Source organism: Diospyros lotus, chromosome 2 (genome assembly GCF_014633365.1).
Source record: "Diospyros lotus cultivar Yz01 chromosome 2, ASM1463336v1, whole genome shotgun sequence".
NCBI lineage: Eukaryota > Viridiplantae > Streptophyta > Magnoliopsida > Ericales > Ebenaceae > Diospyros > Diospyros lotus.
In genome coordinates, this window is record NC_068339.1 from 21,139,634 (window position 1) to 21,283,812 (window position 144,179).

Sequence of the window (144,179 nt, forward strand, 5' to 3'; positions counted from 1 at the left end):
GCAAGCTAGGCTATCATTGACTAACCATTTTCAAGATTTCTTGAATTTCTACTTGGCTTAAGCTAGCAAGCTATTTTTAAGTCCAAGTTCATTGTTGCCTTGCATTTATCTTCTTTGTTTATTCTTGTCTCTTGAACGAGGCAGTGAAATTGTTGGCAGCAGAAATGCAATGCCAACATTTTAATTTTTCACTATAAATACCGCTTCATGGTAAGAGCCACCAGTGCATCGACAATTCTCTCAATGCTTCTCTTTTTTATTTCAATCTTTTTATCTCCTTTATTTTGAGAAATATTATTAGGTTTAATTTCTTTGTTATTCTTATTGCCTTGTACTATTATTACTCTGTAGCTTGTAGTACAAAAAGAGCTTGTTTTGTCTTAGGGATTGTCCCCTTTGATATTATTATTACTATGTGTGGCGGAATCTACCTTTTAGGACAGTGATATCACATCTCAAACTTACTTTTTATTATTATTGTTTTGTTATTTTTCCACCTTCAATTTTTACAACAGTTCAATGACCTTGCTGTACGTGTAATTGTCAATATTCATGAACTTTTCAATTAATGTTTACCTTGCTAGCGCCTGGAGAGTGGGATTAAGGCTTGTGTTTGTCGTTGTTTACCTCAGTGGCACTTTATGTAAAAACATATTAATACATGCTGAAGTCGATTTCGTCCTTGCCACCTGATATATGGACAGGATAATAACGTTGAGGCTATAATCTCGTCATTGCTGCAACCTGCGAATGTCACTGTCTCAAACTGGTTTTAGTTTACCAATGACTAGATTGGTAGAATCCTGAGTAGCGGATTTTTGATGACTTGACACCTTAATTAGTAAACTTGAACCTTCTTCAAGCTTTAGCGTGTCCACGTTTCAACTTCAGTTGAGATGAAATTGAGTAGTTTTGGTTTTCTGGATGGTCCTAGAGCCCAATTTTGGTTGAACCAGAGCTCAAGTAATATGGTCTCTCTGATGAGATGCTGAATGAAAATGGAGGCACATAAAGTTCATCTTCTCTGATTGAGGTGGTGATTGATCTCCCTGGTTTAATCCTTCCTCTTAGGTTCTCTGTGTATCGAGAAAAGAAGAATATGCCAATGACGAAAGAGGGCTAATATATATAGGTGAAAATTTTGAGCTTCCTGGATCAATCATTCCTTATGTTATGCTCTTTTCTTCCTTTGCAAGGTGAGGGAAAAAAAAGGACATTCTGAGGATATGAACAAACTGAAAAGATAAAAAACAAACAAACAAATACACGCAAATATAGGTGGAAATGCTAGTGAGTTTCCACCCTGAGAACATAAACCCAAGTAGTGGCTTCTGAGAAACCCTGGGGCTTAGCTGTGTGGAATTTGGTTGCTACCTCTCCCAAGCCATTGCAGCCATCATCAAAGTTGAGTGCATAACTCACCGGATCATACCGGAACTTGAATTGCTGTTTGCTGCCGCCAGTCTTGGCCACCTTCTTCACTGTCGCTCTCATTCTGCAGAAGAGGCTCCTGCATTGCTTCTTGCTGTAACTATTGGCCCATGCCAGACTCCCAACCAAACCCATATTCACTTCCACCCTATGGAATGTGTTTTTAAGCACTCCGAACTCCTATTTCTGTTATGCTCTGGAAAGACATTTACGTGAGAATTGATTGTGTTGGGTGGGAAGACTCTCCAGATTCTTGGGTTTGGTAGGTGTTTCTAAGACTACCGCTGCAATGACTTTGCTATTACTGGAGAAAGGAACCAAGGGTTGTTCCAACTTTTATAGGGAGAACGGGGACTAGAACTAAGGAAACAAAAGGATGCAAATCCTTTTGGCCTTTCAAAGTAACTGTTCCCTTTTAGGCTGTAGTCCCCCTTTTACTATGCTGTGCTCTTTTTCTGCATTGGGAAACTCAAATTCTATGGGAGATAGAGAGAGAGTGCTAGCTCGTTTAGAAAACCAGTATGTGGTCCTATCACCATCAGAACGGTTAACCTCTATTTGTGGACTATAAATAGTAAAATAAACTAGAGGAAATTAAACTGGCCACACTGAATTTTGGTTAATTGTATAGAGTATCTATCACATTTTAAAAATTACGTTAATTGTTCTTTGAAAGTCGTATCCGTTACCGAAAGTTAAATATAGATGTATTGTATTTCTATCCAGCTATACAAGTTGAGTTTTAGGGTGATTATCACTAGGATATTTACGTTGTGTCTAGTTTTGCGGGCCATGTTAAAGTTGAAGGTGAATGACATCTCATGGGAGTAGCACAAACTGGAATAATCTTCCATGGATTCTGCCCGTGATCCATCACATCAAAGCTCCTTTTACTCCAAATTGCTCTTGTCTCCAGCACGTGATGGTGGGGGGAATTGTGATGCTTTTGAATACCTTCTGGGCTTCCTCTGCTTCCCCTTTTTGTCTTCATCTCCAAGCCCATTTTTGCCACCATATGCCTCTAAATTCCCTCTTGTCCCATCCTCCGTCTCCCCTGTCTGTGTCCTCCTTTGCTTGAGCAATGCAGCCAAATATGTTCACCACTGTATGCCACTAATGTGAGACTAAATGAGGATGGTGGGGCTTTCCCATCAGATGATTTGTCATTCTCCCCCCATAATGCAATCCCTAGCCTTAACCCTTGGCAGCTCTAGGCAGCAGCAGTATTCCTTGTGTGTGGTGGTGGTTTTCTTGGCTTTTTGGTAATGTGATTAACTTTGACTAGCTTGGCAGGCCTTGCCACTTTACATTTTAAAGTGGGTCTTCTGGCTCTCCCCTCTCATGGTTAATTAGTTGTTTCTTCAGCTAGGGTTGAGTGATTGGCGGGCCCACATTATCTTGATTGATCAGCTGTAGATGCCACTTGTTATAATCATAACTGGCCTGATTATAATTGGCTTGATGGTATTGTAATTTTCATTTCTAATTAGTCTGTCAATAGTTGCTTTCTTTGATCATGTTCAGTCAAGTTACTCGTCTTGCAGCCTTCCTGTGTCACCCCAAGGAAGAATCTAGCAGACTCATCCATTGGTAATGTGTAAGTTTAGCTAAGATTAAATCCATACAATCTTGCTTCTAAAGTGAAGTGGGGGCCTATACTTAACACGATATCGACGATATCATCAATCCTGGGTTATTCACAAAAACTGGACAGTTCTGCTAGAAATCTGTATTTCAGCTAGCTTTTCTGAAGACCATCTAAGTGATATATAATGCAAGGAAGAAGGGAAAGCAGAGCTTGCTTTTCTGCAGGCTTCCCCATGTTTGATGAAAAGCAGTAAAGGTAAGGATAATTATTAATTAGACCACAGCAACACACATTTTATATGTAGAAGAGAGGGAGGATTGCACCATAAGCATATGTGCTTTAAAAGTAGAAAAGAGAAGACAATTCTTGACAGCCTAAACCTATGTGTGTGTAGGGCTGAGCATAGTGCTGGTTAAATAGAGCCAAAGTGTGTGATTCCCAGATAACAGTATCCCATTTGGATTTGCTCCCTCTTCTTTTTAGGTTCTTTTTCTCCACACTTGTACCCCCATGTGCAGAGCCGGCTCCATAATGAAGCCAACTAGGCGGCTGCCTAGGGCCTCCAAATCAGGGAGGCCCATAATCTTAAAAATTTATAATTAATATTTTTTTATTTATTAATAATAAATATTTTATTAAACAATTAAATATAAAATATAAACTTTATCTTCCCCCTTCTCTTCACACCATTCTAAATCCACTAAACTTTTTTTTTTTGTCTCACACCATCCACACCATTCTAAACCCCATTTCCCTTCCCAATTAAACCCCATTTTCTCTCTCTCTTTTTGCAATCTGTTCAGTGCGTATTCTTCTTCATTCACTCACTTCTCTTTCACTCTCTTTCTCTATCACGCTTGCTTGCTTCAATTTAGAGATTAGACTTCAATCTAACTGTCTAAATCTTCACAGATTGACAATATGATTTGTAGTCTCAATTCAACTTCAATCTTCAGTCTTCGCAGTTTCGGCAGCAACATTTGTTCGGTAACTTTGATTTCTTTTTATTTTAACTTTTGTATTCTTATAGTATTTTTTTAGCTTTGATTTGCTAATTTTTCATTGTTGTGTTGTGATTATTGATTAACACCTATGAGCTATTGTAATTCTAACAGCTATTGATTGAACTTTATTTTTTTTAATTTAATAAAATGATGAAATTTTTTCCTAAAAATATATATTATTTATTTATTTATAAAAAAATTAATACTTTTTAAAAAAAATTTGACCTAAAACCTCCAATTTGGTTGACCCGGCACAGCCCATGTCCCCCCCCCCCCCCCCCCTCCCATGTCTAATTGATTCTTTTTCTCTGTGACCCAATTGATTTTTTTTTTTTATGTGTGATATGCAAGTGCTGTGTTGTAAAATATTGAAAAATATTTTTTTGAGTTAAAAATATAATTATATATTTAATTTATTTTTATCTTTTACTTGAATTTAAATGTAAACATAAAAGTTGTTCAAATTATGTGCTAGCAATGATAGGAGTCAGTCACTCTAATAATGCCTTAGCATACATAAGTGCTTATTTGATTTTATCGACTGTTTTTATTTGTTTTCATGTGTTTTTTTTAATTTTTTGTTAAAAAATAAAAACTAAATATTGTTTTGGATTAGATTTTCTTTTTTCATATCAAAAGAAAATTTATTTATATTAATGAAAAAATCCATCTCTTGCGAAAGATTACCTCTTAGTGATTCAATATATATATATATATATATATTGTTTTTTGTTTTTTCAAAAGTAAAAATAAAAAATTATTAAAAGCATAGGAAAATCAAACCGGCCGTGAGCGTAAATCCTGTGATTCCTCATTATGCCCCTTCCTGTCTTTGAACTAAAAAAACTACCAAATTATGAATAATTTGCAATGCTGCCAACAGCCAACTGCCACTGCAAGCACCAAAGTGTTGTCATTCTGTGTTATTTTAATCTGCTCATCTCGACGTGGAAATCCTTCATAGTCGAGGCCCACGCTTATCTTTTGTGTTCTCCGCTGAACATATATTTAAATCCCACCTCTTTTTCCCTTCTTCATATAAACGCTCGCCCATGCGTCCATCTCCTCCCCCCCCCCCCCCCCCCCCCATCATCCAATGGCCTCTCTCCCCTTCCTCCCGCCTCCCCCGTCGCCCTCTACGCTGCCACGGCCGCCGGAAACCTCCCCGTCGTGACGGTGGATCGTGATCATCTCAAATTCCTCCACACCCCTTTGCTTGGTTGGACGGCCGGCAACCACCGAAAGGAGAAATCAACGGTGTGTGCGTGTGTGTGTTTGACAGGTCGGCAACGGGAGGGGCCGCGGAGGTGCTTGGAGCCCATTGAGGGAGAGAGCTGTTTGGCCAACGTTGTGTTGGTTCAACTTCTTTATGGTTTTGAAGGAATAAAACATTTCTTCTTTATGCTTTCATTCGATCATGGTTTTGAAATTTATTTAGATTCAAACTTTATGGTTTCATTTCATCGTGATTTGTTACATTCAAATCTGGGTTGTTTTGTGAAAATAGTACTAATAGAGTAGCATTAGATATTTAAGTGAGGCCTCGATTGTTGTGTTGATTAATGTTAAAAGTGAACAATAGATGTAAAATTTCATTGTAATAAAGAGTAGAGTCTTTTAGTGTTTGTTTGATATTGTTGTGTTTTTTTTTTTTTAAGTACAATAATTTTTTATTTATTATTTTTAAAAATATCATTTAATAAAATTATAATCGAATCAACCAAGTCAAACTTTGTGTTGCTCAAGCTCAACTAGCTTCTTGTGAAAAACCATAGCTCAAGCTCTACTCAAGTTAAAAATATTGTTCTAATTCAAGTTAGTTATAGATTTACCAAACTTGAATTTGATTCACTAAAAGTTCGTTTATTATGTTAAGTGTAATATAATAAACAGGTTCTTGGCAAATCAAGCTTGAGTTTGACCTTGTTAGAAATTTTTATTTTTTTAATTAAAGGCATGAAAAACTATTTTTACATTACAAAAAAATATGAAATATATAAATATAAATTTTCAAACCAAATACAACAACGTTATTCAAACACAACATCCTTATCACAAATACAAAAATAAATAATAAATAAATAAAAATTTTAAACACAATAGTATAATAATAAACATATTATATAAGATATATGTATATAGGCAAACCTATAAATGAGCTTGTAAATGAGTATGTTTACAAACTTATTTATGAGCTTTGTTTACCAATCGAATCGAGTTGAGTTTAATTTGTTTTACTCAATGTTATCTCGTTTATGATTCGAGTATTAAATTAAACCTTAAGCTCGAGTCGTTTATAACACGAGTTGAACACGAATGAACTTTACTGAATCAAATGCGAACTTACTCATGAGCGATTCAGCTCATTTACAACTTTACCATTTGGTAAAGAGTTGTTATTTTACGAACCTGTAGTACATCAATTTCGTTTTCAATTCAAAGATCATCCAAGAGGGGATGAATTAGATGTTTTAAATATTTTTTATATATTAAAAATAACTATACACTAAGGGTCTGTTTGATTGTCTTTAATTTCCATGGAAAATGATCAATTTCCATCTAAATTCTAACTTTTAACATGTTTGATTGCACATATTTTCCAGGTAATTAAAGTTCTAACTTTCGATCACATGACCATCTTTTCCAGCTTTTGAAGGAAAATGAATTCCAGCAGGGGGTGTAGATCAATTTTTCTCAGCAATTGAAAGCTCGCACCTACTCAACGTCTTCCATCCCAGGTTTCTTATCTCCCATTCGGCGCTGTGCCTTCCCCTTGTTCATCGCCATCTTCACCGAAGACAAGTTTCGATTTCAAGTTCTAGACCGGTTTAATGGCTGGGGGAGAGAGAGATAGAGGACTCACTGAAGTTTGGCAGATCGAGCAGCGGTGGTAACGACAAATTAACTGGCAGTGGCGATATCGACGACGAATGAAGGAAGGGAGGGCTGGAGCGACGGCGTTGGGGGCCGACGACGGTGCAGCAACATTGGCGGTAGGGGTCAACGGCAGTGGCAAGAAGGAGAGAGAGAGAGTGTGAGAGAGGGTAAGAGATAGAGATGGCAATGGCTGCTGCTTGGAGAAGAGGGTGAGAGAAAAGAAGATGAATAGGCAACAGATCGTGGGGAAAGGGGGGCAGGGCCGCAGGGGTAAGTCATTAAAGGGTTTCTTGGATTTTGGTGTTGCACGTGGTTGGGGGGGGTTGTGGTGGGGTATCCAGAAAAATATAAAAATATTAAAAAAGACTTTTGATAAAAAAAATTAAAAATAATTGTGTATAATATATGAAGATATAATAATAAAATAATTATGTATAATTTATTAATATATGTATAATTATTTTGTGTATTTGATTATTTTTTATTTTTTATTTTGTGTATTTGATTATTTTATGTATACGTATCTGATTTATTATTTTTTGATTATTTTGTGAATTTTTTATTTATTATTTTGTGAATATGACTATATTTTATTATTTTAGGTATTTGATTATTAATTTGTGTATCTGATTATTGATTATGTATATATGTGTATATTATTTTGTGTATTTGATTATTAATTTGTGTATTTTTTAAAAAAATTCTCTGAAAAATGGTACAATTTCCATGGAAAAAGTATCAATTTTCATGGAAAATAATGGCTATCAAATAACAAAAATTGGAAAAAATACCGATTTCTATGAAAAATAATAGCTATCAAATACCAAAAGATAGAACAATACAATAATTTCTAGGTAAAAAATTAAGCCAATCAAACATCATCAATTGAAATTTTTCCTGAAATTTAATTCTATATAATTCAGTTACCTAGAAAATATTTTATTTTTATATAAATTTCATGCTCGCAATCAAAGGCACCCTAAATCTTATTTGAAATATACTTTTCATAACACAAAAATATTACAGCAACTCAATATGAAATTATATAGATTAAAAACATTTAATACAAACTTACATCTAATATAGAATAAATATATATGGATGAAAAATAACATTTGAATAAAATTATAAGAAAGTGGTTTTCATAACTCTCATGCGCCAATATACAAAATCATAGAGATTTAAAAGCCTCTGTACATGCAATTGAAAAACTGACACCAGTTTGCATAATGATGATTAACATAAAATAAGAATATATTGTATAGTATATAAAAAAATAATTTATAAGAATCAATTTAAGTAAAGATGAAAAATAACATTTGAAGATATAAATAAGAAATTTTTTATAATAATATTAAAAATATTATGTTTGTTTTTCTAAACTCTGACCTTCAAATCTCATATGAAAAATGTATGCATTTGAGAAGTATGCATCCTAAAGGCTAGAAGAAACATTAAAGATTCTTAATGTGAACGATGAATGTTGAAACCATTATGCATTGAAAATCATGAGTTGAGTTTAAATATGAAAATATTTGCATGACATATGAGAAATAATATTATCAAAACAGAATAAGCAAACCATAAAACACAATAATTTAGAGTGGTTTGGCCAATATGCCTAGTTCATTACCTTATTTTCTTATTAAGGATTTTAAAAATATCTACTAAGGAATTTTAGTTTTAAGGGCTCAATTATAACACATACATAGTTTTTTTCAATTTTAACTATAATCTCCACTTTTTACTGGTTAAGTAGGAACTCTAGTTTTTACAGGAGTGGCTATAACCTTTACATAAAACTTGTTCACAACTAAATTCAACCACAACCACTACCTTAATTTAAAGGATCAAGCGTAACATTTACAAGAGTTTAACAAAAGATTTGTGAAATAATATCTTAAGAAAAAAATATAAGATGATAGAATGATTTCAAACATTCTCTTGAACAATAAGAGAGTTATAAGAATTTGAATAAATAAAGTACTCAACTTTCTTAATCTAGTATCTAGTTTAAGAATGTCTACATGAAAAACATTACTAGATAATCTCTTTGAGTGAAGAAGGAATGAACTTAAAGAATAATCACTCAAGCAGTGAATATTAGCTCGAAAGAACATGGCTTCGTTGTGTCTAAATTTGGATTGAACTTGGCATTGCTTCAAACAACAGTGGCTTAGGCTTGCTTAACAGCAATTGCAACCAATCAACGAATCAACATTGATCTCATGTAGCACTTAACTTGGCCTTTCATAGAAACTTGAGACATGGAATTTGCCTTAATATATGCACATACTAAGAGGTTATTTGATTTGATTGATAACAGTCAAATTAGTTAAGAATCATATGCATATTATATAGATAAAATATTTTATACACAATGCATAACCATATTTATCATTCTTTTATAAAAGAATATAGTTAGACTTTATAAAATAAAGAGATACAGTTCTAACCGTCAAAACTATTATCTTTTTCATTTCTAAGCAACAGTTATATTTTTCAAAATTATACACTAGTTACTTGACTAACTTATAGAGTTACTTGACAAATATAGCTCTTCAATCGATTGGACAAATCAAGTAATCGATTATACAGAAGTCTCATTCGAGTATAATCAAGTCATTACTCGACTAACTCAAAAACCACAGAGATTATGCATTTCTTACTCGATTACTGAACTAAACTTACTCGACTAATAAATGCATTCACCAAGTACAAACATTTGACACTTGATTATATTTAAAATTAGAAACTTAGTGTTACAATTGTGATCCGAAATTCAAATTTGACTGAGATTATGACTTATAATTTAACTATGATTATGATTATGATTTTGAATTTGACTATGATTATGATATTGTCAAATTTGATTTTATGTGAGATTTATCTCATCTGAAGAAATATTCTTATAAATTATCTTCTGATCAGGATATGGTTTATTGTGTACATTCATAGATGATTTTAGATCTATAAATAAGTGTCTAATACTCTAGAATTAGTTGCAGCTATAACACTTTTATTGTAACAATATTTGTTTAGTGATATTTTGAGTGTGACAATATCACTTTTGTACTAATAATTATTGCTTAGTGATATTTTTGTTTTTTCTGTTTGTGATTTTTTTTATTTGAATTTTTCATGTAAAATTATGTGTTCTTGTGTGATTAATTAGTTTGATTGTGGTTTGTTATCGATCTAATTTCATAACAAAGGATCAGAAAGAATGTTGGCTAAAAAAAAAAAAGTTATGGTAAACAAAATTTGCGCCATGACAGAGGTTTCTTTAGAGACTTCTTGATACTTTTTTCAATCTTTTTCAATAAGGTTAAGATATTGAAAAAGAAAACATAAAGACTTGGCTAGTGATTGATTTGTAGTCAATGAAGTTTCAAGAGCATGGAAAGTCATCACTTTTGAAATATGAAGAGAATTTAGAATTAGGGATGTGAAGATTAGATTTGAAGATGATAGTACATGTATTTTAAGTTGGGGAATTCACCTACGCGGATTAAGCTTCCAAATCTCTCATTTTATTACTGATTTTGGATTTTGTTTTATCCTTAGAGGTAGAATCGTAGAAGTAAATGAATCATAAATACTAAAGTCTTTTTTAAGAAATAAAATTAAGAACTTAAAACGAGAGAAATGACATATGGTTGGGTGATGAGAGTTCGAAATGTTTTATTTTTTCACTAGATAGAGATATTAAAAAAAAGAATGTTTAATTAATCTTATTTTAATTAATGTAATTTGTATAAAAACTTAATAGAGGGGTATTAGGGCAATTAAGGAAAGTAAAAGGGCTTATTTGCTAAAAAAACTGTAGTGTATCTGCAAAGGGCCTAAATCAGAGGGGCATGAAAACAATTAATCAAAATTATAAAATCAGGTATTAAATTGACGAAAAAAAATTGCATGTCAAATTAATCGTATCGGATAATTTTATGTATCAAAAGTGACTTTTTACCAAACATTTATGCCAAACTGAAAAGGAGGAAATTCCATGCTTTCAACTTTTCCCCATTTAGACTTGGTAAAAGGCCCAAAGGCTTCATGGAAAAGTGGGTTTGGGCCCACAATGGCTGTGTAAAAGAGTCCAAACAGCCGTACACGTCCAGCAACAGACCGCGAGTGCCACCAGGCAGGCTGCCTTCTCTGACTAAAAAAAACAATCACCTTTGGAAAATTAATTTTCAAAATACCATATTGTCAGCATATGGTATTCTGAAAATAAATTTAAAAAATGTGATACTTTTAGCTTTTACTCGTCGACATATTGCCTTGTGATTCTCAACAAGTCAAGTATAGCTCAACAATTTTTCGAACTTTTCCAAAAAAAGGGAATTGGAGATCTATGTGAGTTGAATTGGCCCGATAAGATTATACACTAAACTTACACAAAATCTTGATTAAATTTAAAAACTCATGGTGTCCTGAACGAACACGAGACAATTCTCATTAATTGATTCCCCAATGCTCTAGTTTTTAACTACCAACACACGATTGCATGCATCACCATATCTTCGCACATGTGAATGTTCTTGACTCCTGGGAGTTTGACTATAGTGCTCAGATCAACGACTTACAACAAATTAAGAAGCGTGAAAAATTCTAAGTTGTTAATAAAATCTAAAAAAGTAAACATTTTAGAAGTTAATAATAAAAAATGAAAAACAAATAGCAAACTTATTTTAGAAGTCAATTTTTTTTTTTACAATATAAGATTCAAATTTTCAAATTAATGATTACATAAGTAAAATAATAAATAAAATTTTGTGGGGCTCTTTTGTTATTTTGTCTTTTCAATACCAATTAGTTGGGGGTAACTTTGGGTGTTTATTCACCTTTTACAAGCAATTTTGTGGTATGTTTAGGGTGAAATTGGGTAATTAATTAAAGAGTTAAAAGGCATTTTAAAAATAAAAAATTAATTGAGTTTTTTCTTGAATGGTAATACCAAATCTTGTATTTAGTTTTTCAATAATATTAATTATTGTATCGTATTTTTAATATTCAAATAATTATGTTAGTTGATGATTAATATATTGTGTTTTGAGTTATTTAATTAATAAATTAATGAAATTACACTTTGTTTAAAAATAAATATATTTATTATTATTTAACCTTAATTTTTATATTTAAATAGATGTAAATAATATGTATTTAACTATATTTTTTTCTCAATTATCACATGACTTGCATCCAGTTAACTCTGCATATAATTGGTATTAATTGGAGTTGTCAATTGGTTAATTTAATTGGTTATAATAGAGCAACTTAATAATCGAATTTATGAATAATAAAATCGGATTGGGACAGCCAATTTTTTTATTTTTTAAAAAAAATGATTAAACTGAAATAATTAAAAGAATAGAAATTAATCAAAATTTGTTCAAAATGACCAATATTAAGAAAATTTAGTAGAAAATTATATCACCATTAAAGATATACAGAAGATTTAAATTTAAATTTAAATTGTCATGTTTGTCGTGAATATATTAATAACTAATTAAGTCGAATAATATTTAATAATATTTAGTAGAAAGGGGGTTTACATATCCCAAAGCTCCCAGTTTTTCAAAGCTCTGGTCATCCGTCTGTAAAGCCACTCACACCCTCTCCCCCTGTCTCTCTCTCCTCTGTTTCTGGAGGCTGCACGGGGCTGGTTTTACCAACTGAGTTACTTTGGAAACGCCTTGAAAACCATGCTGCTCCACAGTATCTTCTTCTCCTTCTTCTTCCTCTAAGGCTCTAACTGTCTGTGACGATCTGTGCTTTGTTGTTGTGGGTCTCTCCCAGCTCACGATGTTAGCATAGAAGAGACAACAATGGCGGAATCTGATCACTGGGCCTCGCCGCCGGCAACTGGACCGCCGCCGTTCCCACAGAATGATGCCCGTTGGATGCACTTTGACAACTCCGTTAACGCAGTCTCTTTTGGTTTCGTCGCCACCGCAATTCTCGTCTCCATGTTCCTTGTCATGGCCGTTTTCGAGCGTTTTCTCGGCCCGGCCTCGCAGTCTCCTTCTCCTGCCGGCCGGCGGTACGGTCGTGATATTGAGTCACAGATGAGCTCCAACCGAAAACTTCATCTTCCATCGCCCCATGTGAGTCTTCTTCTTCCGTATCTGTTTTCTCTGTTGATTTCCTGCCTGTTTGGACGATTGGTTCGGACCTTCTTTCCCGGAAAACCAAATAGAAAAAGCGTATTTTTGAATTTTGATCATTCTTGGATCTGACAAATGGGTTCTTCCTCAAAAATCAAAATCATCCTCGTTAGATAATTGTCGTCTAAATTAATTTTATTGTGCAAAAAAATAAAAAATAAAAAAAAGAAATTTAGAATTGGGGTACACAGGAATTAATCAAATTGCAAAACACCAAATTAGCAGCTGATTGAAACCCATTTGTGTGAACTTTTTGTCTCCAGTGATTAAGAATCCCCATAAGCTAACTCATTAGGTTTTTCTTTTATCATAAGCCCACGTGCACGTTCTCTTCAATTGGGAGACATCAGGGCACTGCACTGTCTGTTAGCTTAAGACACTTTGAAGAATGGCCCATCCTAGGAGCTGCTTTGTTGGCTTGTCTGTTGGCCCTGGTTAGACAGCCTAGGTACTATATATATGATTATCGCAATCCTTTTGTATCACACTTCATTTTGTTTCAATTTATCTAAAACATGTCGTTTTGGGATCAGTTTAATTTATTGAACTTATATACTTTTTAATTTATTATCAACATTAACATAATTTAAACATGTAAGAAAAAAGACCGACACAATTGTTTGTGAGATGAGGGGAGCAAAAGGAGGAGAGAAAAACTAAAAAAAAAAAAAAAAATCCATAAAAGGCAGGCTCTTAAAACAAAAATTAAAATATAATACATAAGATACAATGTAATCTATTTTACTGTTGGTATCATTATGGTAGGACAAAGAAAAAGATTTTAAAACCAAGACAAAAGCGATCTTGCCTCATGGAGTTGAGCCACACAGCTGTATAATATTGATTAGGCCCATCCCTGCCCTTCCCTGCCCATGGCCATATTGACGATCCCAACCCTGACCAGCACCTGAATGGAGACAGGCCGTCACCATTTCATCCTGCCCAGAGCCTTAATTAGTTTATTGTCTTCCTTGCAGCAGCCTTGAATATTTATACCCAATTACTAGTTCATTAAACAGACATTAACTATTCAATTATGCGTTGACATTTGTGTTCTGTTTGAGCAGAAATTGCTGACTGGTGTGTATATATTTTATATATTATATTAGATGACCAGTGTATGACATGATCCTCTCCTTCACTCTCACTGGGTAAGACACTCGTTAAGGCAACTCTCAATTCTATATGAAATGGAGAAATGGTGCACAAATTTATCTACTTTTGTACTTCTGAAAGGAATTACCCAATATAATGATGATGAGGCAGTCATGATGGCTCTCTATTCTTATATGGTGTAGAGAAGCTTTAAGATTACTCAAGGCCCACGCCTATTTCAACTTTTATATGTTCAATGAATTCATAAAAATAATAGAAGAATAACATACCCGAGTCTCTCGCTCCCATATCATATCATCACGGACTCAATAGTGCAAAGTATGCGATTGACCCAAACCTTGTATATTCACGCGACATTCCATTCTATCTCAAACTTGTGCAAATAGTTTTATAATTTCGAATCGAATGAGAATCCTATAAGAAAGTTCTGTTCAATCTTCTGATCATGGATCTCCTAATTGATTTATGGAAGGTTCATCTAGATCTCGCAATTCACACTTGATTCTGCTTCCGAATTGTGATCGGTAGACCTGTCTTTTGTTTTATCCTCAGGTGTCTCTAAATGCCAGAGAATTATCAGTGTTGATGCCCGGCGACCGTGTTCCGACGTTCATCGCCTTGCCTTGCCCGCCGGATCGCATCTCTTGGCCTCCCCGGCAACACAGCTCAGTGACCGGTAACCGCCACGGCTTCGCTCCAAACCTGATCTCTCACACTCCACCTCAATAGGCCAAGATTGAAAATGCTCGCGGCTGTATATCGATACCAATATTCCGAGGAGGATTAATTCTACAGATGGTGGCATTTGATATGTACATAGAGCATTCGATCAGGCGACGAAAAATCTGAAGATTTTCATATGCTTGGGAAATTTTCGAATCTGTAAGATGCGTGTTTAATTAAATGAATTAAAGACTATATATAATTGTCACATAATCACAATATTCTTACGAGGGCAAGAAAGAATATATGCCTATTTAATAGTGCTACGAAATTTTACTACTTTCATAAAATTATTATAAATAATATGATTTTTCCTATTTCTTCTGGCTTACAGTGAAAATTCCAAATAGGCTAATAATATGAAAAGGTAATAAAGCTCTTTTATTTAATGAAAATAATATTTTAATGAAGCTGTTTCATCTGTCAATCTACAATTTTGCAGCCCCAATTGAAGGGCTCCTTTCATTTTATTGTTGTTTTTATTTTTTTTTAATGAATCCCTTTTGTGGATTATTTGCATTTAAATATCTTTTTTTTATTTTTATTTTCATAATGTTAGTGATATGCTCTAATACTAAATAAATACAGATAACATTTAAGACAGTATTTTAATGTTTTTTTGCATATTATAATTTATAACATGACACAATATCTTCATTTATATCTTTTTATGATATTATGAATGAATTTCTAGATTTCTTATTAAAAATCTCATTCTTAAATTATTAAAAATATATGAATGAGATTATTTAGTACAAGATTTTTTAAATTGCTCTTAGTTTGTAGAATTTATAAATAGATCGAGAATGGAATAACATATAAGTTTACTATATTTGATTAGTATAATATACTAACGATAAAGGATATAGTGAGTCATATGCTATAAAGCACGAGATGTATATAATAAATATGCGGATAATTGTTAGTTGAATAATGCATCGAATGTGATCTTAATAACAAATCATATGGGTAAGATAATTAATTATTTGTTATTAATTGTGATCGTATAAATGATCTTTTGACTTAAAATAATATGGTTGTCTTGCATTTGGTGTTTGAAATCTGGTAGAGTATACAAAGTTATCCTAATCATGGGTCAGAATGTTCTCAGGTGGTTTCTTTTTATTAGTATATAAAGTCATGTATTTACCAAAATAAATTAAAAGTTCTATTAATGTCAAATGAGTTGATGTTTCTTAATTACTGTTTGAGGATAAAACTAAAAAGTCACATGCCCTAAAAGTGAAGCAACAAAATAAATAACAAAAAGCTTATAGCATATCATTTATTCATCTTAAGAGTTAATGGATTCCATTAAAAGTTAATGAATAGTCTAAGCAAATTTAGGCATGGCATATGGCATAATAAGATCTTTCCATTGAAATTTGTTTTAAACAAAGTTAAAACGGTTCATTGTTTTTTTTAGGGGATGTTTGTTAATCAAGATAAGAGACAGAAAATGTCATATATAAGAAGCATTCCGAATATTTAATTTTTCCAACGTGTTTGTTAAGTTTATCTGACCATTTCCATAAAATATCTCATGTGATCTCTTGTCTTCCCCTTTCAAGATAAATTTATCTGACCTCTCATCTCAGATAAATTTATCTGACTTTTTCAAGATAAGGCTCAATTACTTATCTGCCATTTGCAAAATAGTTAATGCTATTTAATGCATTTTAAAAATTTAAATTTATTAAAAAAACTTATTTATTTAACTCTTATAATTAATATTATTTAATATATTTTTAAATTATTATATATTTTGATAATTTTTAAAATTTAAATGACATTATTCATTTCATTAATTTTTAAAATTTAAATTTCTTTCTCTTTCTATATATATTTTATTAACTAATATAATTCATTTCATCAATTTTTAAATTATTTTATTTAATTTTATATTTTATTATCTATTATGAAAATATGTTTTGGCCATTTTAAATTATTTAGGTGGAATTATTGTAATTCTAACAATTATTATTTATACTTTTCAACTCTTTTTAAATTTATTTTTGAACATGAATTTAGAAAATAAAATATTATTTTTAATTTTAATCTTAATTTTTTAGACAATTCATATTAATCATAAAATACTATTTTAATTATAAATTTGGTAATAGTGATATTTTGGTAAAAAATTCTTATTTTGATACTTATCATATGTATTAACAAATATATGAAAAAAAAAGTACAGTTATTAGTGGATTTTAAAAAATTTAACAAACAGTCTGATAGAAATCTTGAAATACTTCCTGACCTTATCTTGATCATTCTATATCTTGATTCGGAAAGTATCTTAATTTTATTTTAATACCACCTTATCTTGTTCATTTTAACAAATGCTCCCTTAGGGTATTGAAAAACTAAGCTATTATATATCTTTTTAAAAATCAAAGCAAATTGTTAACCGGTTAAAATTATGAAAAATAATTTAGGGTTTAACTCCCCAAACTGTCAGATGTCGATTTCTCATGAAAACTTGGTGGGTTTTTTTATTTTTTCACTAAATGAAGAAAAAGAGTTTCTTCGGCAAGCCTTGCTTATAAATAGAAGAAGAAATGAGAAGCAATCAAGCTTCTTGGTCTTTGCCTCTTCTCACTTCTTCTTCTTTTTTATATTGCTCATGAGTTGAATATTTTTTCTTCTTAATGAACAGGTATTTGCTCATCTTCTTTTTGGCCAATTTCAACCAACACAAATAAAAATTAAATGATATTATTGTTTGTTTTTGTGTGAACAGTCTAAGACCTTCACATTTGAGAAGGAACTTGTCAAAAGAAGTGAGAAAGCTAACTCAAAACACCTGTATCTCCAAGACGTAGCTTGTATCTCATCTTGGATTTTGATTCAAATTACTGCATATTGCATAAATTACTAAGCTATATAAGGTTTTTTGTGTTGATTCGTTGCACATGACTTGCTTTACATATTTTACGACTACACAAAACCCGTATGTGAAATCCCAACAGCCGGGTCTGTGGGCCTAATGCATCTCATGTGGTAGACGTGGTGTTTCGCCCACAAACACTGTGTGGTGGAGTGCAAAGACGCTGCATGGCCTTTGTAGATCTATAAACGCTTTGGTTATCATGTGGTAACGTTTTGCCTAACTCAGATGGATAGATAGACAACTTGCATGGGCTTGGAAATTCAAATGAGAAAGGGCTGGAAAGTAGAAGGGCTTCACCACCGCACAACCCGCGACTGGTCTTGGTGGGTGGTCGGGGGCGTGTCTCTGTTACGTTTGTCCCCTCCAAATTTCAGATATTACGGTTTGTCCCCATGACAAACCCTGCCGCTCAAAAAATTTATTGATTCAAGAGGGGTTGGTTCAAAAATTTACATATAAAATCTAATAAATTAATAATGTCATTGTTTATGAGCATTCATGTTACATAAACATTAATTAAAATAACGTCTAAAGAATATTAAAATAGCATAAAATGTCCTGATATGATTTTAATGTGATTAGATGGAGAGGTGAAGACTGAGTTTAACAAGTAAATTCGAGATGTTACTTTTTGTAATATTTGTTTTCTTTTCAATTTTTTTTACAATGACTAATTTATATTTTTATTAAAAAAAATTAAGAATTATTCTCTTCGTCTTTCAATTTTGAGTTTTGAATTTATTTTCATTTTTATACTTTGAGTGTCTGTTTTGAGATTACTGAAAATGCGTTCTTTTTATCTGTAACGTTTTTTGTATTTTATAAATTTTGAGCATATTTATGATAAAAATAGTCAAAATTACTTTTTGTTATTCTGAGTTTTATTTAATTTTTTTTATTTTCAAAATTATATTTTTAAAAATATAAAAATAAACACATTTTCACTATTTTAAAAAATTAAAAATGGTATGAAAATAACAATGAGAACATGCCACTTTCATGTGCAAAGAAAACTAAAAATAGCAAAGAAAACTGAAATCGGGCTATTTCCTGAGTTTTACCAATTTGATTGGTATATATGTTCACTAATCTCTTTCTTAAACTATATTAGTATATTATTCCATTTATGGTCCAACTAACCTAAAAAATAAGATTAGATGAAAGAGTTTGGAGAAATGAAAATTAATACAAATAAAGAATACCTCAATTAAGTATTATTTAATTATTAATGGGTAATAGAATTTTTATCCATACTCTCACTATTAATTATAGTTAGTAAATAACAACCCATAAATTAAGTAACGGCCATCCATCCATAGTTAACTGTTAAGCCACCTTCATGTATAAAAGGCTTATATGTGATAATTATTATATTTTTTTTAACCATTTAAACATTCAATATATTTTTTCTCCAACCATGATAATTTATAGTTTAAATGCTAAGAGGATTCCCTCTTGCAAACTCATGCTAATTTTTTATTATATAAGTGGGATCCACATATATATATATAATATATATAAATTAAACCCACATGTACACATATAAAAAATAAAATTATACATATGAGTCCCATTCATATTTTTTTAATTTCAACGTTGGGATGTAATTAACAAAATTAAAATATTTAAATAAATTTATAAATTCATGAAAAGATTTAATTTTTTTTTGGTCATTTGTCATGGTTAATATTGTGAATGTGAAAACCATTTTATATTTGTTAATTTAGTGAGTGTCCTCCAAATTTTAACATTACAAGATAAGTTTTAAACAACATAATTTCAGCTTAATATTGATGTTCATTGCAAAAAAATATATAAATGTAATCCTCTTATTTTATTCCAACGGTCCTGAAGTTTTGTTATATTACACTAGGACCCGAAACCTCAGGGCCTTCAAACTTGGGAAATATCATTAAATTTACATAAAATTGGTAATAATGTACCGTTTGGTATTTAATCCGCCACACAGCATCGAAGCAGCAGTCGCGTCTCTCAAAAGAAGCGACAAGGCTTCTTTCTCTGTGAAGTCGCTGAATTTGCAATCTGAACCCAGTTCTTATCTTTCTCTGTGGATTTCTCAATCTCTACCCACAGAATCAAAACACATATATGTTCATATATATATATATATATAGGCATATATAGAAGCCGAATCTATCTTCTTCGCGAATTTGACTTCCTTACTGTTGTATTCGACCGCGTCTCCGCCTCACAACCACTTCGGGCACGTAGACCGAGGCCAAGAGGAAGACGTTCAGTTCGTCGATTGTGTTCCCGTTTCGGAACTGGAATTCTCTCGGAAATGGCGAAGCACGGATATAAATTGCGTATCCTTTGGAATTGTTGACTGAGTCTTGACTTGCTGCGAGCTGTCTGCATCGAGTTTTTGGTGTAATCCTAGGGTTTTGTATTATTTTGTGTGGTTGCGAGGGAGTTGAGACAAGGAGAAGAGAAAAACAGCAAAGAGAGGAAACAGACTTAATTGATTGTTGTTTAGTCCGGTTAAAGTTCAGCTGAGCCGAGCGAAAGAGTTTGCCTGCCTTCGTTGTTTTGTTTGCTTGTTTCTTAATTAATGATTTTTTTTTCTTGATGAACTAAAAGAGGGTAGAGTTTTGAGCTCGGGTGGTGTTAGGGATTGGTTCAGTTTTATTGCAATTTTATACGGTTCATCTGTTTTCTTGACTGGATGAAAACAGAAGAGTTCGTGGCTCATTCAGGAGGTCTAAACTGTGTTCATATCGGGAAGAAGACATGTCGACTTTTAATCACCGGTGGGGATGATCAAAAAGTAAATCTTTGGTCATTTGGCAAGCCGGACTCTTTGATGGTGAGTTAGAGTTGGGAATTTGGATTTCGATTTGCATTTGGATACTCAATTATAAAGCAAAATACCGTAAGCAGTTTGGACATAGTTACCAAACTCATTTTGGATGCACAATTGTGTTTCCTCGAAATCCTGTTTTGCTACTCCTTTGAAAATTCCTTTTTTTCTGGGAAATGGTTGGACCTTTCGGAGAAACGTTTGGAATATGTGTCGGGCACAAAAAGAGACATCCAAAAATTTAAAGTGTAATTCAGCAAAAAGAAAAAAAAGTGCAAGTACCAAATCGTTGTGGAAATTGTTTTTTTACATGGCACAATATGTTGGGTATTAAGGTGGCAATACATGTAAAATGTGAGCCTAATAGAAATGAGAATGTTATGATGGATGTATATTCATATAAGAAAAGATATAACTAGAAATGAAATTATTCATAATAAAATCAAAGAAGCTCATATTGAAAATAAGATATGTGAGATATGATTACAATGGTTTAATTTTGTGAGAGAAAGACCAATGAAGACATGTGAGGAGTGGATGGAATCTAACAAGTTTTCAGTGAAAAATGTAGGGAAAGACCAAGAAAAACTCAATGGGGGACCCCTAGTTATGATACGTGTTATAAGCAGCTTATTGAAGATATGGAAATAGATAGAGATGATTAATAAGTTTTTTTTTTTTTTTTTTAGTGTAAATGAGATGATTAGTAAGTTAGAATTCACGTACCGAATCTCACCTAGTAAGATTAAGATTAAGATTAAGGCTCGATATGTGTAGTATTTAGTAACTTTTGATGTATTTACTCTTGATGTTGTGCATTAAGGCTTGAATTTATTAGGGTATATTACCGAAAAAATACCGATCCTTCAGTGTGTTTTCAATTATAGACCTAACTTGTAATTTTTTTCAATAACCACTTTGAACTTTCTTTTCAGTTGTGGACTCTGGACTGTTGTTACACCCTATATTCTGAAACTCTCTTTCCTCTTCCCCAAACCCTCCTCAAACTCAGCACCCACACCCATAAAGCCGCCTTGACCACTGCCACATGAAAACCCCCCATCTCTGACATTATTAACCATGACCCACATGGTTATTCATCATTGTAGAGAGAGACTGACTATTGTTCATTGAGTGTGTGGATGGCTGGTCTCTCTCTCTCCTGTAAGCTTATATGGCAGCTACATCTTTAATTAACATCCAACATTAACGAAATTAAATGGCAATCTATAATTGAAAGATGCTATGATATATTATTACAGCATGCATTAAGCAGTGTGATTTTGCAGAGCTTATGTGGTCACACAAGTCCAGTAGAATCTGTGACATTTGATACCGCTGAGGTTTTAGTGCTTGCTGGAGCTTCTTCTGGTGCCATAAAGTTGTGGGATTTGGAAGAAACAAAAAGTATGTTCCTTTGGTCTTCATCATGTCAATAAAATTTAGTCTTAGCTTGCTCACAGGTATAATGTTTCTTTGCTTCAAAGTAATGGAAGCACACAATTGAATACTGGTTGATTATGCATTTAAAAAAAATCAATTTAATATAGGAGGCTAAATTAATTCTTAGCTTCTTACACAGTAGTCTTTACCCCTGGTCTGCGAGTAATCAAACTAGAGGGTCTATATTCTGTAACTGATATTTCCTGACCTGAAATCTGTCACAATAAAGAGGACTTTAGTAGTTGGCCTGCCCTAATCTAGTTCTTGTTACTCTTGTGAAGTGTAGTCGTTCGCACCCTTACTGGACACAGATCCTATTGTACTGCCGTTCAATTCCATCCATTTGGTGAATTTCTTGCCTCTGGTGCCATGGATACTAATCTAAAGATCTGGGATATCAGAAAGAAAGGATGTGTTCACACATATAAGGGCCATACTCGAGGGGTTAGTACTATAAAATTTTCTCCCGATGGTCGGTGGGTGGTAACTGGTGGGCTTGATAATGTTGTAAAGGTAATAAGGACTTCCTATTGGCAGTTCAAATTGAAGTAACTTTTCTTTGAATTATTTTGATTATCATACCTTTTTTTCTGGACAGGTATGGGACCTAACTGCTGGAAAGCTCTTGCATGATTTCAAGTTCCATGAGGGACATATACGGTCCATAGATTTCCATCCCCTTGAGTTCCTTATGGCAACAGGCAAGTACTTGGTTCCGGTCTGGGGAGTTCCTGCGTAATCCTTTGATACCAAGTTATCTATTATCACTTATGTTGTCCATTTAGTATTTTTTGTCCTCTTTGGTCTTTGCCATCCTTTCTTCTCAGCTTCTTGGACTATTTGAGATGTTCCAACAACACCACCATATCAAGTCTTAATCTCACTATGTGGGGTCATCTACATGAATTCTAGCGTGCCATTTTTATCTATGACCTTATTTTCTCTAAGGCCTTTATAACTTATATCATACTTAAAATTCTCCCACCAAGTCTTTTCTGGTCTTCCTCTACTTTTTTTGTTAAGTACTTGTTTCATTCCATTCCATCCATTCTTGCTACAAGGGCTTGTATTGGTCTTTTTCTCATATGATCAAACCATTTTATTTGTATCTCATGCTTCCAATCTTAATAGGAGCCACTATGACCTTATTATTGTAAATATCCTCATTTCTATTTTTTAAATCTTTTTCTTGTATAGCCCCACATCTATCTTATCCATCCTCATCTCAATTGCGCTTATATTTTGCACATGTTAGTGCTTAATTGTCCAACATTTTGTGTCATACAACAAAGCTGGTCTTATAGCTATTGTATAAATTTTTCTTTTTTCTTTAATGAATTCTTATTATAACATAAAATGCCAGGTGCAGTTTTTCATTTTTGGATGATTGATCTAAGATATTTGAATTGATACTACTTGAGATGAAGAATTTAGAAAAATGGTATTATTATTATTTTTTATTTTTTTGTCTCTGCATTTCTGAATTTTGAACATGTGGCATGTTGTTTACCTAGTGTCACATGCGAAGATTACAAATGCTTTTCCACTTGAGACGTCCAAAGAGTTGAAAACCCACAAATCAGGCATTATTTCAGCATTTGAAATTCCTTAAGTGGTGCGGCGCTTAATGGCCAACACTGAGAAGCATTTCTGAGCCAGGACCACTTAAGATAGTTAAGCTGATGAATCCTAAATTTCTTAAGTTTTGGGGTTGTGAGAACCACCATGGTTGTGCATAGAATATTACACTTACATTTCTTTAGCCAAATATTTCTAGTTTCCGGTAAATGTCAGACTTACACTCAATAACCAACGTTACCGAATTACACAAATTCAATATCCAATGCACTATAAAATTCTGTAGTTATTTAGATATTTTGTCAAGGCTTTTTCAACCTCAAGAAGGGCACAATCAATGCCCAAGATAACCTACTTTGTGAGAGATAGGAGAGGGCTGTTTTTGCATGCAACCTTACACTTGTATGCAAAGAGGCTGTATCTACAACTTGAATCTGTGTGACCTTCCTGTAACAAAGGAGCAACCTTACAGTTGTTACCTTCAACATGAAGAAGTAAAGTCAATATATTATTTAGGAAGGATGATGTTCATACTGGCTATAAAATGCAAATTACTTATTGTTTGCCAGGTATTTATAATGTGAAGCTCATTTGTTTTGCACCAAGTGCTAAAAAATTATTTCTGCAACAATGTGAAATCTGGGATTATTTTGTGTGGGTTTGTTGGTCTTTGTCACCTTCTCTGTTGTCACCTTCCATAATGTGTCTACATTTCCATGTTCCCACATTTTGTTACAAGTAGTTCTCATGATATAATGTTGAAATCGCTCATAGGGATTTCACATGATTATGTCTAAATGTCAAAGCTTTGTGGAAGTTTAAACTGCTAATTAAAAGCAATGCTGTGAATATTATGTTTTGAACTTGACAGAGCAGTACGAGGAATAATATGTTCTGAACTTGAGTTGATGCTATCTTCATCAAAACTGGTTGAATTGATTTCTTCTCTTTAGAATGGAAAAATAGTGCCTTGTGATTCTAGGATAGTGCACCTAAAATGAAACCATGGGCCTATCTTGCCCTCTGTGTGTTACTTCTACAATTAAGCTTACAACAATTGAATTGCATGTGTTACTGCTTTTCTAAATTGATCCAGAAAAAGAAAAAAGAAAGAACGGAAAGAAAGAAAATGTTTATATCTTTTCATATGTCATAATCTAACAGCTCTTGGGAAGGTGGAGGCCTATTTTGTCATGCAATTGTTTCCCAATTTGGCAAGTGAGATAATATGTCAATTTGCCATTAACACAATATTTTCTGCCCCATTTTTCATATAAATTTGATTCTTATTTGACTTTCTCTGGTAAGTTGTAATTATCTGTCAGCTGTATTCCAGGTTCAGCAGACAGGACGGTGAAGTTTTGGGATTTGGAGACTTTTGAATTGATTGGATCTACTGGACCGGAGGTATCTAGGCTTTTTTATTCTATCTTTATTGATAGAGTGAACTTTGTGAGGTTGATGTTTCTTAATTACCTATGACTTATAAAAAAGAAAATGATCAATTACCTATTAAATTTTGTAAATTTTTTGTTTTCCCTTTTCTCAAAGAAATTGTGGATTCAAGCTGTGGAAGTTCATTGCTAAAGGTCTGAAATACAATATTTTTTACAAATCCTTGTTTCCCCATTTGTATTCCAGGCTACAGGAGTGCGGTCAATTACTTTTCACCCTGATGGGAAAACCCTCTTTTGTGGGTTAGATGATAATATAAAGGTTATGATCTCCTGCACTTCCAAATCAAGGATTTGGTTTTGGATAAATGAAGTAGCCTTTACATACTCATGTCCTTCCAACTGCAGGTTTATTCATGGGAACCTACAGTTTGTCATGATACTGTGAATATGAGATGGTCAACGCTGGGAGACCTCTGTATTCATGAAGGAAAACTCTTAGGTTGCTCATACTATCAGAACTCTGCTGCTGTTTGGGCTGCTGAAATTTCGGTAGTTGCCTTCTATTATTTTTTTTCCTTCTAGTTCTTGGATTATTTCTTTCATATTTCAATAAAAGCTTTATCCAACCTCTGCATCTTAAAATTCAGTTTCCCTTTTGCATTGATTTTATCTTTTCATTTGTCTTTTTTGTGCCAGCTTGTTGCCTTCTAGTATTTGTTGCCTTTTCATTTGTCTTCTTTGCATTGAATTTCGGTAGTTGCCTTCTAGTATTTTTTTCCTTCTAGTTATTTGATTATTTGTTTCATATTTCAGTAAAAGTTTTATCATACCTCTGCATCTTAAAATTCATTTTCCCTTTTGCATTGAATTCATCCTTTTCATTTGTCTTCTTTGTGCCAGTTTGTTGAGCCATATGCAGCCGGTTCAGTTCCTGAGCTTGATACCTGCTCTGAGCAGAAATTTGATCGCCAAGAAAGTCCTATGGCGACAGTAAGGAGTCAGGGAAGGACTGCTTCAAGTGCACACTGCCGGTCTCTCGATTATGATACTAAAGAAATAAAAAATATATACATTGACAGTAAGTTCTTTATTCTTATTTGAGATTTAGAGAATTGAGGCTTACCCAAAGATGTCCTGATGTTGGATATCCCTTGCATATTCATCTGTTAGTGCTACGGAGTGTGGATTCTGAGCTCAAACATGGTTTTAAATGACAGTGTCCAATGGAATAGAAGCAGTTGCAATGTAACATTTTCTGGATATTGACACGTAATGGATTTCAGAAACCTAACCAATTAGTTCCTTTTGTGTAATAGTAAACCTAAATTCATCAATATATATATTTTGCATTTGAAGAGTTGTAATGGTTTCACAAAATAACTTGTTTTGAGATTAAATTATATATGTGGGAATTGAATGACTTGTTAAGGAAAAAAAATTGACGGAGATCAATAATTATAATTATTTCGAATTTTATAATTCTAGTTATGGAGGGTTTTTCTTATTTAGGAATTTAAGTTTTTGTTCCCACCTTAATTTGGGTTCCATGTTAGTTAGGATCAGGGTGTTATGCTTTTTTCCAACTTTAATTTGATTCCTAGTTTAGTAAGGTTTTGTGAATTTTTAAATGTCTTGCAAATGTAGGAATTATTCAAATTTGGATTTTAATTAATGAATACAGAGATTGTTATTATTTCTCTAGTTTTTTTCTTCTCCGTTGATCCCCTTTCTCACTTTTTCTTCTTATCTTTCCCTGTTCTTTTCTGTTTGTTCCTCCTGGTTTTGTATCTGCCCCCCTTCTCCAGACCCCTCCTCCTCCTCTTTCTTATTCTTATTTCTCTGCTCTGAGTAATGTTACAAGTTCATAGAAAGTTCAGGGAAGGCATGAGAGGCAATCTCAATTTAGTACACTATGGATCTGAGGGAGGGTCAGATTTATGGCCTTACTCTTATCTATGGATTTGTTATTTTCATTTTTGAATACCTGGCCCAGATTACAATGGAGCAACCTTACCACTTTATCAAGGAACTGCTCTTTAAGTCACAGGAGAATGAAATTTTATCAAAAGAAAAATTAAGAGATTTTTATACTTAAGGCTATCAATTGTTATTGCTCATATGTCCATAAATCTCTAGTTGAAAATAAAAAGAAAACGAAATTGAAAATATTCTGTGTGCTATATCCAGCTTCTTGTTCTAAATTCCAGCTTTAACCTTAATGTTCTCATTGGAATGTTAGTATACCTAAGCTAGATGAATTGTGGGAATCATGGAACAATAACAGTGAGCAAAATATGAAAAGAGTGCACAAGAAGTCCAAGGTTTATGTTTGGGGTCTACTGCTAGAGGCTGTACTGGCCATATGGCAAGGATATCAGTGATAACCGTGAGTAGTGGCTTCTTAGCAACAACAAAAAAAAAAAAATAGAGACTCTTGAGTAATGGCTATAATAGAACAGTTGTGTAGTGTAACAGTGTTTTATTGGTCTTTATCAGCTGTTTGGTCATTTTAATCTCCAGATTCATATGTGAATCTGTAAAACTTGAAAATATGTTTGCCCATAGATGATTACTGCACATTTCATGGCCAAGGAAGACTACTTGGTCATCTGTTTTGTGTACCACCCACTGTGTACACACATACAGAAGCAGTCCTCTCCTCTCCATAATAGCATATTTCTATTACTAGAGGCTGCATTGGCTTTATAGCTGAAAATATCAGTCATAGCTTGACTGTGATTGTAGTATAACTGTGTTGCAGTCTCATATAATGGATATTATGGTTGTTTTTATTGTGGAAACATATAGGACTTGTGAATTTATATAAGTATTCATATCAGATTTGTGTTGCACGAAAATACAGTCATGTTTTATGGTATCCATACTTAAAACACAATTGACTATATTACTTGTGTTTAGTACCTCAAGTTGGGATCTTATTTGGACGCCCAATAAATTCCCTGCAGTTTCACATGGTACTTTGCTTACAAAAATGCTTTGTTGAGTCTGACACGCTGTTCTTTGTAAAGCTGCAGGTGGAAATCCAGTTGCTTCAAAAAAAGTTGGTTCTCATACCTCTCCTAAGATTGTATTCCCATCTGATTCTAAGGAAATAAGTCATCTGCCAATCCAGAAGCAGGTTCCTGCTATTGGCATGCATGAGAGAATTATTATGCCAGTAAATACTAAATCGGTCATAGCATCTAGTATCATACCTCGAGACAGTCCTGATGGAAAAGTCTTGAGTAATTTTAGAAGAGAATCTATTACCTCTGAGAGGACCAGTCCTGGTAGGTCACTCAAGCCAGCTCACATCCGGAGCCTATCAGCCACCCAGTTTAATGCGAAGATGCTGTCAGTGCCAATTGAAATGGAATCTATTACCAAAACAATTGATGAAACTGCTGTGAATCCGAGGTTCCATGACAAGCTTGTAGGAGACGACGCTAAAGAAACCTCTGGTGGAAAGTATATGAATATCAAGACTGTTGCACAAAAGTTTGAAAAAACTTTATCAGCAGAGACACCACCTGATCAAGAAAGCTGTTGAGTCATTCTTCCTCCCCTACAGTGCAATTCTTTACATGATATTTTATGCACTTCTAAATTCTCCACTTCTTTTTTGCATTTAGCTATTCCTTTGTCATTTTATTTCCAATTGATTCCCTTTTTTATTTGCCACATTGTTCTTGCATAAAATGTTATCAAAGTATTCTAGCAATATCCCAAGATATTCTAACAAAGGGTAAATAACATTGTTGGTCTGAGCTTTATGCTTTGTGGCAAATTAGTCCTTGTACATTAATTCATCTTTTGACAACCATTAAACTTTTAATCTTGTTACAAGTTTTCTTGTCAAAAAATTATGACGTGGCAGATACATAAAATAAAGAAAAATAAAAAATACAAAACACAAAAGTAGTTATTGCCAACTGGCTGCCGCTAGTAACCTCTTCTACGGATCTAGCGGTGGAAGAACCCATTGCTAGGTTCTTTCTTCTTTGTCAGGAATCTATGGGTTTTCTTCCAAGTTGCTTTTTCCTTTAATTTTTCAAAACATTCTTGCTAAAATCAAAGAGATTCTTCTCTTCGCCTACCAAAATTTTATTGCAAATTTCATATATGTTTGAAAAATTATGTACATATATTTGTATAGAATCTTTAAAATGTCAAGTGACAGTCACTGACAACCACTGTTTCTTTGTTTTATTTTTTTATATTTTATATATTTGAGAAATGATAATTTTTTCACGGAGATTGAGTCTGATGGAAATTTTAAAGGGGGCCTAAATTGTAACAAGATTAAACATTTAATGGTTGTTATAACAAAGTATAAAGTTGAGGTATGTTATTTACCCTTATAACAAATATGCATTTTTAAACTAAAATTTTCCTAGAATTTGCAGCATATTATTTCTGTTTCTATAGATCATTTAAATTTTCCAGAAGGAAATGCTGCCAAAACTTATTCTGAAAGAGTTTCTTCAAACATCTTTTCTTCCATTTCCAGTTTCAAACTCTTTATCAGAGGGGCTAATAAAATGAAGGTGCAGGTTCTTAAATACCATCTTAATTTCAATTTTTCTTGAAGTCCAAATATATGTTCCGTAATGTTTTTATTTTATCCTTGGGTTTTTCATTTTTGGCATACAATGTTACACTATCTGAATGCACGTGAATGTTGAGCTCAATATTGTATGTATGACTGAATTTATCTCTGCTTTAGTATGTTATAACATTGAGTTTTTGATTTAGTAACATATCAATGAAAATGTTTTTTTTCACATTATTTTCAGGCAACAAGTCCCTCAAAGGCACTGAAGAGAATAATTCAGTTAAACTTGTTAATGGAGGTTTGCTATTTAAATACATTTACACAGTTTGTAAAGCTTCATTGGGTATTTGATTAATTTGTTTCTTCTTTTTGCTGTGTCAGTTGTACTGGGACGCACACGCAGTCTAGTTGAGAGGTTTGAAAGGAGAGAGAGATTTAGTGAAGTTCGGACACCTGATACAACTCCTGATGTCACACCTAAGATAGCTAAAACAGCTCCCTTGCCGGTATAGTTTTTCCCTCCCTAAGTAGTTATCTTGCATGATTCATGCATGACAGAGTATTCTGCAATATTGTTCTTGTCAGATGAATACATAATACATGCAGGGTTTGAATCAGTAGTCTTCTAGCATGTTTTATGGTGAACCTAAAGTTAATTGTGACTATGTACTCTTATTGTTTGTGTGAATTTAAAGTAAGTTGGTTGAAGCTATACTTTCTGATATTATTTCAATAGTATTGAAGAACAGATTATGTTGGGGCTCACTCTGGCATCTGAAAATAAGCCCCCATCTGCTCCCATTCCAGCAGTTAGCATTGTTAGGTGACTGTTCTTGATGGGAACTGATTTGTATTGCTTTATCTATTTGTGTATTTTTATTTGGAAAAATTGAAATGTTCTGTTCTACCCCACTCTTCTACAATCTACAAAGTCAAATATGGCTTTCAAATCTCTACTTCCCCATTGCCTCTGATTAATCAAAACCATTGCCATTACAAAGATGCATGGTTCTTAAGAATCTCGTAACATTTTCTTACAGAAACCTTTCTTCCATGAAAAAATTAATGCTACTTAGAAGAGATTTGACCAATCAATTACACTTACAAGTTCTAAAAAAGGCAAGGCTAGTAATGTTAGTTCCACCTACATACTTCTGCTATAATATGTTCAAAATATGTTCTGCACCAAACCATTTAGGCTTACCATCAGATTTTATATGTATATATATCTACTTAGATGCTGGGGTTAACATTTTTGTACCATATGCAACATTATAAATTCATCTTCACTCGTGGTGCTTTTTTAAGTCTAACTATATCTTACCAGCTAATTAATCCCTGCCAACTGCCACTTATCTCATTTATACCTATTGACAAGGAGATCTTGTAAGCCAACTCTTGACTTCGGTCATTGGTCCTCAACTCAACTTCACAGGCTTGATCCTTTATCCCATCTGGATTGCATACATCATCCCTAACTGAACTTTCAAATATAATGTTCATAATTTTAGCAGTATGCATAATATCAGTGGCTTAAATTACATGGCTAACAAATTATGGAGTGTACAGACCTTAAGATGGTTAATGCCATGTAATCTGGGACTAGGATTTGTGGAAGGAAAATGAATTTCTTTGTTTGCATGTAAAAGAGCACATATATAAGTTTTGTCATTTTCTTTTACTTTTTTTGTTTAAGTAAAAGAATCCTTGTTCCAAAATTAGCCCAAATGTTCATAAGGATCCTTATATTCTTGATGATGATTGTATTATGGTTTTAGCATTGGACACACTTCATGCTGTTGGATACAGACATACAAAGCACATATGAATTATGGCATGTGTTTGAAAATCTGTACCAGTAAAAAAAATGTAGTTGACATTATCTATTGATTTCTCCTCCTCAAGATTCTTTCATTCTAGGAACACAATACCCTAATTTTCAATTTCTTTGAGGATATAGAGGGTAGGTCTTGCTAGCAATGGTAAGATTACTCCTCTGTGACTAGAAGGTCACAGGTTTGAGTTCTAGAAATAGCCTCTTTGCAAAATAATGCTAAAGCTGCATACAAGAACTACCATACCCCAACTTTCACAAATTGGGAAGTCTCATGCACTAGGGGCATCCCTGAAGATGTTTGAGGATATTGTTTTCACCGTAGATATAAGGACAGTTGTTTACTACTTTTAAGATAGAAATAGATGTATGGGTATTCTTGTAATTTCAAAATTAAAGTATTTGGAATTATCTTTATGTATATGTTGTTTTGTGGATGTTTGTAGCCATCCTGGTTTATGAATGCAGGGCACAGAAATGACATGACTAAACATGATATTTTTTGAAAATATTAGGACATGACTTAACAGCGACACATTGAATAAAAAATTATGACATTTTACCTAAAAGTATCTCACATTCTATATAATAGAAAATAAATATGATTACAAAGTTGAATATATAAAATAGAAAACTCTTGTTTCAAGGTTTTGGTATTTAAGGTTACAAAAATTAAGAAGGTTAAATGGAGGACTGATGTTCTACATTTTTTTTATTTCACAATTGATTTTTATCTCGTGCTTTTAAAATAGAAATAGTGGTTCTATCTTTCTTAATAGTTGCACACAAACTACATCCTATGGTAGACATGAGTCTGGTAGTGAAAAAGTTAAAATAATAATAATAATAAACTACACACTCTTGGGTGAGTGTCAATCGTGCATTTGGAAGTTTACATTGATTTTTATGCCTGGCATGATATGTCTACTTTGTTGGAGTGCTCAGTCCTCATGCTGCTTTAGCACCTTATCATGTCCATAGGTGTCGTATTTGTGTCTTGTGTCTACAACAGTACCTTAGTCATGTAGATGTGCTCTGGTGCATTTTGCAACCCTTTTAATGGCTGTCCTATGGGTCCTTGCTGGAATCCGTGTTCTCTTCATTCATGAGTGTTTTGTACTAGTATTCTGATAAAGATGTATTTCTAATCAGTAATAGCAAGTTGGAATTGTTCTGTGCTGCTAATTTGACCAAACCTCATCTGCTATTTGACATGAAATTTCAGTCAGCTTAATTTTGTTTGCCACAATGTGATATGTGGCTTTTATGTCATGAACCATTCCCAAAGTGAAAGTTAGAAGTGCATGGGTGCAAGGGGAAAACTCATTTTATGATGTAAAACTTGTTAGTTCAGATTTTCATGTCCTTTATTTAATCACATACACATTTTTAAATGTTTTGGCAGTTTTGACTTATGAAATATTCATCATGTTACTTGTTAACTTACAGAATAGGCATAAAAAAATTGGTGGAAGGGAGTTGACATCTTTGAGTGATGGAAAACTTGCTGAAGGTCTGATGCAGAGCCATGATGTATTCTTGAGTACCCTTCACTCCCGCTTAACAAAATTACAGGTAAGTTTTTACTGATTGCTGACATGAACTGTTCTCTTAGAAACTTTCCAATAAAATAGTCAAGCTACACATAAATGTGTATTTGAACATAATTAAGTTGATGTGGGGGGCTTTTGTGTCAACTGTGTTGGCAATTTTAGTTGTCATGTCCATCAGTCTTTAGTTGCAGAATATTTAAGGTTTTTGATTGGTGTTTGTAGTGACACCTTATTGATTTGTTATTGCCTATTTTATATGGGGTTGTGGGGAATATAAAATTTAAGTAATTTGCAGGTGTTGCGGCACTTCTGGGAACGGAATGATATTAAGGGTGCTATTGATGCTATGAGGAAGTTGCCTGATCATTCTGTGGGTATCTATTGGAGTACTTCAAATGTGTTGCTTGTTCTGTTTTTGATGAGTAGACTCAACGAGTTTTGCTTGTTTAATGATTTTAAAATTCATTTCTACGCGGTGTAGGTACAAGCAGATCTGGTTGGTGTTCTCATGGAGAAAATGGAGATTCTCAGCTTAGATCTGTTTTCTCGTTTGCTACCTGTGCTTTTAAGTTTACTTGATAGCAAAATAGAAAGGTAAAACTTTTCATAAGTAGCAATCTTATGTTTCCTGGGTCGGTAAACATTGATATGTAAGTTGCAGTGGCTCTTTGTATTTGAAGTCATTATGGATTACGTGATCTTTTAACACAACCAGCAAAATTGACATAACCCTTCATAATACTTTCTTGGTTATAAATCCTGATTATCAACCAAGTTTGGGGGTTGCTGTTCCTATCTCAAAATAGAATGGAGAGCCGTCATGTATATAATGACACTTGAATGTCTTGTAAGATTTTCAAATAGGTCTAAGAAGAAATAAAGATAATTTGGGCCATATAAAAATGTATATTTTGCAACGACTCATTTATAGGATCGTCATATATCTGGATAACACTTGCACTTGTATAGGCACGCTAATATTTCCCTGGAGCTGCTATTGAAGCTTGTAGCAGTCTTTGGGCCAGTAGTCCGCTCAACTGTTTCAGTACATCCAGCCATTGGAGTCGATCTTCAGGCAGAGCAAAGGTATGACCGCTTGCCTTTTTTCCTTCCAGTATGGCTGTTGATGGGCAGGAATTTACATGCATAGCATAATAACTTCTATCCGAAATTTTTTTTCCAGACTTGAGTGCTGCAAACAGTGCTTTATCCAGCTCCAGAAGATCCAAAAAATTCTTCCAGCGCTTATAAGGTAAACAGGCTATTTTCTCTCTTGTTATCAAATGGGAACTGTAGGTAGGTCATCAGGTTGAGGTGTCATCAGAAGAAATTGATTTGCGATCAATTTGAAACCATAATCTGGCTGATTGTTTATTAAACCTGATTGCAAACTTGAGGACAACAGCTTAATTATTTCCTCTTTTCTACCCTTTTCAAATATATTTGGTTGTTGAATTTGAGTTCCTTAATCGTATTGCTTCCCTGGTTTAAAGTTCTTTCGGTTCATGATTCCCTGCAGGAGGGGCGGTTTGGTGGCGAAATGCGCTCAAGAACTGAACCTAATTCTTCGAGACTCAATCTCATAATCAAATCTCACCGTCCTCATCCACTGCCATTGAAGAAGGGAAGCTATACCTTATAACCACCCTTTTTAATCACATTGCATGAGATATAACCAACCATGTACAAACCGAGGCTTTCACAATTTTGTCTTTGCTTCCAATGCTTCTAACCAGCCAGAGGCGGCGGTTGGCGGCGCAATCTCCCAACTGTGATTATGGAAAATATGATCGGTTATATTGTTGTTTGTGTTGTTGATGGTTCGTTTTTGTATGTAATTAAGATGATGGATATGTCAGTAATATGCATATTGAACTTGTAAGAGCCCGTTAGTACTGTTCATTGGGTTGTCTTAAAATTAAAAGCCCATCAGTTTGTATGTTCGCATCTATAATGTTGATATAGAACTTTGCAATGCCTTCTTTCTTTTTCTTTTCTTTTTTTTTAATTTCAATTTGCTAGTATTAAATTCTTTTGCACAATAAACCTCACTTATTAGCATTAAGATATAATATAAGATAGCATCGATGACGCAGATTAAGTGGTTGGGTCACGATAAGTTAGAATTCGTATTAGTATATTATGAGTTCGATTCTTTGTCTTTCGTAATGAGGCAAAACCTTTACATGTAATTTATCTCATATGTCGAAATTGAGAGCATGAACGGCAAGGGATCATGCAAGGGCGATAATTCCAATATATAATATAAGATAGTCTCCAGAGCATAGGTTAAGTGGTTGGATCACGATAAATTGAGATTCACATCAGTAGGTTATGAGTTCGATTTTTTGTTCTGCGCAATGAGATAAATCCTCTACCTGTGATTTATTTTTTTTGTCGAAATCGAGGACACGAGCAGTAAATGACCGGATAAGGGTAATAATCTCAAAATATAATATAAGATGTGTAACAAAAAAAAAAAAATTTACTTGTAAAAATAATTATCTGTTGATTCTCAAATTAAAGATATATTATTTGTACGGATATTAATAACTTTTAATTCTAATTTAAAATATATATGTATATATATAGTTTTGGAAATTCAACCTTTTTTTTGGGGGGGGGGGGTTTCGGTTAGTGTAAATTAGAGATGGCAAACGGGCCGGGCCGGGCCAGGCCAGGCCAACTCGGCCCGCCACCAAGTGGCCCGCGGGCCAAGCGGGCTGGGCCAAATCGGCCCGCTTAAAAACGGGCCAGCAGATTGCTGGCCCTAGCTCGGCCTACACGGGCCCGCCCAAATTTTTTTTTTTGATACCATTTTTGGCCCAGAGGCAGGCGGCGTGAGCGAGAGAGGGCGAGGGGCGCGGGAGACAGAGGGCGACTGAGGGGCGAGTACGGCAAGCAAGGGGCGTGGGCGAGAGTGAGGGGCGCGGGCGAGGGTGAGGGCGAGAGCGAGGGCGAGGCTGAGGGGGGGTTTTGTGGCCGATTAGCGGGCCGGGCCAAATCGGCCCGGCCTTAAATGGACCAGCAAAATGTTGGCCCTAGCCCGATCTCAGGCCGGGCCCATTTTGCCATCTCTAGTGTAAATTCAACTTTTCACTTGACCCTTAACTCTAGTGCTGGAAGGCAGTCAAAGGGTTGACCGGATTTGGAAAATGCTGCCATAGGACTTACCAGAATTGGAAATTTAGATGTCACAATATTTACCAAAATGGAGCATACATTATTATCTTAGTAGCATTCTCTGCCACTATTACAACCAGAATTTTGATAAATATCTTTAAAATGTTAAATAAGGGAAAGTCAGAAAACAGTTTTGAAAAACTGTTTAATTTGTTTAACTGTGTAAAATATTATGCAAGACTGTAACGTGAGATTTTTGTTTTCTTTTATTTTCACTAAGAATTGGCAATTACTATATTTATTATATAAATTCATTAAATAGGCACACTAATTTACAAAAAATTACTTAAAAAAATTAAAAAGTTAATTATTGAGAAAATCATGATAATCTTTTCGTCATTATGATTGTAATCTATCTATTAGGTGTTGGGTACAGAGATGGAGATGGATGGTTGGTTTTGTTTGTTTGTTTGTTTGTTATAGATTATTATTATAGATTATTATTATGGATTAGGTCCCATGTTGGGCATTTAAAGGTTTTGATTGGTCCATGGGAAAGTGAGGAAAAATTGGGATAGGGGGCCCACGCCGAGAGACGTGTGCCATTTCTCGAAATCACAGGACATACGCATAATATGCAAGAAGAGCGATAGAATTAGGAGAGCAGCGAGCGATATTCAACAATCAGAGATTTTGCAGGAGAAGATTTTCCCGGAAAATTGTGCCTTTCTCCCCCCATCCACATCGCTCGTGTCTCTCTCTCTCTCCCCATAGTCCTCCTCCATACCCTTCAATGCCCATCGCCTTCTTCCTCGTCTTCTATTCTTCGGTGCGTGTTGCATCAATTAAAATTTGAAGTAATAGAAAACCTAAGATCACCAATTATCTAGCCCGAATAAGATAAAGAAACCCAAAGATCACCCTCCTTATCCCGGAAAATTTTTCTCCCGACGGTTGGCTTTGGGTGGTCCTCCGGTTCTTTTCCTCGTAATTTTCTGTCAAACCAAACAGGGTATTTTCCAAGTCAACCCGCTTCCTCAAGAATACGCGGCCACAAGTCAAAACAAAAATAGGCAATAGAAAACCCGAAACCCGCTTTTCCAATTCCACCACCTTTCTGGGCTCCGAGGGTCCTTTCCTGTCAATTTTCCGGGCAACCAAATAGCGTATTTTATGCATTGCAGTTTTGGAAAGGTGGGGTGACCCCTAAGCTGAGAAAAAGAAGTGGCGGAGACGAGATGGTGGCGGCAGTGCCGAGCAAGAGGTGGGGCACGTGGGAGGAGCTCGTCCTCGGCGGCGCCGTTCTCCGGCACGGCACCCAAGCCTGGTCCGCCGTTGCCTCTGAGCTCCGAGCACGAACCCTATGTCCGTACAGCTTCACACCCGAGGTTAAATTAAATTATTCCTCTCTCTCTCTCTCTCTCTCTCTCTCTCTATATATATATATAATATTATATAGACATGCCCAGAATGTCAAAACCGTCGTTCGGCTTTTCTTTCTCGAATTTGTTTGTTGTCTGATTCCTTTCTCTGATTTAGTGTTTGTCGATTGCGATTTGATATTATGGGACCTGGATTTTGTGGGGCACGTGTGAAAGAAATGAGAAGTGTAATTTAATGTTTTGGTGATGGTTTGGCATCCACGTGTCGCATGAGGTCCACGTGTCATGGTTCCATTGTTGACTAGGACAAATATGAGTGGCCAGGGTAGGTATTGGGTATTAATTAACTATATCCACTAGATATTCTTCAAAGTCATCTGTCAAGTGGTGCCTACACGGATGGCAATTTATTCTTATATTATGGTCATAGAAGGTGAGACTGGTAGCACCAATAAAGTTATTTTGTTATAATTAAAGGGTTTGAGCTAGGAAAATAATTTTCTTGTAAAATATAAAAAAGACTATAAATAATAAAGAGCAAGATGCTTTTTATTTATTTTGGTAAAATCTAATCAAAACATCGTTAAGGATAGTTATCATCTTAATAATATGCTCAAACATGATTTAGTGCATGCTCGTAGGTAGGATTGGTAGGCGCTCTTATGATGAACTTTTCAACACGATTCTTGGCACCCTCATTGGGAAAGGGGGTTCTATATCTACTGTCCTGATGTTTATGCTAGTATTTTTAGATTAGCTTTGATACCACTCTATCACGTGCCAAACTCCAAAGTGAATACGAACTTGATAGTTGAAGCTACTAAAACTTTCTCCCTTGCATATATGGCAGCCAATATTGGCTATACATTATGGGATCTACTCATCTCCTGTGAATTGAAAGAAAAAACTACACTAGCTTAAGTAAAAGAAAAAGGATTATATGGTTATATGGTTGGTTCTTGCATAAATTTTGTTAACTTCTTTGATCTTTCTTTGACTAAAAATGAAAGGGAGAAAAATATAGCCTTTGGCATCAATTTGATTGTCAAAAGACTGGTGCAGAGTTGCTATTAATGAAACTGGAAACTATAGTGATGAGTTTTGGTTGATTTTCTTTACTACAGCTATTTTTGCATTTTCCCTGATCTATGAGCTTATATAGCAACTGGTTTAAGGACATTCTTCTGACATAAATCGGACTCTTCAAAGTGAAACAGTTCCATAAGTGTTCAGTGATAAAACTTCGTTTGTGCACTTTATGTTGATGGAGAAAAACTGAGGTTCTCAAATCTCATAGATGAAACTGGAGGTCTCTTATTAGGACAGATGGGGAAAGCTTATTTTGGCAAGCAACGGGGAAAAGTATTCCTGACTACTGTTTTTTATGTAATTTTGTGCCATAACCTGACAAGGTGGGCTTTCCTCAAATCACATGAACTACAGAATGATGTGGCTTTATTAAGTAATAGTATAAAAAGTTACAGATTGAAAGTGTGTGTTTCATTAGTTGCCGTCATATGCAGTTTTTAATAATTAAGCGATGGCTGCAATGGGATTGACATATAGGTTCGAATAATGTCTACGGTCACCAGTTATTTCCTAACTTTCTAACAAGACAGTCTTGCCTGAATTAATCATCATCAAAATTTCAAAATGTCAAACAAGTGAATTCACAAATGTGTTTGCACATTATTTCTTGACTAAAAAACCCGAGGTAAGTATTATCTGTTGTTTTTTATTTACCTGCCTGTTATGAGTTATTTTCTTGAGTTATAAATGCACTTCTTCCCCCCCCCTCTTTCCTTCTCTTAAGGAGCAAAGTGATGCATTGTTCAATAACTTTATTTGATTGTAGTCAATCTATCATAGAGAGCAAACCTTGATAGCAACGGTAAGATTGCTCCTTTTTTGTGACTGGAAGTTCACGGGTTCAAATTGTAGAAACAGCCTATTTGCAAAGCAAAGGTAAGGCTGCTACAAAAAAGACCCTCTCTTGACCATTGCAAAATAAGGAGTCTTGTGCACTAAGGACACCCTTATGCTGCACTTTTCCTGATATGGTCATCTAATTCCAATTTTTCTAGTGACATGCAGTTATAAGGAGATGGGATTGACTTGATTTTCTTTCATAACTTTTTGTAATCAAAATGACAAACGATATATTAATATTGCAGGCATGTAAGGCCAAATATGAGGACTTGAGACAATGCTACTCTGGCAGCACGTGAGTAGGATCTTTTTTTCTTTGTAATTTAATTAATCTGAATGGAGGGCTTTGTTATGGCTTTCATATGTATCATTTTTTTCCCATTGCAGGATGAGAAGCCTCACTTTATACATGGATTCGATTCTTCATTAGATAAACATAGTATTAGACAGCTGTTCTGAATATGTGGATTCATGCCAATATGTGCATGTAACTTAAAAAAGGGTCGTGGTCTGGACATGTTAGGAAGTAAATAAGTTGTTCTGGTTCTTGTTGCATCAGAAATTGGCATAAAATACAATTAAGGGCTAGTTTGCACCAAATGGAAACCCTGCTTCGCATCAGAATTACCTAAATGATGGATGCTCTCTCTCTCTCTCTCTCTCAAAACGATATAATTTTATTAATGCCCAAGCATTCTTATTCATCCATATTCTCTCTCTTGTTCTCATTTGACCTATGCAACCAAGTTAAATTACTTTAAGAAGCCCAGTAACAGTTACAATATTTTTCAGCGAAGTGCTTCTCTAGCGGTCTGATTGAGATCAAAATTAAAGTTCCATCATAACAACTTTTTCAGTGAAAAATGTCTCATCCATGTGGGTTCATGTTTTACTCTGCAGAGCTTGGTTTGAAGAGCTACGAAATAGACGAATGGCAGAATTGAGGCAAGAATTGGAGAAAGCTGAAGACTCAATCGGGTTGGTTCATTATCTATTTAACTCTTACTGCATCAGGGAAGACAGTTAGTTTAATAATTGTTTTATTTTAGCAGCCTTTATGGTTAATGCATTTTAATTCACCTACTTCCTTTTGCTTTCTTGAAACGTTGGAAGTTGGGTTAGCCATACATTTCAAGAAGCCCTGAATACTGAAATTTGTGGAGCCTTAGAAACTAGTGGCCTATAAATTGAGTCTTGCAGCAGAAGCAAGTTGCCGGTACCTTGGAAGAACTTGTAGTTTGTAACAACCAGCTGATTTATCCCTAAGATGTGAACTGATGACCACACTGGAGTTTTTTAGGCTTCACAACTGGTTGAGATCAGGAGAAGCTGCAGGATAGGGGAAGAGAAATTTGACTCTAAATTTATGTGGTCTATTACAGTAAATGTTCAACTAGCACTCACCCACATGTCTATTATCTGGATCTCATGCAATATGGCATATGACTCACCATCCTTTATCATTAGTATCTCATACTAGTCAAAGGTAATAGTCCATATGCTAGCCCCTTAATCGATTAATCTTAGTCCCCTCCAGAGAAATCTTAGGACTAGAAATTACTTTAAGAAATATTGTATTATAAATCTTTATCACATATTCTTAACAACTTAAGAATAAGATCATCAGGATATATAGGAATTCAATTCATATTACACATGGAGAGTGAATGAATATATGACCATTTAGATAACGTGCAAGATTATTATTACCAACTACATATACTAGATGTCATTTAAATCTAGTATTAGGGCACAAACACAAACAGATAGACCTCGACATGAAGGTCCTATAGACGTGTTACTGCTCCTTTATTGCCTTATGCAATTTGTCTTCTCTTATTGTGAAAGAAGAAAAATAATTTTGCTGCTTGATTGCATTTTCTGTTGTTTTCAGGTCCCTTGAATCGAAACTTGAAAGTCTCAAGGCTGAGAAAGGGCTTGACAACCATGTCGATTACAGCGCCAGCAGGACTGATTCCCCTGTACCTTTAGTGAAATCAGAGCAAGTTGAATCTTCTGGTAAAGATGCATCCAAGGATGGATTATCTGCCGGCAGTTTCACACAGGATGCTAGGACAAACTGGTCACCTGAATGCCAGACTCAAACAACAGCTTCAGTTGCAGAGATGGAGACAAAACCAGATATTTCTGTCTCTTTGGAGCCAAAGAAAGTTTCAATGAACATTAAGAAAGTGGTTGAGACCAGCAATGCACGAGGAGGAACTCCAAGAAAGAGAAGGGGGAAGAGGAAAAGGAAGGACTGTAGTGGGGAAGCTGAAGAATGTAGCATAGGGGAGAGTGAAAATTTAGGATCAACAAATGTTGTTACTGCCTCCCAGAGTAAGGAGAACTCAACCAGTGCTTGTGGTCCTGTGGTCAAAGTATCCAGTGTAAGCAATCGCAACAGAGGTTCATGTGGGCTTAAAAATGACGATTTGGTGGGTATCTTTAGCGCTCTTGCAGAAAATAAAGCTGCCAGGGTCTTTCAACGCCGACTTGATAGCCAGGTAATGCTTTATGGTATTGGTTTTCAATAAGCGTCCTTTTATAGTTGCAAAATTTACTGTTGAGATAAACCTACGTTTCCGTAACAGAAGAGAGCAAGGTACAAGAAAATCATCCGGCAACACATGGATTTTAACACAATAAGATCAAGGATCGGCAGCTGCTCCATAATGTCAGTGAAGGAACTCTTCCGGGATCTGCTCTTGCTTGCCAACAATGCCTTGGTGTTTTACTCCAAAAGAACACGCGAATACAAGACTGCCCTGGTGCTTAGAGATACCATCACCAAAGCATATCAAGAAAACTGCAATGAGTCCACCATCAGGGCTGCTGCCTCTCCCATTTTTCCCCTCTCCCCCATGTATAGTAATCTTCCTGTAAAGCCTCGTAGCATTCGCCATTATAGACGTAAACTGCCAGGGAAACTACCAAACGCTGAGGACATCTTTTCGAGGACTAAAAGGCCGAGTTTTCTAGAGAATATAATCGTGGGTAGAGCTCCTGAAAGATGTAAAAGGCCAGGAAATACTGATTCTGTACCGGCCATGGAGTCAGCGAAGACTGTGAAGAAAGGCTCGAGTTTGATGGGGAAGATGGTACGAGGCACGACGAATCAACGATCTAAAGCTCCGGGGAAGGAGAGGAAGAGAGCTCAGAGAAGATGAAGCAGAATGTTTGTTTATATTCCCTTTGTCTCTTTTCTGTTGCTTCATGGTCTAGGATTAGGACTAGGCTGTACATCATAAAATTGGTCTTGTTTGCCATGGTTTCTGGACTAAAATCTCACAACTTTCTTGTAACCCTGATAGGAAATTAGCAATTAGGTTCACAAAGAGACCAGGGAAGGAAACAGAGTTAGAAAGAAATGTATGAAGCTGTTAGTTATTGAGGATATGTATGTGTACTTCTGAATCCAAGCTTCGCTCTTCTTAACAAGCTTATAAAATTACTGTATAGAATGATATGATTGATTTTGATCATATTATTGCATCGCCTACATGAATTATATTTCATATCATGTTTAAGAGTTTAGGAGTTTTTTTTTATCAAATTAATTTTTTTATACTTTTTTTTCACAATAAGGTTAGAGTGATATTTATTAAAGATAAGATATGAAACTTAAAATTAAGACAATTTAAATATTATATAAATAAAAATGTCTTATGTTTTCATGTATAAGTTAGTTTTGTAATATTAATTATACGTGATGAAATTTGACTATATTAATTATCTTTATTCATTGTTATGACATTAAATCTTTTTATATAAAGATAATTGATGATATTAAGATTTGATCAATAATTAAATTTATAAAACTTGCACGAAATGTGAATCATTAATTGTTTTGAAGTGAATTTGGGAATTTGCACTTGAGCAAAAATAATAGTAAGAATTACCCCATAACTTGCTATTATGGCTACTTCACTTCTTAAGTCAAAAATAATAATTGTTATCATATTGATTTTGAAACATAGAAGAAGAATATAAGTAATAGGAGAATTCAAACAATACTATCTCTTCTATTTATATTTTGTTACGACTCAACTAAATTTTTAAATATTACAGATAATTGCTTTAAATAAATATTTATCTTGATTAGTCTTTAAAATCTCTTTTATCGCCTAATTAATCACCATATTCATATTGGGTTGCTTATATGATGGTTTATCCTAATTGGAGTGTGCTTTGAATGATACATGTTTTGATTAAAATTCTTTATTCTTACCTATGTTTCTTTTTAGTCACCTTGGTCCAAGTCCTTTTTCATTTGAAGTCTATTTGGATTTTTTATTAAAAAATAAAGCCTAACTTTGGTCAGACTCAGAGTCAAATGTCTTTGTCCTATAGTATAGTGTTTGAATGTTGACAGGCTTGGCTTAGCCAAGTCATTACTGGCCCTATTTGTTACAGTCTAAAAGTTACAATTTTTAACTTTTAACTTCAAAAAAGTTAAGATGTAATATTTGTTTTAATTTATAAAATTTTAACTTATAGTTTTTACTAATTTTTAGAAGGGGTAGAAATAGATTTTTTTAAAGTTGGGGTATCTCAACTTTTATAACTTATGCTTAAATAATTACATTTTTATGACAATTTTGCCCTTATTTTTAGCAAATAATTACTCTCTTGTCTACGCAATCATGGGTTTTTCTTTTCCACCGCCATTTCCATTTTCAAATCTCTTCCTCTCTCTCTATACTTTAATTAATTTTTTTATAATACTTGAATCTTATACATATACACTAATTAATTTTTAAATTATCATTCTATAACTACTAAGGGTATTATGGACAATTATACAAAAATAAGTTATTTTACAGCTTATGGTATTAAACACCACAACTACTTAACTACAACTTCTAAGAAGCTGCAGCAAATAGGTTCACAACTTATTCTAAGTTTTAGAAGCTATAATCTAAGAAACTATAAGTTATAATTTCTTTAATTAAGCTGCAACAAACGGGGCCATTGTCTCGACATCGTGTTGAAATTTTACCTCATAATTTTATTTTTAGAGAATTGCATTAAACTGATATATGACTTAAAATTTTACTATATTATTATTTTATATGTATTTGCATTATTAATTTTGATTTTTAAAAATTATGACTTTTTAAATGATGTATCATTTATTTTAATTTGATTAAGATAAGATACAGTTTTAATGAAGATGACAATACATATATAAATATAAAATTAATATAATATTTTAAGAGATTAATAAATAAAATTGAAAATATTTATAATAATAATAATAAAAAAATATATCAAATAAGATTTAGTATGAAAATTCTTAAACATAATATGGATATAATGCACTTATATCCGATATATAATTAATGGTATCCTAATTAATGTTTCATCCATATCTTTTGTGTGATATTTTTTTTTATATTTCACCTACTTCATTTATAAGTGCCTTTACTTATATTTTTAATCAACTAATGTAATTTTTAATAAAAACTGATTTATTATTTTTGGGTTGTCTTTGCCTCTTACTTTGTCGGTCTTTTAAAACTAATTATTGAATATAACAAAAATAACCCACCTCAGTGCTCTCCCATTAAATGAATAGAATAAGTTAAATAAAGCTACCCTACCACTGTCGCCGAGGTCGAATCCTTGGTTCCTCCACCCGCATTCTGCGGTTGACACGTGCAGGACAAGACCCGGATCCGCCGTTTGCCGCTTTGCCCCAGTAATTCTAATTCCTTTTATTTTTTTTATTTCTCTATTGTTAATATAGTTATTTTATATATTTTTGTTGCGTGGAGGCTGTGACTGAAGGGTTGGGATTTGGGAATCGTATATCGTTCCAACTTCCTCACCACTAACGACAAAATATCATATTTTTTGAATTATATTTTAAGTTATATTAGTAAACCAAAAATGATAAAAATATCTTTAGTATCTCTCATACTTATCATTTTGGGTAAAAGATATTTTAATTTTAATTATATTATATAATCTAAAATATAAATCATAATATATTAATAAGATTTTTCTTATCCCTATACTAGCGTATAAATAAAGCATACATGAGACATGGTGAGATGCATGGCAATCAATCTCATGATGGAATTTCTAATACTTAAACCATTATTTTTATAAAATAATATTTCTGACATTAATAATTATAAAAAGACTATTAATTCAATCTTTTTCTCTATGTTAAAAATAGTTTTTTTTTTTTTTTTACTGTTATGAAAACGTGTTTTTTAAGATCTACCATGAAGATATTGAAGAGAATCTCAATTCCAACTGATTTTACAATAAATCCAATTGAGAAAAGTGCAAGCTAGCCCAAGTGGTTGGCCCATCATTTCTTATGAAACAAATATTATTCCTTTTGAGCTCCATTGTTACAACATAACACTCTCATATTAACCATGCTCATTTTATATAATAATATATATTTAATTTAATTACTCAATAGTATGAATTATATAAAAAAAATTAATTAATAGGGAAAAAGGGTCAAACTCCGCCACTCCCAACTTTTTTCGTTTAAAACCTTTATAAAAAAAATTGGGGCTAAATTAATTTTTATATAATTATTTAATATATTTCCATGCGTACATCTTACCTTGTAAAAAATAAGGGAAGAATCTCCTGCTCGGGCCTCCCATGCCTTGTGTGTAAAATATATATGACCATGCGGTATCATTGCATTGCACTGTCCGGCTTCCGTCTCTCTCTTTCTCTCTCTTCAAAACGTGGCGCCTCCTACAGCTGTGTTTCTCGGCCTTTTGTTCCGCTCTTTGCCGCTCCTGTATCTGTACTAATCTCCAGCGCCGCGTCGGATTCTGGATTCAGAGCTCTGCTCGCTTGCGCATTTCTGCATACACATAGCAGGCACAGAGGCCTATCAAGCTTCCGATCGCCGGATTAGCTCCGATCGCCGGTGCTCTGTTGCAGCTGTAGCGACCTGCTTCGGATCGCATAGGTCTGTCTTCCTCTTGATCCCCGTTTTTCATTTTCCTTCTCTAATCACTGCCTGGGAATCGAAATCGCTGGAGGCGGTGCGGGGAAACGATTGTCGGTTTGCCTTTTGTTTGTTGACGTAACGTCTGTTTGGTGCTGTGCTGAGATTGAGGGGAAAAATTGAACTCTGTCTCGGACCAGTTGTTTTGTTCTAGTTTGTGTGTTTTAGCTGCAAGTGAAGGGCTATTATTGTTGTTCATTGCATTATTTTTTTTGGCGTACAAGTATCGGTAGTTCCCAGGACCAGGAGGTCATAGTTACGTGCTCTGAGAAAGCTCGAGAGAATTTTTTATTTGAATTGAGTCGTTCCACGTTCATTGTCCACGATTTTTTGGCCGCCTTGGTAATTTATAACAGACTACTTCTATCCTTGGGTTACGTAAAAGTAGAATCTATATTTTATCCCTGGATATGGTTAATTTATAGTTCTTGTCCCTTTATGAGTTTAGAATTGGAAAATCTGAAAGAGCATATATAAAGTAGTTGTTACCCTCCTTATCTGACTGCCCCACCCCAAAGCACATACACATTTACATGAAAGCACAGTTGCAGCACAATAATAACGGAGAACTCTGATGTCATCTATTCAACTTGTTGAATTGCCTAACAACAGGTTAAGCACATTATATGCAATTATTCTTACAATAAATTATTTACCATTCATTTGTTCTTTTATGCTTGAACCTTGTCCTGATATTGTTATCTGTTCTATTTGTCTCCAGTTTTCAGATTGTTATGAGAATCTATACAAATCACAGCTGTCTATGAGGGCATTTAAACCATGGAGATGTATGGTAAGGAGAGGCACTTTTTAATGGGGAAAATTTTATTTCATTATGCTTTGTAGTTCTTTTAATTCTATGAGCTAGGTTGATAGGCATTGTGACTAATTTGTTTCACATTCTGGAAGTTCAACTGAAGGTTTCATGGCCACTTAGCCCTAATAATGGTTGGTTGCAGGGAACATGCAGAGCCAACATGAAGCCACTGCCCTTTATGGGAATTGTTTGTACAGTTATGTTGTTCGTTGTATATAGAACCACAAATTACCAGTATCGACAGACAGAGGTACTATGACTTTATGGCCACTGCCCTTTATGTGTAAACATAGACGTGTAGTATAAAATGCATGCTTTATTAACATTGTTCTAAGTTTGGGAGTTAAACTAGAGGCACTCCCAATACTACATATGAGGTTGTAACAAAACCATATGAGTGTTCTGGCATTCCTAGGTTGATATGTGGGTTTCTCAATTTTTTCTTAATAAACCAGAGAAGGAAAAACATTAAATGGTTTTTTCCCCCATTTGCATGGTTTGATTTTTATTGCTAATGTTTTATCCAAATGGCCTTCATATTTGAAAGCTCGTGCCAATAGATGGTTTGCATCACCTTGCAGTTTTTTGTTCAAACTAGTTTTTTACTTCTCATTTTGTGTACCTTGGGGGAAGTTCGGGCCTCTCTTTTACTATGTCTTGTTGACTAATTCGTTTCATCTTTTTTATCTTCAGATAGATGAAATATTTGAACCCTTCCGGCCATTTAAGGTAACATTTTTAGTACATTTTTTTAGCTGTCTTGTTATTTTCTTGCATTTGCCTACCTAATTCATGCACTTAATAAAATAAGCTATTGGTTTCAAGTTTTTGAGACGATTATTTCATGAATTTGCATCTCATGGTTAGCTATTTGTTGTGGGATCTTTGACTTCAACTGTTACTCTAAGTTGCCACTGATGCATTTTCCCAGGGTATTGGTGTGGCTTCTAGTAGTTTGGATAGTTTACCTCGAGGCATCATTCAAGCTCGGTCAGATTTGGAGTTGAAACCACTATGGTCAACAAGTAGTTCAAGATCAAAAAGGGTTAGGTTCTGATGTTGTATGCTTTAGTATCACTAAAAAACTACTCTTGAACCTTGCAGTTGTCTTTGAAGTCACAAATTGCAGTTCATAATGAATGTTATCTATCAATAGTTGACGGTTGATCTTCATTCACTTAGAATATTGCTCTAGTTATGAAGATTACTTTATGATCATTACCAATGTGTTTCTGCTTCCAATTTTCAGGTATATGCTTCAACCTCCCATAATTTGCTGGCAATGCCTGTTGGCATCAAACAAAAGAATAATGTTAATGCTACTGTTCAAAAGGTTTGACCAATGCTTATATTTTAAGATACAACTGTGTGTTAATGTTAAATTTGATATGCTGTTACATGGAAGTTATGTCTAATTTTAGTGGATTCAGTTTCTTTCAGGAAATTTTACAATTGTATTATTCCACTATGATGGCCATGTGGATAGATGGTGGGAGTTTGAGTGGAGCAAGAAGGCTATACATATAGCTGCTCTTAACCAAACAAAGTGGTAAGGTTTATTATTATTGGATGACTTTAGATGATGAAAGTGAGCCATGAAGTTTAAAATTAGTAAACAGTTACTATAGAAGACGATTTTTTGTTCAGAGATGGACCTATTCTTCTTACTACGAGACCTAAGCCTAACTGGTAGACTGATGAAATAACAGGTCTTTCTAGCCATTTTGGCTACTGACTCCCCCCCCCCAAACCCCCCACAAAACACATCCTTTTAAGGGGGCATCCCCCTTTCCTATTTGATATTAACATTTTTATTTTTAATCCTTCATGGGTTAGTGAGATGTCATATTAAGAACTTATTCTTATTGTTTTTTTTTTCTTTTGATGCAGGTGGTTTGCAAAGCGCTTTCTCAGTCCAGCTGTCGTATCTATTTATGATTACATTTTTCTTTGGGATGAAGATTTGGGAGTTAAACATTTTCACCCAGGAAGGTATAGAGAATGGTCTTCCTTACATTCTTTCTCTAATTTTGTTCAATGTTTTTCCAAAAGGAATGAGTTTTTGTTACAAATAATTTTTATGAAAGCGCTAATGCAGACAGTTCTGTGTTTTTGCACTCATAATTGTAATGCTAATGGAGTCTGCTTAGTCTACAGAAATTGGTAGATTATTGTTACCATATAAATTTTTGAAAGTCCAGTTCCCTATTCAAAATTCTAAGGGTTTTTCTTTTGGTCTTATGTTTTTGTTTCTGTGTGTTCTCTCCTCTCCTCTCCCGTCCTCAAATGTGACCGCCTGAGTATTTTGTCAGCCTTCTAGTTCTTTTACAGCCTTAGAAGTAAATATGTTGTACTACTTAGATTCCGATTGCTATATTTTTGTAACAACACCATCTAGAAATTCAGAGTATAAAGGATCCTTTGATTTTACTGTCAGATTTTGTGTGTTTGTTTCCAGTGTCTGTTTTTAGATTTTTGTATTCATTTAGAAAATTGAAAATTGAGCCTTTGTTTGATTTTTGTGTTCGAAATTAGTATATTATTATTTTATGTTAAAAATTAGTATGTTATTATAATATTATTTTAATATAATATATTACTAATATGATTATAAAAATGCTTGAATCTGTTGGTGAGTAAAAATGACAAAAGGAATTGAAACCAACATATTTAGATGTTTCCACTTTTTCCAACTCATTGTTATTTGTTATAAATAACGCAACTCCTTGCCGAACTGTGTTGCCAGTTTTTTTTTTAAATGAAAATGGAAAGAGAAAACTGAAAACTGTAACAAGATCCATCAGGACATAAATATTTTGCTTCCTTTTTCAGGTTTTGTTACTGTGATTATTTGAGGCAACCACTTTTTCCTGTAGAACATGTGTGAGGGTATTATTTGTAAACTCTGGGCCTGTAATATCTGCAAAGGGAATATTGATAAGTGGTAATTGTTCCATTTTAGATACTTGGAAATTGTGAAATCAGAAGGACTGGAGATATCTCAGCCAGCTTTAGACCCAAATTCAACTGATATACATCACAGAATTACCATACGCTCTAGAATGAAGAAATTTCATAGGTGAGAAGAGTCACTTTTGCACTTTTTCTGATCTGATTTTGCATTTGAAGTCCTGTTGTACAAATATTTACTACTAGCATATTCTTTCCTTATGCAGAAGGGTCTGGGAAGATCGAGGTAGCACAAGGTGTTCGGAGGATAGTGATGGGCCGCCATGCACTGGGCAAGTTATCATAATATCTATATTATGGCCTAATTGTCTAGTACTTTTATCATTTTATTAAAATGTAAGGTCATGGTATTGGTCAACAAATATGCTAATATTTGCATATCTGCTTGGTTTCACGAAGCCACTGAGCCAGTGTAACCAAAGTGGCCTCATTCTGCAACTCTTCAAGAAATATTTTAGTATTCATGTAGGGAACCTTTTTAGAATTGAAGAAGAAATGTGATTCTTGAATCCTGAGTAGATTCCACGAGGATATGATTTGATATGAACAAAACAATTCGAGGCTGTTTAGCTGTAGAAGATGATTTCCAATTTTTTACAAAATCCATATTTTTCATTTCCCGTAGAAAATTTAAAAAATGCATTCAAATGTTAGAAAAACAGAAAACTATTTCCAATCTAGAAAATTCGAATATATGTTCAAAAAAGAGAGAGATGTTTTAATTTCATTGATGTAATTTGTGTAAGACAAAGAGATCAAGATGATTTAGGGAAAATTCTCGAAAAATTGCGTTTTCCAAATCTCCATATTAATAAGGAAAACTTAGAAAACTCATTTTAAGTGTTTTCCAAGTTTAGTGCAGTTTGAAAAACCGTGTTTTCCAAATCTCCATTTTCTATTTGAATTTTTTTTTTTCTATTTGAACAATTTTTCTAATATTCCATTTTCTTTGGAGTAATTTTCTGGAAAACTAAGGCTGTTTTCTGCAACTAAACAGCCCCTTCATTTTCACAGGTTTGTGGAAGGAATGGCTCCAGTATTTTCAAGATCTGCCTGGCTTTGTGCTTGGCATCTTATACAGGTGAATTGAGATGTACTTTTCCTTTTAGAGTTCCTGCTACAGGATCACATCTTCCAGGAAATATTAGAGTGAACATGATTCTTCCCATAGTTTTTTGTATAGCTATTAGTTAAATCTTGTAGCTCCTTTAGGAGTTTTATGATTGTAGTATCTTATATAACATTCTGCTTGTTAAAATCCTAGAATATCTTATTCTCGTAGAGACAAGATGTATGCATAGAAGAAATGATAGATTGCATCAAGTTAAAACCCTTATCTTGAGTGATGTATTTCTGGCTGATGATATTGGAGAATTATGAGTTGTTTGACTCTCTTGTATGGGCTGGGGACCCCCTCCAGAATTAATGTCCCTGTTTGGACTCACATTTCTGTAACACTTGGATTGGAAGATTGTTTGAACATCAACTAATAGTCAGAAGGTCTGGCTAACAATACTTAAAAACTAATGTTACAGATCTGAAGGCAAGATCTCTCTTCAACATTCCCAGAGATTGACTATACTTTTTTTCTTTGCCTAACTTATGCATATAATCTAACTATAATCAGTGGAACCTATTGTTTATCAAGTGATAATTTCCCTTAAACTTTTGCTGCAATTGCTCCAACTTGTTTTTGTTCAATTCAAGTGTGTTTGTGTGGGGACTTGCAAGCACTATTGTTCTTTGCTTGTAGTTCTGCCTTAGCTTTTGCTTGATGCTTGTGCTTGATTGCAGAATCCAGGACATCTAATTGAAAAAATGTTTGATTAGGAAGGATTTGTTAGGAACAGTAAGTCTATAACATGATGGTGAGATCCCTGATAGTTAACCAAGATTGTAACCGAATCTCAATAGTTTTCAATAATTACCAGCAAGAAAACAAGAACAATCCAGGGCATTTGAGAGGCCCTTACTCTCCAGAATTTTCTAGCCAAAAACCAGCCACCCTCTTACTCTTCTTCTCAGCTATTTATACATCTCCTCTGCTCCTCTCTAACCGAATTCCCCTGCACATGCAGATTATTCTCTCAGCATGTGGATTACAAATCTACCCCCCATGTGCACATGCTGGTTGTTACACCTGCATGTGTTGATTCCCTATTCTAACCTTCATGCATGCTACTGCTTGTGGTGTCTTTGGTAGGTCCAGTACACCAGTGGCCTATCATTACTCCCCTTTTGCACTTTCACCTTGTCCTCAAGGTGAAAAGTAGGAAATTGTTGTTGAATCATGTTGTAGGGCTCCCAGGTTGCCTTTAATGGGGGTAAACCCTTCCACTGGACCAAGACATCTAGCCCATGCAAATTAGTACCCCTTCTAGGCCGAACTCCCAGCACCGCTTTTGGTTCAACCCTTATCTCTAAATCTGCATTCAGCTGGTGTGGAATCTCCACTCTTGCTCCCCCTTCTCTGCATGCCTCCCTTAGCTGAGACATGAAAAACAAGGTGAATATGGCAGTGCACTGCTAGCGCCAGTTTGTAAGCCACTGGCCCAACCCTCTGCACAATTTCAAATGGCCCATAGAACCTAGGAGCCAGCTTCTCATTAGGGTGGATAGCCAGGGTCTTCCTTCAGTAGGGCCTTAGCTTTAAATAGACGAGGTCACCCACAACAAACTGAACATCCCTTCTTTTCCAGTCAGCTCCCTCTTCATGATAGCTTGGGCTCTTGATAGTTGGCTCTTGAGTTCTTCCAGGGCTTGATCTCGCTCCATCAATTGTTGTTCCATTGCAAACACGACAGTAGTTCACTTATTAAATCTAATCAAAGTTGGCGGTTCCCTTTTGTACATTGCTTGAAAAGGAGTTACCTTTGAAGCAGTGTGGTATGAGGTGTTATACCACAATTCAGCCCATGGCAGCCACATATACCAGCCCTTAGGCCTCGATGATGCAAAACAACGTAAGTACGTCTCTAAGGTCCTATTGAGGACCTCCGTTTGCCCGTCCGTTTGCGGGTGGCAGGCCGTACTACGATTAAGTCTAGTACCTTGGAGCTGGAACAACTCCTCCCAAAAATGGCTCATGAATACCTTGTCTCTATCCGAAACAATAGATTAGGGGCATGCCGTGAAGCCTCATTATTTCTTTGACAAAAATCTCTACTACTACTCTTGGTGTGGACGGATGTTTGAGACTAATGAAATGCCCATATGTACTGAGTCTGTCCACCACCACCAGTATAGAATTCATATGGCCCGACCTTGGTAAACCTTCAATAAAATCCATGGCTATATCATCTCAAATTTGATTTGGAATAAGAAGAGGCTGTAGAAGTCCCCTCGGCATTAAGGATTAATACTTATTTTGCTGCAATTCATTTATACGTTTTTAAGAACCCTAAATGGCCTCCAACACTTCCATCGTGACCCTCATGGAGTAATAATGGAATTAGGGAAGAACCCTTAGGCAAGAACAACCACCCCTTGTAGAGGAGCTAGTCATCCACCAGCTGGAAATCTGATTGGGAAGAAGGATCCTGCTGTAGCTTCCTTATAATTCCCTGTAGGTAGGCGTCTTTTTCCACTTCTTGGGTCGGCTGGTCTAGTTGAACCACCTTTGGAACCGTTAGGGCTAATAGGGCTGCCGAGTGACTAATTCTCAAAAGACTATCTGCTGCCTTATTTTCTAACCCAAGGTGATAGTGTATCTCGAAGTGAAACCTCATCGGCTTCATCATCCATCTTTGATACTCCCGGTTCACCATTCATTGTTCCAACAAAAACTTCAAGCTTATATGATCTGTCCTCACAATAAACTTCCTTCCCAAAAGGTAATGCCTCCACTTTTAAATTGCAAACACTATGGCCATCAGCTCCCTCTCGTAAATTGATTTTTTTTCTCTCTGACAGCTTAAGAGCGTGGCTAAAGTACGCAATGGGCTTGTGATTCTGCATTAACACCACCCCCAATCCTTGCCTTGAAGCATCAGATTCAATGATAAATGGCTGATCGAAATCTGGTAATGCTAAAATCGGAAGAGATACCATTGCTATCTTGAGTCGTTGGAAGGCTTGCTCAGCTTCCACATCCAAAAAAAAATTATTCTTTTTTAATCTCTTCGTGAGGGGCCACGCCTTCTTGCCATAATCTCTTACAAACCTCCTATAGTACCTCGTGAGACCGAGGAACCCCCTCAATTCCTTCAAAGTTGTGGGTGTGGGCCAATCTGTCATGGTTTGCACCTTACAGGGATCAACCGACACGCCTTGTTGGGAAATGACATGGCCTAGATACTCAACCTCCAATTACCCGAATGAACATTTTTTCTTGTTTGCAAACAACTGATTTTTAGCCAACACCTTTAGAACACAGCGCAAATGCTGCACATGCTGTTCAAAATCACGGTTATAAATCAATATATCGTCAAAAAATACTAGTACAAATCGTCTCAAATACTCCTTGAATATGTCATTCATTAAGGATTGAAAGGTGGCTAGTGCATTCGTTAATCCGAAGGGCATAACGAGGAATTCATAGTGGTCTTTGTGTGTTCAAAATGCAGTCTTTGGAACGTCCCCCGCCTTTGACTCGAATTTGATGATAACCAGATTTGAGATCTAGCTTTGAGAAAACCGTAGCCTCATGTAATTCATCTAGCAGCTCGTCAATGACTGGAATTGGGAACTTGTCGGGGACCGTTGCCTTGTTCAATGCTCGGTAATCTACACAAAACCTCTACCCCCGTCCTTCTTTTTCACGAGTAACACCGGGCTAGAATAGGGGCTGACACTTGGCTTTATAATTCTAGTTGCCAACATGACACAGCGTGTAGCGCATGTGAAAAACACACACCAAAATAAACCTTTTAAAGAACAAATTTCAATAGCCGAAGCTTGGCTTTCAAGAAGACGCAAAAACAAGACTGTGTAGCGTGTGTGTGAACAAAACACACCAAAATAAACTCTTAAAAGAGCAAAACTTCAATGGCCGAAGCTTGACTTTCAAGAAGACGCAAAAACAAGACTGTTTTGTTAAGAAAACCCAAATAGGTTGCTTAAATTTGATTGAGAAAAACTTGATTACAAACTCTAGATCCTAGGCATATTTATAGTATTTGGCTAATCCAAATCCATATAATATTTGTAAACAAAATCCAACTAAAATCCTAATAGAAATAAATCTTAAGTAAAAGTCAACTAGAATCCTAATAAAAATAAAATCCTAATCAAACATGAAGTAGAATCCTAAATCAAGTAGAATTCTAAAACTTAAGAAGTATTAAAATATTGTTTCGACATGGTCGAGTCGGCTTTGGGCCGGGTCTTGATCGATGACCTCATCATTCACCTCCACTTGAGAAAAAATTCGACCTCGAATTTTGATCCGGGTAAGACAAATTCATGTTCGGTAACTACAAAGAGAGATTAGCCACATTAAATGTTTGGAAATACCCATATGATTAGGTAAATCATCAACATAAGCATTATTATTGATTTTCTTTGTAATCTTGTAAGGATCATACTTCTTTGGCTTGAGCTTGTTCTGTTGCTCTGCTGGAATCTGTTCATTTTTCAAGAATATCTTGACTTCATCTCTAATCTCAAATACCTTGTGCTTCTTATGCTTGTCAGCTGTCGCCTTATACTTCTTACTTGTGCAACTTTTGCTTGACATTTTCCTAAACTGCTTGAACTTTTCTGCTAAGGGAACATGAGCAAAGACATTCTTTTCCCTCTTAGCCTTATCTTCGTTGACATGAGTCCAACCATCACTATGTTTGTTGCTTTCTTCCTCTATTGTATTATTACTGTTAGATTGAGAACGTTGAACATTCCATCTTGAGCGCTTCTCTAATCTGGTAGTTTTTATCACAGGTCCTTCTCCTTTTATCAGCTTTCTTGATTTTGACTCCTCAATAGCTTATGAATTCATATGTAGATTTTTCTTGCCTGGAGAAGCATTCTTTTGCAACTGTTTCAAATAAAGGCTTATTTCATGACTACTAGCAGTCTCTCTATCACTTAAAATATTGATGCCTGAATCCTCTTTTGGTCTAAGCACTTGATCAGCTATAGCAGCAGCTACTACAGTATTCTTAGTTTCAGAATCTAATTTCAGATTAATACCGAAAGCAGTTGCACTACTCGAGTTAACTAGCCTAGGAGATCCAACACCCCTATCCACAAAGAGACACAAAGAGACCCCTGTGACCATCTTGCTTTTGTAATCGCAAAGGTGAATATGTTCTTATTGTCTTTGATTCAATCATGTCAGAGCCTGAATAAACTGTAAAAGGATCTGCTACAATGTCCTCCCTCTCCTTTACAGTCGCAAGCCAATTAGAAGAAACACCATCGTCCTTGGATTGCGAAGCAATGCCTGAGCCCTCAGGATTGGAAAATACCCCAGTATGAGTCGACAACCTTGGAGTTTCTATCATGTTAGCAGCATAAACCAGACCTGAGTTTGCAAACGTTGAGGTTGCTGGGACAACATAATGTTTGAGATTAAGATCCAAACTCATCGAAAAACCATTATTTAGTTTATACTCATTGTTTCCCCTATGGTTGTGATGCTGCACATTCCTCTTAACCTTTTAACCATTAGGGTTGGCTATCATACGACCAAGATCATCCTTATCGTTGTTATCATCTATCATTGGTCTTCTAGGATTAATGAGGATAGGATTAATGGCTGGTCTTCCCGATTTAACGTAGCTGGCTTGATTCACGCCATTAGTCCGGTTCTGATTATCCTTAACTCGTTGTAAAACGCCCAATTGGTTGCGGATTCGCTCCAATTGTTGTTGCATTGTATGAGTTATTTCCCGTTGTTCTTCGATTGCTCTCCAAACAGAGGGCAGCCCCCGATCACCGTCACGAGACTGGTTGCTATCGTTACCTTCAAGATTGGCCATCTGATTGGTTGATGAATTGCTCTGATACCACTTGACGCAGCGTGTGTGAAAAAAACACACCAAAATAAACCCTTGAAAGAACAAACTTCAATGGCCGAAACTTGGCTTTTAAGAAGACGCAAAAACAAGATTGTTTTGCTAAGAAAACCCAAATAGGTTGCTGAAATTTGATTGAGAAAAACTTGATTACAAACTTTAGATCCTAGGCATATCTATAGTATTTGGCTAATCCAAATCCATATAATATTTGTAAACAAAATCCAACCAAAATCCTAATAGAAATAAATCTTAAGTAAAAGTCAACTAGAATTCTAATAAAAATAAAATCCTAATCAAATATGAAGTAGAATCCTAAATCAAGTAGAAACATGAAGTAGAATCCTAAATCAAGTAGAATCATGAAGTAGAATCCTAAATCATGTAGAATTCTAAAACATGAAATAGAATCCTAAATCAAGTAGAATTTTAAAACTTAAGAAGTATTAAAATATTGTTCCGGTGTGGTCGGGTCGGCTTTGATCGGTGACCGCATCATAACATCTCACGTACCATCTTCTCGATCTTATTTTTTTGAAGATAAGGGTAGTAGTAAGGCTGAACACTAATCGGAGAAGTGTCAGGTAGGAGGTCGATGGCATGGTCCTTGTTTTTGGTGGGTGGCAGTCCTTCCAGGCTGGCAAAAACCCCTTCCAACTCAGCCAAAACTTCCTCCAAACCCCTAGGTAGACCCACCTACAACTCATTGAACTCGGCAACCACCTTTCCTATTTCTAGCAGTACTCCCTCCCCATTTTCTTTAAACGCCTCCATCATAGCTTTCAAGGAGACTAATGTCTTACTTAAACTCGGGTCACCCTGCAAAGTCACCGCCATTCCACCAACCTGGAACTTCATGGTCAGATTACTCCAATCCACACTCATTTTTCCCACCAAAGCTAGCCACCTTATGCCAAGGATGACATCAGAACTCCCTAACTCCAGCGGAAGAAAATCTTCCACTATTTGCAAGTTATCATGGATCAATTTCAGGCCCTTCCAAATTCCCGCTCTTTGCACAGCCATCCCGGTTCCCATTATCACCCTATAACCAGTAGTTTCTGTCCTTGGCAAACTCAAACGTTGCACCAACTCGGACGCTATGAAGTTGTGGGTTGCTCCTCCATCCACAAGAACCACTACCGGCTACCCTTCTTTGTGTTCCCTTAGCTTCATCGTTTGTGGTGTAGTCAATCCCACAACCGAATTCATGGATAGCTCGATCACTTCTCCCCCACACCCCAACTCTTTTTCGCCCCCTTTCCAATGTTTCCTCCTCTCTTACAACTTCTCCTACTTCTTTGTCATAGATCATCATAACTTGGAGCTCCTTGTTTTTACACATATGACCTATTGAATATTTTTCATCACAATGAAAGCAAAGGCCCTTCTCACACTTGGCCTTCCATTCAGCCTCACTAAGCCTTTTAAAAGGAAAGCTCCCGACATTTCCAAAGGCGAGATACCTGTGTCTCGTTTGGGTCACGGACTTTTGGGAGGAACTCAAACTCTTCCCTGGTACCGGGGACATCCAGGTGGTGACTGATGGTGCTAAAGAGTAGCTACCCTTTGGCGAGCATGTTGCCTTTTAACAGTTATGAAGAGTTGCATTCTTGTCCTCAATATTTTGAACCACCACCATGATCTGATCGAGCCCCCAAGGTTGTAGCACTCTGATCTCAGCTCTTATCTCTAGTTTGAGTCTGTTTAGGAATTAGCCTTCCAAAAACACTTCAGGAACATCTAGCATAGATGCAACCAACGTCTCAAACTGCAACCTATACTCCTTAATAGTCCCTTCTTGTCGGAGAGCCAAGAAACGCTCCTCCAACGACCCTTCTTAAGTGGAGCAAAACCTACCCAGAATTCCCTGCTTCAAGCCTTCCCAACTTCGAATTCCTCTTCGCTTAAACTCCCATTGAAACCAAGCTAGAGCCACAGCTTCAAAACACAGTGCGACAGATTTGATCTTCTCCTCCTTCGTTAATTGATTGACCGCAAAATACTTCTCGGCTCGAAAAATCCACTCGTCGAGATTCTCCCCTTCAAATATGGGCATCTCTAGCCTCTTTTCCCGTATTTTCGACCGGTACCCACCTCCGATTCCTCCTTCCAAGTCGCGGCCTCCCACAATCTCAAGGGTTACTTCGGAATCCAGGGTGAATTCCAAGGGTCCTTCTCGCTCCTTGGTCTTGCTCTTCCTCTCTCGCTCCTGCTCGTCCCACTTCCTTAGCATGAAAGCAAATTGCTCTACCATCATTGCCACATTTCGTTCCATTGCCTGGATGTCGCCTCTCATAACTTCGACTCCCCTTTGCATGCCATCCATCTTCGGCTCCAATTCACCCACTCTCTTCGTTAAGTTCACCATGAGGATCAACCATGCTCTGATACCAAATTGGTGAGATCCCTGATAGTTAACCAAGATTGTAACCAAATCTCAATAGTTTTCAGTAATTACTAGCAAGAAAACAAGAACAATCCAGGGCATTCGAGAGGCCTTACGCTCTAGAATTTTCTACCCAAAAACTAGCCACCCTCTTACTCTTCTTCTCAGCTATTTATACCTATCATCTGCTCCTCTCTAACCAAATTCCCCTACACATGCAGATTATTCTCTTAGCATGTGGATTACAAATCTACCCCCTATGCGCACGTGCTGGTTGTTATACCTACATGTGCTGATTCCCTATTCTAATCTTTGGTAGGTCCGATACATTGGTGGCCTATCACATTAATCATTAAAGAGGATTTAATTAATTGATAATGTACGTAAATTACACTCAACACCCTTGACATTTGAGAAATAATAGTGACCTCTATTGACTTTAACTGCATCCCCCCCCCCCCCCCCGCCAAATCATTGTTAAAATTGTTAATATGATGAAAATACCTTCTCTTTTCTCTCCCCAATCCTTTATCCTCCCTTATGTCTAGCAAACTAGTTAAACTCTGGCAGTTTGTCAATCTTTTTCTTTGTGGTTTGGTGATGGCTAAACCATCACTAAATCAAAAGAGAATGTGTAACATTCCGCATCGAGCGAGAGAAAGGACCGAATCAACTTATCTTGATGGGCCTATGCGAACTTCCCAGGGGTCACCCATCCTTGAGTTACCCTAACTCAAACATGCTTAAACTGCGAGTTCTTTATCCACATTCAATCCAAAAGGTATCTAGGTGGTATTGTTTCATTCCTTACTATTTTCGATATATATACTAGCTTCTCTAGAGTCCTTTCTTAAACCTGACCTTGGGCTCTCGGGATATTATAGAATGCAACAGACAACCCAATTCTGGTTAGTTTCCCATATGAGGAGAAGAGATGGGGTGGGGGTCGGGGGGGGGGGGGGGGGGTGTAAGAGGTGTCTGGCTTTTTATCAAACCTCAGGGGTGCTAAGTGTAATTTATCCTAAATAAATTTTGCAGCATCTCTACTTGATACCTATAATAGTAATACGCCTCTTACACGGATGCATTATTTATTACCAAAGCGAAATGGCTGCCATTTTTGATTTTTTTAACAAAAATTTTGCTATCTGATGGATGATAAACAATTTGTGACATTAGTTGTGCATTTCATTTTGGAGCTTGCCACAAATATTTCTATTAATTACCTCCTATTAGTTCTTATGTCTCTGTTTGATTGGATTGTCATCTTGGCTAAAAATGTATAACCTCCTACCACAATCTACTCCTAGGTTAAGCACTATGAAATTTCTTCTCTACAGAGTACTTATTTGTAGTGTTTTATATGTACATTGCTATATATTGAAATTGAAGCACAACTTAACTTACAGAGATGCCTAATTTTTTATTTATTTTTTCAGAATGATCTTGTTCATGGATGGGGAATGGATATGAAGCTTGGGTATTGTGCTCAGGTGAGATACGTGCAGCTTTCATTGTATTATTCTTAAGCTGCTCCTTGTTTCTCATGGAAAGTCTTGGCCACTGGATGCTTTCCTTTGTTGCATGTATTATTGGCATGCCATTGATGTGAAAATGCGAACATCTCTCTCATCTAAAAGCTTAAGTTAGTAGATAACGGGTTAACTTTTGTTTTTTACATTATTATTTTTACTCTCAACATGTACCTTCAAGTGTGGCTAGGCTTCACTACATATCTAGTTTAAACACGTGCATCTCTTTAAATATTGGGTTAGGTTTGAACTCAAAACCTTTGCCTACTCTAATACTATGTTGAATTGTTAACCACCATCCCATCAAAAAGCTTAAATTAGTAGATAAAGGTTAACTTCATCTTTTATATTATTATTTGTACTCTCAACAAAAATTTTCATTCTTAAATTTCTTTTTGGCTATGGGCCATGTTTAAGCATATTGGAGTATACCTGTTTTTTTGTTTCATTACTACTACATTGTTTGTGGTCTTTGTGTTCTGAATCTATGCATGGGAAAAAAAAATTTCGTTCTTTTTAATTAGCAGACAGTTGCATCCTTTCTTAGAGATTCCACAAGATGTCTAATGAGCAAAAGAACAGTTATTGTATTTACTTTGTTTCGATACAAATAAATCTCTAAAATGAGCATTGGCAATGTTCCTTTAGCCTAGCTTTACAGAAGTTACAGAAGAAAAAGCAGAACAGCACACATCTGAGGATGTATAGCTGAATTTTTTATGAAGTTCTGTGCTGCTTGTTCTGTTACAAAAAAGAGAACATCCCTTCCCCCATCTAGAAAATGTAAACAGAGCAAGAACAAGACGAGCCAAGGGTCCACTTGGTAGGGCTTCCACTTTCAGTCTCCTGTTTTTCATGATTTTGGAAACAAATCAGCTTATGACATTTGATTGCTTGTTTTTGTTTAAAAAATTAACTTTTGGAATTTTTTTTTCCAAATTTTCCATTTTGTTTACATTTTCTTCCCTTCCCAGCCCCTCCTGTCACCAGGTTCCCACAACTCATTGGGAGTCATGGCTACTCCAAAGAGTTGTTGAAGTCTGGTGGTGCATAGGAGAAGGGAAGGGAGAAAGAAATAGAAAAACAAAAACTCAAAAAAAAAAAAAAAAAAAAGGAACTGAAAAGCAAACAAGAGTTATCAAACAATATGTTATGTTTTCATTTTTCTTAAAATGAAAACACAAAGTAAATACAAAGTATTGAAAACAAAAGCAGAAAACAGAAAATTAGAAGCTCTGTCAAATGCCCCCTAGTTTATTGTGTGTTTTTCTTTTTTAGCCCAAATGTGCTGGGATCTGCATGCATTGATACTATCATTCTTAAATCCATGAATCCAGAATTCTGAACTGAAGTTTTATTGATATTGTTGCAATATGTCAGATAGTGTTATCTTCGTGTTTGGGCTAGCAAAGCAGTAAAAGCTATTTTTTCTAAAAACTAATTGACTTGTTTTAGGATCTTCAGGGGGTTTTTGTCACTGTGCCAATATTTTTTAAGCTAAAGATAGATATATGATATATCCAATGCATTTGAATAACTTTGGGCTTTTCATATTGTTTTTGTTCTTCTTGTTTAAATATTTTTTGGTGGTCTGATTGCTTTATTTACATTTTTAAAGTAGCAGTTTTGTAGTTCTTGATAAATCAATGGCTTTTACAGGGGGACCGCACCAAAAAGGTGGGAGTAGTTGATAGTGAATATATTGTTCATCAAGGAATACAAACTTTGGGTGGGGCATCTGCAAGAAAGGTAATTTGCCTAACCATTCCTTCTTTTCTTCAGCACAATTAACTTAGATTGGAGTGAGAAATCAGGGAAAGAATTTGTTTCAAGATCCTAGAAGCTGAGAAGATGATTGTATTTCTTGATATTGATGTGTCATAGGTTTAAGATAAGTAATTTTTGTTTCTTTCTTATCCTTCCTTTTGAAAAATGTTTTGTTTTTTTTTTCTATTAAAGAATGTATGAAGGCCTTGGGTTGTATTTTTTCTTCACAAATGATTCCTTCGGAAGGAAATTACCTTTTAAGCTAACCTCACAAGAATATTTCTCCTTATCCTTCGAACAACCCCTGCACCAAAAAGATCAACCGAACTTAGGCTCACTACAATCTACATGACAAGATACAAGTTATGCCGTGGATAGGTACTTCATACTGAATGTATGCTACCTAGGCCCTAAATACCATCATCTCTCAGTATCTGTGAAGAAAATGTTGATCATCATCTGGTGCTTTACTAGAGCATTTAACCACATGTTCTCACATATTAACTTTTGGCCCTGAAGTTCCTGAACATTTTTAATGACTTTCTCAACTGGTCTAAAAAGTCATTGTATACAGCATCAGCATGTGACCCTTGATTTGTTTTTAATTCATTTTCTTGTTTTTGTTTACTTCTTATGATCTCTATTCTGTAAGAAAATGCCTTGTGAGCTTATACACACCATTATGATTTTCATTCCTAAGCATTAGAGTGTAATTCTCAGGAAAATTTCAGCAAGAGATTCAACTACTATAATTAAAACAAGAATCTGATCTACCTCATTGGAAAGAGAGAGTGATGTACTAAAGGGATTGATTCCATTCTTAGTACATGTCCCTAGAACTTATGCACAATAATCTTGACTATAGTGTCTCAAGTGAAGTATTTATTATCTCAGATACAATCAAAAAGAAATTTATTATGATGTAGATATCTATAGAGAAAAATAATAGAGAGATTCCATAGAAGATAACAACACATCAAGCCTTCATCCCACTATGTGGGTTCGGCTAGAGATTCTGTTAGATATAAAGCAAAATCATTTCTGCTCATATTCTTTATCATTTATATATGCCAAACTAATATTAGTACCTGTACGTCCATATATATTACACTCCTTTACATATCTTTGTTGTTCTATTTTTAAGATTTATGTTAACATGTTGTTACCATAGTCTTATGTTATATCTCCTGCAAACTGCACCTGCCACGCTATTGGACATATTGCATAGAATTTCAGGATGGGATATTGAGCAGTAAATGTTAACTAGATTCCCAGCATGAACACTAATTTTGGGCTGTTTGAACTGTGAAATATGGAGCATGATCTTGGCACAAGAGGAACTAGGCATGATATATTTATGTCAAAATATCTTTTTGATATCTTGTGATTATCTGCAATCTTAACTTCCTAGTCTCTAGCATATGCTTCTATGCTTCTTAAGTTTGTAACTGAAATCTTGCTGTTATTTCTTATTGCCTCTATAATTAATATCTTAATTAAGAAGATCAAGATTGTGGTTTCTTACATTGATAGTTTTCTTGATGTTTTCTTTGGAAGTTCTGTTACCTGACACATATGCATATATGTCAGGTCAGATTAGATTGAGTGAGTGAGTTGAATTAGAATTGGTTGTCTTAACAGAAATAAAGAATCTTATTATCAATGAAAGTTCTCTTGATATATTTATGAAATTGATGGTTCAGTAATATAACTTGTCAAGGTTGACTTGTGTTTTTTGTAGCTTGTATCATACTTGGGCTATTGAGCATGCTGATTGATTAGATATTGTGGTCAGGGCTAAGAACTACTAGGCTGAGCTAAACTAGCCAATGCGTATAGTAGTGATCTATATGGCACAAAATTTTGGACTTAAGAGTGCTAGCTTGTGTCTCATTTAGATTCATCTATAGTTAAACAGTTCCAAAGTAGACTACCCTTGTATTATCAGCATAAACACTGATCTTCTCTATTGACATGCAGGCTTCAAGTCCTGAAGAGTCAGTGAAGGTTACTCACATTTTAATACTACAGCTATTTATTTGTTTCTTCATTCATATATTTTTTTCAACTTGGACACTTTTGATTTCCTTACATTTGTTTTTTCCTTGTTCATTTTCAGAAATATGGAGTTGATGTGCGAGCTGAGGTGAGATAATGAAACTGTCTTGATATACTGTGATTTCTACAGTTGCATATTTAAGTAACTACCATTATTTTATATTCACTCATATTAATTTATTAAGTACCCGTTCTTGAACTTTTTTGACGGATTGGGGCATAGGATTATGCCATCTTATATAGAGATGTGGCCAACTAATATGCCAAAGTGGTGGGGTTTACTAAAACCCCCTACTTCATTACTTATAAAGTAGGCCTAACCTTATTGCAATAGGCTTGTGGCTCAACACACTTGAGCAAGAAATGACACAAGGAGGCTTAGCTTATGCTCATCAACCCGTAGGGCGCCATGATCAGGAACTTTAGAAATATTATTAACTAAAAGATTTTGCTAGCGATTCCTTGTACCATGACAATTGCCTTCTACAATATCAGTTCTAGATGTCCAAAAGAAGATATTGCCTATTGGATTGGAAGCCTTTGGCACCAGGAGTTCTATTTGTCCTAGTATGTTTTGGGATTTTTTCATTTTTGTCATTTTTTTCATTTAATTATGCCTCCCGTAGCATCACATTTTGTGATTAGTCACTTAGACTCGTGCTCGCTCCACCCCCATAACAAAGGCTTTAGAAATCGTGGCCTGATCCAGAATTATGAAAATTAACTCCGAAGACTGGACTAGATGGCACCCTCACCGTTGGGTGTCGCTTAACATTGACTAGCACAGCTGCTGCCTTAGTTGCTGCTACTCGCTTTTGGGCTTGCATATTATTATTCTTAGATTTCTGCGAGGTGTAGAGGGTGAAGAAGACGAGGATCGGCTAGACTGAAAATTACTGGCCTTGATTTTGAAATTGGATTGATTGGGGCAGATAAGGAGGCAATCGACGTCCGAGCTTCAAATATTTAACGAGCGATGGCAACGAGCAGTGAAGAAGGACAAGGGCTGGTTCGATCCATTTAGAAGAAGAAAGAGAAGACGCGACCAGTAAAATGAGCTGACGATGAATGGGAGTCCAGTTTTGATATCATTAGGTTCAGCTATCTTTGTGTTGTCTTAGTCAAAAAAAGCCATACATTTGTAGTGTAGTCTGTCTAGGCCCAATTAAATCTCATAATTATTTCATTATTTGAGTAATCCTGTTTGCTCTTGAAATCATTTTTGTGGCACAGCTCAGCAGTGTGTATTGATACCCTAAAGGATGGGATGGTTAATTGCGACCAGGCATTTGAAGTTCCTTCTTCACTCTGTGCTTTAGTTTTGGAAGAGTCTGTTTGAAGAACTGATTTTGAAAATTGTTCAAAAATTGCCTCTAAATATTAAATAACACACATATCTCTACGTAGAAAAATTTGGTCACAAATTTCAAATTTTGGAGGTAGTGGGAATGTTCTCTTTTTTTTAAAAACCAAGAGATAAAATTATGTATAATTTTTTTTTCTTTCAATATCGGTAAAGGGAGGGAGTCTTTAATAATTTTTTGTAGTTTTTTTATTTTAAAAAGAGCCATAATCAACGTACCGTACAAGCTTTGTCAATTTGCATTACATTTGGCGTCTTACCCGTTACCCCCTCTCTGATTCCTTTGTTTTGTCTTTATTGTTTTTATTTTCAAAATTTTATGGTGGATTATTAGCGGTGAAATTCCCAATTCAGTAGTACAGTCGACGGTTACACAATCATTCTAATTTTGTAACCTAACTCTTATATGATTTGCACGATATTATAATTTAATAATATATTGTCATATATTTATGTTGTGAATATACAGTAATTAGTAAAAATATTTTTTCATGTTAAATTTACTAAAAATTAGTGACTTGTCATGCTTCATGACACGATTTGAAAGATGTGCCATCGTACTATTATTGACTTAAATTTGAATACATAATGCATGATGGTGTCACAATTATTTTCTCTGTTTGACATGGTTTTAGTTTTCAGAATTTAATTTTTAAAAGAATGAAGACTTTAACATGCTTTATAACTTTGTAATTGTGTCTTTTAGTTTTATATATTTAAATTTTTATTTGAATGAATTATGCTATGCTGGTACGCCTAAGATTTAAGGGGACTCTCACTTATATTCTAAAACTGATATGATAGTGATCTCTTTTATAATTAAAAGAATTAAGTTAATTTACTATTTTACCCTTTTGCATTGTTTTGGACACTCTCTGAACATATTTTCTAATTACAGATGACTTATCTTAAAAATATATTTTGTAGTATATATTCATAGATATTTGAATATATAAATATACTAATTTAAATATAAACTAAAAATATCTAATTATGTTTAACAATATTTTTAAATTTATAATTATTTTGGATCATACATTTTTTATATTTTATATGCACATTTTATTTGAGTTCAGTGAATCTATGAAAATTTAAAAAAAAATATATAAAAACACACTAATAGTGGCTTACTACCATCCACAAAGCCCTAAAAGTCCCCAGTAGTGGTCTTTGTTGAAAGAGGAAAATAGAAAGGAATGGAGGGAGGGAGAGAGAGAGAGAGAGAAGGGTTCAACAACAACAATGCGAGAGGGAAATAGAGAAAGAAAGAGAGAAAGGGAGAAGGAGTAAAAATTGTTGCCACCATCATCACCCTTGTTGAAGAAAGATAGTAGAGGCAATATAAAGGGTTTGATCAATTGGAGAGAGAGAGAGAGAGAGGGTATTTTGCCTAAATTAAAAAAATTATGAGTGGTCATTTAATAAAGAGGCAAAGTTACTTTAATTTACTAAAGCTAAGGAGATAGTGTAATTTTCAGTTTATGAGAATTATTATATGTGATTTAAGTTAAATCTCAAGAATGTACATTATAATTTATTTTTTAAGATTGTATTTATTAATTAAGATATAGATAAAAGAATATAAGATATGGAAAGTATTATAATTTCTTATTATTTTCAATCTATTTATTAAATTTATTTGATGACTCTTGAAAAAGAAATCACGTGACTTCTTTTCTGAATTTTTTCAAATGTATTTATTTTTTTCCCTTAATAATTTTTTCAAATGTCTTCCAGTGTATTTCAAAAAATTTAATAAACAGTTTGATAATAATTTTAAAATATTTTTCAACATTATCTTAACTATTCTATATCTTGATTTGAAAAATATTTTAATATTATTTTAATATAATCTTATCTTACTCATTTTAATAAATTATATATATATTTATTCATGTCTCAACTATAATTAAAAATTATTAAAAATTTGAACAATTCATATAACACAAGTGATTCTTAAGTAGAAGAGTCATCGATATAATGTCGTTAGTAACGATTAGAAACTGTCGTCTAACTCCTATAGTGACATTTTTGGTGGCAAGGATGAGAAAATAAAAGTTAAAAGAAGAAAATAAAAGTCGTAAAAATCTCTTTTTATTTTATTCTAAATTGCAAAATATTTCACAAACAAAGGCAGAGTAACTAAACAGAAACTAAAAATGGAAAACGACATCCAGATTTAATTACCTTTTTACTGGGGGGAGGGGGGTTGTCAATTGTCCGGTTGGTGGCACGGACTTTCGGTGAGCGCTCTGGAGTGAATTGGGACACCAATTTTGAAAATCTTGGATTGTTTGTTTATATATATATATATAAATAAGGGGGTATTTGAAAATTTGAAGGATCCTTCTAGATTCTAAATTTAATTGCCCCCTCATGTTAATGTCCTTGCAATTTTCCATATTAAATAAATCCGACTCACTGTTTGTTACCACCAGAGGAGGAGAGAGGTGCCAAAAGAGTCGGCGGTGTATACCGAAAGCAAAGCTCGCGCTGGCTGACCTGTCCTGACCGAAGACAAGTCCCCTCTTTCCCTTCTCCTTTTTCTTCTCCCCCATGTTTGAAACTGCAGAATTGTTCCTTCTCTCCTAAGCCTTTTTCCTCCATTTCTCCCATCTTCGCGTCTCTCTCCGATTTTTTTCCTCTTCTCAACTGCGCTCATCCATGGCCGGGCGGTACGATCGCAACCCCTTCGACGAAGAAGAAGAAGTCAATCCCTTTGCTGTAAGCTCCTCGGCTTCTCCTTCCCTCTCTCTCTCTCTATATATATATATATATACGTTTATATGTAGTTATGTACATTCCTACATACATGACCATGTGTATGTAGGTGAAGTTCTGGATTTCGGTGGTTTATGAGTGTAATTTGGAGTCGAAGCGGTTTTGTTTCTGGTAAGAGTGGAGTTTAGGGCTTTTTTCGTTGCTTTGGGGCTTGGTCAACTTGTTTGACTTCGCGATCGGTGTATTTCTGTAGTGAATTGATCTTTAACTTCCTCGTTTGGTTCTCTGAGAATTCAGATCTCCTGCTTCGTGCCTTGTCTGTTCTTTGTGGGCTGGCGAAAGAGTAATTATCGCTTGTTTCTCGTGATATGCTTGTGTGTATGTATAACCAATTAGTTTGGTACATAGTGGTGTTGGCGTAATCGAGGAGGTGCTCGAACGGTTTGACTGTTCCTACGGACAACTGCAATAGGTTGTTGGAGCGATTTGTTTGGGGGAAGATTTATGGGTTGTTTTTGTCTAGATCAGGAATTATTACTTGGATTGTAAAAAAGCTCCTTGAATTGATGATATAAGAAGAAGTCCTTCCAGATAATCATCTTATCTGGTTGCAACCTGTGTTTGTGATGACTGGTGTAAAATAAACTAGTGATCCATTTGCTTGCGCATTCCTGGAGGAGTGTATATATGCACATGTGTATATTCATCTTACTCCTTAAAATTGTAGCTATTTCTATGCAGAGCTGATTGTGGTATTTGATGCAACTTCTCTGTCGTCAATACTTTGATTCTACCGTCCTTGTTGACATCATTTTATTACCAGGAACAACCAGGCTGGGGAAAAACATCAGGACAGTCGAACTATGGTGGGGGTACATTTTATACGACAACTGTAAGTTAATTTTATCTTTTCTTCTAGAAATCTAGTAGCAATTGCATGATTTTCTCTTTTGTCAAGTTATATGTTGTTGCTTTAGTTTACTGTGATTTCGTGTACTGGTGTGAGCAGACTGGGTTGATTTGTTTGTTAGCTTTTGCATGTCAGTTTTTCCTCAAGTAGAGAGAAGGCTAGAGATGTTGGAAAATGTTTTGAGTTTTAGACAGGAGGATTCTGTCTCGTTTGACATTTGACCTTCATTCATCTATGTATTTTTTTTCACTATCCTTTCATTTTGACGATGGGTTGCAATTTTGCATACAAGCAATTACTGCATTATTAAAGGTGAGTGACAGTGAATTGACTTGAAGCTGAAAGACTGACACTTGATGCTAAGGAGTTGGCCTACAAAGTCTTTGCTTCTGGATAATCTTTTGATGCTATTGGTGATGCGATTCACTGACTTTTATCAGCGAATCATGCATTTATTCAAGTGTATTTCAAATTCTTTTTTATTGCAAATAAATTCCTCAAATACTTGTATTGGCTAAATCCATGTATAATTAGTTGAGTACACTCATTGATTCTACTCCCACGGTATCTATCACAAAACTTCAGTCCTAATTCAAAAAAATAAGATCGAGTTGTCCTATGATGATACTTTTATGTATTGGATGTGTTATTCCATTTCTCTTTCTATTCATTCATCATTTGTCAATCCATTCATGATACTGATAGAAGGAACTTCATTGACACACACACACACACACAGTCAAGAAATTTATCAGTTGCTCTGCTCTTTCTGCTTTCCTGATAGTTAATACTTTTTAAGAGGCAAGCTAAAAACCTGATTGTGGAGATCTACAAGCTTATGTATTTTTATGGACTTTCAGAGCAATATTCCAGATCGGGTGTGTGTGTGGTTGGTGTAAGTATCATAATAATCTGCCTTTTATCACATGTTTTCATTAGTTTCTGTGGTTATCCATGCACACACACACACACACACAGAGTCAAGAAATTTATCAATTGCTCTGCTCTTTCTGCTTTCCTGATAGTTAATACTTTTTAAGAGGCAAGCTAAAAACCTGATTGTGGAGATCTACAAGCTTATATATTTTTATGGACTTTCAGAGCAATATTCCAGATCGGGTGTGTGTGTGGTTGGTGTAAGTATCATAATAATCTGCCTTTTATCACATGTTTTCATTAGTTTCTGTGGTTATCCATGCCATTATGCCACTGTTGTCAATACCATACTGGACAAGTTACCAAATTTGTTATCGATATAATATAGTACCATACTGGGTACTATTTTAGAAATATTGTTATAAATGTATCAATTTTATATATTATAAAAAAACATGTACAATTATAATGTTTCTTTTATACAAAATGACATTATAGAAACATACAAAATCATCATTATTATGAGGAGTTGTTCTAAACAACATTTTAATGTAATAGCATCAGAACATAACAATACCATCATTAAAGAAAACATCATAAGAAGAAAAATAAACTAATATAAACCATAACTGCTATGGATCCTATTCTCACTGAGGGCTGCCTCAATATAAAATGAGCGAGCAATCTGATCTACACTCATGGGAAGCAGTTCCACCAATGAGAACCGAGTATTAAAATCACACAATCCAATCCAATCATTAACTTCACATCTCCATTGTTGACCTCATTTCAGAAAACATATCCTAACTATTTGCTCACCATCCAATATTCTTGGCAGGAAGCACAAAGGTAAATCGTAACCACTGTCTGATTTGATTTCCGTAACCCATGGCTGAGCCAGTATTCATCCATCTGCTTCGTTTCTCCCAAAATCTTTGGTGGTCAGATTTTCAATTTATTACTGGTTGGAGTCGTTACCCGTGGAACTTTGTGGGATGATTTTCAGTTTGTTTTCGATTGGACAAATGCTATTGCTGTACCACTGTGATATCTGTCAGTACTGTCTGTACTGCCGGTATCAAGTGGTATGTTAACTGGAAAGAAACACTGTGATACCATCAGTATTGTCTGTTACTGCTGGTATCAACTTATTTTAACTGGAACGAAACAGCCAACATTTAGTGCCAGATTCCTTACGGTATAGTACCACTGGTACAGAATGGGCTTCACAACTGTGATCCATGCTTTAGATGGTTATGTTGTTTCTTTTATTTTGTTCTACTTAATGCTTCTTTGCTATGCTACTTCAATGGTGACTTTATGTTCTTGCACCTTTTAGTATATGCAAGCATTTCTGTTAACATTGAGTGGTTTGGTTTCTTTCAATTTGCATATGCCCCCCTTTTTAGACTTAAAATCTTTTGTTCTCCCCTTTATTTGCAGAATCCAACTTCGAGGCTTTCTCCTCTTCCTCCTGAGCCTGTAGATTTCAGTTATGACCGCAGTGCCCCTCCAGTTGATATTCCTCTTGATACAGCTGCGGTGGGTCAACTTTTATAATTAGGTGGTTGCTAGTCTACATTAGGGTGGTTGTATTTCTTTATATACATTTTTTCAGTCTTATAATTACGGTGTTTCTGAATTTAGGATTTGAGAAAGAAAGAAAAGGAGCTGCAAGCTAAGGAGGCTGAATTAAGAAAGAGGGAACAGGTACTACAGCTGGAACTTTCAACTTTGGTTATACATGAACACTTCATGAGATACTGGGTCACCTATATCCCTTTGCTGTATGTGGATTTCTTTCCATTTCACTGTTTCTGATGCCCTGGTGATGCTGTTTTGTGGTTGAAGTGGAAGCTCAGGCCCATCTTGGATTTCTATAGGATCTAGATGATTCTTTCATACATTTCATCAAGCAAATTTTTCTAGAGGAAAAAATGTGAACTCTTAGCTGACTTTTGTCACATGATATATCTTTATCGTATCATGATTGAATATTTTTCAGATTTTTTTTTATTGAGATATCTACCTGGCATCTCCTTTTGTAATGCTTATAACCATTTTCCACAAGTGTCGATGCTTGAAAGTGATATGAGGTGACCCAGTCAATAACAGCGATTACTTGGGTGTTGGCATGTCTGTTGATATTCAGAGATGCATTTGAGATCTATTTAGTCAAGACTCTTCTATGGAAATTATTTAAACATATTAGGAAATTTCCTTTGGCAATAAATAGAGATAATTGACGAGCTAGAATTTATGTTGCAGCTGACCCCACCTGGTGGGGTTAAGACTGATATGTCATTGTATTAGTAAATTTCCTTGCAATCAGATGAATATTACCCGTATTGTTGTTTTATTGAACCATGCAGGATGTGAGACGGAAAGAAGAGGCAGCAGCCCGAGGTACTCCATAGTTCTCTGCTATACTTTATTCCTTTGTTATCATATATTATGGTTGAGTACCTGTAGCATGTAGTCCTCTACAAGATCTAACTATCCAGTGTTTACTTTACATGAGAAGAATCGACCTTTCTTTTGGGGTGGGTGGGTGGGGAAGCATCTATCTGTAAGACAGTTCAATTAATCCTTTTGGTAGTTTCTTTTTTCTTTCATTTCTTCCCCCCTCTCATCTGTGAGGAATGATTGCGAGTGAGCCTCTGTAGCAACAGTAAGGTTCCTCTTTTGAGTTGTAGAAACAGGCTCTTTGCAAACCATCTACCTATATGTAAGGCAGTTCAAATTTATCCTTTTGGTAGTTTCTTTTTTTCTTCCTTTCATTCTTCCTCCCTCCCTCCCTCCCTCTCTTCTCTTACTAATGATTGGGAGTGAGCCTTGGTAGCAACAATAAGGTTATTCTTTTGAGTTGGGGAAACAGCCTCTTTGCAAAGCAAGGATATGCTGCTTACAAAAATGATCCTCCCCCCTTTGTGGAAACAGCCTCTTTGAGAGAATGATTATAAGTTCCCCTTCTCACAGAATTATTTTCTTCTCTTTGATTTGTTCCTTCATTTTAGCACCTGAATATCTTGTAGTTCTGCTTGGCAATATGAAAGTTGGGGTTCTTATCTTGTTTTTCCTTTGCAGCTGGTATTGTTCTTGAGGAGAAAAATTGGCCCCCATTTTTTCCGATCATCCATCATGACATTGCAAACGAAATACCTATTCATCTACAGAAATTGCAGTATGTTGCCTTCACAACATTGTTGGGTATGTCAATGTTATTATTATTAATTTTATTTTGGGGAAATCTTGTGGTCATTGAGGGTGAGTTTTGGTAGCAACCAGAAGGTTGCGCCTTTTGTGACTAGGAGATTACAAGTTTGAGTTATGGAAACAATGACCCTTCTTGGACACTCTAAAAGTGGAGAGCCTAGTGCACTGCAGAAAGATTTTTAAATGTTGTGTTCATTCTTTGCATCTGATAAATTTGTTATGTGCTAATTTTTGTACACATAAAATGTTGGATGTATTGAAGTGGGTTAAGATGGTAAACTTGTTTGCAATTTTTTTGTTGTTTTGAAGGGTTCATGATTCTTGCGATATCAACGTGTTTTTATTTTTGTCCCATGGTATTCTTGTCCAGGATGTTACTGCAAGAATGCAGAACCCTACAAGTTTCCTGATCCTGAATATTGTATAATTTCAGCTGGTTCAAGATAGAGAAATTCTTGTGTAAAACCACCAAGTACCATGAAAATGTATCCTTCCTCTCCCTCATTCTCTCTGTGTGGGAGGTGGTTGGGACCAATTTTTCAAAATGAATGAATGCCAAATTTTACTTGAATATTCCTTTAGATGGATGCTTTCTTCTTAATTAACTATTTTCTATATAACCCTTTGCCTAATGTTTCTGTCCAAGATTTTTCTTTCTAGATCTACTAGCTATTGGGTTGCAATATTAAAACTTGACTGTGAGGCCTGATGGTCCCCTGTTTATATGAAAATCATATGGTTTTTAACGGGAGTTGCTTGAAAGTAAAAAGTATATATTTTCTTAATCTCCTTAGCTATTCCATTTCCAGTTTCATGACTTGCTGAATCTCCTACTGCATCTGGTCAAACATTGTTACATTGGTAAAGTGAGTGCCTTTCCAAGCGGGATAAAATATCTTATTTTGTAGGGAAGTTTCATGTTTATATTTTAGATTGATATGATGGCTTATGCATGCTTGGGTGATTCTTTCCATTTGTATGTTTAAATTAGTCAGGGTGGTCCAAACTAATGGTGTATAAATGCTGATGGATGCAGGATTGTTTGGGTGTCTTCTATGGAATATTGTGGCTACTACTGCAGCATGGATTAAAGGGGAAGGTTTGTAAGCAAAAAAATGATGTTCTAGTCTGTGGTTTGTTAATAATGTTATAGTCTGTTGTTTATTTCTTTACTGATACATTTTGTTATTACTGTTGGACCTTGTCCTGTATTCATGGTTCTGCTTGTCTTGCTGTAGGTGTAAAAATTTGGTTTCTTGCTATTATATACTTCATATCCGGGGTCCCACTGGCATATGTCTTGTGGTATCGTCCATTATATCGTGCCTTTAGGTACTAATTTCTATGTTCTTGAATTTGTATTTGTTAATCTTTTTTTTTTCCAGTGCATAAATTTGTATTTGTTAGTCATTGTTGAACAAATTGATCCTATCTGAATCTGGACTGTATGGGAGATCTATGAAATGGCGAAGCTGCGAACATGGTGGATTGATAAGATGGAACTTCGCCAATGTGAATATATTGTTATCTGGTGCCTGGGCTATGGATTGGATAAGCTTGGATGCAATAATCTTTTCTTCTTTCATGAAGATTTTATATTAAATGAAAGATTTGCCAAAAAGAAAAAAGATACCTTAATTGGTATGGTGGAGCTTTATCATGTCATGGATCTCTTGTACAACAGCTATCTTGTGATTCTGACCTGTGGTTATGTCATGAACTGGTTGCTATCCCTCTAGTTAATACTGTTATCCATATTTCAGGAAAGAAAGTGCCTTGAAGTTTGGGTGGTTTTTCCTTTTCTATTTGGTAAGATTTCATGTGCTATAGTCTGTCCTGCTATATCTTCTTGTAATGGAGAATGCCTTACTTATCTATTGGGCACTATGTATAGGTTCATATTGGGTTCTGCATATTTGCTGCTGTTGCTCCTCCAATAGTTTTCAAAGGGAAATCTCTCACGTAAGTTCTCTCTCAAGTTCTATCTTCCTAATTAAGGTCATACATTAAGCAATTTTCTTTGGGACTTTCTTGACTAGCTCAGTTTTAAAACAGATGCATTCTAGAAGCAAACATTTTTTTTTCCTGTCTTTGTTTTGTTTGAGGGCAAGTCTTGGTAGCAACGGCTAGCTTGCTCTTTTGTCACTTGAAGGTCAGGGCTCAAATTGTAGAAACAGATTTATTGCAAATTGGGGTAAGGGTGTGTTCAAAGACGACCTTCTTTCAATCCTTACAAACTGGGGAGTCTTGTTTATTGACGGTGCCCTTTTCTTTTTTCTTTGCTTGTTTTTTAGTTGAGGGGGGTGGGTTTTGTGTAATGTGTTCTCACTATTTTTGCTGATATTTTCAACTTATTCTTAGTTTTGTCTTTAGCGTATCAGCTAATTCCTATACTGTAATCGTTTGAGGGTTTAAATTACGTATTTATTGTTCTTAAGTTTTGGGTCTGGTATACTATACTGAACTATTACTGCTTATGCAAGTGATTGCCTATAGCATTATGACGGCCAATGATTTTGTTCGTATGGTAATTTTAAACAGTGGTATCCTGCCTGCAGTGGATGTCATAAGTGATCACCTTATAGTTGGGGTAAGCTTGATCCCTGTGTTTTTTCATTTATATATGTTCTGGTAAATTTTTTTCTCAATTTTCTTTGAAGTCGTTCATCGAATTGATTTCCTCGCGCACAGATATTCTACTTCATTGGATTTGGATTATTCTGTCTCGAAGTTGTGCTCAGCATCTGGGTTATTCAGGTCTGATCCTTCTTCAGTCATCATTTAATTTTTTTTTGCTTTAAGCCAGCCGAACGCCGGAAAATTGATGCAGCATGGATGACCATGTTTGCACGATGTTTTTTTCTTCCTTTTTGGTTTCGCCTTTTACTTATTCCTTGCTGAATTTTGTGACATTGTGCAGCAAGTATACATGTACTTCCGAGGCAGTGGGAAAGCAGCAGAACTGAAGCGGGAGGCTGCCCGAGGAGTCGTGAGAGCAGCAATGTAATTGCAGTGCTCCCCCAGACAGATTTGAGGAGTACGATCTTCCTCTGTATGAACCTCGTCCACCAAAAGAGCCATATAGGAGATTGGATGCAACAGCATGCCACGCATGCAATGTGTTAATCATGGTCTATAGTTCCGTTAGCCTGTTCGTTCGTTTTTCTTTCTACCTTTTCCATCCCTTTTTTTTTGGGTTTTTGGTTTTGGTTTTGGTTTTGGTTTTTGTTTTTGTGTTTAAAGATGACTTGTAGGACCTGAATCTGATGATGCCGGGGAGTAAATTTGTAGAGGGGTATGGTGGTGCTTTATTCCAGAATTGAAGAAATGATTAGCTCTTGTGTATCTATAATTGAGACATTCTGGTGCGCTTGTTTCTGTCCATTGCAGGTACACTTCCAGGTCTTCTTCAAGGAGGCAACTCATCGTCATGTTTCTTTAGGTTATGTTTAGATTGGGCGGATGGTATTACAAGATATTTAAAAATAAGATGGGAAAGGGTCGCAGCCCATCCAATCCCTCTCATTCCTTTTCTTTTCTTCTTTATACCCTTCCCTTCCCTTCCCCCTCCTCTCCAAACCTCACAAATATAGCCTTAGTGTAGTTTCCCATATTAATCATAATTAATTTGTTTAGGTTGTGTTTGATTGTATTATTAAGAATTTAATTTTAAGTAATGATTATTTAGAAAATAAAAATTATCTCTCTTAGGAAATAAATTTCATGAAAATAAGTTTTAAATGTTTGTATTATATATAACTTTTCTTATAAAAAAGTTAAAGGTTAAAGGTGTTTAATTATTTCTGTGTGTAATAATTATACATAATTAAATATTTTTTTTAATGAAAAATGTGTGTTATTAAACAGCCTCTTAGTGATGCACTAAACTGTTCGAGTTCTACACTCATGGTCTATTTTTATTAACCTTGAATTGGAATAGTTCTTGGTTTTACCGATTGAAGTGACCCGGTCCAATTCGGTTATTAAATCATCGCTAGAAATCTAGTGTGGGATTATTTTTCCTTTCAGGTCATATATTATTAGGTATCGGGTTTGTTTTGTTTTTGGATTACGCTTCATTATTGACTTCTTCAGTCACTCTACCTCTAGAGCTACACTGAAGAGATAAATTCAGGGATGTGTCCAAATGACCAGGGTAGTAGGTCTTAGTACCACTAATATAATCCTAAGATCTTCCCCAGAAGAAGTATTTTGCTTCCCCATGAATCGAACCCATACTAGGAACCTTCAGACAAGCTTTCAGCCTACCCCTTTACCACTTAGCTATGCCCCTGAAGGCTAGGTATCGAGTTTGTTATTTGAATGGTAGGATAACGTTGAATAAGGCTTTGAAAATATCTTTTTAATATATTAATAATAACGTTTGTGAATTGTTTCTACAAAATTCCTCGTGACTCGAATTAATGCTGTTGAGGTGGATGTTGATGCAAATCTCCGTGTGCAATTTGTATAAGAAAAATGTCTATTAGACTTCTCGAGGCCAACTTGGGAATGCCTCACTAACGGTCAAATTAAGAAACATGACAAAGTTGAGCTCGGGTCTAGCCACTGCGTCCGGTTGGGTCACCATGATTAATCTCCCCCCACGTCTGTCGGGCCGGGTGTGGGGGGCGCCCGAAGTGAGCGATTTCACCTTTTGGACCAAGAAACATGACAAAGTTGCTCTTCAACCCTTTTGTTCGTGAGCTTGAACTTAGAAAGATTAAAAAATTAGGGGAATAAACCTAAGAAGTTTTTTTTTTTTTTTTCTCTCTTTTACATAGTATCACGGTAGAGTTTTCTCTCTAGAATATTGTCACCTCTGATTTCTTGAAAATAGAGAGTTAAGAGCTTGTTAGCAATTCATCAAATTATTTGCATATTATACATGAATTATTTAATATTTTTATCAAAAGTATTATACTTGCATATTTTTACAATATTTGGATTAATTTACGTATTTTAAATTTAAGAAGTATAAAACGCATATCAAAAATTCGTTGCAGGCCATGTGCAACAGACTCTTATAGTAATGTTTTTATTATTATTATTATGACTAATGGCTTATGATAATTCTATTATTTAATATATTTAGGGGGCGTTTGTTAAAATGAGTAATATAAGGTGGTATCAAGATAAGATTCGATGTTTTTTGGACCAAGATATGAAATGGTCAAGATAAGGTCGAGAAGTATTCTAAGATTTCTATTAGACTGTTTGTTAAATTTTTTAAAATTCACTGGTAACTGTATTTTTTCTTTCCATTTATTTGTTAATACATATGATAAGCACCAAGATAAGAGTTTTTTTTTACCAAAATATCCTTATTACCAAATTCATTCAAAATTATTTGTTAACATCAACAAGAAGTTATTTCAAAAATAAATATCATGCTCTCTTATAATAATATAACAAAATTAGCCATAGGCAAATAAAATAGAAATATAAAATAAATTTTTGTATTAAAAATTTAATGTTTAACAATAAATCAAAATAGTCATTATGTGCCTTTACCAAACAATTATTACTACCAAACAATTAGTTAATCATATCAAAACCAAAGTAGCCATTACATGTCTTTACCAAATAGTTAATATCCCAACCTATTGTAAATAACTAAGGACATAGCTAATTATATCAAAATCAAAATAGCCATTATGTGTCTTTACCAAATAGTTAATATCCCAATTCTATTGCAAATAACTAAGGACATAGTTAATCATATCAATTCTCGCAGCAGGAGCACTAATGCAGAAATGATCAAGTAATTCTGGCTTTCTTCCAATTTCACTAGCAACCATGAACCTCTCATTTATGTTTCCAAATGGGATAGCATCTAGAAATTTGGCTAATTCTTCCCTTTATAATGATCTCTTTCCTAATTTGTCATCAATTGAGCACAAACTTTTCTCCATTGTCTTTGATAGCTTGTTAATAGAATTACTAACAATTGAAAGCTCATTTGAAGAGCTATCTGCCCCCATCCTTCTCTTTTTTTAACTCCCACTCTTGCTAGAATTAGGCAATAGTCTCGGTTGATGCAGCTTCCTCTCCTTGCTCCTCCAAATTGTTAACCTCGTCCTTTCCTGGTTGTTGTTCTTGATGATTGTTCAAGTCTTGGAGTATTTCAACAGGTGACTGGGCATACTCCCCGATGGCTCTATCTTTTCCCCAAATTTCCACCCAATTATCATAGTATGACATGGATTTACCTCTCACATACTTCACATATTTGTCTTTCTGCAAATTTAAAATTAAATATTTGTCATCAATATGAATTTTTTTCTAAATCAAATAAATAATAACAAAATTAGTAAAATAAAATTCAATAAATTAATCATTACCTTTTCAAACTTGGCCCATACCTCCTCACTGTCACACTCAATCATCTTTAGTCTATCATTCCAACCAAATCCAGTGTTATTGATCAAAGTTTGAAGACAATTGTAAAACCTCTTCCAAGTATCCATCTTTGAAGTGATATGTGGTACAGCTTTCAAGTTTGTATCGGGATAAATGGCCTTTAGCCTAACTTGTAGTTTAGCCAAGTAACCACATTTCCACTGGTTATCTTGCTTGAACTTAGGATCCTGACTTAACTCCTTTAACAAATTTAATAAAGTCCGTTCTTCATTTACCCTCCGCGACCTTCTAGATCTATTGCCTTCTCCACCATCATTAGTATGAGAAGTACCTCTAGATTTTCTTACATTTTTTCCTTTAGAATTCGTTGAGTTATCTATGTTTTCCATCTCTGTTTAAAACAATAATTAAAAAAACGCTTATAAATTTTATGGTTAAAAAATGCAGAAAGATAGAAACAAATAAATTATATTATAAATAAGTCAAAATTTCAAATTTGACAAACATAAAATTATAAGAACAATGAGTTTTTTTTAGTACATGCATAATTTAATTCTACAATTCGCAAATAACAAAACTTACAAAAAAAAATTCAATTCTATAGTTCATTACAAAACACTCCATATTTGCATGGTACACAAAAAAAATTGTTCAATTCTGCATATCACACAATACATAATTCATTAAACAACGAAAAAATTTCTCAATTCTGCCTAGTTGTGTACTCATTCCACATTTCCTGGGCTTTATGCAATCACCACGCTATCCATTCTGCGGTTAGTTCAACAACATTTACACTATCATCAATGTTAGTATTCAACTCATTGTAGATATCCTCTACATATTCATCAACTAATGTTCCCATCTCCTTATAAATGAAATTTTGTAAAATACAACAAGCAATAATAATTTTGTTCACTGTTTCGGTAGAGTAGTAAGATCCATAGCCTAATATTTTCCAACGATTCTTTAAACTACCAAAAGCTCTCTCAACTACACTGCGTGCTTGGGAATGTCTCCAATTGAAGTACTTCTCATGATTTGAAGGAGGAGGATGTCCACTTCCGAAGGTTCCTAAGTGATATCGATGGCCCTTAAATGGTGACAAAAAACCAGGTCCGTTTGTATAGCCAAAATCAACTAAATAATATTTTCCTGTAAATGTTAAAAAAATTAATTAATTAGTTAAATATCTAATAACTTACAAAATTTGAAGATAAGTTTTTACATAATTTACCAGTTGGAACTTTGAAGCCATTAGGTTTTGTTATTGCACATCTCAAAACCCTACTGTCAGCTGCCGAACCTTCCCATCTTGAGTAAATGTACACAAACCTGCTAAATCTATCAACTACTCCAAGCACATTGGTGGAAATTTTGCCTTTTCTATTTTTGTAACGAGTCTTTTTATCTTCAGACACTATTACTTTAATATGCGTGCCATCTAGTTCACCTAAACAACCCTATACGAAATGTAAATGTTTTAACGTTAATATATAATTAATGTGTAATTTCGAAGCTAATTCAAAATTACTATAAAGGATTACCTCAAAAAACTTCCAAGGCATTTCCAAGCAGTTTGTTGATACTGGATTAGGATCCACAATCATCATTGGGTAAAGTTTTAAGATGGTAGACAAAACTTTATGAAAAATCTTACTAATGGTTTGCCTTGATCTAGTCCAATCAGTGTTTTGGTATCTATTTTTCATACAATGCACACAAATATTGAGAAAAACAACCGCCATCTCTTCTATTGTGACGAACCTAGTTCCTTTTAAACCAACATACCTTAACAAATTACATAATAGACCAAAAGTTCTCATATCCATTCTTATAGTGCATATTGCAGTTGTGTCAATGTGGAGGCAACTTGTTAAGTTGTTCCATCTATGACCTCATTTTGATATAAATTAGATCTCTACTAGGATTTCCTACTTTACAGGAGGTAGGTTCATCCAAACTAAATTCTGATACTTTCGCAATAGCTATAACAACACTTGCTATAGATCTAAGCAACCAACATATTATAATTATCAACCATAACAATCCCTCAGGATTATCATCAATGTCCCAAGAGTCCTCGTCATTATTGTTAAAATCCTAATTTTACTCGTACGATTTTATGATTTTACGCTTCGAAGACTCCCAAACGATTCAAATCCCATGTAAAATCTTATTTGGGATAAAATCTATAAAATTCCAATTTTAGGTGTACAATTTTACGATTTTATGCTTCAGATACCCCAAATGATTTTACGCTTCAAGTATAAATTACAACTTAAATCTAATGGAAAATATTGAAATTATCCTCTAAAGAATTTTAAGCTATATTTTGTCTCTAAATTGCCTATACCAACATGTTAGTTTTGAATTATATTTCAGAAGCATCATCTTTTGAGTTATAATAAGGAATAATTAGGTTATTAAATGATATTAATTTATTTTTATAAAATTATGTTATTATAAACATATATTTATAAAAAATTAAAGTTTATTTTTTAATTATCTCTAAAATCTTACAATTTTACGATCCAATTTTATGAACCCTTTTTCGATCTCACTTAAAATCCCGATTTTAACTACCTTGGTCCTCGTCCCATTCAATATCAAACTCCTCAAAATCAATATTATCCATTACAACTACAAATAGAAAAAATAAAAAAAGAGTTAATAAGAACTTTTGGCCAAAGAACATTATTTTTCAACACATAAATGATTACTCTTGAACAATCAAATACTAAAAAAGAGGCCACAATGTGGATTGGAAATGTTATATAAAAATTAAATGCTATATTGTTTGTTTTTGCAAAATGTATATATCCTATGTGATGTTAAAAAATTATACCTTACTTTTTAACTTTTTAGTGTAGCAGCTAGAAAAATGCTTTAGAAAGGTACAACCTCAATTTTTGGACTCTTTTGTGTTAGTTATTTTAGTATGCATGTTTATCATGTTCGTTTGAGATAGTTAAAATCATAGATGTAGACTCTTTGTAATCACTATTTCCATCATGAAGAAACTTTCACCAGAAGGGTTAATTGACATAATCCACAGTTATCAGTGAAGGAAAAAAATGCAAGAACGATTAATATGAGAACATGTCAAAGTGCTATGATGAATGCTATGTTCAGCATAAATAATAAAGTGCATGAATAAAAAAAAAAAAATCACACAGTATACCCACACACAACTCTCGACACAATAACTTATGATAGATTGCTTGATAAAAAATTCTCTAAATGTGGAATGGTTTTCAATAAAAGTTTTTACTTGCTCATTTTATAGTAAAATAAAAGTATTTTATAACAAAATATAAAAATAACTTAGATAGAAAAATTTCGTAGAATATAATTATATAAATATGTTACTAATGATGCATAAGGGTTGAGAAACAACACATGAAAGACACTCAAATGGAGCGTTCTATGGAAGCATCAGTGACAATAAAACTCTAATTCTCTGAATTCACATATTATCACGATATACTGTATTTAAAGTTAGAATTTAAATCATGAAACTGTACGACGTTTGGAAATTTTTATAAAAATAAGACATCTAAAGCAAATATTCATGTCTCCTCCACAGGAAACGAAGCCACATTGAACAGAATATAAAAATATTCTATTCACTGTGGGAAAATTTACAGAAATGTAGAAGAAGATAACACACACACATACACATAAAGGATTCTAGAAATAACACACACACATACACATACACATACACATATAGGATTCTAGAAATGTAGAAGAAGTCACAGTGAACAGAATATAACACACACACACACACATACATATACAGAAAATACGAGAAGAAGATATACAAAAATGTAGAAGAAGATATACAGAAAATACGAGAAGAAGAAGATTTACAATTGTTCTTTTTATAGAAAATAGAAAAGAAGAAGATTTACAGAAATAAAGAAGATTGTGGGGGAGGCGACGATTACTAGTAATGAAAAGAAGATTTACAAAAAATGAAAGGAAGATGAACAGCTTCCCTTTGTTAATTCCGTGGAAGTGTGAAGATGAATAGTAAACAACAATTAAAAATAAAAGAGAAGAAGATGAACGTGAAGGACGACGTTTCAAGGTGAGGTTTTATGGAAGGGTATGTGTGTAATTTACTTTTATCTGTAAAATGTTAGATAAATTTATCTGACCTCCCCCCTTAGATAAATTTATCTGACAAAAGTAAGATAAGAGGTCACGTGAGCCCGTTTTCAGAAAAACCCAAATAAGTTTAACAAACATGGTGAAAAAAATAAACATCCGAAATACTTTCCATATTTGACCTTATCCTCCCATATCTTGGTTAACAAACACCTCCTTATAATTAACAGTATCCGTTCCCACTTTCCAATTCCACCCACATCTCCTTTAATTTTTTAGATATTAATGAATATTATTATTCAATCATCCCATACATAACTTTGCTCTCTTTGTCATCGTTTTAACAATTCTTATTTTGTAATATTGATAAAAATATAAAATTATATTTTTATGTTTAATGAGTTGTTGTCTTATTTATTAGGAATATGTTTGTGTATGCATATATATATAATATGTTAAATTTTTATTACCGAATTTATTCAGTTGAAACGTATTAAATATAAATTAAATCTTTGCCGAATATTTTTAGAATGACGAATGTTTGTTCGAATTTTTGACCATATTTAAATATATCAAGCCAAATAATACTCGTACTTTTATCGTCCCGAATTTCTCCTGTTCGTCGAATTGCTAACAAGTGTTAAGAGTCGAAGACTACTTTTTTTTGCATGTCTATCTTCTTGTGAAATGAGAAGCATTAATGGTCAATTTTCTTTGCTTTCGTGACTTCTTTCTGTGCCTCTTTTTCCATCAAGTCTTTGAATCGAGGGGCTTTAGGGTCCTTCAAAGATATCAGAAGTGCCTCAACCTCTTGAATTTTCCCTGTGAGGAGTTGCAGAAAGGAGGTTGGCTTTTAGCAGCGTCAAGGAAAGGAAAATTCTTAATTGTGAAAGGGCGTTCCAAGTTTCCCTCTCCCACACTAGAAGCAAAGGTACTTCTTTGCGTGACCCATCGTGCTGAAGGGTCACAAATAGGTCGTTCAGAATGATTGGATAATGTCGAACTAGTGCCTTTTGACCATTCTTATGGATGTCACTTGAGAACTGGAAGTGGCTGAGGATAAGTTTGATGCCTTCAATGGGCTGTAGTTTACACAATTTAGCTTACTCGACCCTCATTGTATGTTTTTTTCAAGTACCTTTTGGTTATTATTTACCTCGTCATTCTTTCTAAGACCTTTTTTTTTTTCTTTTGTTCTAGATAGTGATGTTATGGAGATTGAGCTCACCACCAATTATGCTCACGAGGTGCTAGATTTTTGGGTTCTAGTCTTCTTCCCTTAAGGAACTCCTAGTTGTTGCTTGAAAAGGTTAGTTGGAGTTCGAGGAAGATGAGGGAAAAGCCTTTTGAGTGCTCGATGCCAAACCAACTAAAAAGAAAGAGAAAAAAAAGTATGGTCAAGCCAAAGGGAAAAACTTCAAATAAAAGATGGACAAGAAGGTCTTTTGGTTTCATTCCATTCAAGGGCATAAGGAGACCCATCCCTCGGCTGAGGGGTTAGGATCACATGTTTTTTGATAAAAAAAAAAACTAGCATTCAAGAAGTGGTCTTGTGGGAGAATGAGTTAAGTTGAGATGTCGCCTCTTACCTCTAAATCTTGGGGTATCGTTGCGGCCTCAAAGGCTTCCAAAGATTGAGGGGGCATACTTTGGTGTAGGTGATGTTGGGAAAAAGAAAGTGATTCCTTAGTTTGTTTGTCATGCCCCAATTTCAGAGTCTGTGACCAGCACTATCCCCTAAGAAGTCGTAGACTCCAATAAGGAACAGTAAACCTTACAATGAATCATTTACCACATATTATTTTAAACATTTCAAGTTCACCACAAAAATGATCATGACTATCATTTCAGAATTTAAGTGCCCACTAGCAAAAATCATCAGCTGGTTACATTGGCAAAATTATTTAGAACACAAAAGAAAAGAATATAAATGTTTCCATTTATAAGTTCATCAAAGTGTAGTGAACGTGTTGTAACCCGGAGTGTGTCTAGGGTAAATGTAGTTATAATCGCCTACCACGATCCTTATCGCCAGAGTCAATGTCAGCTTACAAATATGAAAATATTAAGGGATAAGTCTACCACTAACTTAGTGAGGGATAAAGAGCATTATAATGAGAGAAATATAGAATCAATGCATCAATAATAAATCATCATGCCATGTCATGCCAAGTAATAATTAAGACAAAATAGGAGATGACGAATAAATATGCACATCTTGGAGTAAACAAATTAGAACTAGAATTCACATACTCCATTAACTTGGGGCGGAATGACTCTCACCCATAAGATCCATTTCGACGGATCCACTCTCACGCTAATGTATACGTGGTGCACCAATGACTAATTTTTACTATAGTTAGCAATATATGATTCTAACTAGTTACTCCCTTTAATACACATTTTATGCTATCATTTAGTATTAACAAATACCACATGCAATATATCAAATATAAGTATCAACATGCACAATTCACGACATCATGAATCATATTTTCCAAATACAAATTAAAGGAAATGCAATCAACTATAAGTGTCAATATGCGCAGATCAAGCAACATGAATTTTATTTTCCCAAATGCAATTAAAGAAATGACATCGTGATAGTATATAAAAAAAATACTAGGATGTCTAGAAAAATATGAATGCAGCAATTGCCACTATAATACAATTTACCTATTCACAGTGTTATATAAGATTTGGGATTCTCTCAGTCGCCTCTTGGTTGGGTTGCGTCAAAGTCTCCAATATCCATATCTTGAGTTGCAACTACGACAAGTTGGTAAGTCCTTGGTAGATTAGGATTTGCATTGAGATTGCCATTGGAAATGTTCACCATTGTATCACCAGCCATTATAGATTCAAAATTATGGAAGAAATTTGAATATGATATTTCATGACCATGATTAAGAAACCAACTTTTGTGGAAGCGCAATGGTATTGAGTAGATAAGGAGGGACTTAGATCTAAGGAGAATGGAGATGGCAGAGCGGTGCAATGGCTGAAAGAGGCTAGCTGTACTAGAGATAGTGACGTCGGACAAAGTGAATGGAGAGGAGGAAGACCGTCAGCGGTCCTAGAGATGGAGGTATAGAGACTGGAGAAATGTTGGAGATGGTCAACGATGGTTGGAAACCCTAGTTCCTTTCTTGCGATTTTAGAAAGAGAGAGAGAGAGAGAGAGAGAGAAAGTAGCAAAGAGAGAGATTGAGAGAGATAGGGTCAACTGATGCTGAAAGTGTATAAATCCGCGAGGGTTGTCATCGCTACCATGGAAGGATGCGAGATTGCCGACCTTGAATAGGGACGAGAAAGGAAACTTCTAGGCGACTGTTGTAGAGAGGAAGAGATGAAGCTTGAGCCTTAGAGTTCTCTTTGCCCATGAGCTAGCTCCTCTTGGCCTTCTTGATGATAAGGCCCAAAAATCGAGCCTTACATTGTTCTTGCCAAGGTGCATGCATACATGAGAGTTCTCAAAGAATGCCATGCCTTGAAGCAATTTGGTGCATCTAATGTTCCCATTATATTTTTGGGAGCCCTTTCTCCTAGTGGTTAGATCTAAACATTTGTTGTTCTCATTACCTACAATGTTGAAGGAGCAAAGAATCTTGTTGACAAAATATGGTGTCTCTTGGTGGTTATGGAAGATTGTCATCATCATGTGCGTTGATAATAAAGGGAGTTAGAAGAGACTAGATGGGATGTTTGCCTTGGTTGTGGGGGTTACCTTTCTAGATATGTTCACATTGCTGGGTAAGAGCCAAGATTAACCTATTAGAAAAGGGGGGCTTCTTAGGAGGTGTGAAGCATGGAGATGGTTAAGACTATCCATCATTTCTAGTTTTGAGCCTTTTTTAATGGCTACAATCGAGGATGTGGGTAGAGGTTGTGGCTCATGTATGATCATAGAGGTAATACTAAGAGAAGGGGTTTGAGTTCGGTCCTTTAGGTGGAACACAACATTACTTCCTATTTAAGGGGTGATATCGGGTCTTGGGGATCAAGTCTAGGAAAATGGTCGACTCCTTGAGGTTGATGAGAATAGAATGGATGGGTCCTTAGAATATGGATTATTTTTTGGGCATGGTCAGGAGAATGAGAGTGTTGGTAATGGGAGATTAGCTTGCAATGATCAGACATCTACTCGAGAAGTGGGGTAATGTTTTTCTAGGGTACTAAGGAGAGATCCAGACAACTAGTTCCTTAGAATAAGGTCACCTTTAGGGAGTGACCAAGAGGCATCTTTAGTAGGATGCAAAATCAATATCGATTATGCTGGGGAAGCTTGAAAGCGAGGAAGAGTTGAATAATTGTCCATTCGAGGCATGGATTCTTGAAATACTATGTTTATGTGGGGGAGGTTAGGGAATGCAACCTTTTGTGTCATCCTTATCAGACGTGGATTCTTGAAGACTAATGTTTCTTTATTGCTCGAATCATTATCCTTATAAATAGACCTAATGATTGCTTTCTTGACTCCCCATGGATTGTGTCAATTTTCTTATTCAAGAAGATGGCTCACTTTCTCAATCTTTAGGGTTTTGTGCCTAGTTTTTTTTTTTTTAATCCTAGAGATGTACTTTTTCTAGTGAAACAAATGTGTACATGCTTTTATTAATAAAATAATTTTTTATTTGTTATGATCATAGCCCTTATGTTGTGTGTAGGAAATGCCCATAAATAGCTACACAACAGGGTTATGGGCGACGTGAGATGGCCTTGCAAGGATGTAATACCCTGAGAGTCCAGAGAAGAGTAGTATATATTAAGGATAAGTAAGGAAGGAAACAACACCAGCTGGATATCTTTTGAGCTGAATGCAGGCAAAGAACTCCCAAGTTAAGCGTGCTTGACCTTGGAAATCCAAGGATGGGTGACCCCCTGGGAAGTTCGTGTAGGTTCATCAGGGTAAGTTGTTCCGGTCATTCTATAGCTCGATACAGGATGTTATAGGTGGTATCAGAACCGACTCTTAGAGAAGGCGGTCCAATGAGGGCGGGGAGTGGCGCCGGGGCGCGAGGCCTGATCAAGGAGCGACTTCTAGCAGGCTTCTAGGATGGCAGCCTCCAAATGGGAGAAGGTCTGGGACCAATTGTAAGGTCGCATGACGAGGACGTCATGTGCTAAGAGGGGGAGAATGTAATACCCCGAGAGCCCAGAGAAGAGTAGTATATATCGAGGATAAGTAAGGAATGAAACAACACTAGAGGTAACATCCCGCATCGAGTGATAGAAAGGTCCGGGACAACTTACCCTGATGGGCCTACGTGAATTTCCCAGGGGGGTCACCCATCCTTGGATTACCCCAGGTCAAGCACGCTTAACTTGGGAGTTCCTTGCTTGCATTCAGCCCAAAATATATCCAGCTGGTGTTGTTTCTTCTTACCTATCCTCGATATATACTATTCTCCTCTAGGCTCTCGAGGTATTATATTCTCCCCCCTTGAGCACATGACATCCTCGTCATGCGACCTTACAACTGGTCCAGATCTTTTCCTCTTAGGGGCTACCATCCTAGAAGCCTACTAGAAGCCACTCCTTGTACAGGCCCTCGAGCCCCGGCGCCACTCCTCGCCCTCATCGGACCGCCTTGACCAAGGGTCGGCTTTGATACCACCTGTAACATCCAGCATCGAGCGTTAGAAAGGTCCGGGACAACTTATCTTGATGGGCCTACGCGAATTTCTCAGGGGGGTCACCCATCCTTGGATTACCCCAGGTCAAGCACGCTTAACTTGGGAGTTCTTTGCCAACATTCAGCTCAAAAGGTATCCAGCTGGTGTTGTTTTCTTCCTTACCTATCCTTCGATATATACTATTCTCTCTGGGCTCCCGGGGTATTACATGCAGCATTGCCTATGTCGATTCATAGTTGTCAAAATTCCATTTGGATTGAATTTACAATCTTACCTTCCAAATGGTCTTGGGATAATGGCCACACTTACCTAGAGGTGGGATTTGGGGCTAGGCTCATTGTTGGGCTTTTGTGATGGTGCTAGGCTTATGAAAAAAAATATCCAAAGGTGAGCTTCAAGACTAGGCTGATTGCTGAGGTTTTGCGATGGTGTTAAGCTTATGACTAGGCTTATTTGAAGGTGGGCTTCGATGCTAGGCATACCATTAGGCTTTTGCAATAGTGTTACACTTACGACTAGAATTATATTGGCCATGAGGCTAGGCTTGCTGTTGGTTGCTATCGTTGGTTCCAAGCCTACACCTATGTAGGCTAGAATATTAGATTGGGTTATCTTTGCTATTTTTAAGTTATTTTTAGTTTTCAATTTTTTAAAATAATGAAAACGCGTTTTCTTTATTATTTTTAAAAATACATTTTTGATAACAAAAAAAAAAAAAAATTATAAAGAAAACTCAAAACAACAAAAAGTTATTTTAAGTGTTTTCATCCAAAACAAATTCTAAATTCAAAATAAATTTATTTATTTATTCATATTTTATTATTGTAATGGGCAAAAATATTACAAAATTCATTAACTTTAAAATGTATATATATTTTTAATAATATATTAACATTAAATATTTCTAATTTACTGAATAATCAAATTTATTGAATAAAATATCATTAAAAAATTATTTTCAAAATTTCAAAGAGAACGTGTTTTCTAATTTTCTGTTTTGAAAAATAGTTTTTCAAAATGATAAAGAGAACGCGTTTTTAATTTTCTAAAAATAAATTACCAAAACTGAAAACTGAAAATGAATTCAAAACTCAAAATTGAAATTTGAAAAACAAAGAGAACGCATCTTTGCTTCGTCACTAGGCTTATTGTTGGGTTTTGTTGATTGTCGCAGTGGATGCTAGGCTTATGACAAGGCTTATTAAAATGTGGGTTCTGAGGCTAGGCTTTTGCGATGGCGTTAAACTTATGGTTAAGCTTATCTGAAGCAAGGGTGGATCTACACATGAGCTGTCTTGAAGTTTAGGGCAACCTACAATTAAAAATAATTTTTTAATTAAAAAAATAAATTTTAATAATAAATTAATCCAAACAAAATTATAGCCCACTCCAAAATTTGTGATATACAATTTTACACGCATGATACTCCAACTATAAAAGTAACAACCTCTGCAATCTGTCGTGTTTCCAAAAAGCAAAATCGTGGGTTGATTTGGAATCAATCCAACATTGGTTAAATTGCAAATTGAAGGGATTCAAGGTAAAAATTAAGCAAGAAATGATGAGATGGGAAACTCTTAAGTGAAATCGAGTGCAAACTTTCAGCTATAAAAAGCTTGACTTATCCTCATTTTCAAATCACAAGAAAGACCAGACAAGTGAGAGTAAGATAGAGAGAAATTTGAGATTTTCTAATGGTCAGAAAGGCATTTTTTTGCAATGTAACAGCAAGAGGGTGATGATTCATGATGGTTCCAGCATTTTCGACAATAGAAGGGGGATAATGGCAGTCGGTGGTAGCCTCAGGAAGTTTAGGCGTAACGAATTGTGGTGTTTCTGATGAGTGGACGTGGCTGAAGGACACATTAGAGGTGAGAGATGAGAAGAAAGGGGCACAGGTGCAATTTTCTAAAAAAAGGCTAAAACTTTTGCTAATGACACTTTTACCCAAACTTCTAGGTTATTGCACTTACACCCAATATTTTTAAGAAATTGTGCATTTTCCCTTTTCTCCGGTTCAATCTCATGACTACCGTATAGGTTGTTTGTTGTTGCACAAAAACTTAATGTCATGGGACGTATGCATATGTAACCATTTCGTTACCTTTATGGCTTGGCAATAATGACGGGATGGATTGGTTAGCAATGCTTAGCTGCATATATGGCCATATCATCATCATTTCAGTTGACTTTTTTTAAATTTAAATGGATCCAATTTTTGGGATATGTAATGAATTTCATTTAAAAATTTCATTCAGACAAAATCTTTTTAATGTATGCTTGATTTATAGGGTTGATATAGACCATGATCCATATAAAACTCTGTTAGTCGTTTTAATGCTAATTAAGGGGTTGAGAAGAGAAGTCAAGGAAATTATTTGGTGTAAATGGTAAATAAAAAATAAATAATTTCTTGAACTTCCAAGGAAAAATACACCAAAAGAGCAGGGCATTACACTATTGGGCTTTGTTGGATTATTGTTGTGGGCGTCACCTTTACGATTTGCGGGCTCGAAGCTTCAGTTCTAGGCTTACTGTTGGGCTAATTGTTGTAGGTGTTAGGCTTATGGGTAAGCAAACCTGAAGGTTAGCTTTAGCGTAAGGCTTTGTTGAGTTGCTGCCATGGGAGTCAAGCTTATGGCTAAGCTTATTCAAAGGTGGGCTTTGGTATTGGGCTTATTGCTGGGCTTTTGAGATGGTGCTAGGCTTACGACTTAGTTGTCTTTGAGAACAGGCTACTTACTAGGTTCATTGCTGGACTTTGTTGCTGACTGGGTTGTTCCGAAGAGAAAAATACTCTTCGGCATTGAACCTATGACTAGCATTGCGACCCCTAGTGTGCTTTTGTGCTAGGGGTAAGAATCTACAACTAAGTGAAGGCTTAGCTCTTCGTTGACCTTATTCCATAGGCTACTCATTATGGGATGCACTGGGGTCCACAAGTCAATTTTGGACCACTTTCCCCTTTTGGTAAATAGAGCCCGTGTAGTAATTGAGTTTCCTTTGGAGGTGCCCCTTATAGGGCGAGATCCCATGAGGGCAGTACTAGACCCTTGTCGAAGGCAGTTGGTATTCCGAACATGAGGTATAGTCAGACCACCTAGGTTACCTAGTGGGGACCTTTCTATTTGGCTGTTAGCTTTCCTAACTCTTTTGAGCTTGGTAAACACCTTTGCTATATGTAGTGATTAGCCATCTTTAACAAAATCTTTCAACTAAAATATGTTATTGTAGTACCTGACCACTCTCATTTGTTATGTCACCTCCCAAAGCCTTGCTAAGTCATTCCATTTTCCTACCAAGTCTAGGTTATTCCTTAGGTTGGCATCATAATTCCCTGCATTATTGTAGTGGAACACTCGATGATAGGGTAAGTTGATTTTTACGAGCAAAATGGTTTTGATCCAAAGGCCAAAAAGCAAGGTGTCTCTCCTATGGTCGTTTGCAGGGTCGTTTTGAATGCCCACAATATATGGGGTAGCTCATTTATCCATAATCCATTTGTTGCACCCAATCTTAGCTTTAAGCCCTAGACGATACTCTAGTTTTCTTTGTTGGCTTGGACAGTGGTGAATTGTTGAGAACCTTAACTCAATGTGGTAAGCATTAACATTTCTCAAAAAGGTCTGTGAAATTGGGTGTCATTGTTTGTTACTAACACTTTTGAAATGTTAAATCAACAAAGTATATAATGGTTTAAGAAGTTTCGTGCCTTCACAATTCTAATGACAAACAATGCTTTCTCCTCAAACTATTTGGTGAAGTAATCCATAAGTACTATTAGGAAACTTTGTTAGCTTAGGGTTGTGGAAAGTGTTCCACCACATCTATTCCTAATTAATAGAAAGGTTAGTGGAAGATAAACAAGCTAGAAAGTTGGGTTAACCAGTGATCTAAGTTGATGCGTATTTTACATCGGTCACACGGAGCTACCATGTCTTTGACATTGACAAGCATGGCGGGCTAGTAGTAGCCTTGTCTCATTACTTTTCAAGTCAGGGACAAATCTCAAAATGACAAATCTCAAGCAACCCAAGGCCTTTGATGTCTCCTCTTGCCTTTAATGACCCCAAAATTCATCGAAAGTTGCCTCAAAAATCAATTTATAGTGGGTAAAAATCTAGTTTCTTTCGATCGAAAGTTTGACCGTTTTCGACCAAGCCAAGGCTGATTGCTGGTCTAGGCTCAACCCAAGAGCATACTAGAGTATTTTCTTGGAAAAATCAAATCTCGTCAGAGCCAGACTAATTTTTGCTTGGGGGAGGTCTTCTAGGTGTTGTTTCAAACTCAAATTTGCTAGGCTGATCGACTCAAGGTGGGATATCTTATGGTATAGTTAGTTTGATTTTTTGGTGTGCCGGCGCCAGAGAAGATGATAGGAGGTAATTTTTATTATTTTTTAAATACTGAAAATAAAAAAAAATAGAGTAAAAATAGAAATAAGAAGGATAAAATTCTAGAAAAATATCTAGAAATACAGGAAAAATAATAGTTTACGTTTATAAATTTTTATTTGGTAAATTTCATGAGAAAATAATTATTTTGAATTTTTCAAAGGAAACTTAATTAGAAAAAAATAGGAAGAGATTTTGGAAAATTCCCAAAAAATTTTTGGAGATTAGAAATGTTAATTAGGTATTTATTTTGAATTTTGGAAGAAATTATTACTATGAAAAATAGAGAAAAAATAAGAAAAATAGAGAAAAAATAAGAAAAAGCCTGAACAAATTAGATTATTGATTTTTCATTGGAAATGATTGGACAGAAAGTGATTTGGCCAAGGATCTTGATGATTTGTGTTATTTTTGAGATTGACACACAAATCGAGGTGATGCGCACTTTTCGAGGTATTCCAAATTTCATGCTAAGGTGAATGGTTTTATCCCGAGAACCTATATATGACATGTTTACTTCATTATGCATGATATTTATTGAAGTTATGAGTATTTTGTCATATTGCATGGAAAGTCTTGATTTTTACATGGCACGATATTATTGGCATGTTGATACTTTTGCATGGGATTGGGATGTCGCCCTGATAGTGTAGCCGTAATTCCCCAAGGACAAATGATGGAACAACGTTAGGATTATCCTAAAAATAGGTCGGGATTCTGCCTAGGGTTTCGTGTCGGGCTAGTAGGTCGGGGAAGTTACATTAGGGCATATGATTGTTTATGTTATTGCATCATGTATTCATATATCATGTTTATAAACCATCACTAGAAGATTCATCTTCTAATTGAGTTATGCTCCTAGAACATTCAAACGTTCCAGTTAAGATTTGCAGTTATGGTAAGGGGATGATTGATGACGTGGCCGATGGGTTCGGTGAGTTGTTTCGGTATATGTTCATTTGTAAGGATTCAGGATATGTTTTTAGTCATGGTTAGAAGATTATATTATATTGAAAATCATGTATAATTGTTACGATTTAATATATTTTTGAGGAATCGTCAGATTGTATCTAAGGTGCTCAGTTGTTATATCTTGATGATAAGTCTCAATGTATTTAAATATTTGATGATATGATGGTACATATTTTTATTTTATGATTAAAGAAAATTTGATTATGTGCCATATCAGGTTTTGATTTTAAGCTTCCGCATTTGTGATGATTATTTGTCTTAACTTATTGATTCTTATTCTGGTATACTGAGAGGGTAAAACGACATTGTCGGGAAATGATTTATATTAAAAAAAAAATATTTCCAAAATTTGTAAGTTATTTAAAATTCGAAAAAGTGGGGCGTTACAATTATGTTAGTTTTCTTGAACAAACAAGGAGGCTAGTTCTTCCAGCTCTAGCCTAGGTCAGATGCCTCTCAAGTTCTTTGCAATGTTCTGTATAAAGGTTTCCGCCCCCTAGTAGATCAAGTTAAGAGGAAACCTTGGGCATGGTTGGATTAGTAATGATCAAAATTGATATCTATGATCAATTGTACTTATCGAAGAAACTGTTAAATAGAGACTAAAGCACAATTTTCCTGAAATAATGTTTGCAATGTCCAATCATGACACTGATGATTCTGTAGAACTTCTACTTGACTACACATATTTACAGCATTGTTGCATTAATCTGGTTTCATTTACACGAAAAATTGCACTTCACTAGCAAATCAGTGCCTAAACTACTTTTATGATGACAAATAGAGAAAGCAGAGAGCCCTCCCAAACAAGAAAGAACCCTGCCTTAACCCTAAATCCTACCTGATAATGAGTATTTCAACATTGAAAAGGATAACATGAAATAAACTAAAAAGGAAAAGCACATCAAACAATTCTTACCCTTCGGAGAAAGAGTAACAAAGATAACACAAGCTCCATTGGTTGAATTCATGGATAGTTTCAAAGAGAAGTCTGCTTGAGAAGCAGGCAAGCTTTCGTTTTCCATCCATTAATCAGTCTACATGTTGAGAAAAAAGACCAAGATCAAACCAGTTATAGTTTACATTTAATTAATTTAAAACCTTAAATCTTAAACTCTAAATTCTCCAAATTAATTGATTGAAAATTGAAAACACAAGAATTGTATGCTAATACAATATGTAATAAACACAAAATAATTTCTCATGAGTCGTTGCCCTTCCAAAGGAGGACCGGAAAGGGTAAGAGGCAGTGGGACCATGTGGTCCTAAACACAGGTAGATAAGTTTTTATAATAATAGAGGATTGTTCACAATTAGACTTTATCCAATTTCAATAAATTTAAAACCAAAACAGCACTATCTGATATAATATTCTTTGCAGCGAAAATAGCCTTGCTTCCTTGTCAAACTAGTATGGACTAGAAGTAAACGATTCAAGAACAGAGCACCAATCAATCAAATAGATCTAACGTCTACAAACCAATCCAATGACAACTAGTAAACAACATCACATCGCAAAAACTAAAGCCTACACGTACGAAATAACAATGCACTTGTGTATCACAAACCACACACATTTTGCACATAGATATTTCCGCAATCAATTAGATTTTCAGATGACTAGCATAGGTTGAACCACTTATTCATCAGATCTCCAGTGAAATCGTGAAAGACAAATTGAAGATCAGTGAAAATGTGAAACAGTACCGGCAGCGGCAGTGACGAGAAGCCGAAGATGGAGACGGAGAAGAAGATAAAGCTGAAGAAAAAGACAAAGCCGGAGAAGGAGATACTGTGGTACTCAGACGGCGAAGGCAATGGGGTGGAGGCAGGAGAGATGAGGGAGATGAAGGCAAAATGAGGGAGATGGAGGGAAATGAATATGGAGGCGGGAGAGATGAGGGAGGGAGATGAAGGGGTAGTAAAAAAAAAATATTTTTTATTTTTAAATTTTTATAAATAAAATATACTTTGTTTTTAATTATTAATTTATATTATTAATAATTAGTTATAGAAATATATTATTAATATAATTATAAAAATTAGTATATTATTAATAATTATAATTACTATTAATAATATACTTATTCAAGCTTCCCCGTGGCTTATAACAAACGTTTTTTTATTTATAATTAATTATAAGAATAAGTATATTATTAATAATTAATTATAAAAATATATTGAAATAAAAAATATACTTCTTAAGAATATTAAAAGAATAATGAGTTCTCTTATGAAATAAAAACATATTAAAATATGTTTTTATTAATTATTAATTATATTTTATGCGACATTTTATATTAAAACATTATTATACTTTTTTTAATTAATAATTCACTTTTAGTGACAGTCAAAGTTAGCCATCACAAATAAGTATAGTTTGGCAGCTACATTTGGTTTTCATAAATAATCCACTTTTAGTGGCCGCCATACATAGCCGTCACAAATAGTCATCTTTTAGTGGCCGCCCATGCTAGCCCTCACAAATAAGTATAATCAGTCAAACCACTCCCCCAAGGTTTTATATTTTTAGTGACTGCTAATGGTGGCCCTTACTAATAATGCACTTTTAGTGACTGCCAATGGCGGCTGTCACAAACAAGTTTGGTTGAGGAAAAATACTCCACTTTTAGTGGCCGTTACTAATAATGCACCTGTTGTGTCCACCTAGGCTGACTGTCACAAATAAGTATAAGCATGTTGGGCACCAAAGTGGCGGGTACCAACACTCCACCTTTAGTGGCCGCCACTCATAACCGTCACTAATAATGCTATTTTTGTGACTGCCTAGGTCGACCATCACTAATAATGAGCTTTTTGTGGCCGCTAACACTGGCTGTTACAAATAAGCATGTTGGTACCCAAACAATCACAAGTTACAAATACTGCATCTTTAGTGGCCGCCACCTATGGCCATCACTAATAATGTACTTTTAGTGGCCGCACATACCGACCCTCACAAATAAGCTTACTTTTAGTGACCGCCACGTCCAATTGTCACAACAATGTACCTTTAGTGGCCACAAATCGCAGCCGTCACAAATAATGAACTCTTTAGTGGCGAATTTTTTTGGCCGCCACTAAATATGCCTTTTTAGTGACAAATAGTTTTTGGTCGCCACTAATAGTTATATTTGTGACAAATATCTTCTGGCCGTCACTAAAAGTGGCCACTAAAAGCTACTTTTCTTGTAGTGTAGTCAACAAATGAAAGCCAAATTGTCAACTAACAGAAGCCTAAAAACTCACTCAATCGATAGAAACAGAAGATTAGTCGACAGATGCAAGATTTAGTCAACTAACAGAAATCAAAACACCCACTTAGTCAATAGATACAAGATTTAGTTGACTAACAGATGCACAAATTTAGTCGACTAATAGAATCTAAAACACCCACTTAGTCGACAGATACAAGATTTAGTCGACTAACATAAATCAAATTACCTACTTAGTAGACAGATGAAAAAATTTAGTCGACTAACAAAATCTAAAACACCCACTTAGTCGATAGATTGAGGGCTTAGTTGACTAATAGAGACCTAGAACTTAAGAATTTCAATGACAACCTATAAAAACAAAATATCCCAAGCAAGATACACCAAAACCTTGCTTTACTAAAATTTATCATCGATCAAAGTGTCATTCTTTTGAGAAATTTAGGGTGAACTAGACCCTAATGACAACTCTAAAAAAAACCCATCATGGTAAAAGCACAAAATTTTAAAGGAATGAGAAGAAGACCCACCAATCAATATGGATTCAAGATTGGATGTAACGACCCTAAAGTGGGTCTAGGTGTTTTAATACTTGGCGTTAGTGTAATAGCATTTAAAATATAGGTTTAAGTATTTTTTTTAATACTTAATGTTAAATTTCTTTGGTAACACATAAATAATTTTAAATTACATAATTTTATTTTATGGTGCATGGAATCAGAAATTTAAGTGAAAAGGCCTCAAGTAAACAGTTAATGAGATGTCTAACCCAAGTGGAAAATTAAGCCTGGTGGGCTTGGAATATATGTATATAGGATACATGTGATTTGGGTTTAGGCCCATGGTGAGAAATAATTTGGAAATAATGGGCTTGATGGTGTAATAAAAAAATGAGGAAAAAAAAAAAATAAGATAGCATTTGTCAATCAAACCCCTAGATATTTTTGTTTGTAATATGAAAAGTAGGACATTTCAGTAAATTCTGGAGCTGGCGTGCAGATTTGTATGCACTCATTTTTCCCAACAGCTTCTATGCGCAAATCTCCTATTCCAGTGCAATGTGTATCCCCTCTTTTTGAATGCACTGTTCCATTGCTCCTTTAGTCCCTCTCTGTGTTCTTTTTCTTCTTCACCTTCTCCATCCTATTCACTCATTTCTGTTCGCTGCTATTGTTTGCTTCCTGTGTGCGGGTGGAAATTCTCTCTGATTTTTGCATTCTCAATAGGCAAGTTCTTCTTGCACTCCCACTTTATATTTTGCAGTGCGAGCTCCCTTGTTTATTTATTGTCTTGTGCAAGTTCCCCTATTAGTCTCTCCACTTTAGTCATTGTGAGGGATTATATATATGAACATCTATAATATATATATATATACGCTTGTTGCTATGTATGGTTCTCTTTTTGTTGGCGTTCATTGAGTCTTCATATCTGGGTATCTGTTGGGGTCGCATTGTGGTCTCAGAATAGGGTTTGTTTCCACCCCAAGTTCCATTTAGTGAATGGCAGTTATTTATCTAGATATAGATACGAGGCCCTGTTCACTTCTGTATCTTCATGAGCTTAATCGTATATATATATATATATATATATGGCCAAAACGCAGCTCGTAGAAGCCTAAATGATGCATCCAACATTCACAAATATATGTAAGTCCCATTCGAATGCCCTTTGAATCATTCGAATGACACTGTAAATAATTGTTTAGCACCATATCCGTATATATTGTAATAGTAGAAACCTTGAATCTTAACTGTGAGCTCTTTGCCATGAGCACATGTCTATGCGCTCTAACCATAAGCTTAATCGCGAGCTCTTTGCAACGAGCTCCTTCCTATATGTCCTTTTTCCATGAGCCTTAGCCACGAGCTCTTTCCCACGAGTTCATTTCTTAAACTCTTGGTCACGAGCTTTTGCCACGCACCTGACTTAAAGCTCTTGGAGCGAGCTCACCCCGCGAGCTCTTGTCCAACCCCTTGACCACGAGCTCTTTCAGCAAACTCTTGTTCACCTCATGACCTCGAGCTCTCTCCGTAAGCCACAAACTCATGACCTCGAGCCCTTTCCGTAAGCCGCAAACTCGTGATCTCGAGCTCGTCCCGAGCTCTTCCCATACATCTTTGACCACAAGCTCTCTCGAGCTCTTTTTGTAAGCCTCTGCCAGCTTGTCCCGAGCTCTTCCCATAAGCCTTTGATTGCGAGCTCTCTGCTCATACCCCATCCATTTACATTTCCTTAATTTAAGTAAATATTTGCATTTTCTTTAATTTATATTTTACCTTTCTTTTATTTTAATACATAAATGTAAATAAGAAATTACCCCCTATTTGGATTCAATAAAAATATCAAAAAAAATCAAAATCCATAACAATAAAAATATATAATTTTGGTTTTAATACAAACTCAAAAAATTGCGATTTTACCACCCTCGAAACACATAGCTTCTATTTCTTGAAAAATTCATTAAAAATCATTCTTACAACAATGAATGTTAGTTATCAAAATACCGGGAGTTAGTTTTTCAAAATGAAGACATTTACAAAAATATGTTCTAGTTGGTTCTTCACCTTAGAAAAATTTTAGATTTATTTTGACCAACAATTTCAAAGCTAATTTTGAAATTCACTTTAGGAGATTCTTTTAAATGTTTTGTGAAACTCCTCATATGTATAAGAATGCAAATAATTTGATTTTCATTTGAACAAAATAACACTTGATATGAGTGAAAAACTATCCAGTATTGTGAGATGGGCATAAAATATATATACATATGGCAATAGCTTGTGAGAAGAAATTCATGATGTTTATATATATGTGAAAGTGAATGCATGACACGTTTCATACATATTCAGTATGATCATATTATGAGGTATAGTATTATTTATCTTTGTGCGGAGGGGAAATGGTACCCTAGAGCACTTGGCGTGGGATGAGGTGGCCATAGCCCTGCAGGTTGGCTCCATATTTATTGTGAGGTTTTGTTTATGTGATACACTTTGGCATGTGTTGATTGATGGCTTGCGAACCTATGAGATTTGATACTGATATTAAATCTATATGCACATATGCATAATAGTACATCGTGGCATGATACATTTAACTTGGAATTGATCAAGTCTTAAATTGTGAAACTTGCATATAACTGTCGAGTTCTAGATTGCTCTCTTTTGGTGTCACCTTATTCTTGGTTCCTATTTATTATTTATTATCCTAGAACTTACTGAGCCTTGTGGCTCATTTGATATTCTTTGCTATTTCGGATAAAGGAAAAACTATTATTGGGGGCGAGTTCAGCGGGACTAAGGCTTAAGGATAGTAATGTACGGGGACGCGTCCTAACTTGAAGATCCTGTTTAGCATTTTGGTGAGGCTTGAGATGAAATGATTCTTATTTTGCTAGTTAACATTAGAGTCTCTTATCTATTTTGTATGGCCGTTGAACCCGAACTGTTGAGCTATTGAAAGTGTAATTGAACTTAAATTTAATTTCCACTGCTAGTGAATGAAATGAGTTGTCTGTTTATTTATGGTTTGTTCTATATCATCTCTATGATGACCTCATTTCGAATATCCTATGCTAGAGAGAATATTCGAGAGTGGGCACTTACATTAGATCTTCTAAGAAAGTAGAAGAATCGAAGACAAATGAACTAAGAAGAAAAACCAACTTGACCTTAGAGAGAAAGAAGAACCAAACTTGCATTAACAAAAAAAAGTACCATGAACTTGCATTGTGATAAAATAAAAGGAACAGGAACTTGCTTTGAAATGGAAGGAAATAATAGAACTTGCATTTAGAACACGAACTTGCCTCCAAAAAGAAACAAAGAAATAAGGGAACTTGCCTTAATGATGTTTAACCCAAAAGAAGAAGAACAACAAACTGCAATCCCTCTACTTGAAGCTTCAATGGAGATTGTCAATGAAGGAAAAAGAAGCAAAGAAGAAGAAGAAGAAGAAGAAGAAGAAGAAGTAATGGTCGATCGAGAGAGAAGGGAAGAGAGAGAATAAGAAGAGACAAGAAAAAGGAGGAGGTATGAGAATAAATGGTCGATCGGGAGAGGAAGGAATAGAGAGAGTAAGAAGAGACAAGAAAAATGAGGAGGTACGAGGGAGGAATGGGTTACCATCAGCTCTCTAACCACCCCCTTGGCTAATTACCACTTTGACCTTCTCTTTAAAACATACCCAATGCCCTCATTAAACCTATTTTGGACATTTGCCTCTTTTTCTTTTCTTTTTTATTTTCCTTTTTATTTCATAATACATACAAAATTATCTATAATAAATACTCATTTATGAAATTCCTATTTTACCTTTACCTTTCACACACACAATGAATAAACTTCAAACCCTCATTAGACTTTTCATAATTCATTATTTTTTGAATAAATGAAATACACAAATTTCTATGCTCATGGACCTAATACCCATTTCATGAGCCCAACACAACAGCTCCAATACATTCTTAGGCCTAAAAGGCTTCACAACTTAATCTTAAATAAAACACAACCCAATACACTAGGCCTAAACCCAATTTTTTAAAACCCCAGTCCCTTAAATTAGGTACATCATAATATTTATAGCACTTAATTCTTAATGCTAATTTATCACACATAGTAAATCATATTTCAAATAAAACTCTAGACCCACTAATGGGTCGTTACAAAATTGATGATGATTATTCAATATTAAAGTGAGTAAAATATTAATTGAAATTAAAAATGCCACATGGGAAGCGTTAAAAAGGCAAATGTGATTTCACCCGAGGCTTCCGCATATAATCTACAGTATAAAACAGGTCGACTTTTATTTTAAACGGTCGACCATTTTCCAACAATTGAAAAAACCAGTCAACAGTCTTAACCAAGCGATCGACTTTTTTCCCAACTGGTTAAAAATCGGTCAATCGTTTGCTGAAATAGTAAATAGTTTTGACCTGCACACTACACGATCCTTCATTTAGCTGCATGCAGTTCATTAACACTTAACAAGTTTCGTCATTAACTCTTAATGACATGCTAAGATTTACCATTAACTTTTAATGGCATTGAGAACATAACAATGTGCACAGATTCTGTTTAGGATCCCATACTTTTTGATGTGTAACTTTTTAAGTTCACCACCTGATAACAATAAGATAACATCAAACCTCTTTGATATTGGTCAAACACTTTAACACACCTCAAGAGTCTCTCCATCTTTTCAAAACGTTAATATGATAGTCCTGAATAAACATTTAACAACGACTCAGGATAATATAAAAGACAATGAAGTTTATTTATATATAAACCTACTACAGTTGATGATTACTGTGTAATATAATCATTTCATCACCTAACGTTCCGATTGAGCGAGAATCATGGAGTGATAAACTCACAAACTCAGTAACTATGTATCCAATCTTATCAGTGTAACTAGATGACACATGAAGAACTCTTTCTTGATCATTCATTCTGCCTTGAGCAAGGACTTTACCGTTATACTAACAGTAGACCATATAGGACTTTCACCTCAACTTAATGAGGGTGATAAATCTTATCCATAAATAAGTGCCTCCATGCACTAGAAATACGACATCACATAAAATGAACATCCCAACCTTGCAATTAGATGGTTCAGCGCATCAGCAAATATAACACATCAACACATAAGATACCCGTGTTACTTCAAGTCAAAGAATCAATTACACAATCGCAACTTGAAGAAAAGATCATTATCCACAATGCCATGTGACTTGTCATTGGTGTCACGTTTGGTGCGTTATTCAACCAGCAATCACTCGTGAGTTTATTATGAGCATCACATGCTCTATGGCATGTGATTTACTGTAACGCCCTGCTTTCCCGGGCACATTATAAATTGAGACAATTCTGGGACAATTTTTTTTTTCTTTCAAACATTAAAGCTAAACCGCATCATTCCTTGAATTCGTCCCATAATTCCCATACATTAATCTCGAAAGAGAATCACTATACACATCAAATGCGAAAGCAATGATCGAAACCTGATATCTTAACATTAATCATAAATAAATTCTTATATCTTCAACATTTTTCAAAACGTTCAGAATCTAAAGAAACAGAACTTAATACAGGAGCTACGTAACGTACATTTTATTCTTCATGCACTCTGCTAAGTGCCACTTCATGTATCATTTATCCTTGAATCTGCTACAATTTCCATCTGGAACGTTTGAATATTCCAGGGGCAAAACTCAAGTTAGATGATAAATCATCTAAGTAAGGGTACATAATGCTATGTTATGTGTGTATGCAATGTCTTTCATCGTAGGTGTCAACTGCACCCCTCATGCTACCTACCATTTTTGCGGCCCTCTCTTTCGAAACTGAGGTGTATGGGTGCACTCTTGGTAAAGTAGCAGTGCCAGTTCATACTCCCTACGGCCTCAAATGTGAGTGATCAATGATATCAACGTGTATTCATGCATTTTATAGTCATGTCATGTATGCAGCCTAAGTGATGGATACATATCAGGGCATGTCAATATGATGAAACATTTTCGAGGAACATAAACCAAGCATTTTCCATAAAACTAAATTTAATTGGGAAATACCACTTACCTTCTCAAGCTTATCGAGCTACCTCGAAATTTGTGCATCGCCTCGATTTGCGTGCCAACCTCAAAATTTGCACAAATCTCTTCAACTTTAATCCTCAGGCATCCTAATCATCATATTTATTTAAATAAGTATTAAAACTTATTTTTCCATAATTTCTTACATTTTCTTTAATTTTCTTTCTATTTCTTCCTATTTTTCCTCAATAAATCTAAAGTAAATATTTCTAAAATACTTTCTCAAATATTTCACTACGAAAATTCATAAAATAATATTCCTAAATTTTGAACTTTGTAGGAAATTTTACTTACCTTAACTTAGCTTTCTCGACTTTCTCGATATGCGTGTCATATTCTCGAAACGCGTGCTCGAACTGATTTCTCTCCCAAAATATTCAGAATATTAATAAATATCAAAATCCAATTTTTCAAGAATTTTCTAATTTTTTTTCTTATTTTTCTTCTTTTCTTTCTTTTCTTTTTTATTTCTTTTCTTCTTTTTTTCTTCTCTTCTTCCTCCCTCCTCCTTCTTCCTCCTTTCTCTTCCTGCTCCCTGCGCACGAACAGAACTCCTATTATATATATATATATATATATATTTTCTTTTTCTCCTTCATTCCTCCTCCTTCTTCTTCTTCTCTTCTTTCTTCTTCCTCCTCCTCACAGCAACGCACCAGCTTGCGCATGGCTACCAGCCATTGTCCTTGCCTCCTCCGGACGCCGTGGCTAGCCCCGACACCGTTGGCCGACACCACCGGACCACTGACAGCAGGCTGCCCCTCGCCATGAACCACCGCGAGCAACTCCCCTACTTCACCGCTACGCCGCCCAACTGCTGGAAGCTTGCGGCCATGGCTGCCGCAAGCTGTTGTGGCCTGCTCCAGCCGCCTTCGGCCTTCCTCGTGGCTGGCTTCGACTGTCGTTGTGAGCTCCCAACTTCTCCTTCGCGATCTCTCTCTCTCTCTGCTATAGGCCAAGCTTGCGGCCAAAGCTTGCTGCCATTCTTCTTGGCCAAGCTCTCTCTCTCTAAACTCTCTCTGATTGTTTACCCCTTGCTTCTCAATTCCTCTTCTCTATTTATAGGCAATTCCATTGCCTCATGCATGACATAGTGCCTTCCCTCAATGCGTGCAGAGCTTTCCAAAATTTACAGAGGCGAGGCTTCGGGTTGCAGATGTAATACCCCATGTTCGTATAGGGATGCCACGTAATTTCGATAAGTTTAGAATACCGAAAACTTGATTTTATAGCAATTTCAGGTACCGAATCAACTGCAGGGAATGCCTCGGAGTGAAATTGTCTAGGGAAAAGTATATAGTCTCGATGAGCGTATCGAGTTGGGATTTATGGAGTCGAAAGAAATCGGATCAGGAATAATTTTCGGTACAGCTAAAATACAGCTGCTATTTAGACTGTAAAACCGAATCGTCGTAGGAGGCTCCCGAAAAATCAACGAAACCCTAGGAGGGCCCTGGTTTTGCGTAACGAACAACCTTTCAGTGGTTTTGGGATGAAACAACAGCCCAGTAAGGACACTGGGGCGAAATCGTCATTTTCAAATAAGAATTGGATTATTAATTTTGCGTTTTCTGTATTAAAATGAAAATTAAATTGAGGTTTAAGAGTATAGTTGCAATAAAGAAATTTTTAGGTGATATTAATAAAATTGAGAATTAAGGTGTAATTTTTATATCTATTAATATAATATATATTAGTATATATATATATATATAGGCGTGCAGTGTGTGCGTGTGCAATGGCCGCCCGCCCATCTGCAAATCTAACCCATTCCCTGCAAAAATCTAAATCTCCACGCCTCTGCAAGATTTTAGCCACGCCGCTCTGCAAGATTGGAAAGTTTCGCACGCAATAGATAATGGCGAGATGATACGGACAGTGAGATAGAGGAGCGTTCGGTTGCCTATAAATAGGCAGTGAGCTTGATCGAAGAAAGGCAGCAAAGTGAATGGGAGTCGAGAGCAATGCGAAAGGGAGATCGAGAGCAATGCGAAAGGGAGATCGAGAGAGAGGGAGAGAATGAGAGTTGAAGCCAAATGGTGGCTGGAGGAAGCAACAACAAGCGGCCATGGCCGCGAACAGCTAGCCGCGGCCATGGCAGCTCGGTTGAAGGCGAGCAGTGGGGGGCACGACGGCATCCAGCAAGGTCGGTGGGGTCATTTGAGGCTCGGGAAGAGACCAGCGATGGCGATGGAGGCTGAAGGCGGCCAAAATGGCTGCGAGCTCTAGCCATGGCCGACGCAGTGAGCTGGGCTGCGAGCTTGAGCAGAGCAGGGGAGGCCGATGCGTTGAGTAGGTGCGGCAGCGGCGGCAGGACGGGAAGCGCCCGGTGGCGTCGGAAGTAGTCGGCAACGGCCGAGAGGCGGTCGGAAACGGCAACCCGCGGCCATGGCAGCCATGGCCGTGAGCTCACCAAGCTGGGTGCCAGGCAGGGGTGACCGCGGGTGCTGCACGAGCAGCCTCTAGCGAGGCCGGAGGGAGACGCCAGCAGCGGCGAAGGCGGCGGCATGGCCGGCTAGTGCGACGGGTGATGGTTGTCGCGGAAGTTGCAGGCGGTGGCTGGGCGAGTGCGCGGAAGCCGCGCGTAGGAAGGAGAAGAAAAAAAGGGAAGAAGAAGAGGAGAAGGAAGAAGAAAAAGAGAAGAAAAAGAAGAAAGAAGGAAGAAGAAGAAGAAGAAGAAGAAGAAGAAGATGGAGGCGTAGGGGGGTTGCAGCAGGAGGAAGAAGAAGATGAATAGGAGAAAGAAAAAAAAAGAAAAAGAAAAAGAAAAGAAAAGAAAAGAAGAAAGAAAAATTTAGAAAAAAAAATAGAGAAAATGTTAGAAAAATTTCCAAAAAAATTCTAGAAAATAGGGAATCATATTTCAGTAATATCCCATGGATTTTGGGTGAGAAATCAGTTCGAGCACGCATTTCGAGGAGACGACATGCATACCGAGGAAATTCGAGATACTAAGTTAAGGTGAGTAAAATTTCCTAGAAAATTTTAGAAATTCAAGATTATTATTTTATGAATTTTCGTAGTGAAATATTTGAGAAAATATTTTAGAAATATTTAATTTGGAATTATTGAGGAAAAAATAGGAAGAAATGGAGAGAAAATTATAAAAAATGTCAAAAATTATGGAAAAATAGGTTTTAATTTTTATTTAAATAATTATGGTGATTAGGATGCTTTGAGGCTTAAGTTGAAGTGATTGGTGCAAATCTTGAGGTTGGCACGCAAATTGAGGCTATGCACGCACTTCGGGATAGGTGCAAATATCGAGGTAGCTCGATAGGCTTGAAAAGGTAAGTGGTACTCCCCAATTAAAGTTAGTTTTACGGAAAATGCTTGGTTAGTAAGTGGTTTATGTTTCCTCGAAAATGATTTCATCATATTGACATGCCTTGATATGTATTCATCACGTAAACTGCATACATGACTATGAAATGCATAAATACACGTTGATATTATCGATCACATGCATATGAGGCCGTAGGGGGTACGAATTGGCACCGCTGCTTTACCAAGGGTGCACCCATACACCCCGGCTTCGAAAGAGGTGACCGCTAAAATGGTAGGTAGCATGAGGGGTGCAGTTGACACCTATGATGAAAGACATTGCATACACTCATGATATAGCATTATGTACCCTTACTTAGATGGTTCATCATCTAACTTGGGTTCGCCCCTGGAACATTCAACGTTCCAGTCGGGACTTGCAGAGATGATTCCGAGATTGGTGAGATGTAGTGACGCGAGACGTCGAGAGGCAAGTAAATGTACCATGTTATGTTGTAATATGAGTAGTTTAAGAATTATGTACATTGTATTTATTGTCAGACGCTTATGAATTAACTTTGTAATGAATGTCATGTCTAGTATGAGCAGGTTTGATTCAGCTTCCGCTTTGTATTTATTTTTAGTGTAGATATCTCGCACTAGATAAGGTCTTAGGGAATTTCAGGATAATGTAAAGATAAAAAAAAAAAAAAAAATTCCTAAGGCATAACACGCCCTAAAGGAGTGGGCTGTTATAGCAAAGGCATGAGACAACAGTACATTGCGTGAAGGTCACTCAAGTGGTAGCCATCAATTGGCAGAGGCATGGGATCGAAGATAGCTTTTCTCTTGGGTGAAGGTTACTCCAATCATTTGCAAAGCATGGTGATTGGGAATTGCAGGGCATGGAGATTGGCAAGGGCGCCCAAATTGCTACGCACACATATTATATATATATATATATTACATATAAATTATATTATAATAAATGAATATATATTTAAATGCCCAATTTTAACCCTATATTTATTAAAATAATTATCTAATTATGATAATATCCTCAAACACTGAATTATTTGACATTAAAATATCGAAAACACAAAATTAATAATTCAACATTACTCGATATTGGCAATTCCGTCCCAGTGTCCTCACCGGGCTGTCGTTTCATCCCGAAATCACTGAAGGGTTGATCCTTACGAAAAATCGAAGCCCCCCTAGGGTTCCGCTAATTTTTCGGGAGCCTCTTACAACGATTCGGTTTTACAGTCTAAATGGCAGCTACATTTTAGCTGTACCGAAAACTGTTCCCGATCAGATTTCTTTCGATACCATAAATTCTATCTCGGAACGCTTATCGAAACCATATCATTTTTCTTAGATAATTCTACCTCGAGACACTCCCTGTAATTGATTCAGTACTTGTAACTGCTATCAATTTAATTTTTCAGTATTCTAAACTTATTAAAATTACGTGGCAACCTTATCTAAACATAGGGTGTTACATTTACCACCCTTTACCATTAGTATATCTCATACGAATCAAAGTAGTAAATTTACATGTTGATATGTAATTAATTAATCAAAGTTTTCATTTGAAAAATCTAAGAATGAGGAACATTTAAAAAATTCTGTTAGTAGAGAAACTCATCACATATTTTTAACAATTTAAAAATAAAATCTATGACAAAAAATCTAGGGAATCGTTTAAACAGAAAATTGAATAGCAATGAATGAAATAACTTTAACATTAATATATATATAAGATACACCAAATGTTATACACTCTCTAGACATCATCAAATCTAGCATTATGACCCAATACTAACAAAATTAACTACAATGCCTTGTCAAGGATTAAAATTCTAAAAGTGTCTTGAGTAATTTTAAAAAATCTAAAGACTAATTAGATACATTTTAACATTCAAGAAATATCTAAATTAAATAGTCAAAGTTAAAAAGGGGCTATTGATTACTATATTTTAAAATCGATTACATTAAATATGCAAATAAAGTTAATTAAAAATCAATTTATGTCTCTAACAATAGTGATCTTATTCTGCTTTTTATATCTCTTTTCTCCTCCTTATATCCCAAAATGTCTGCTCAACTCTCTTTGGCCAGCCTTAGAAATTTATTCCTAATTTTGTCTTTTTAGTTGTATTTAATTTGTACAAAAAATAGAAGGAATTAAAATAAAAAATGTTACTAATTTTGTCTTTTAAGTTCTATTTTTAGTTCTATTTTGCTTCAACACATGTTTAGGCAAAATATAAAAACAAAAAAAAATGATCAGATTTTTTTAAAATAAATTGTCAATAGATAACATGAAACCCATGTCATGATTCATATCATATATTACTTGAAGAGAATCGTTAGCCTAAGTGAAGGGTGAATTAAGTTCATCTAAAAATAAGATTTAAATTTATTAAAAATAAATGAATTAAAAAAATGCATAACACATCCTTTATATTAGTTCAACCACATGGTTACATCCACTACCTTAATTCATCGTGAAGAATTTTTCAACTAACTTATTATATAACTTTTAACAAGATTAGGTAGAACTATAGGTGTCAAAAGGGTCGGCCCGGCCCGAGTCGGCCCACGGGCTTTTTAAACGGGCTGGGCCGACCCTTTTACTAAAAGGGCTGGGTCGGGCTCGGGTCCGGGCCCTTTTGCCGTGGATAGGGCCCGGCCCGGCCCACGGCCCCCCTACAAAGGGGTCGGACCGGGCCGGGCCCTTAGCCTACAGGGCCTAGCGGGCCCGGCCCCCTTTTTTTTTTAAAAATAATTTTTTTAAAAAATAATACATATAATATATACATATATAAATATCAAAATAATACATATATAAAAATTAATTTTTTTCTTTTAAAAATATTTTCTATCTTAATTCTTAAGTTTTAAATATTATTTCATTATTTTATATTTCAAAATTCTATATGCCTTATAATTTTTCTTGTGAATTGATATGAAAAATAATGTACATATAAAAAGAATGTTTATTTATAATTTAAATATATAAAAAATTTAACTTAAAAATTTTAAATAAATTGATGATTATTATTTATATATATTGTGAAATTAAATTTTTTAGTATCTAATATTAATAATTACTAAAGAATAACAAAATTAAAAAAAAATGAGTAAGGGCCTTATTGGCCCATAAGAGTCTAGCCCATAAGGGCCACGGGCCGGGCCGTGGGCCCAATTTCTTTGGCCCAGCCTGGCTCGTTTGAACAGTAACAGGTCGGGCCAAAGCCTGGCCCATCACGGGCTGGGGCCGTCCGGCCCTTTTGACACCTCTAGGTAGAACCTCTTTTACATAACTTTTTAAATGATCAACTAAAGCCTTTACAAGTACTTTTTTAGGGCTCAGCATTAATCACAAAAAAGCTCACAACAAGTTAGGTTTAAAACAATTTGAGAAGCTTATAATAAAGCACATAACAATAACCAAAAAGGCAGGTTTTCACAAATATAGAGATTAAAAGATGAGAAAATAAGGCGCACACTCTCTCATTTTTACATAGACGAAGAATGTATAAGATAATTGAAAAGATCTCTTTTGGTTGAATGGTTACTTGAGAATTTTCAGATCAGCTCGATTTTTGTATCACCTTCAGTGTCTAAACTAATTATCGAGCATCACTTAAGTATTTACATATAGTTTGGGATCTTTAATGCCTTGTAGTCTTGACCAATGGATAATAGCATGTCCGCATTTGCTATGGGGAACATTCTCTCCAAAATGCAAAGTAATGATTATTAATTGAGAGTTTAATTCAAATTTCATTCCTTTTGTATGAGAGGAACCATCAGATCACATTTAATGAACTGAATTTGCCTGAAAAGTTAACTCTGCGCGCATTAAATGCTCTTTTAACAATTATATTTTCAAATTTTAGTAAATAAATAATCTAGTATATTTTGACATTACTTAAATAATTTTAGTAGATACTCGAGTATGGTTCAATGAAACCTATATCATTCATATGATATGCTACTAATTTGCCACATCATCCATTCGGTAACTCGAAAAAAGAATTAAAATAAAAACACATATTTTATCTTTTGCATTATAATTTTATCTAAAATATTTGGTTTATAAAATATATTTTATTTTTATCTAAAAATGTTTAGTTTCTATTTTATTTCTTATAAAAGATTTTATAGAAATAAGATTCCTGATAAAATAAATTTTAGCAGATTTATTAAAAATTAAAAATTGTATGAATTAACCATAAAAATTTTAAAAATTATGTCAATTGTCTAACTTAGTGTCTTTATCTGTCAACATTATGTTAAAATTATTGTATTGATCATTAAACACAAGAAGGGGATTGATGCAGTTGCAGTGTTTATCCGGACAAGTGGCATCACATATTGATCGCTTTTAAACCTAAAATTGCATGCATACAAGCCTCCAATAAAATTACTAATAGCATATATTAGAAGGGTAATTGTGTTATTTACGTATAAAAAATTTAATTAAAAAATTAAAAAATAACATATAATGGTTATATTTTATTTTATTTTTTGAGTTTTTAGATAAAATCTTAAATAAAATAAACCATTGTTGGCTAATAACATACATAAACATCCCATAATTGAGAAGTTTACCCCCATCCCCATGGACCCAATATTATTATGTCTCCCCCATTCGTCAACTAAATTTTCATAAAATATTGTTGATAATATTTTTCATATTATTATTCACTGAATAAAATATACATAATTAAGGTTTCTTTGGCAAACATCATTTTCATTTCAAAATTTTAAAAAACTATGAGATTGTCAAGCAGAAAATGAACACAAACTGATTGCAACCATTCAACTAAGTTGCATATTTAGAGATGTAGTTCAAACCGTTACATCAAATAAAATTAATTAGTTTTGTTTGGTTCGTACGTCTTTTTCTTTTTTGTAAAATAATTTATTTCAAAAATTTTAAGAAACTGATTTATGATTGTGTTAGTGCAGTTCTTCCCATCGTTTTGGGAGCAAAGCATTGACTACGCGGACAACCTTAACATAGTACACGTCAATTATAACTCAGCTTTTGACTTTGGTTGATTTCATATCCTTTTTAGGGTGGACAATCATGAGTGACTGACACCAAGCTAGCTAGCTAGGAATGGGTTCCTGATAATGATACATCTTACAGCCAAACACCAAGTTCCTGAACAATAGAGCAACATATATAACCTGATTCGACTTCGAAGAAATTATTCAATTTCCATAAAAAGGAACTAGAAGGCAATAATAATACATTTAACACATTCTAAAAGAGATCTCTACTCAGTCCATCAATTATGCCATCTTCCTTTCACTAATTCAAACTCGCGGATAAGGCTAATTATAGATCAAATTATGTTCCCGTTCCCATTAAGCTGGAGCGGGTCGAGGTTCATTCCCATCAGATGAAGTTGGTAGGCGTTGGTTACTTGAAGGTGAGATGAATTTCATGAACTTCTCCATCAGTGGTCGTATTATATCCCAGCTGTCCTTCAACCACGCTGAGATGAATTCCATGAACTTCTTCATCAGTGGCCGTATTATATCCCAGATGACCTTCAACCACCTGTTCAGCAAGGGAGTGGTGTGGATTACCACAATAACACAGATCACCACGCACCAAACTTGTACCCCAAAAGAAATGGAACGGCTGACAGTTCCCAATTTCTCTGGCGGGGTGATGATCGCGATGATTGAATAAGCGTATGTAAGTGCCATGGCTGTAACTGTGAGGCACATGATCAGCACCATGATCCGTGTAAACAACTTTTTCTTGAAGGGCAATCCGGTCACTAGAAACAGAATTACGCTTAGTGATGACGCAAATCCTATTGTGTTGGCATTAAAGAACAATGTATATCTCTCTGGGTGGTTATAAGCCATCACAGCTTCTCCAGCCATATGGATCTCGTTTGTGATTTTGTCTCTTCCACTCTCTTGCCAGACACCACCGGGAGGGGTCACCCCGGCTTGGAAAGCCACGGTTGCGATAAGCGACGCCACCACCATCAACGTATTCTGCCTCTTGTATAGCCCCTCAAGCTGATTGACTTCTTCGGCTTTCAAGGCAGCAGCTTTCAAGGTAGCAGCTTTCAAGGCACCAGCTCTTTTAAACTTCTTCTTGACTTTTTTAAAATCTTGTACTTCAGAAGATTTGAATTTCTCCAGAATGTCTAGAGCTGTGCACCCGCATTTGTTTATTGTGTTTAAGGGGATGTCTCTCTTTTGAATTTTCGTCGCTTTCACTTGATCTTTTATTTTATCAAGCAACAACATCACGACCTACATAAAATATTACATTTCTAGAAAAATGATAAATGTATGTATTCAAACAATTAGATTAAATAGGATAACATTAATTATATTGCACTGGACTAAAGTATAATTGGACTCATAAAGCCACAAATTAGATGAACCAGGAGTTTATCCCTTAGTAATTTATTATAGTGCAATGCTCCAAATTAATAGCGGGAATAAAAATTTTGAATGTGTTAAGGCAAATGGTAGAAGGGGTTCCAAAATATTCCTATGGATTTAGAATGGACGATCTTGTCTTAAATATAGAATTTACTTAATAGTTTCTATAAGAGTGTGGCTTAATACAAAAACAAAAGAGAGTGATAATTTTATAGTTAAGAATAGCGTAATATCCAATGATCCCAAGAAGTGATATGTTCTTGTCTTACAAATAATCTCTTTGTAAGACGAGAAGAAAGCTTTGCCAAAATAAAACTTGCCACCAACCCTGGTTTAGGATACTATATATAATTAAACGAAGACAAAGACCATAATAGAATGATAACTCAAAAACATGGGTATTTAAATATTACTTGATTTTTGTATTTAAGGCCTAGAGAGTTAGAACGGATTTTCACCAAGGGATTCAACCATAAAAGGTGCATAAATTTGGGAAGAAGGTGGAGGTCGATTGGGAGGGGATACGGTCGCCATGGAGGAGATGAGAGGCGACGATGATGACGAAGGAGCTGGAGGGAGGCAAAGGGATGAAGGAGATGGATAGAGATTGGAAATATAGTAGTTATTTGAGAACAAATTTGTCATTTACTTAATCAACAAAATAAGTTACTAAGAACTTATTTGAAAAAGTTAGGGATAACTTATTGAAAATGCTAGTAAAATAACTTACAAGTTCGGTAATATTTAACCCCTTGAAATTTTACCACTCGCAAAACTAAATAAGGTTGATAGTTTATAAGTCGAAAAAAAGCTTATAAGTGGTCAAAACAGATCGCAAAGATCCCTGTTGAAAAAGTGAGTTAAACGGAAGACAAAATTTTCCATTAATTCAATCATTCAGAAGCAAAAATATACAAAGCTGATTCATTTCTTTGCCCTAGCTAAAAAATAAAAAAGCTGATTCAACAGTTTTGAGACGCTTCATACCCACCCAACTAGGAGATAAAAAAAAAATAAAATAAAATTCATCAAACTAATTAACTTAAATGACGACCAAATTTAACAGTGAAAAGGCCTCAGAAATACCTCAAATTTCTTGGTCTTGACAGCCAGATGAAGGATGGTGTTGTCGCCGCCATCTATGGCTTTGAGCAACTCATGAATCTAATGGGGATTCTTCTCAAAGAACACATGCAATACGGAGACGTGCCCCTACATGGCCGCCAGTTGCAGAGGATTTCTGCCGTCGCCGTCCAGAGTCAAGCACATGTTGGCGTTAGCTTCCACTAAAACTTCCACAATCTTGTCGTGTCCGTTGGCCGCCGCCAGGTGGAGGGCCGACCACCGCCGGTTGTCCAGCACTCGGGCGAGTGCCTTCTTGTTATCCAACAGCTCCCGGACAAATTCCAGGTGCCCCTCGGACGCGGCCACGTGGAGAGGAGTGTAGACGAAACAAACCATCTTTACTCGTCGAAGAATCAGCGGATCTTCGCCAAGTATTTGTTTCAGTGAGGCCGTTTTCCCTTGAATGGCTGCCTCTACGAGTCTCTGCTCCATCTTCTTCTCTCCCTGTCTCTCTCCCATTATTTCTCTCCCTCTCTAAGACAGTAAGACGTGACTTGAGTCTTAATTGAGTTAAAGAGAAATCATTTGACACACTTAATGAAGAGTAAATTGACGAGGATTATTAAATATTAATGTGAGTAAATTATTAATTGAAATTAAAAATGCCACATGGGAAGCACTAATAAGGCAAATGTGATTTCACCCGAGACTTCCGCATATAATCTACAGTATAAAATAGGTCGACTTTTCTTTTAAACGGTTGACCATTTTTTAATTATTGAAAAAACCAGTTAACAGTCTTAATCAAGCGATCGACCATTTTCTCAACTCTTGAAAAATCCGTCGATCGTTTGCTGAAATAGTAAATAGTTTTGACTTGCACGCTGCATGATCCTTCGTTTAGCTGCATGTGATTCATTAACACTTAATATAATATTTCAAATTTTCTAAAGGGGTCAAGAGTAATTTTAACGTGAATCATAGATAAAATTATCAAAAGATTAAGCACTTAAGTGTAATTTTTTTACAGTTATAAGTGTCGAATCGATTGCAGGGAATGCTCCGGAGTGTAATTGTCTAAAAAAATAAATATGGTCTTAACGAACATCTCGAGATAAGATTTATGGTGTTAAAATAAATTGAAATTGATATGATTTTCGGTACAGTTAAAATACACTTTCGATTCATGCTAAAAAATTGAATCATCATAGGAGACTTTCGAAAAATAAACGGAACCCTGAAGGGGCTCCGATTTTTCGTAACGATCAACCCTGAGATAGTTTCAGGATGAATCAATAGCCCGATGAGGACAATGGGGCGGAATCGTCCTTATCGAGTAAACCATGAGTTATTAATTTTAAATTTTCGGTATCATAATGCAAATTAATTTGATATTTAAGGATATAATTGCAATTAGAAAATTTTATGGGTGAAATAGAGACAATTAAGGTTTAAATGTGTAATTTTTTTATTGGTGTAATATATAATGTTATATATATATATATATATGTAGCCTTGCGTGTGTCTAGAAGGGGCATTTTGATGGCCGACATCTTTGCATCTTTATGGCCGATAATTGCGCAAGAATTAAAGGAAAGTTGATGCAAGTTGGAAAGCAATTAGCAGACAAGATTGAGAAAATCCGGAGTGATTTGAGGAGATTTGTATGATTATGTGATGTGGAAGATATAAATAAATATATATATATATACATATATGTGTAGTGTGCGTGTGAGTTACAGAGAGCTTAGAGATGGAGAGAAATGTATGAGAGCAGAGAGGGCTATTGCGAGAGAAGAGAGTCTGAGAGAAAAAGTGGCCGAAAGAGTTCGAGAGAGAGAGAGAAGAGGAAGAGGCGGCCATAGCCCCAAGCAGCTATGGCAGCCTTCAGCACCATGTCACAGCCATAGCAGCATCGCGACGAGAGGGGGCTAGGCAGTGCGCAGGAGGCTGATAATGGCCATGACGATGGTTGACGAGTTGAGGGTAGCGCACGAGGGCGTCGCTGGAAACAATTGTAGCCGGAAACGGCCATAGCCGCGCGCAAGCTCTAAGCGGCCATGGCTGCAAGCTCGAGTGGTGGCGAGCACGGCAGGGGCGGCTGAGGGGGGTATGGCAGCGACCAGCGAGGTCCTAGGAGGCCAGCAAGGTCGAACGCGGTGGTCGGCAGGGAAGGGAAGAAGAAGAAGAAGAAGAAGAAGAAGAAGAAGAAGAGGAGGAGGAGGAGGACGATAAGGAGGAGAAAAGAAAACAAAAGAAAAGAAAAATTATGGAAAAAATGGAGAAAATTATAGAAAAATCCTAGAAATTTCTAGGATTTAAATTGGGGCTTGAGAAATATGTCTGGAGCTAGGAAATTGATCGGGCATGCGTTTCGAGGTTAGGGCACGCATATCGAGGAAACTTGAGAATTTAAGTTAATGTGAGTAAAATTTTCTAAAAAATTTCAGAAATTTAGGAATGTTATTTTATGAATTTGTATCATAAAATATTTGATAAAATATTTGAGAAATATTTAGTTTGGATTTATTGAGGAAAAATAGGAAGAAATAGAGAGAAAAATAAAGAAAATGCAAGAAATTATGAAAAAATAGGTTTTAATACTTATTTACATAAATATGATGATTATGATGCTTTGAGGCTTAAGTTGAAGTGACTTGTGCCAATTTTGAGGTTGACACGCAAATCAGGACGATGCACGTATTTTTAGGTAAGACGCAAATATCGAGGTAGCCCAATAAACTTGAGAAGGTAAGTGATACTTCGTAATTGGATTTAGTTTTATGAAAATGCTTGGTTTGTAAGTGATTTTGCTCAAAATTCAATTTTATGTTAATAATTTTATTATGTTGTCATGTCTTGATGTGAATATGTAATGTAGATTACATTTACATGCTATAATGAAATGTGCATATGTACACGATGATAATATTGATCATGTATTGCATAAGGGTTTGAGAGTATGGGTCAAGACCGCTGCTCTACCAAAGGTGCACCCATACACCTTGGCCTGGTAAAAAGACTATAAAAATGGGGAGTAGCAATAGGGTACGGTCGGCTCAAACTAAGAAAAAGAATAAAACATTTTTTCATAATTGCATTCATGCACGAGATATGTTTATTGTTCCCTTATTTAGATGATTCATCATCTAACTTGGGATTTGCCCCTAGAATATTCAAACGTTCCAGATAAAAATTGTAGCAGAAACGAAGATGAATGAGACATGAAATGGCACTTAGCAAAGTGCATGATGAGTTGAATGTATGTTATGTAGCCTATGTATTTAAGTTCTTTTATTTTAAATTTTGAACGTTTTGAAGAATGATGATGTATAGTCTCATTTATAGTTAATGATGATGTATAACCTTATTTATGGTTAATGAGAATGTAAAAATTGATTATTGATTAATGTTAAGATGTTAGGTTCGATCTAGTTTCCGTATTTAATGTTTATGATGATTCTCTTTCAAGATAAATGTATGGAGATTTTGGGATAGATATGAGGAGTAATAAGATTTAGCAATAGTTTTTAAATAGAAAAAAAATTATTATTCCAGAATTGTTCCAAGTAATAACGCACTCGAAAAACGGAGAGTTACACTTAACAAGTCCCGTGATTAACTCTTAATGACATGTTAAGACTCACTATTAACTTTTAATGACATTGAGAACATAACAATTGCACAGATCCAGTTTAGGATCCCATACTTTCTGATGTGTAACTTTTTAAGTTCACCACCTGATAACGATAAGATAACATTAAACCCCTTTGATGTTGATCAAACACTTTAACCCACCTCAAGAGTCTCTTCATCTTTTCAAAACGTTAATATGATAGTCCTGAATAAACGTTTAGCAACGACTCAGGATAATATAAAAGATAGCGAAGTCTATTTATTTGTAAACCTACTATAGTTGATTTTTACCATGTAATACAATCATTTCATCACCTAACATTTTGATCGAGCGAGAGTCATGGAGTGATAAATTCACAAACTTATGTATCCAATCTTATCAGTGTAACTAGATGACACATCAGGTACTTTTTCTTAATTATTCATTTTACCTTGGGCAACGACTTTACCGTCATACTAACAGTAGACCATATAGCACTTTCACCTCAACTTAATGAGGGTGGCAAATCTTATCCATAAATACGTGTTTCCATGCACTAGAAATACAACACTACATAAAATGAACATCCTAACCTCGCAAATGGATGGTTCAGCGCATCAGCATATCTCACACATCAACACATAAGATAATTGTGTAACAACCTACTTCTTCAGGGCATGTTATGCCTTAGGAAATTTGGACTATATATATATATATATATATATTTTTTTTTTTCATTATCTCTAAATTCCCTAAGACCGTATCTAGTGCTAGACGAGATATCTACACTAGAAAATAATTACAAAGCGGAAGCTGAATCGAACCTGCTCATATAATAATAACTAGACATGACATTCATTACAAAGTTAATTCATAAGCGTCTGACAATACAATGTACATAATTCTTAAACTACTCAACATAACATGATACATTTACTCGCTTCTTGACGTCTCACGTTACTACATATCACCATTCTCAGAATCATCTCTGCAAGTCCCGACTGGAATGTTGAATGTTCCAAGGGCAAAACCCAAGTTAGATGATGAATCATCTAAGTAAGGGTACATAATGCTATGTCATGTGTGTATGTAATGTCTTGCCTCGTAGGTGTCAACTGCACCCCTTATACTACCTATCATTTTAGCGGCCCCCTTCTTTCGAAGCCGAGGTGTATGGGTGCACCCTTGGTAAAGTAGCGGTGCTAGTTCGTACTCCCTACGGCCTCAAATGCGAGTGATCAATAATATCAACGTGTATTTATGTATTTCATAGTCATGTCATGGATGTAGTCTACATGTTGGATACATATCAGGGCATGTCAATATGATGTAAACATTTTCGAGGAACATAAACCAAGCATTTTTCATAAAACTAACTTTAATTAGGGAGTACCACTTACTTTCTCAAGCTTATCGGGCTATCTCGATATTTGTGCCTTACCTCGATTTGCGTGCCAACCTTAAAATTTGCACGAATCTCTTCAACTTTAGCCTCAAAGTATCATAATCACCATAATTATTTAAATAAACATTAAAACCTATTTTTTCATAATTTCTAGAATTTTCTATAATTTTCTCTCTATTTCTTCCTATTTTTTCCTCAATAAATTCAGATTAAATATTTCTAAAATATTTTCTCAAATATTTCACTACGATAATTCATAAAATAATATTTTTGAATTTCTGGAATTTTCTATGAAATTTTACTTACCTTAACTTAGCATCTCTGACTTTCTCGATATACGTGCTCTAATCCTTAAAACGCGTGCCTGGGCTATTTTTCTCACCAAAATCTCCGGTATATCATTGAAACATAATTTCCTACTTTTTTGGGATTTTCTAGGATTTTTACTATTATTTTCCTATTTTTTCTTTTTTTTCTTCCTTTTCTTTCTTTTTTTCCTCTTTTTCTTTTTTTTTTCTTTTCCCTCCACTTCATCTTCTTCCTCCTCCCGCCCCTGCCATGCCTGCAACTTCCTTTTTTTCTTTCTTTTTTTTCTTCTTCTCTTTTCTTCTTCTTCTTCCTTCTCTTTTTTTTTTTTTTTTTTTTCTTCTTCTCTTTTCTTCTTCTTCTTCTTCTTCTTCTTCTTCTTCTTCCTTCCTCTGCCTCCCGCGCGACCACCTGCAACTCTCGGCTTCAGCTCGTTATAAAAAATAGGTTTCTATTGAGGAAAAAATAGGAAGAAATGGAGAGAAAATTATAAAAAATGTCAAAAATTATGGAAAAATAGGTTTTAATTTTTATTTAAATAATTATGGTGATTAGGATGCTTTGAGGCTTAAGTTGAAGTGATTGGTGCAAATCTTGAGGTTGGCACGCAAATTGAGGCTATGCACGCACTTCGGGATAGGTGCAAATATCGAGGTAGCTCGATAGGCTTGAAAAGGTAAGTGGTACTCCCCAATTAAAGTTAGTTTTACGGAAAATGCTTGGTTAGTAAGTGGTTTATGTTTCCTCGAAAATGATTTCATCATATTGACATGCCTTGATATGTATTCATCACGTAAACTGCATACATGACTATGAAATGCATAAATACACGTTGATATTATCGATCACATGCATATGAGGCCGTAGGGGGTACGAATTGGCACCGCTGCTTTACCAAGGGTGCACCCATACACCCCGGCTTCGAAAGAGGTGACCGCTAAAATGGTAGGTAGCATGAGGGGTGCAGTTGACACCTATGATGAAAGACATTGCATACACTCATGATATAGCATTATGTACCCTTACTTAGATGGTTCATCATCTAACTTGGGTTCGCCCCTGGAACATTCAACGTTCCAGTCGGGACTTGCAGAGATGATTCCGAGATTGGTGAGATGTAGTGACGCGAGACGTCGAGAGGCAAGTAAATGTACCATGTTATGTTGTAATATGAGTAGTTTAAGAATTATGTACATTGTATTTATTGTCAGACGCTTATGAATTAACTTTGTAATGAATGTCATGTCTAGTATGAGCAGGTTTGATTCAGCTTCCGCTTTGTATTTATTTTTAGTGTAGATATCTCGCACTAGATAAGGTCTTAGGGAATTTCAGGATAATGTAAAGATAAAAAAAAAAAAAAAAATTCCTAAGGCATAACACGCCCTAAAGGAGTGGGCTGTTATAGCAAAGGCATGAGACAACAGTACATTGCGTGAAGGTCACTCAAGTGGTAGCCATCAATTGGCAGAGGCATGGGATCGAAGATAGCTTTTCTCTTGGGTGAAGGTTACTCCAATCATTTGCAAAGCATGGTGATTGGGAATTGCAGGGCATGGAGATTGGCAAGGGCGCCCAAATTGCTACGCACACATATTATATATATATATATATTACATATAAATTATATTATAATAAATGAATATATATTTAAATGCCCAATTTTAACCCTATATTTATTAAAATAATTATCTAATTATGATAATATCCTCAAACACTGAATTATTTGACATTAAAATATCGAAAACACAAAATTAATAATTCAACATTACTCGATATTGGCAATTCCGTCCCAGTGTCCTCACCGGGCTGTCGTTTCATCCCGAAATCACTGAAGGGTTGATCCTTACGAAAAATCGAAGCCCCCCTAGGGTTCCGCTAATTTTTCGGGAGCCTCTTACAACGATTCGGTTTTACAGTCTAAATGGCAGCTACATTTTAGCTGTACCGAAAACTGTTCCCGATCAGATTTCTTTCGATACCATAAATTCTATCTCGGAACGCTTATCGAAACCATATCATTTTTCTTAGATAATTCTACCTCGAGACACTCCCTGTAATTGATTCAGTACTTGTAACTGCTATCAATTTAATTTTTCAGTATTCTAAACTTATTAAAATTACGTGGCAACCTTATCTAAACATAGGGTGTTACATTTACCACCCTTTACCATTAGTATATCTCATACGAATCAAAGTAGTAAATTTACATGTTGATATGTAATTAATTAATCAAAGTTTTCATTTGAAAAATCTAAGAATGAGGAACATTTAAAAAATTCTGTTAGTAGAGAAACTCATCACATATTTTTAACAATTTAAAAATAAAATCTATGACAAAAAATCTAGGGAATCGTTTAAACAGAAAATTGAATAGCAATGAATGAAATAACTTTAACATTAATATATATATAAGATACACCAAATGTTATACACTCTCTAGACATCATCAAATCTAGCATTATGACCCAATACTAACAAAATTAACTACAATGCCTTGTCAAGGATTAAAATTCTAAAAGTGTCTTGAGTAATTTTAAAAAATCTAAAGACTAATTAGATACATTTTAACATTCAAGAAATATCTAAATTAAATAGTCAAAGTTAAAAAGGGGCTATTGATTAGTATATTTTAAAATCGATTACATTAAATATGCAAATAAAGTTAATTAAAAATCAATTTATGTCTCTAACAATAGTGATCTTATTCTGCTTTTTATATCTCTTTTCTCCTCCTTATATCCCAAAATGTCTGCTCAACTCTCTTTGGCCAGCCTTAGAAATTTATTCCTAATTTTGTCTTTTTAGTTGTATTTAATTTGTACAAAAAATAGAAGGAATTAAAATAAAAAATGTTACTAATTTTGTCTTTTAAGTTCTATTTTTAGTTCTATTTTGCTTCAACACATGTTTAGGCAAAATATAAAAACAAAAAAAAATGATCAGATTTTTTTAAAATAAATTGTCAATAGATAACATGAAACCCATGTCATGATTCATATCATATATTACTTGAAGAGAATCGTTAGCCTAAGTGAAGGGTGAATTAAGTTCATCTAAAAATAAGATTTAAATTTATTAAAAATAAATGAATTAAAAAAATGCATAACACATCCTTTATATTAGTTCAACCACATGGTTACATCCACTACCTTAATTCATCGTGAAGAATTTTTCAACTAACTTATTATATAACTTTTAACAAGATTAGGTAGAACTATAGGTGTCAAAAGGGTCGGCCCGGCCCGAGTCGGCCCACGGGCTTTTTAAACGGGCTGGGCCGGCCCTTTTACTAAAAGGGCTGGGTCGGGCTCGAGTCCGGGCCCTTTTGCCGTGGATAGGGCCCGGCCCGGCCCACGGCCCCCCTACAAAGGGGTCGGACCGGGCCGGGCCCTTAGCCTACAGGGCCTAGCGGGCCCGGCCCCCTTTTTTTTTTAAAAATAATTTTTTTAAAAAATAATACATATAATATATACATATATAAATATCAAAATAATACATATATAAAAATTAATTTTTTTCTTTTAAAAATATTTTCTATCTTAATCCTTAAGTTTTAAATATTATTTCATTATTTTATATTTCAAAATTCTATATGCCTTATAATTTTTCTTGTGAATTGATATGAAAAATAATGTACATATAAAAAGAAGAATGTTTATTTATAATTTAAATATATAAAAAATTTAACTTAAAAATTTTAAATAAATTGATGGTTATTATTTATATATATTGTGAAATTAAATTTTTTAGTATCCAATATTAATAATTACTAAAGAATAACAAAATTAAAAAAAAATGAGTAAGGGCCTTATTGGCCCATAAGAGTCTAGCCCATAAGGGCCACGGGCCGGGCCGTGGGCCCAATTTCTTTTGCCCAGCCCGGCTCGTTTGAACAGTAACAGGTCGGGCCAAAGCCTGGCCCATCACGGGCTGGGGCCGTCCGGCCCTTTTGACACCTCTAGGTAGAACCTCTTTTACATAACTTTTTAGATGATAAGTTAAAACCTTTACAAGTACTTTTTTAGGGCTCAGCATTAATCACAAAAAAGCTCACAACAAGTTAGGTTTAAAACAATTTGAGAAGCTTATAATAAAGCACATAACAATAACCAAAAAGGCAGGTTTTCACAAATATAGAGATTAAAAGATGAGAAAATAAGGCGCACACTCTCTCATTTTTACATAGACGAAGAATGTATAAGATAATTGAAAAGATCTCTTTTGGTTGAATGGTTACTTGAGAATTTTCAGATCAGCTCGATTTTTGTATCACCTTCAGTGTCTAAACTAATTATCGAGCATCACTTAAGTATTTATATATAGTTTGGGATCTTTAATGCCTTGTAGTCTTGACCAATGGATAATAGCATGTCCGCATTTGCTATGGGGAACATTCTCTCCAAAATGCAAAGTAATGATTATTAATTGAGAGTTTAATTCAAATTTCATTCCTTTTGTATGAGAGGAACCATCAGATCACATTTAATGAACTGAATTTGCCTGAAAAGTTAACTCTGCGCGCATTAAATGCTCTTTTAACAATTATATTTTCAAATTTTAGTAAATAAACAGTTAGAGTATATTATGACATTATTTAAGTAATTTTTTTTTTATTAATGCACCATTACGAGCGTCTCTCGTAACTCGACCCCATAATTCCTATGAGAGATGTAAATCAGTAAACCTAGCAGCCAAATTCAACCCCCAACCTCTTTCCACAAATGTGAGGGTAACATGGCGAGTCTTTAAACTTTTGGTGCTACCCCTGATTGCTAGTCTTTCTCCTTTGATTAAGGGTCGAATATGGAACCTGAACACTCTTTAAACTTTTGGAGCTACCTCTAATTGCTAGACTTTCTTCTTTGATCAAGGGTTGAATATGGAACCTAAACACTCAGAGAGCAAGACCCCAGCGTATTCTTCTTTTACCAATTGATTTATACCGTGGGGTAATTTTAGTAGATACTCGAGTATGCTGCAATGAAATCTATATCATTCATATGATATGCTACTAATTTGCCACATCATCCATTTGGTAACTCGAAAAAAGAATTAAAATAAAAAAACATATTTTTTCTTTTGCATTATAATTTTATCTAAAATATTTCGTTTATAAAAATATATTTTATTTTTATCTAAAAATGTTTAGTTTCTATTTTATTTCTTATAAAATATTTTATAGAAATAAGATTCTTGATAAAATAAATTTTAGCAGATTTATCAAAAATTTAAAATTTTATGAATTAACCATCAAAATTTTAAAAATTATGTCAATTGTCTAACTTTGTGTCTTTATCTGTCAACATCATGTTAAAATTATTGTATTGATCATTAAAATTCACAAACTTAGCAAAGCTGAGTCTGCATTGCTAGGGGTGTGCAATCGATTATAACCGAACCGAACTGCCCAAAAATTACTAACCGAACTGAACTGAATTGTCTCTAATAACCGAACCGAACCGACCGATAATCCTAGTATAACCGAACTAACCGAAACCAAAATAACCGAACAACCAAATCCGATAACCGAACCGAATCGACAATAGGCAGAGAGTTTCCAATCTGGGATCATAACTGATAATCCTAGTATAACCGAACATAAAACCAAAACGATTTTCTAGTCTCTAATAAGTTTCCAAAACAAATGAACAAGAATCGGAAATATCCAAAGTTTCCCAATCAAAATTTTCCAGAACAAGAATCACTGAATCATAAATAGTGTACTTTTGAGTCTTTGACGCAAGAGGGTCGTCGGGGATCTTGTAGCGATTGAGAAGAAAAAGGGCTTGGTCGACGAGTTTCGAAGCACACGTCGTCGTCGCCGATTGCCCCTTCGCCACTTCGGCAGCCGCCACTGCTAGCACCGCCGCCATGGCCCAGATCTTGGAAGCCCTCGTCGATCGTCCAAGCACAAAGAAAAGAAGAAACGAAGGCGAGGGATGGTGGGGTGAGAGTTAGGGTTCGATTCGATCGGGTGTGGGTTAAGGTTCGATTCGAATGAAGGCGAGGGTTAGGGTTCGATTTGATCGCCTGCGAGAGAGAGAGAGGGGTGCGGTTATCCCTCAGCACAAGAACTCACAGGCGAGGGTGGGGGGAGATAGCGAGAGAGAGAGGGGGGGAATGTGAGTGTTTGTGTCGGTTTCGTTTGGGGGGGGGGGCGTTGAACTGAAATCACACGGTTTAACCGGTTAGTTCGGTTTAACTGAAAATTAAATTATTGCAAACCGAACCGAACCGTACCGTTTCATATAAAAAATCGAACCAAATTAACCGAATTAAATTATTTTATCAAAAAAATCGAACCGAACCGACCAATTTGGTCTGTTCGATTTGATTAATTCGGTTTAACCGAACTGCTGCTCACCCCTATGCATTGCACAAGAAGGGGATTGATGTAGTTGCAGTGTTTATCCCGACAAGTCGCATCACATATTGATAATAGTATAAAATTAATAATAGCATATATTAGAAGGGTAATTGGTGTTATTTACGGATAAAATTATTAAATAACATATAACGGTTATATTTTATTTTTTTTATAATTTTAGATAAAATTTTAAATAAAATAAATCATGATTGGCTAATAACATACATAAACATCCCATAATTGAGAAGTTACCCCCATCCCCATGGACCCAATATTATGCCTGCCCCATTCGTCAACAAAATTTTCATAAAATATTTTTGATAATATTTTTCTTATTATTATTCACTGAATAAAATGTACATAAGGTTTCTTTGGAAAACATCATTTTCATTTCAAAATTTTAAAAAACTATGGCATTGTCAAGCAGAAAATGAACACAAACTGATTGCAGCCACTCAACTAAGTTACATATTAAGAGATGTAGTTCAAACCGTTAAATCAAATCAAATTAATTAGTTTTGTTTGGTTCGTGTTTTTCTTTTTTGTAAAATAATTTGTTTTGAAAATTTTAAGAAACTGATTTATTATGATTGTGTTAGTGCAGTTCTTCCCATTGTTTTGGGAGCAAGCATTGACTAGGCAGACTACCTTAATATAGTCCACGTCAATTATAACTCAGTTTTCATTTTGGTTGATTTCATACCTTTTTGAGGTCAATTATAAATCAACTTTCATTTTGGTTGATTTCATGCCTTTTTGAGAGTGGACAATCATGAATGATTGACACCAAGCTAACTAGCTAGAAATGGATTCATGATAATGGCAAATCTTACGGCCAAACACTAGGTTCCTAAACAATACAGCAACATATATAACGTGATTCGACTTCGAAGGAATTATTCAATTTACGCAACAGGAACCAGAAGGCAATACATTTAACACTTATGCCATCTTCCTTTCACTAATTCAAACTCACGAATAAGGCTAATTAAAAATCAAGCTGGGTTCCCGTTCCCATTAAGCTGTAGCGCGCTGGGGTTCATTCCCATTAGATGAAGTTGGTAGGGATTGGTCCCTTGAAGGTGAGATGAATTTGAATTTCATGAACAACTTCATGATCAGTAGCCGTATTATATGCCAGCTGACCTTCAAGAACCTGATCAGCAAGGGAATGGAGTGGATTACCACAAGGACACTGATCACCCCAAACCAAGCTATCACCCCGGAAAAAATGAGATTGTCCCTGTTCAGACTGCTGATTATGGAGATTGAAATTATGTATGTAAATGTCATGGATGTAACTGTGAGGAACATGATCAGCACCATGATCCGCGTAAACAACTTTTTCTTGAAGGGCAATCCGGTCACTAGAAACAGAATTATGCTTAGTGATGACACAAATCCTATTGTGTTGGCATAAAGGAACATTGTATATTGATTTGAGTTCGTATCAGAAATCACAGCTTTTCCAGCTTTATGGTCGTCCTTGCTGTCTTGCCAGACACCACCAGGAGGGCTCACCCCAGCTTGGAAAGCCATGGTTGCGATAAGCGACGCCACCACCATCAACGCATTCTGCCTCATGGACAACCCCTCAACCTGATTATCTTCTTGGGCTTCCAAGGCAGCTGCTTTCAAGGCAACAGCTTTCAAGGCACCAGCTCTTTTAAACTTCTTCTTGACTTTTTTAATATCTCGTGCTTCAGAAGATTTGAATTTGCCCAGAATATCCAGAGCCGTGTACCCGCATTTGTTTATCTTGTTTAAGGGGATGTCTCTCTTTCTCTTTGGTATTTTCTTTTCTTTCACTTGATCTTTTATTTTATCAAGTAACAACATCACGACCTGCATAAAATATTATATTTTTTAAAAAATAATAAATATATTCAAATAATTAGATTAAATAGGATAATATTGACTATATTGTACTGGAGTAAAGTATAATCGGACTCATAAAGCCATAAGTTAGATGAACTAGGAATTTATCCCTTAGTAATTTAATGGAGTGTGATGCTCCGAATTAATAATGAAAATAAAAACTATAAATGTGTTAATAAATTTGTGGTTGCATGGCAGATCGTAGAAGGATTCCAAAATATTCCTATGAATTTAGAATGGACTCTTGTCTTAAATATAAAATTTACTTAATATTTTTTATAAGAGTGTGGCTTAATACAAAAACAAAAGCAAGTGTGATAATTTTATAGTTAAGAATAGCTTAATATCCAATGATCCCAAGAAGTGATATGTTCTTGTTTTACAAATAATCTCTTTGTAAGAACAAGAAGGCGGCTTTGCCAAAATAAAACTTGCCACTAACCTTGGTTTAGGATACTATATATAATTAATTAAATGAAGGTAAAGACCATAATAGAATGATAACTCAGAAACATGGGTATTTGCATTTTACTTGATTTTTGTATTCAAGGCCTAGAGAGTTAGAACGAATTTTCACCAAGGGATTCAACCATAAAAAACGCATAAATTTGGAAAATCTTCTACACCAAACCTACTTTTAGAGGGTGTTTGGCTCACCCTTTTTTAAGGGCTTATAAACTTTTTTGCTTTTAACCGCATAAACCTTAAAAATGGTTAGTTTTTAAATTGATAATGTGTTTGAATAAAATATATTTTAAGTTGTTAGTTAAATAATTATATATTTAGTTAGAAAAATTTAATAAGCTATCAGAACTTGTCAAAAAGAGTAAAATATACTTATAAATAAAATTCATAAAAATACTAATTTTTAATAAAAATAAATTATAAATTAATTTATAATTGATAAAATTATTACAATTATATGTTAATAAATTATATATAATTATTAAAAATATATTAATATAATATATAGACACCGACGATGGAGGGGGTGAAGGAGGTGACGAACCATGATGATAGACGATGGAATAGGCAGCGATAGAGACTGGAGGTAACGATTGATAGGGATGCAATTGGAGGTGACGATAGCCAAGATGAGAGGCGGTGACGACTATAGAGAAGCTAGAAAGAGGTGACGATCGATGGGAATGGGGATAGGGATGCGATCGCCATAAAAGAGATAGAAGGAGATGGCGGTGACGAATAAGCTAGAGAAAGGTGATGACAAAGAGAATGAGATAAAAGAGATGGGTAGAGATTAGAAACATGGTAGTTATTTGAGGGAAAATTTGACATTTACTTTATCAATGAAATAAGTTACTAAGAACTTATTTGGAAAAACTATGACTAACTTATTGAAAACACTATTAAAACAGTTAATAAGTTCAGTAGCATTTAATTTCTTAAAATTTTACTAATCAAAAAAGTTTATAAGCTTTTTAAAGCTTATAAGTGGTCAAGTAAATGCTGAAAAACTGAAAAAGTGATTTACACCGAAGATTAATTAATTCAATCATTCAAAAACAAACATATATAAAACTGATTCACTTCTTTGCTCTAGCTAAAAAAAAAAAAAATAAAGAAAAAGAAAAGCTGATTCAACAATTTTGAGACCCTTCATACCCACCCAACTAGGAGATTAAACACAAGAAATTCATCAAACTAATTAACTTAAATGACGACCAAATTTAACAGTAAAAAGGCCTCAGAAATACCTCAAATTTCTTGTTCTTGACAGCCAGATGAAGCATGGTGTTGCCTTCGCCATCTATAGCGTTGAGCAACTCATGAATCCAATGGGGATTGTTATCAAAGAACGGACGGAATACGGAGACGTGTCCCTCCATGGCCGCCAGGTGCAGAGGATTTCTGCCGTCGCCGTCCAGAGTCAAGCACATGTTGGCGTTAGCTTTCACCAAAACTTCCACAATCTCGTGGAATCCGTTAGCCGCCGCCAGGTGGAGAGCCGACCGCCGCCGCTTGTCCAGCACTCGGGCGAGTGCCTCGTTGTTATCCAACAGCTTCCGGACAAATTCCAGGCGCCCCTTGGACGCGGCCACGTGGAGAGGAGTGTGGACGATACAACCCACCATTACTCGTTCAAGAATCAGCGGATCTTCGCCAAGTATTTGGTTCAGTGAGGCCGTATTCCCTTGAATGGCTGCCTCTACGAGTCTCTGCTCCATCTTCTTCTCTCCCTGTCTCTCTCCCATTATTTCTTTCCCTCTCTAAGACAGTAAGACGTGACTTGATTTTTCTGATAGAATGGGCGCACACGCGTGTACATATATAGATAGAAGGCTAAAGCTGAGTCGGCCATGGTTGACTTCAAGTCAAGTTCTATGGTTCACGTTTGAGAATTGATCGCTTATAAAATGGCAAGTTCTAACTCATAAACTGTATAACTTATTTAGTTACACGTTAAAAATTAAAGAGTTTAAATATTAGCAAATTTAAACGTTGTTTTAATAACATTTTAGAAAAGCTTCCCCAACTTTTCTCAAAATGCTGATATCAGCTTATTTTGTTGACCAAGTAATTTACGATTTGTCCTTAAATAACAATCATATTTTCAACCTTATCTTTCTTCTTCATCCTTCTACCTTCTCTCTATCGCAACCTCTATTTGTGCCCTCATTCGCCGTCACTGTCATCATCGCCTTTGTCACCTCCATCTCCTTCATGGCAGTCGGGTCTTCCAACCCGATCCCCATAATTCTTCTATTGGGATTACATAGATCTTATCATATGCGTAGCGGAATTAAAATTTTGTTTGTAGGTATTCCATTTTTCAGAAATTATGGTTTAACTAATTGGAAACAAAAATGAAATGTTAGCTCTTTTAATAAAATCTAATTTCACCGTTAGATTTCCCGCCATTTAATCCTCTAAATATAGGATGTTGAGTCGGTCCACCCGAAATTACTTCTATCCAAGAATTTCAAAGAGAATGATAAGTAAAGAAATTTTTCACAAAAATTTCTAACTTACCTCTTTGGATTCAAGAACACTTCTTCAAAACTCTCTAACCTTCAAGTGATTCAAGAAGACATCAAGTGAAGTAAATGAAGAGATGAAGAGCTTATATATACATTAAATGGGTTGGGCTTCTCAAGCCCATTCCATTTAATGTAATTGGGCCAACCCCAAATCATTTAAGTTAACTTGAATCCAATAGTGCTATTGGGCCAAGCCTAATGTGCTAGCAAAAGGCCCAACCCAATTAATGATTAAAAAATTATATTTATAATATAATTATTTAATTATTCTTATTTATCTTATAAATAAATGCACTATTATTAGTAATTATAAAATTATTAATTTATTTATTTACTCTTTGAAAGTGATTTCTTTTTGGGTGAGACTTTCTGGATTCACAAATAAATTGGCAACAAGAATAATAAACAATTAATTCTTGTAAATCACGAGTGACATCTAACAATATATCATGATTATCTAATTTATTGTGAAGCGGGTATTGTGAACCTTTTACTACGTTACCATGCAATACGGTCTCTCTATCATCCTATATCCTGACAAGATATGAGATCATGGTCAGTAGGTTGAATCTCTTAATCTCGTCATATGACCAAATCCAAAATCAATCTCGACTAATTATGACACAACCCGTATGGAACAAATTCCATCGTCATATTACCTTGGCCAAGAATTTATCGTCAAGTGATTACTGGATCGCATAAAATATCTTTCTCATAAATCTCGAGGTGATAGATTTCATGTCTGATGCACACATACCTTATGTATCACTGAATCAGGCACATAGATACGTATGATTATCCTTGATTAGAACAACCACATAATATCGTTGATATCCTAATCCACCAATACACAAATATCCATGTCATCTCAGGTCTAAGGGCTAGTTGTAAAAATCACAGCTAACATTAAATCATTGACCCGTGAGAAATAACCCATGTGATTTAATGTTAACAGTCCCATTAAGTAAACTCGTTCTTGTAACGAGCACCCACTCATCTTCCTTTTATATCTCATACAGAATGGCACGAGACCCATCAACCTTATCTTTCAGTATCTCATATTGAATAAGGAAGAAGACGATGTACTGGCGTTTACGAGTTGCTATTATCCAGATTAGGAATTCTACGGCCAGAAATATATTTATAGTATAACGAACTGTGGATTATCCGTAACTCGTATTCTTAACACTTAAGAATGGTATCCACTCCTTATTATACTAATGGATTTATGTTTTATAATTTAAACCATATTGCAATTTAAATAAAATATAAACTTGACATTTAAATAATATTTAAAGAATTACAAGATCGAGTCCCTTTGTGTCACTAGAATTGGTCTTTAGGGCTCATATCTAACTCCTTCTCGTGCCCTTCATTTGTCCCCTCCATCGCCGTCATCGTGCCCTCATTCTGCCTCCTCCATCTCTGTATATATATATATTTTTTAACATATATATTTTAATGTTTCAACATAGATATTTAACATTTTTATGAATAAAACCTAAATTTTAATAAAAAATATTATATTAATATATTTTTTAATAATTGTATATGATTTATTAACTTCTAATGGTAAAATGTTTATTAATTAGACATTAATTTATAATTTATTTTTATTAAAAATTAATATTTTTATGAATTTTATTTGTATTATTTAGCAACATGTTCATTTTAATTTTTTTTGTTAGGTTTTGATAGTTTATCAATTTTTTCAAATCAAACACATAAATATATAAATGATAGCTTCAATCACATTTATCCAAATACGTTATCAATTTAGGTAGCGTTTGTTAAAATGGCTAAGATATGCTTGTATCAAGATAAAGTTGTAATGTTTTTCGGACCAAGATATGAAATGGTCAAGATAAGATTGGGAAGTATTCTAAAATTTTTATCAAACTGTTTGTTAAAATTTTTGGAATGCACTAGAAGACATATGCGTCATTTTTCTTAACTGTAAGGACCAAGACAAATTTATCCAGAAAAAAAAGAGATAAATTTATCTGGAAAGACCCAGATAAGAAGTCACATGACTTTTTTTTCAAGAGTTGCTAGATAAATTTAACAAACACAATGGAATGTATTTTTGTCTAGAATGCTTTTCATATCCCATTTTTTCTTATGTATATCTTGCTTTAACAAACACAACCTTAAATGCTAGTGATGGTGGTGAAGCACCAAACGGCGTTGTTGGCCTTAGCTGATTGGAGGGTCGCGTGTAGCAACCGCAGGCTACCAAGTGGCGCCTGCTGGATGGCAACACGCAGCAACCATCTGTTGCTCCTTGATGGCGCCTGATTGTCCTTCACCAGATTGCCTTTCTCACCTGATTGCATTCCCTGCCCGTCTGCCATTTCTATTGGAATAATCATCGTGCTTGCATGATTTGATCTCAGCCTCTCATCCATGTTTTATGAGCTGTAATCCCAACCATCCATCATTGCTTTTAATCCGGCTCCTTGAGATGTGAACAATCAAACGAAAGAGACGAAAAAGAAAGAAAAGAAAAGGGGGAAAGAAATAGAGAGATCAAAGAAGTTTCGCTGGCTTCGGGCTAGGGTTTTGCTAGTGGGTTTTCTTCATCTTGTTCTCTGTAAATGCTTTGTATAGATTCTTTTGGTTCTATGGTTCGATAGGTTTTTCCTTTAATCTGTTTTTGTAATTATTGGGCATTTTTTTTAAGCAAACCATTGTTTGCACAAAGAGATTGTGAGGGTTTACGAGGGTGTAATCTCTGATTCTTTACTTAGTGCAGTGAGTTCTTCTCACCAGAACTTAACGTGGATGTAGCCCTATTTCTTAGTGAACCATAGTAAAAATCCTAGTCTCTCTTTGTTATTTTTCATTTATGTTTTTCATTTAATTTTGTGTATGTTTTGATTTCGAGCTTACTGTCTTTGCTAACTTTAATTTGCGATTGAAAGTATTCTGGGAATACCCTAAGGTTTGTGTTGTCTATTCGCAATAGCTGGCTAGCTTCTTAAGTAGAAAGGTTTATGAGTTGTGTAAAAAAATGGAAAGCCAAACAACCTCTTAATAACTTAATATACTCGGCGAGAGAGCTGACCTGTTATGTGCTCCAATATTAGAGTTCTCAGATTAGTGCAACTGTTGAGTTGATGACAATGGAAAAGCTTTTAGTCCTCGGCAGGAATTTTGTTGTCTTTTGGCAATTGGCAACTTTTTGCCTTTTGCCTGCTGTGGTTCTTGGCTCCTGTTTTGCTTTGTTCTTGATGGTCTGCTTTTATTTTATAAGATTAAAATGATGAACGCACATGATTATAAGTAAGAAGTTTATCTTCTTTATTGCCAAATATTTACTGGAGAATTTTTCCAACAACTCAATTCAATTTCCCATCTCTACTAGAAAGATTAGACTTTTATATGGTATTAGAACTAATACAATTGTGGTGAAGCAGTAAATTAATCATTTGGAGCTTTTGTAAGATGAAAGTGTAAGATTGGACTTGGCGATCCCCAAATCCAATCTTATTCTCATCATATTTTATCCTTTTGCAATGAATATTTTTTTATATTTAAAGAAAAGGTTTTGACAAATATCCATAATGTAACGACCCGTTAGGGGGTCTAGACGTTTTCAAGTATTTTATTTTGGGTTCAATTTTTTTTTTAAATTAATTGAGGGTTGAAAATATTCTTCTTTGCTTATTGTAATAAAGAGTAAGTGGAAATAAGAATTTTGTAGCCTATTCAAATGGGATCCAAAAATATTGGGAAAGTCCAAATAAATTGGGGTATTGAGACGTGTTTGGAATTTTAATTATATTATGAATGGGTTTGTGATAGATCGGGAGGTGCTATGGCACACACCAAGAGGGGGGTGAATTGGCTATTTTAAAAAATCTTGATAGGACTTGAAATCTTTTTTACCCAATTGAGGTTTTAGTGATTTAAAACATTAAACATATGAAATGAAAAATATAAAGCTCAATGAATGTAAAAGCAGGAAGGATAAATGACACAAAGAATTTATAGTGGTTCGGCTTAAACCAAGCCTAATCCACTACCTTAGCTCCCACTAAGGATTTTGAACCAATTCACTAAAATCTCCTACTTACACAAGTAGGCCCTCTAGCTACACAAGCTAGGAAATACAACCTCCTACTTAAACCAAGTAGGCCCTCTAGCTACACAAGCTAGGAAAACAGCCCCTTGCTTCAACGAGCAAGTCCTCTAGCACAAAGTTAGGAAAATAAGAATGATACAAATGTAAAGAGAGAAGCTAAGAGTTAACACTCTTAGTTACAAGTTCTCTCACAATGAAAACAAGGCTTAATAATAAATTTACAATGATAGAACAATGAAGCCTTGGAGAGAAAATACAACAGTGAAAGCGCAAATATATATGAGCTCGAGTAAAAATGATTTGAACTCTTTAGATCAACTCGTTCCCATCCATTAGCCTTCTCTTGATCATCCACAACTTGTATTTATAAGCTTCCCAAGAGATTGAAGAGAAATGTAGCCGTTTGTGACCGTTGGAGTTGAAAAACTAGCCGTTGGAAGCTTTCTGTAAAAGATATAGTCGACAGAAGAAAATGCATAGTTGACTATTTTTACAAATAAAACAGAACATAGTCGACAAACAAAAACGCATAGTCGACTATCTTATAACACAAAAATTTCATAGTCGACAGATCCTTTTACATAGTCGACTATTGTAAAAATGTGAAGAAATTTTTGAATTCTAAGAACAAAAATAGTCGACAGATGAAAAGCCATAGTCGACTATCCTTACATGATAGTCGACAGACTGAAAAATAGTCGACAGATGAAAACAGCATAGTCGATTATCCTTAAATATAGTCGACTATCCTTAACAGCATAGTCGACTATTCTCAGGCATAGTCAACAGAATTAAATCACATAGTCGACTATCCAATTTGAAAAAATGAAAACTAAACAAATTCTCATTTCGATTCTTTTGAAGCAAGTTGAGATTATTAAAAACATATTTACACATAGTCTAAATACACTCAACCACACTTCAATATATCTCCTATATAAATTTTCATAACTTTGCTCAAGGAGATTTAAAGATTGCTTTTCTCATTCATATAGATTGATTAAAAAAACTTTGTCCATATATATATACTTACTCATAAAGATTTAGAGATTGATTTTCATATAGTCATTATCAAAACCATTATTTTATTTTTCAAGAGTAAAATATCAGTTTGGATAATGATAATTTATTTGGGTTAGCGAGTTGGCCATGGAATGGCCCACGGCATGGGCTGACCCTAATTGAGAAATGAGATTTGAAATTCTTGAAGGAAAATCATAATAAAATAAATTAGCCATCAAATGTCAACAGTGCCCTTTGTCTTCCATTTGACCGTTGTAAAGGTGAAGGGCAATCAGGTCATTTCGACCAAGTGGCAGATACAGATTGTTCATTTTCTTTCTTCGTGCTGCACCTGTACTGACGACTTTTCTCCTGGGCGTACCCACATTTCCTATCTATGGTTCATTTTTTCTATTTCTTCTTCTTTCCTTCCTGCCTTCTCGTCTCATTTATCTTGGCTGATAACAACTTCAGGGAGGAAGGATTCTTCTGCATAGCGAAGTCATCAGGCAAGTTCTTCTTACACTCCATTTGATTTTCAGTGCAAGTTAACTTATACATCCTTTTATATCCTTGTGTGGGCTAGCATGTATCTTCTTGCTTCTGTTACGATTGTTGTGTTCATTATAGCTCATTGTATTCATTTTAGCTCATTGTGTTCAACCTATGTTTATGTATCTCTTTGTGAGTCTTCTTGCAGTTTTGAAATGGGATTTGTTTTCACCCCAAGCTTTCTTTGTGAATGGCATTTTATATAGCTAGGTGAGGATGAAAACCTCTACTCGTTCACTATCCAAAGAAGCAGTGTTAAATGTATACACATATATATTTGTGTGTATATCACATCTAAATGAGCTCCCTGTTCCAAATGCCTCATATAGTTGTATATGCTATGTCGGAATGTAAAATGCTAAGTCATTTGCCACTAATTCGAATGATTTTATTGAAGTATTCGAAGGTCTCGCATCAACAGTAAAAGCACAACTGAGAATATATATATTGTTCACCCATATATGAGACCCACCTGTAAATACACATATACATACATGCGTAACGAGCTGTTACTCCTCACTGATTTGAAAAGCTTACCCGAGCCATGCCTTGCCTAACCAATCTACTATATACTCATGCTTAAACAGTTGTTCAAATGCCCCTGTTCTGTTCGGTAAACCCAGTTGTATATATATATATATATATACACACACGTTCAGCTTCATTGATGTTTCAATGAGCTCGTTTCGAGCTCTTTCCACGAGCTCATTCATCAAGCTCTTGCCCAACCCCTTGACCATGAGCTTGTTCAGCGAAGTCTTGTTCACCTCATAACCTTGAACTCGTCCCATAAGTCGTGACCGCAAGCTCATCCCGAGCTCTTTTCGTAAGCCTTTGCTTGCGAGCTCTTTACTCACGTCTCATCCATTTACATTTCATTTATATTTTACCTTTCATTTACTTTAATACATAAATGTAAATAAGAAAGTACCCCCTATTTGGATTCAATAAAAATATCAAAAAAATTAAAATCTATAACAATAAAAAAATAGAATTTTGGTTTTAGTACAAACTCAAGAAATTGCGATCTTACCACCCTCGAAATACATAACTTCCGTTTCTTGAAAAATTCATTAAAAATCATTCTTACAACAATGAATGCTAGTTATCAAAATACCGAGAGTTAGTTTTTGAAAATAAAGACATTTTCAAAAATATGTTCTAATTGGTCCTTCGCCTTAGAAAATTTCAGGTTTATGTTTGACTAGAAATTTCGCACGGTGTGGTCATTTTGATTGCTTAGGGACTAATCATGAATTTAAGCTATGAGCACGAATGCAAGTAAATGCATACTATCACTAGTTAAATGAAATCACAACAATCATATGATGAGAAAAATAGTTATTAAATTTATAATACTCCTCAGCTGGTAAATCGAGATTTGATATTAAATGGTATCTCTAGAAAACTATTCTTGTGTTATAAATTACATCAAACATTTCTGTGTTATAAATTATATCTTGAATGTGGTAAACGTTATAAAGCAAGATATGTTGAATTTATCTGATGATGAAAAAATACCCGATATGGGTAAGTGATGTTGAAAGTATGAATAGCACGGAAACAAAAATTTAAATACATGTAATTGGAAAATGCATACATGTACATGTTACATATATGTATATATATATATTATGGGCACCTATTATTTTGCGCAGAGGGAGAAAGGGTACCTTAGAGCACCTGGCACGGGACGAGGTGGCCATAGCCCAGCAGGTTGGCTCCATATTTATTTGTGAGGTTTTATAGAACTTATGCACTTTTGCATGCATCGAATTATGGCTTGAGAGTTAGGGAAATTGATATTGATAATGAAATGATGCACTTTTTCATGTATTGATTGATGGCTTGTGAGCCTATGAGAATTGATAATGACATTGAAATTTTATGCACATTTGCATAGTGATACATGGTGACATGATATATTAAGTTGAATTGATAAGTTCATGAATTATGAATCTTGTATATAATTGCGAAGTCCTTGATTACTCTTCTTGGTGTCATCATGTTCTCGGATCTTATATATTATTTTTTGTTCTCAAACTTGCTGAGCCTTATGGCTTACTTGATCTTCTTTGCCATTCCAGGTAAAGGTAGGACTATTATTGGAGGCCAGTTTAGTAGGACTATAGCCAGGGATAGTGATGTACGAAGACGCATCATAAATTCAACGATCCTAGTTAATGATTTGGTGAGGATTATAGTGATGAGGATTTGTTATGTTATTGTCATTTGAGCCTTTTATTATTTTGTATGGCCATCAAGCCTAGAGTCATGAGATATTGAAAATGTAATTAAATCTTATTTAAATTTTCGCTACTAGAAATAAAATGAGTTGTTATTTGAGTTCAGCTTTGTTCTATATCATCTCTGTAATGACCTTCTTTCGAGTATCCTATGCTAAGCGGGAATACTCGGAAGCAGGCCTTACACATAAAATAAGTTATTCATTATCATTTCTAACTCAAACATATGCATTGGGATTAAATTCTAATTTTTAGTAATTTATTCCAAATGAAGTAACTAGAATTCGATTTCTATTGGGATCATTTGAACTGCCAAGTATGAATTCTAAGTCTAGTTGTGGAATTGGATCCAAGCATATTGCAAAAAAAACTCATAATTTTAAATATTGTTTTACATTATAAATCTTGTTTTAAAAGCTTTTTAATGGTTCCACTTACAAATTTAAAAGAATAAAAATAAGACTTAATTTAAAAGAAATGAAATATGATTAATCAATTACGAACTGACATGTGAATTACTACCATTAATTAGTATGTGATACTAATAATAATGGATGGTGAGTCACATGTCATATTACATAAGATGCAGATAGTAAATATATGAGTAGGTGTTAATTGAACGTCTACCGAATGTGATGCATGTAACAGGTCACATAGTTAAGAGAGTTAATGATTTGTTATTGTCATTTGATTGTGTAATTGGTTCTTGGACCGGAGGTGACACATTTGTCATGTACGTTGGTGTTACAGATTTGCCATTGCACGGAACTGTCCAAATATGAGGTGAGAATGTTCTATGTGTGGCCTCTATTTAGTGACATATGGAGACATGTGAACGTTGATGGATTCCATTGATCTTTAGTATGAGGTGAACATCATATGCGATCTTAGTTGGTTAGTGATTGGGAAAACCTTGGTTAAGGTGCACACAATTGAAAAGGAGTTTCCGATATTAGAAAGAGTTCTAATGTGTCATATTGATCACATCATACTAGATCATTGCATAGTTGCCGAGTCTTGTGAGTTTGATTTTTCCATAGCTTTCACTCGATTGAAATGTTGGTCGATGGAATGATTATAGTACATGGTAATTGAAAGCCCAAATAGATTTACTAGAAGTATTAACTTCACTGCTGATTAGGTTGTTCTGACATAATATTAGTTGTCATTTATAACTTTTCAGAATATTTTGAAAAGATGGATAGATCCTCATTGTAGATCGAAATGTTTGATTAATGTTAAAGAATTTGGCATGTCTCGATTGTTGCTTAATTGTGAACCTAGAAGGTCACAACTAAAAGTGGGCATATCATCAGATTAGTGATTTTGAGTTAGTATAGTGTTCTAATATATTATTAATAATTAATGGGTATTAAATTATTGTTAAGAATTAATAAATAATTAAATTATCATTAATAATTAATAATAATTTTAGCAAAATAACATAAATCAAAAAAGTTCTCTAGTTAATTTATAACATCAAAATGATTTAATTACCCCCTAAAAAGTCAAAATTGGGATATGAAAGGACAATTTTGTTATGTTGCATCGAACAACTCAGAGTTGCATAGGTAACATAACAGTGCCTTATGAAAGGAAAGCCAAATGTACCGTGTTATGTGTACTAATGAGATGTACAGGTTCGATGATTGAATCGAACTTCATCATCAATTATCAAGTTTTATTAATCATGAAGTCTGGGATGAAGCCCAATGAGGTTTCATTCAGGATGAAGCTTGGGACTTTATCCATAGGCAGTAATGACAAATTACGTTAGGGCATTTTTGAATTTTGGTGCCTTTGGTCATTCTTTTGGTAACCCAGTTATTTGTACGTGTAACATTTCAAAATTTTAGAAATAGATAATAATTATTAATTTTAGTATCTAAGATGATTATTGAACATTTGAGGATTTTTGGAAAAATGATGTCATGGCTCGTCAATTAACAATTTTGTGAAATGAAATGCCAAGGAATGAATTAGGCAGTTAAAAGGATTAATTATTTTATTTGTGGATATGTGCGAAATTGTAAAATATGTGATATTTCAGTTATGATGATTTTATGAAATTTTTGGAATTCAAATTATCATTAAGTGTTTAAGGTGAATAAAATATTATAACAATATTTACTATATAGCAAGTAGTATAATAAAATAATAAACCAAGGGAAGTGATGGTATTTGGAAAATCAAGAGGTTTCGGTGTTACACATGTATATATATAATATGGTGTATAAATATATATATTATTATAACAAGGGAGAATAAATTATATTATATATTAAAAAAGTTAATGTCATATATGTAGTAAGAGGTGGAAATGGGAAGCTTCAGCGTGGATTAAAAAGGGGTGTAATTTCAGCTTTCAATTCAATTTAATTAAGAGTGAAACTTCATGCACAAATGTAACGTCTCACTTTCTCTGGCATGTCATAAATTGGGATAATTCTAAGATAATAATTTTTTTTTTCAAAACTTAATGCTAAACCATATCATTCCTTATATCCGTCCCAGAATTTTCAATTATTTTTTTCAAAAGAGAATCATTATACACATCAAATGTGGAAGCAAGGATCGAACCTGACATCTTAACATTAATCATAAATCAGTTCTTACATCCTCATTAACCATAAGGTTATACATCATTATTCCTTAAAACGTTCAGATTTCAAAGTAGTAGAACTTAAATACATGAGTTACATAACATACATTTCATTCATCATGCACTCTGTTAGTGTCATTTCATGCCTCATTCATTCTCGTATCTGCTACAATCTCTATCTGGAATGTTTGAATATTCCAGGACAAAGTGCAAGTTAGATGATGAATCATCTAAGTAAGGGCATAAAATATTTTATCATGTATGTATGCAATGTCTTACTTTATCGTAGGGGTCAACTGCATCCTTCATGCTACTCACCATTTTTACGGCCACTTCTTTCGAAGCCGGGGTGTATGGGGGCACCTTTGGTAAAATAGCGGTGCCAGTTCGTACTCCCAAACGGACAAAATGCGCGTGATTAATGATATCAACGTGTACATATGCATTTCATAGTCATGTCATGTATGCAGTCTACGTGATAGATACATATCAGAGCATGTCAATATGATAAAAACATTCTCGAGGATCGGGTTTGAACATAAATCACTTACATGGTACCAAGTACCTACTCAAGGGTTTATCACTTATAACCATACAAAGTTTATAGAAGTACCACTTACTTTCTTAAACTTATCGGACTACCTTGATATTCGTGCCTTATCTTGAAATTCGTGCACCACCTTGATTTGCGTGCCAACCTCAAAATTCACACAAGTCACTTCAAATTTAAGCCTCAAAGCATCCTAATCACTATATTTGATTAAATAAGCATTAAAACCTATTTTTCATAATTTCTTGCATTTTCTTTATTTTTCTCACTATTTCTACTTATTTTTTCTCAGTAAATCCAAACTAAATATTTCTCAAATATTTTCTCAAATATTCCACTATGAAAATTCATAAAATAATATTTTTAAATTTTTGAAATTTTCTAAGAAATTTTACTTACCTTAACTTAGTCTTTCAGGCTTCTTCGATATGCGTGCCCTATCCTCAAAATGTCTGCCCAGACTATTTTCTGGCCCAAAATCTTTGAAATATTAATAAATATTCATTCCCCATTTTTTGAAATTTTT

The 144,179-nt window shown here is 34.9% G+C and overlaps 7 protein-coding genes across 10 annotated transcripts; 5 read left to right on the forward strand and 2 right to left on the reverse strand.

Annotated features, from left to right (window-relative positions):
* The first annotated feature begins 12,481 nt into the window (after positions 1 to 12,481).
* Positions 12,482 to 15,276, forward strand: LOC127795416 (uncharacterized). Its single transcript, XM_052327077.1, has 2 exons — positions 12,482 to 13,010; positions 14,739 to 15,276. Exons 1-2 carry the CDS (start codon positions 12,732 to 12,734, stop codon positions 14,913 to 14,915), a joined length of 456 nt encoding a protein of 151 aa, XP_052183037.1. The 5' UTR covers positions 12,482 to 12,731; the 3' UTR covers positions 14,916 to 15,276.
* A 4,486-nt stretch (positions 15,277 to 19,762) lies between these two features.
* LOC127795425 (katanin p80 WD40 repeat-containing subunit B1 homolog KTN80.2-like) lies at positions 19,763 to 34,930 on the forward strand. 3 transcript variants are annotated; one of them, XM_052327083.1, is made up of 18 exons: positions 19,763 to 20,129; positions 20,499 to 20,629; positions 21,913 to 22,030; positions 22,353 to 22,579; positions 22,665 to 22,767; positions 24,981 to 25,051; positions 25,286 to 25,360; positions 25,447 to 25,590; positions 25,942 to 26,119; positions 28,077 to 28,586; positions 29,838 to 29,894; positions 29,978 to 30,102; positions 32,880 to 33,005; positions 33,279 to 33,353; positions 33,465 to 33,577; positions 33,953 to 34,069; positions 34,167 to 34,235; positions 34,503 to 34,930. In XM_052327083.1, exons 1-18 carry the CDS (start codon positions 20,105 to 20,107, stop codon positions 34,567 to 34,569), a joined length of 2,331 nt encoding a protein of 776 aa, XP_052183043.1. In that variant the 5' UTR covers positions 19,763 to 20,104; the 3' UTR covers positions 34,570 to 34,930. The 3 variants fall into 3 exon arrangements, with proteins under 3 accessions (XP_052183043.1, XP_052183042.1, XP_052183044.1); XM_052327082.1 differs by having other exon boundaries at positions 19,764 to 20,129; positions 28,071 to 28,586; XM_052327084.1 differs by lacking the exons at positions 19,763 to 20,129; positions 20,499 to 20,629 and having other exon boundaries at positions 21,907 to 22,030; positions 22,348 to 22,579; positions 28,071 to 28,586.
* Positions 34,931 to 36,742: 1,812 nt separating this feature from the next.
* On the forward strand, positions 36,743 to 42,902 carry LOC127796068 (uncharacterized). 2 transcript variants are annotated; one of them, XM_052328129.1, is made up of 5 exons: positions 36,743 to 37,494; positions 39,663 to 39,712; positions 40,318 to 40,395; positions 41,312 to 41,924; positions 42,012 to 42,902. In XM_052328129.1, the coding sequence occupies exons 1-5, from the start codon at positions 37,345 to 37,347 to the stop codon at positions 42,585 to 42,587; spliced, it is 1,467 nt and encodes a 488-aa protein (XP_052184089.1). In that variant the 5' UTR covers positions 36,743 to 37,344; the 3' UTR covers positions 42,588 to 42,902. The 2 variants fall into 2 exon arrangements, with proteins under 2 accessions (XP_052184089.1, XP_052184090.1); XM_052328130.1 differs by having other exon boundaries at positions 37,411 to 37,494; positions 39,805 to 40,395.
* A 3,184-nt stretch (positions 42,903 to 46,086) lies between these two features.
* LOC127796069 (uncharacterized) lies at positions 46,087 to 66,195 on the forward strand. The gene is made up of 16 exons (XM_052328131.1): positions 46,087 to 46,369; positions 47,130 to 47,201; positions 47,368 to 47,475; positions 47,919 to 47,954; positions 48,157 to 48,270; positions 48,475 to 48,558; positions 48,656 to 48,774; positions 49,116 to 49,217; positions 50,188 to 50,304; positions 50,402 to 50,467; positions 51,210 to 51,276; positions 60,980 to 61,033; positions 62,732 to 62,821; positions 64,820 to 64,846; positions 64,959 to 64,985; positions 65,830 to 66,195. The coding sequence occupies exons 2-16, from the start codon at positions 47,172 to 47,174 to the stop codon at positions 65,947 to 65,949; spliced, it is 1,161 nt and encodes a 386-aa protein (XP_052184091.1). The 5' UTR covers positions 46,087 to 46,369; positions 47,130 to 47,171; the 3' UTR covers positions 65,950 to 66,195.
* A 2,496-nt stretch (positions 66,196 to 68,691) lies between these two features.
* Positions 68,692 to 77,355, forward strand: LOC127796070 (secretory carrier-associated membrane protein 3-like). The gene is made up of 13 exons (XM_052328132.1): positions 68,692 to 68,984; positions 69,805 to 69,873; positions 72,211 to 72,309; positions 72,415 to 72,477; positions 73,140 to 73,173; positions 73,855 to 73,977; positions 75,020 to 75,082; positions 75,222 to 75,315; positions 75,747 to 75,792; positions 75,878 to 75,945; positions 76,525 to 76,573; positions 76,675 to 76,740; positions 76,904 to 77,355. Exons 1-13 carry the CDS (start codon positions 68,925 to 68,927, stop codon positions 76,988 to 76,990), a joined length of 921 nt encoding a protein of 306 aa, XP_052184092.1. The 5' UTR covers positions 68,692 to 68,924; the 3' UTR covers positions 76,991 to 77,355.
* A 36,364-nt stretch (positions 77,356 to 113,719) lies between these two features.
* LOC127794705 (ankyrin repeat-containing protein ITN1-like) lies at positions 113,720 to 116,609 on the reverse strand. The gene is made up of 3 exons (XM_052325951.1): positions 116,200 to 116,609; positions 116,062 to 116,139; positions 113,720 to 114,840 (listed from the first exon to the last, which is right to left on the reverse strand). The coding sequence occupies exons 1-3, from the start codon at positions 116,557 to 116,559 to the stop codon at positions 113,929 to 113,931; spliced, it is 1,350 nt and encodes a 449-aa protein (XP_052181911.1). The 5' UTR covers positions 116,560 to 116,609; the 3' UTR covers positions 113,720 to 113,928.
* Positions 116,610 to 128,605: 11,996 nt separating this feature from the next.
* Positions 128,606 to 131,857, reverse strand: LOC127795384 (ankyrin repeat-containing protein ITN1-like). Its single transcript, XM_052327029.1, has 2 exons — positions 131,331 to 131,857; positions 128,606 to 129,582 (listed from the first exon to the last, which is right to left on the reverse strand). The coding sequence occupies exons 1-2, from the start codon at positions 131,826 to 131,828 to the stop codon at positions 128,755 to 128,757; spliced, it is 1,326 nt and encodes a 441-aa protein (XP_052182989.1). The 5' UTR covers positions 131,829 to 131,857; the 3' UTR covers positions 128,606 to 128,754.
* Between the last annotated feature and the right edge of the window lie 12,322 nt (positions 131,858 to 144,179).

Bases quoted from the DNA above. Each gene is read 5' to 3' on its own strand.
- LOC127795416 (XM_052327077.1), top strand. From the start codon at position 12,732: ATGGCGGAATCTGATCACTGGGCCTCGCCGCCGGCAACTGGACCGCCG. The intron at 13,011-14,738 runs GTGAGTCTTCTT...TTTTATCCTCAG, and splicing joins TTCATCTTCCATCGCCCCAT to GTGTCTCTAAATGCCAGAGA.
- LOC127795425 (XM_052327082.1), top strand. From the start codon at position 20,105: ATGGCGAAGCACGGATATAAATTGC. The intron at 29,895-29,977 runs GTTTGCTATTTA...TTGCTGTGTCAG, and splicing joins AGTTAAACTTGTTAATGGAG to TTGTACTGGGACGCACACGC. The intron at 34,070-34,166 runs GTATGACCGCTT...TTTTTTTTCCAG, and splicing joins GATCTTCAGGCAGAGCAAAG to ACTTGAGTGCTGCAAACAGT.
- LOC127796068 (XM_052328129.1), top strand. From the start codon at position 37,345: ATGGTGGCGGCAGTGCCGAGCAAGAGGTGGGGCACGTGGGAGGAGCTC. The intron at 37,495-39,662 runs GTTAAATTAAAT...TTAATATTGCAG, and splicing joins CGTACAGCTTCACACCCGAG to GCATGTAAGGCCAAATATGA. The intron at 39,713-40,317 runs GTGAGTAGGATC...TTTACTCTGCAG, and splicing joins CAATGCTACTCTGGCAGCAC to AGCTTGGTTTGAAGAGCTAC.
- LOC127796069 (XM_052328131.1), top strand. From the start codon at position 47,172: ATGAGGGCATTTAAACCATGGAGATGTATG. The intron at 47,202-47,367 runs GTAAGGAGAGGC...GGTTGGTTGCAG, and splicing joins TTAAACCATGGAGATGTATG to GGAACATGCAGAGCCAACAT. The intron at 50,468-51,209 runs GCAAGTTATCAT...TCATTTTCACAG, and splicing joins GATGGGCCGCCATGCACTGG to GTTTGTGGAAGGAATGGCTC.
- LOC127796070 (XM_052328132.1), top strand. From the start codon at position 68,925: ATGGCCGGGCGGTACGATCGCAACCCCTTCGACGAAGAAGAAGAAGTC. The intron at 72,478-73,139 runs GTACTACAGCTG...TGAACCATGCAG, and splicing joins AATTAAGAAAGAGGGAACAG to GATGTGAGACGGAAAGAAGA. The intron at 75,946-76,524 runs GTAAGTTCTCTC...AATTTTAAACAG, and splicing joins TTCAAAGGGAAATCTCTCAC to TGGTATCCTGCCTGCAGTGG.
- LOC127794705 (XM_052325951.1), bottom strand. From the start codon at position 116,559: ATGGGAGAGAGACAGGGAGAGAAGAAGATGGAGCAGAGACTCGTAGAG. The intron at 116,140-116,199 runs GCGGCCATGTAG...AATCCCCATTAG, and splicing joins GCAGAAATCCTCTGCAACTG to ATTCATGAGTTGCTCAAAGC. The intron at 114,841-116,061 runs GTATTTCTGAGG...TATTTTATGTAG, and splicing joins TCAAGACCAAGAAATTTGAG to GTCGTGATGTTGTTGCTTGA.
- LOC127795384 (XM_052327029.1), bottom strand. From the start codon at position 131,828: ATGGGAGAGAGACAGGGAGAGAAGAAGATGGAGCAGAGACTCGTAGAG. The intron at 129,583-131,330 runs GTATTTCTGAGG...TATTTTATGCAG, and splicing joins TCAAGAACAAGAAATTTGAG to GTCGTGATGTTGTTACTTGA.